Raw genomic sequence first — 144179 nt, 5'->3', positions numbered from 1 at the left:
AAGCAGAAGTACTCTCTGAAATCAGGCAACTTATGGCACATTTTCTACAAGAGAATATCCTTGAGATCGAATGCCTAATAATTTGTTAGGACACTGCTCATCTGGTCAAAATTAGATCCCAGTGCACACTCTAAGACAAAAAAGACGCACCACGAAGGAGCTGCACAGATGCAATTGAAATCGGTAGATGTGATGTACACGTGCAGATAAACAAATGATTATAATTTCAGAAAAATTAATTTATTTGTTGAAGAAAAAGAGCTTCACAAATTGAGCAAGTCAATGATGCGTTGGTCCAACTCTAGCCGTTACGCAAGCAGTTATTCGGCTTGGCACTGATTGACAGAATTACTGGATGGTCGCCTGAGCGCGTATTTCCTTTTCCGTGCACAGAAGGGGGCAGCAGTGCCATGAAACACGCTCAAGTTTGTAACGCTAATCCCGTTTCTAAACTCGTGTTCAATTCAAGGCGCGTCTTCCAACCGTGCACATGTTCGCTGTCAATACTGTCTGCAAGAGAACCACAGTGCAAATAAAATGAAAATTACGTCATCAACTGTAAGGTCTATCATAAAGAAAAAGATCCTGCTCCGTATGGTATAATTAAATTAAATTAATTATATACCACTCAAAAATCTATAGTTGATAATTTGACATTTAATAAGTGAATATTCTTTGATTATATTGCAATTAATTGTTTTTGTAAAAGGTCTTTCAATGTTATTTTGCAACTTTGATTACTAACATTATTTTTGGAAACTCCACACTTTCGATTGTTTGAAGGAGTTTCATTGCTGTGTGTCTGCCTTCTCTGTTTCATGCTCAAACAATTCGATGTTGTAGCCGTGAGATGTGAGAGGGAATGCACCAAGCGGAACAAGAAACTGCTAAATACCACTATTGTGCAAACGACGACGACTTTTTCCATTGCTGATAAAAGAAAGTTAGAAATTTCATTTTTATTTATTTATGTATTTTTGCGTAGCTTAATTTTAAAACCTTTCGCAAAGGAAAATAATAAGATTGCGAAGTTTGACTACAACTACTGAAGCCAATCTCTGTTTTGATCACAATGACGGAAATCTGTGCATAAAGCGTTCTACAATCGTATCGTTCTGAGATTGTTTTGTGCTGTTCAGCAGCCATCGTGTGCTATTTGCACATGAGTGTTTCATTGTTGAATTTATTGCCTTTGTGAATTTGGATATTATAGCGTAGTCATTTTTGTAAACTAAATATACATAAGAAACAATCTGAAAATAACGAAATCCCAATAGTGAATTCAGTCTGTCAGATCGACAAACTGTTAAGAAAGTGAAATAACTCAGAAGGTGGAACTTCTAAATTTAATTCTGATACTACTGAGTGAAACTGAATGCTATTGAACCTGCTTGAACTGCTGAGTGAAACTGAACGTACTTTCACTTTGCTTGTCATCATTTAATATTTGACCTACAAAATTATTACTGACAAATACAACTCAAATGATATCTGACTTCTCAGATAATTAACACACAAGAATTGCCCTGAATTAGAAGAAATCCTAACAATAACCTATACATTTCATAAAACACTTACCTCACAAAAAAATCTTCACTACACGAACTACAGCGATACAGCAAGCACCAATATAGCCAGCTAAAAAAAAAGATTCTAACTACTGTAGGCGCTAACTACTAATAGGCACATGGTTAACAAAGAAAGATTTTGTTGCAGAGCAAACAAGGTATTTAGTAAATTTTACCTTAATAATGTGACATCCAGTTTAAAAAATTACATAATCGTCCGTGACATGCGGCTCCAAAGAAATTATATAATCTACAACAATCTTACATTTCAATGATGGACACACGTCCAGACCATCCACTTGCACTAAATTTCAAACCTCTAACCTAACTGCTAACTGCTAACTATTAACTTCCAACCTCCATCACTGCTGACTATACACTCCCAACTGAGAGACCGACCAGCCACACAGTCTCTTACAGAGGGCGCACAGCACTGTCAGAGTTATTAATGAAGACTATCGCGCTGCTAACATACAAACATATAAGCAGGCTACTTACATAGCCCCCGTGCTCCTCTCAAAAAATTTTACAAAGAGTTTTGGGCAGTGGCCGAGACTATTTTGTTAAAAAAATTTTATATTAACAATATCGAATAGATCGGATGCACACAATTTGTAATTTACTGTTGGTCAATAAAGCAAAAAATTGTCCTCACAGTCCCTAAAGACAGTCTTAATCATTTACCAGAAGAGTAGTCTATGACTGTTTTATGCACAAAGTTTGAGCAGTAAAAGAAAATGCACATGTAGGTAGTGGACCTCCGTGCGGTCTTGAAGAAGTAGTGTTGTCCTCCTGACAGAAACACAGTACGGACTTTTGACATGAAGATTGGTAATGGGCCTCAACATAGCAGACCCAGAGCAGAGACAATCGAAGTCTTGAAGAATATTGGTAGAATTGGCAGGCCACCAGAAACAGACCCACAGTATTCCTTGTAGAGGTTATTGTAGTACTGGGGTACCAAAGGTGCAGACCCACTGTAGTCCTTGTAGAAATTATGGTAGTAGTGGGCCACCAAAAGTGCAGACCCACTGTAGTCCTTGTAGAGGAGACCAGCAGCCATCCGTTACTACTGTGCGGGTGCACAATCACAGTTGAAGAGTCGTGATTACAATGTAGCAAGTCCATGAACCACTACTTGTGCACTCACAACTTTTTTTTGCAATATCTTTAGAACTGGCGATGCTGTTAACCAGTCCATTTCTGAATTATCAACACATGTGAAAATACTAACACAGCAGTATAACCTCTGACATTTCATACATATACTATGGCCAACAGACAAAATGTGTGCAGTTAAATGAATCCCTACTATTTACTTAACTTGAAAAACTGGTATCTATACAATTTCAATTTTACATCTTACAAATTCAATAACAAATGTAAAGAAAACATCATTACTGTAAAGAATATAATAATACAGATAACATTTTTAGTAATACAAGCTTTACAAAAGGAATAGAAATAAACATATATGTGAGTATTACAGGAATGATAAATGAAAAATGAGAATATCCCTAGAAGCATTAACTTGACACATGAGCATTAAAAGGAAACAGAACAGAATAAATAATGACTGAACATCTTTTCAAAGTAAAAAACAGGTTAGATTTGAGGATAACAGTATTCCTCATCATAGTAAATGCAGCTTAGTATTAGAAGGGAAAAAAATCTACCAAATTTATCTTGACAGGTAAACACACAGAGACAGAAAGAACACACAGTACTTGTGAACTTCATTTCCAACCAAAACTTCATTTTTTCTCGGAGATCTCCCTTAATTCAACATTGTTCCCAAAAAAAGTCCTGTCTATCTGTATTTATACTTTCATATATTCCTTACTTCATCATTTGTTTCCAAGAAAGTCCTGCCTAACAAAATAATTGTTCCTCATTATACAATACTCTTTGGCCAAACCTTTTCCTCATAGCTTCTCAATGCATTTCATCCCAACTCATCACAACTCATTTTCTTATATACCATACCCCCTCTTAAACTAACTTAAAATGTACTAAGCTCAGATATATAAACTACAAGGCAATATTGCAGCACAAAACAATTAACAGAAACAACAATGACAAAAACTGCAAATTGGCAAAGCAAGCAGCATCTAAATTAGCAAAGCAAATGCAACCTTCCAACTAGTATAAGGCAAACAAGAAAAATAAATCAGTGGTAACACTGGCTTATCAGAGTAATACAAAGTAAAATTCAGTAGGACAATGCTTGACAAATAGCAGCAGCAAATGCAATAATGTATGCCTAAACATGAATAAGCACAAGCAGAAAAAATATTACAGTAAAGATAGCAATGCAGATAAGGGAAATGTCTATTCACATCTTAATGTCTATGTCACATCTTAACACTAGAGTGGTGCACCACAACAATTTATTCTATCAAAAAATTACCAAGTCCTTAAAAAGGAAATTATGTATGCAATTCCTGTTCTAGTCCTTTCAAATGCTCTTTCTTGTTGATCTTTCCTTTCCAGGCGCTCTTTTTTCAGAATGTGGATCATAAAATTATTATTTAATAAATCTGTTGACAGTAAGTGTTCACATTAGCATATGCATTAAATTTTATTTTATGAAATCAATGCTACAGCACAGCTAGAAACCAGATATCAAATAAAATAAGCAAATATGTACAAAGCAAAGCATAAAAACATCATTCATGAGCCATATGGCATTTTATAACTCAGTAAAAATTCTCTCAAGTTTCATAGAAAGATACTTCTCATAATCAGATTTGTAGATGTAAGAATATTTCTCATCAATTCATAAGCATTTCATTAAGTAGCACAAAGTTCAAACTCCAAAGTGTAATCATATGTTTCCAAGTAATAGTGTGTCGTGTTTATGGTGCGGTCTGCAAAGAAATGTCAATAGCGAGGTCAACAGCCTGTCTTTTCTACAGCTATGCGAGCGCTTGCAGGAGTGCGGCGATCTTCAAAGTGGCTGAAGTGGCACCAGTAAAGTTGAAAGGCAATATAACAATGGGTATATTTCAAGCAGCTAGCACACAACCCAGCAAAGCAAAGCATTATGGCAAGTCACATAAATTCTTTCCCAAACATTTATGACAGCAGTTTCCACTACAATGACAATTTGATACAGATAAAAAAAAATTCACAGGTCGAAAAAATTACAGTTGAAGTGTGTAGAAACGAAATTTCATCAATAACAGTGTACAAAAATTTCCTTCAGCGTTTTGGTACTCAAATTCACGTATATACTCACATATCGTAACTCTTATAGTACAATACTTGGTTTCCAACATTCTTTTCCACAATCAGAGTCCCTAACCACTACTCATTGTTCATATACATAAACGTCGATACTGCTTCAATACTGCATCATAATAAACATGCAGTATAAACTTATTCCTCATATAGCATCACCTTACCGATCGTAACCATATCTCAACATCATAATACACATCGTCGCCATGATGATATCATCAAAACTCCTGATTCAAATTTCAAAATCGTCGTAGCTTCCTTCAATAATCTCAAAATCTCTAACAAAAAATTTTCTGCTCGTTTCAATAGTGTCATCTACCTCAATGTACTTCAAAAATCATGATCCCATACAAAATACATCACTCAACTCTCTCGTAGTATTACAATGGTTCCGAAAGTATGTGAGCAGTTCACAAAGTACAAAGTAGAATTTCCTAAATGTGAAGTAATAGAACTGTGTAATTATGTAGGCATGTGTGTCACTGACGGAGTAAATGTTCGTTTCTCTCTTTAAAATGACCAGATTGCTGTGTAATTCTGTGTTAGAGAAATATGGTACCGATGTGTAAAACTGTATAAGCAAATTCCATATTAGCTAGTGCTCCTTGTGCTTGCCACACGCATGGTACACAAAGTAGGTGTACCCCCATGAGGGATGTAATTATACCCTCAGATGTTACAGATTAAAACTGCATAATGAAATGTATCGCCGAAAACCCTCTCTGTATCATAGTAGTTCAAAAATATTTCTTAAACATGTTCCAAATACAAAAATAATCACTCAAATGCGTGTCCTGTAGCACTAAACTGTGCTTCGTGCTGTAAGATAATTTCTGTCACTGCTTAACGGTAAAAAAAGTACCAAGTGTCATAGTTATCGCCGTTCATAAGTAAAGTTCTCCAAAAATCAATGTACTTACTTTTGTCGAATACAAAAGTAAAGTGCTATGTGTATTGATGTCGTGGTTATTATGTACATTGCCGTGACTTGAAAGTACTGTGCTGTAACGTATTGTTGTGTTATGGAAAAAAAGCTGTCGCATTGTAGCTATGCCACAAAAGTCATTACCAATTTTTTTTTTTTTTTTGCTTTCCAGAAGAACATAGAAAAACTGTGCAGACATAAAATAGATACAACATAAAAGCAATAATGAAAATTGTCTCACTCGTTAGTAGTGTTGCAGTAAAATCATGCAGCTGTTTGACAAACCAAATACTGTGCCATCTGTGACCTCTCGGAAAGTACTTTAAATAAAAACGTCTTTTCAAGTAAACCAAAATATTGCAGTAAAACCTCATTAGTGGTATGTGTCCCAGAAATGTAAACCGTATAGTCGTTATTTGATCCTACAACTAACAAGCAAAAATGTACACACTACAAGACTGTGTCGTCTGTTCCCTATAAAAGTGAACTCGTAGAATTACTGACTTAGTAAATTCCATAGATTCGTGACTAGATACTTAACTTAAAATCATCGCTGTATGTTAACAGTTTCTAAGTGTGACAAAGCGATAGTTAACTTCAAAACATCGCTGTATGTTAACAGTTTCTTAGTGTGACAAAGCGTTATAGTAACGTGAAGTGAAAAATTTGATAGCAAGAACTAAGTCAGAAAGCAAATTACGTCTCAATAAACGGTTTTACATGAGATATGTGGTATAATCTTAATTTTTGTTTGTTTGTACTCTAATAACCAATTACGAGGAAAGCAGTAAGAAAATGGATGAAGCCAAGCCTCTGGACGTATGTTACTACTAGAATTCTTGGATGTTCTGAATTTACGCATTGTGATGAAGAGCGTACAGTGAAAGTCATATCGTGATGCCAAGTCTCAAATCTGTCATTCTTACGTCGTGTCGGCAGTGCCTTCGCTGCACCTTGCCGACTCCTTCCAAGATCTACAAAATACCATGTATTATTGCTTTGTAAACTTTCTGTATTTCTAAATACCTCTCCCCATGTCGGAGTGTGAGTATCCTCTGAAAGATGTAGCACATGTATCACTTGTGCCAACTGATTTTGTATTTCCTGCATTTCTCTTTTGTGTTGCCTGTTGATTTGTTTCTGACTTTGTTTGGATTTCCTAATTTCTTCATACTCCTCTGTATCAGTAAAGGCTGACAGTCTTGTATCATTCAGATCATCATCTACCTTCATAGATAAATTTGTTAATTGATCCGAAAGTAGGACTACTTTTTCTGATAATGTGCTGAATTCCTCCATGTGTTTTTCTGAACTAAATTTTAGAGTATCTACTGTGTCCTTTAAGTTTTCCTGATTTTTTGCAAGTTGCGTAACCATAGGGCCTATCGGTAAATGCAACGCAGTCAATTTTGGTGTAATTTTTCGTGAAGAATAATCTGCAGTTCTTTAATGGCTGCTTCATGATTCTGTAACGTGTTTTCATGTCGCGAAAAAATAGGCTGAAAATGCTCACAAATTTGTGTTTTTACATCTTCAGAAAATTTTTGATATTTTGATTCGATTTCGGGTGTCTCATCGGTTAAATCTTCATGTGTTTGTTCAGTTGCGTCTGACTTTTGAAGTTGTTGATGCATTTGTTTCTGATTTTCTACCTTTTGTTGAAGTATTTGTTTCTGATTTTGATCAAGTTTTTGAATTAAATACAATAACATTGCATGAGTGATTGAAACATGTCCCGTTGCGCTTTTCAGCAGTGCATTCACACCAGCAACAGTTATATATATAAAAAAAAACAGGAAGTGTCTCTTGAGTAAATTGAGAAACAGGTAAAGACGCAAAACCTGAATCTATGGTATTTGCAAGATTTCATGCTGTTATTCCGCATTTCTGGGGTGAACAGTTACTGACCGATCGATCGATAATAGTTCCGAGTTCACTGATTGTTTCCATTTGTAACCCATTATTTACTGCCTTGTCCATGTCACTATGTACAATTATCAAATTACTGTCTTGAAGATTCGTCTGTTCGCTACAAGGTGGCACTAACAAGCTTTGCTTGTCGTCACTGTCATTTCTCAATTTACTTTCAGAATAGTATTACGCTTGTCACATGCCATAATTACCACATTATTTCACACAATAACACGCGGAAAACACCATTTGAAAAGCAAACATAGGAAAACACACCAAGTGAGCACTGAAAATAATAAATAGCTAATTAACTGCAAAAGCTACTGCGAGATACTTGGTGTAAATCCACATGCATGCCACAACTGCTTTCCTCATTACAATACAGTATAACAAAAGAAACTACAACTACAAAGGAAGTTCTCTATATACAATTACTCGCTAGCAGTAGACAATAACTAATTTCTTATCATGCATTAATTATTCAAACTACAAAAAAGTCATAAGATTCCAGTGAAATATCCTTGTCCAAGGGTCGACACGTGAAACTTCATTATTAATAATGAAACTAAGAATGTAATTGTATGCAAGTGTCACTTTGCTATTTTTTATCGTCTCGTTTCTGACCTACAGAATTCTCCCTGACAAATACAGCTCAAAGTTATACTATTAATTTATGACCCACAATATAAAACGATACGCAATCTGACTACACAGACAATTAACACAAAAGAATGGCCCTGAATTAGAAGAAATCCTAACGATAACCCATATATTTCATAAGTCACGTACCTCACGGGAAATCTTCATTACACGAACTACAGCAATACAGCAAGCACCAATACAGCCAGCAAAATAAAAAGATTCTAACTACTAAAAGGCATGTGGTTAGCGAAGGAAAGATTTTGTTGCAGAGAAAACCATGTATTTAGCAAATTTTACCTTAATAATGTGACAGCCAGTTCAAAAATTATATAATCGTACACAAAATTAAATCTCCATGACAGACACGTCCTGACCATCCACTCGCGCTAACACTTCAAACCTCTAACCTGCACCACTGCTAACTATTAACTTCCACATTCCATCACTGCTGGCTATTCACTTCCAACTGCCATCACTGCTGGTTATTCACTTCAAAAAGTGCGAGTCCGACCAGCCAACGAGTCTCTTACAGAGGGCACACAGCGCTATCGTAGTTATTAATGCAGACTAAAGAGCTGCCAACATACAAACACATAAACAGGCTGCATACAAAAGTTACATGCTGTAAAATTATTCATGCAGTCTATGCTGACCACACAGCAGCAGACTATAATCGAACTGGCGACGAAAATGCGACATTTTCAAAAGTAAGAAAAACAGAGCTGTTGACACAAATCAGCGAAATTTCTCGTGTACAGGACGAGTCTTCCTGCACACAATGATTCGCTGCCGAGGAGGCGAAAGTATAAGCTGCTCTTGTTGTGTAGAGTGAGAATATGTTAGAATATTGCGAAAAATCAACAGAAAATAATCCCAGAATAATTTGGCCACTGTTGTACAGCCATGAAAGACGAAATGGGCAAATGGCTTAGTGAAAAAGATAACTTTATTACAGAAGTCACAGATCAGAAACTTATGGTATCCCTTCCTTTCTGTGGTTATTAATTATTATTATTATTATTAAGTGTATCACAAGAAAGGGATAATACAATATAAAGATAAATATTAAATTATGCTTCAAATGAGCGCCAGGCTCCCTACAATTTTTTTTCAAATGCTTTCGGCGAAATATTATGCAAGCTAAGTTCACTGATCTAGAATAAATCGTATCTTTGAAAGTATGCAATTTTTTTGACGGAATAAAATTAGTGAAGCTTTGCACTTTAGTTAATTGAATAACATGAAATGATTCTTTTCTTTCTGCTCCGGCTGTGGTGATATGTTACACAAAAAAATAAATTTAAATACGCCGCCTAATGTTGGCCAATTGTGGCCAGTCAATGATCACCGCTGCTCGCTTCGCAGAGACTGAAAATATGCTAAATAACTTCTTGCAATTATCAATTCAGGAAGAATTGTTTGCATGGGTTCTTCAAGTAACACAATGCACTCACTTTTTGTAGATATATTTCCACTAAGCACAGAATACACACTTGAATTATTCGCAAATAGAACAAAAGCTACTTCTTTGCACTGGCAATCGTACCTTACATACAGCAGAAGAAGTTATCTGACTCGAAGTGATTTTAAATACTATATATGACGGTAGTATCTGTTCCCGAAAGAACACATACCGTGGATGACCATGCAGCTTTGCTAGAAATGAAATGATTATTAAATAGACACCCTAGCTGCAAACAGGCGTTGATATACTTCACTGGGGACATATTGAAAATGTGTGCCCCGACCGGGACTCGAACCCAGAATCTCCTGCTTGCATGGCAGACGCTCTATCCATCTGAGCCACCGAGGGCACAAAGGATAGTGCGTCTGCAGGGACTTATCCCTTGCACGCTCCCCGTGAGATCCACATTCCCAACATGTCCACACCACTACATTCGTAGTGCGCCTAATAGATGTTTGCCCATCATACTTTGAAGCTGATTTAATACATTCTCATAATTAATTTGTCGTTTATTACGATTATTACGAAATCACAACAGCAGACACGGCGGTAATGAAAATCACCGACAGTTTAACCGTTATTGGCAGAATTGACAAGACAATCGACATGAACACCAGCCCCAGAGTCGTGAACATGATGTGAACATTACTGAGGTTCATTTTGCTGCTCAAAAAAATGAGTCGACAAACTAATAGAGGCCGAAAGTAACCCCACTGGACCGGTCTCAGAGAACAGCAGGAGGTTGCAGCGTCATATGCATCTAATCAGATACAACGATGGTGTGAATACGCAAGACTGACTGTGTCAGAAGCACAAGGAGTGTAACAAGCATACTGAATGCAGCGTGCAATCTACAGTCAAAACCACAAGCAGCAGATTACCTGAGATGAAATTCTTGGCAACCAGGCACATAAACGACTATAGCTGTCAGTCCCTGCAATCAAATTTCTAATCAACTGGATGTGCCAACATACTCTGTAAACTCAAACTGATCAGGAACCAGGCATTGCTACAGATTAAGTTGGGGAAAATGAATATTTCATACTTATTTGTCACCGACAGTCTACCAGCAAACATACTGTGGGCATTGACATTTTGAGTAAGAGCAGTGCCGTGACTGGCATCTCAATTGGCAAGTTACATATGGAAGTTGGTGGTCATAGTATCACAGTATATTTAATGATTGCAGCAAGGAGCCATGGAAAGTTTTGCCAGTAAGGGTGTAAGGGAAGGTGATTTATTGGAAAGGTGAATGACCTTGAACCACCATAAGAGGACAGTTTGGGCACAAATGTACAGAGTGTCATCTGGAAAAGGTCTACGATTCTGATTGTCTCCATAGACCACAACAAATCGAACTACATCAACTGTTGTTGTTGTTGTTGTGGTCTTCAGTCCTGAGACTGCTTTGATGCAGCTCTCCATGCTACTCTATCCTGTGCAAGCTGCTTCATCTCCCAGTACCTACTGCAACCTACATCATTCTGAATCTGCTTAGTGTATTGATCTCTTGGTCTCCCTCTACGATTTTTACCCTCCACGCTGCCTTCCAATGCTAAATTTGTGATCCCTTGATGCCTCAAAACATGTCCTACCAACCGATCCCTTCTTCTAGTCAAGTTGTGCCACAAACTTCTCTTCTCCCCAATCCTATTCAATACCGCCTCATTAGTTACGTGATCTACCCACCTTATCTTCAGCATTCTTCTGTAGCACCACATTTCGAAAGCTTCTATTCTCTTCTTGTCCAAATTATTTATCGTCCATGTTTCACTTCCATACATGGCTACACTCCATACAAATACTTTCAGAAATGACTTCCTGACACTTAAATGTATACTCGATGTTAACAAATTTCTCTTCTTCAGAAACGATTTCCTTGCCATTGCCAGTCTACATTTTGTATCCTCTCTACTTCGACCATCATCAGTTATTTTACTCCCTAAATAGCAAAACTCCTTTACTACTTTAAGTGTCTCATTTCCTAATCTAATTCCCTCAGCATCACCCGATTTAATTTGACTACATTCCATTATCCTCGTTTTGCTTTTGTTGATGTTCATCTTATAGCCTCCTTTCAAGACACTATCCATTCCGTTCAACGGCTCTTCCAAGTCCTTTGCTGTCTCTGACAGAATTACAATGTCATCGGCGAACCTCAAAGTTTTTATTTCTTCTCCATGGATTTTAATACCTCCTCCGAACTTTTCTATTGTTTCCTTTACTGCTTGCTCAATATACAGATTGAATAACATCGGGGAGAGGCTACAACCCTGTCTCACTCCTTTCCCAACCACTGCTTCCCTTTCATGCCCCTCAACTCTTATAACTTCCATCTGGTTTCTGTACAAATTGTAAATAGCCTTTCGCTCCCTGTATTTTACCCCTGCCACCTTCAGAATTTGAAAGAGAGTATACCAGTTAATGTTGTCAAAAGCTTTCTCTAAGTCTACAAATGCTAGAAACGTAGGTTTGCCTTTTCTTAATCTTTCTTCTAAGATAAGTCGTAAGGTTAGTATTGCCTCACGTGTTCCAACATTTCTAAGGAATCCAAACTGATCTTCCCCGAGGTCCGCTTCTACCAGTTTTTCCATTCGTCTGTAAAGAATTCGCGTTAGTATTTTGCAGCTGTGACTTATTAAACTGATAGTTCGGTAATTTTCACATCTGTCAACACCTGCTTTCTTTGGGATTGGAATTATTATATTCTTCTTGAAGTCTGTGGGTATTTCGCCTGTCTCATACATCTTGCTCACCAGATGGTAGAGTTTTGTCATGACTGGCTCTTCCAAGGCCATCAGTAGTTCTAATGGAATGTTGTCTACTCCCGGGGCCTTGTTTCGACTCAGGTCTTTCAGTGCTCTGTCAAACTCTTCACGCAGTATCTTATCTCCCATTTCATCTTCATCTACATCCTCTTCCATTTCCATAATATTGTCTTCAAGTACATCGCCCTTGTATAAACCCTCTATATACTCCTTCCGCCTTCCTGCCTTCCCTTCTTTGCTTAGAACTGGGTTGCCATCTGAGCTCTTGATATTCATACAAGTGGTTCTCTTCTCTCCAAAGGTCTCTTTAATTTTCCTGTAGGCAGTACCTATCTTACCCCTAGTGGGACAAGCCTCTACATCCTTACATTTGTCCTCTAGCCATCCCTGCTTAGCCATTTTGCACTTCCTGTCGATCTCATTTTTGAGACGTTTGTATCCTTTTTGCCTGCTTCATTTACTGCATTTTTATATTTTCTCCTTTCATCAATTAAATTCAATATTTCTTCTGTTACCCAAGGATTTCTATTAGCCCTCGTCTTTTTACCTACTTGATCCTCTGCTGCCTTCACTACTTCATCCCTCAGAGCTACCCATTCTTCTTCTACTGTATTTATTTCCCCCATTCCTGTTAATTCTTCCCTTATGCTCTCCCTGAAACTCTCTACAACCTCTGGTTGTTTCAGTTTATCCAGGTCCCATCTCCTTAAATTCCCACCTTTTTGCAGTTTTTTCAGTTTCAATCTTCAGTTCATAACCAATAGATTGTGGTCAGAATCCACATCTGCCCCTGGAAATGTCTTACAATTTAAAACCTGGTTCCTAAATCTCTGTCTTACCATTATATAATCTGTCTGATACCTTTTAGTATCTCCAGGGTTCTTCCATGTATACAACCTTCTTTGATGATTCTTAAACCAAGTATTAGCTATGATTAAGTTATGCTTTGCGCAAAATTCTATCAGGCGGATTCCTCTTTCGTTTCTTACCCCCAATCCATATTCATCTACTATGTTTCTTCTCTCCCTTTTCCTACTGACGAATTCCAGTCACCCATGACTATTAAATTTTCGTCTCCCTTCACTACCTGATTAATTTCTTTTATCTCGTCATACATTTCATCAATTTCTTCATCATTTGCAGTGCTAGTTGGCATATAAACTTGTTCTACTGTAGTAGGCATGGGCTTTGTGTCTATCTTGGCCACAATAATGCGTTCACTATGCTGTTTGTAGTAGCTAACCCGCACTTCTATTTTTTTATTCATTATTAAACCTACTCCTGCATTACCCCTATTTGATTTTGTATTAATAAATCTGTAATCACCTGACCAAAAGTCTTGTTCCTCCTGCCACCGAACTTCACTAATTCCCACTATATCTAACTTTAACCTATCCATTTCCCTTTTTAAATTTTCTAACCTACCTGCCCGATTAAGGGATCTGACATTCCACGCTCCGATCCGTAGAATGCCAGTTTTCTTTCTCCTGATAACGACATCCTCTTGAGTAGTCCCCGCCCGGAGATCCGAATGGGGGACTATTTTCCCTTCGGAATATTTTACCCAAGAGGACGCCATCATCATGGTATCATAAAGTAAAGCTGCATGTCCTCGGGAAAAATTACGGCTGTAGTTTCCCCTTGCTTTCAGCCGTTCGCAGTACCAGCACAGCAAGGCCGTTTTGGTTAATGTTACAAGGCCAGATCAGTCAATCATCCAGACTGTTGCCCCTGCAACTACTGAAAAGGCTGCTGCCCCTCTTCAGCAACCACATGTTTGTCTGGCCTCTCAACAGATACCCCTCTGTTGTGGTTGCACCTACGGTACGGCCATCTGTATCGCTGAGGCACGCAAGCCTCCCCACCAACGGCAAGGTCCATGGTTCATGTTATTGTTTTTGAGGAATTCCGTGATGTCATCTGTTAGCAGGAGTACGCACTCGATACATACCCACATGAAGCATTTTACCATACTTTCTAAGCAGTTCTCAGACCATCGGTCAGAAATGAGATTGATAAAGTGACATCTAGGGCGCATAATACATATCTACATCGACATTTCAACACTGACATCTGTAATAGCCAGAGTAAATAATCCAAGCAGTTGTCTGCTTGTGTATCCTGAGTTTGATAGAGTGAAGGGGCTGAGTCCCTTTCAAGACTTAAAAAGGTTCCGTTAGTAAGGTGTGAGGATTAACGTATATACCATACATCAAAGTATACAGCATTTAGAATTTATTTGTAACCACATGTGTTTATTTAATTTGTTTGAACCTAAGATGCTATATTTGGTTTGCTAATTGCTAAGAGAGTCGTGCCATTATATAATTAGTAGTAATATATACAGGGTGAGACAGTAGGAAAGGTACAAGCTTTGATGGATGACACTAATGGTGATCGTGAACAAAAAGTTTCTAATAAACATGTGCCCTTTTCTTAACCATCTCTGGGTAAACCAATGAAATCTGCTAGGAACAGGGAAGGTGCAGATGACGATAAATTAAGATACTGTTATATTATGGTTTGTTTAAACGTGTACGTTTCCTCACAGATGTTCAAACAGTCCACCGTCAACTTCAATGAATGTTGCTGCTCTTGTAGACAGGTGTTCTGTCGCCGATCAGAGCTCAACTTTGCACTTGTTTACCTGGCCACAAGCATGTAAATTACGAGCGAGAAGTTCCTCTCCTGTGTCCACTCTGCGCTTGTAGACGTCGCTCTTCATCCACCCCCACAAACTGTAATCCAATGGAGTAAGATTGGATGGCTCAAATGGTTCAAATGGCTCTGAGCACTATGGGACTCAACATCTGTGGTCATCTGTCCCCTAGAACTTAGAACTACTTAAACCTAACTAACCTAAGGACATCACACACATCCATGCCCGAGGCAGGATTCGAACCTGCGACCGTAGCAGTCGCGCGGTTCCGGACTGAGCTCCTAGAACTGCTAGACCACCGCGGCCGGCACCTAAGATTGGGTGACCTCGGTGGCCAAACAATGGCGACCGATACATCGACCAGGATACGTTGTCTTGCGCTACTGTATCACAGGCCGTATGGAACGTGTAGGAGCTCCGTTATGCTGAAAGTACATACGATCTCATGTTGCCAAAGGGATATCCTCCACGTAATCTGGTAATACATTTTTAAGAAACTCAAGATACCGTTTCCCAGTAAGACGGTTATCTAAAACAACTGGATCGATGAGTTGGTCATCAATAATACCGCACCACACGTTCACTGAGAAACGTTGTTGAAAATTCGTTTCCAGAGTACCATGCACATTTCCATTTGCCCATACATGAGAGTTGCGCATGTTGTTGATTCCATTGCGGGTAGATGTTGACTCATCAGTGAACAAAATACACGGAATTAATCGCTCATTGGCAATGATCCATTGACAGAATTCTTGCCAGGCAGCACCATCTCCTTCATGCAGATGTTGTACACTCTTCTGATGAAAGGGATACAGACCGTGCTCGTGTACTGTGCGTATCACTCGTGTTTGTGGAATTCTAAGTTGGGCAGAGCTAGTAGTAGGGTTGCGTTCCACTGCTTGAAGAATGTTCTCAACTTCATCAAGAGTTTGTTGTATGGGACGTTCAGAGACAACATTTACGCTGGGAAGCGTAACACGCTCACGGAATCCGTGAAACACCCTGTTAAACACCCTGCTATCTGGCACTCTTCAACGGTTCAAATGGCTCTGAGCACTATGCGACTTAACATCTGAGGTCATCAGTCCCCATGAACTTAGAACTACTTAAACCTAATTAACCTAAGGACATCACACACATCCATGCCCGAGGCAGGATTCGAACCTGCGACCGTAGTGGTCGCGCGGTTCCAGACTGAAACACCTCGAACCGCTCGGTCACACCTGCCGGCATCTGGCACTCTGCGATTCGGAAATCGTTGTTGGTATTCTCGCAAAGCACCTCTGGACTTCCCGTTGGACAAACCACAGACAAACAGCATCTCAGCATACTCTGAATATGAGAAGATCAGTGGCATTTTCACTAAAAAAAACTGTATTCGTTGTTCACGTAACAACACTGTAGAACCGTGCACTACCACAAGCACTATCGGACTGATACTTGAGGTAAACAACTACACCATGTGCAAGTGAACTGCGTACTGACACGGTTAGTGAGAACAACGCTACACGTTTCCCATTCCTAGCTGTTTTCATTGGTTTATCCGGAAACGGTTAAGAAAAGAGCATATGTTTATTAGGAGTTTTTTGCTCAGAATCACCACTAGTATCACCCCTCAAAGCATGTTCCTTTCTTCCTGACTCACCCTGTATGTATAGGGTGGAGAAAAATTGTGTCACGAAATTTTAACCCTGGATCGCTGTTGCCAGTAGGAACCAAAATTACTAATGTTGTGTAGGTCGACAAGGCACCATTTTTAAACTTTGGGAATCTTGGCGCCACTCGCTCCAATTGACCATGGGATTACCCTGTTGCCGTTCGTCGGGTGACGAGCAGCGCTACGGTTGTCGGTTAACACATACAAACATCCCTCGCCCCGTCACTGCCCCAACGTGATACGTACACGTGTCGAATAGGTCTTGCTTTTTGTCTCCACTTGACATCAGAGGCATTCACACATAAGCTTCGCTTCGGAGCACACACACGTCACCTGCGATTTAGTTATACAGTAAGCGTGGCGGCACAGTATTCGTTTGAAGAATAATCAGATATGGTTTTTGTTTGTGGACTAGCCGACGGTACTGCACATGAAGCTCGACGGTTGTATGAGGAACGGTACCAAGCAAGTTGCCACGCACACTCTCAAATGTTTACAGCATTTCACTGGCGACTTGGCGAAACAGGCTCGTTAGCGGGATATCATGGTGATGCTGGGAGACCTCGAACACGACGGGATGCTGCATTGGAAGAAACTGTTCTCGAGCTCTTCGAGGAAACACCTACAAGAAGTACTCGACATAGGGGTCACTCATCAGTTAGTCTGGGAGGTTTTTGAGGGATGGTTGCGAGCATCCGCTTAGTTTCCACCCTGTGCTAGACCTAAATCCTGTGGCGGACTATGAACACAGGCTAGGGTTTTGCCATGGTTTCTACGACGTGTTGCACGAGATACCGACTTCCCTGCCATTGTGTTGTTTACCAACGAGTGCACCTTCTAACGGGATGGCCTTTACAACAGTCAAAACCTTCATTACTGGGCAATGCGAAATCCTCACGTCACGTACGTATACGTACACCAGGAACGATTTTCGCTCAAAATTAGGACAAGCATTGTGGGTGACCATCTGATTGGGCCGGTTCGTCTGCCTCCTGGACATATCAGGGCAAATTACCATCACATTTGCAAGAAACTCTACTCGGCGTGCACTAAGATGTTCCCCTGACATACAGCTACGCTTGTGGTTGCAGCATGATGGGGCGCTCGCACATAACTGTCATGCTGTGTGCAGATATTTAAATGAACTCTTCGATGGCCGGGTAACTGGCAGAGGCGCACGTAGGACATGGGTCCCGCAATCATCGGACCTCATGCCGCTGGACGTTTTCGTGTGGGGATTGTTCAAGGTTCTAGTTCACCCACCCGGACGCGAACCACCTAGAAACGAAGAGGAATTAATGGATCACGTTCAACGTGCCGCCAATCACATCAGGGCAATGCCAGGAGTCTTTGAAAGAGTTCGGCAAAACACCGTTCGACGTTACCAAGCTTGTGTCGCGTCAGAGGGTCGTCAGTTCGAGCACCTGCTTTAAGTAAATCATGTTCTAGCTACAGAAAAGGCAATTCTCAGGGTCGACACAGTTCGTAAAAGACTTTCTGTACGCGAACTAACAGCTGTTGATGGATTTTTTCCCGGTACATCTTATCATGAAACTACGATGGATGTATCGGGACCGCCGGCCGGTGTGGCCGTGCGGTTCTAGGCGCTTCACTCTGGAACCGCGTGACCGCTACGGTCGCAGCTTCGAATCCTGCCTCGGGCATGGATGTGTGTGATGTCCTTTGGTTAGTTAGGTTTGATTAGTTCTAAGTTCTAGGCGACTGATGACCTCAGAAGTTAAGTCGCATAGTGCTCAGAGCCATTTGAACCATTTTTTTGTATCGGGACCCCGGCGCATTCGCCCCCAGAGTGGAAGGCTGGCGCGCTTGCCACCCAGTGTGCGAGCCGCCTTGGATACATCGCGATCTCCGGAGGCAGAGCATTCGCAGTCATGTGTTGTTCAGAGCATCCGGTAACAGGGCAATCCCGCGGCCAATCGGAGCGCGTGTCGCCAAGTTTCCATAGTTTAAAAATTATACGTTGTTGACCTACACAACATTAGTAATTTTGGTTCCTACTGGCATCAGCTATCCAGGGTTGATGTATTTATCATTGCTAAGCCACCACTTCATTACTAATGTGTGTTAGAAACAAACACATTGCTAAACATCACATCAACATTGCGTCATGTCGAATGAGTATGGCCATCACTATTAATGTAATTTCCACTGATCCATAGAATTCGCAAGACACACACAAGACAGCTAGCATACTGCAATTTTTTTTTTTATCAGAGCATTAATAATAAGTGACATTGCATACATATGAACAGTTTAATAGTGGAAACCAAGGTATTACTATTAACCTGCCACAGCACGATATTTACAAAAATAAATCATGGAATACAATCAGTTTGTAACGATGCTGTATGACTCATAAATACGATCCTGCAACACACTGACTATGGACGAGATCCGCCAGGGCTCCCAGGCAGATTGTAATGAAATGTAACTCTCGTCTTATTAGTGTGCAACATCACTACAGGAGTCGTAAATAGATTTTGGAATAATCCAAAGTATATAAGTCTCGCCGCACACGAATGAGACTGAGATATACTCACAGTGCTGTCAAAATAAACTGTTTCTACACACACAGCCATCGACTCACAGATGTCCCAACATCTCTCTCGTTATACAATAAGATGTGAACTTAGAGAGAGCTGCAGAGTTCGCCTATCATCTGTCGATAAGCATATTCTCCAAAGAGCAGTTGTTGCAATTAACCTGCCATTAACGTGATTGAAACTGTGAACGACACACAATGACTGCTGGAAAAAACTGCAATAGAAGCTGCACATATCTGATAACAAAAGAATCACCACCATTTTTTCCCAAATCCTGCGGGCTCCACAAAACTCCAGGAAGCTCAGAGGTGTCATAGCCCACGTAAATGTAATATTTAGTCTATGGTGCAAAGCATCAAAGTGCGAACATCGGCTGATGCTGATCACATGAAGGGGGAATCGCTGTGCTGTGACTGTCACCAGCGTTAACTGTTAAGAAATTCCTATCACTACCTGTGAATCTCCACTGCGCTGTCTATAGGTTGCTCTGCTTTGCCATCACTAAAAAAAACAGGATGTGAGAATAGACCACATACTGTGAGCGATGTCTCTAATCGCAACAAGCCAGTTCTTAATAAGGTTTGTAGTGTGTCACCTGTCTAAAGCACTCTGCAGCCAGAGGACGCTGTATGAATAAATATACTTTAAAATAATTTTTTAATACTCATTTCACGTATAACACTGAACAAGTCTGTGAGCTGCTGCTTTTACCCGTATAGTCTTGTTAACAGAAACACATTATTTAGTAGCAAAAACACACCTACATGTACTCAATATAATAAAACATCAGTTGTAAAATGTTGGAACTCAGGCAACATCAAACCTACGACGCTGTCATTGTTAATCAACCATATGTCAGCTAATATCAGTCAAGTTCAGAGCCTGATGTGAGTGAGTGGAGAAGGCTGTAGATAATATGTATTATTAAAGCTTTTTATCCCTCGTTCTTTTGCAAGGCAGTAAATGCGACACACGATTTGGAAAAATATCCATAATCATTGCATGTAATATTTTCCTCTTATAGCATTCTGCTGAGGTATTTGTTTAGGGACCATAACTTTAAGACAGGGCGTGTGAGAATTATATCACACATTGATTAATCCAACCTGATATTGGTGTCATATTGAAGAGCAAATCCAATAATGTGGTTTTATGAGATTTCTGGCCACACTTCATATCAGTGAATCTTATGTTGCTTGCACATATGCTGTAATACGCCAATTACTAAGTACCAACATGATTACATCATCATCATTTATAGTGCATATTACTTCCCCCCAACAGATAAATTACAGAATGACATTAGGACTACATATAAAAAAGTTCTTATAGGTGATGATCTAAATTTGCTAGACAGACGATACCTCATTTATGTATGAGGAAGGCATAATTTGTTCTATATCATTACCAGCAAGACAGTCAGGACCCACCTTTCCATTATCACAATTACCGTCACTAGACTTTTCCATATACTTTACATACTAACAGAAATATCTGAGGTGGATGTGCATTTGACACCCACTGTAACCTCAAATAACAATTTTGCTTCCCAGCCTTGATCCTATAGCATGTATCTGACAAAACTAAATTGGCTGATGAATGTTAGTCACATATTTCCGCTATTATCAAATGCCCCATTAAAACAGCATTCTTCTAATGCATGTGGATGCCATACTGATATTCTTACTGCAAATAGAAACTCATCCAGCAGAATGAATGGTATTCCACCAAGAGCTAGTCCATAAATACGACTGTCAGTATCACTGTTTTTTATAATCAGTTTCCATGTTAAAATCACAGGTATATAATGCATAGTTTTATAAATGATTATGGGTCCTGACTCTCTTTTTTAAGTAGAGTACTGAGGTATTATTACAGTCTTTCCCAAGATGTACAAATCCATTTAAAATATTATACTTGCATATTCTAATTTTAGGAGTAGTAACCAGAAAAGCGTTATGATCAACATCAAAGCTAGTTTATAGTCTAGTAGACAAAATTACGGAACAGTCTTAGGATTACATACATACAAAAACTCTAATAGGTAATAATCTAAGTCTGCTCGACACACATTACCTCTTTTATGTATCGAGAACGTATAATTTATTTTATGTCCTTGCCCAAAAGGCAATCAGAACCTCTAGAGATGGATAGTTATTCTTTGCATTCTCAGATATACTGTCACTAGAATTTTCTGGCTTCTTAACTCTGTTAATCACTAGTAAAAGAAAACCTCTAGTACGGTATTGTATGTGTATCCCATAAAGACTTGTTTATGATGAATGGACAAAGAGTATACAGTCGAACTGTTAAAAGTGCTGTTTGGTAGCTCACATAATCGATTTCTAAGTTAAATAATTAAAACTATAGATATATAGTATATAGCTTTAGAACAAATTATGAGTCCTAATTACCTGTGATGCAGGCACAGCCCCACAAACAACAGTATTCAGATACTTACTTAGTTAATTAGTTAGTTTCATGGTTGATGGATCATTTTGCGACATTAATTTTACTTTCAGCCATTGTAAATATGTACATCATCGTTCCTTTTGAACTGCAGTGGATTTTTTATAACAGAATTCATGAGGGAATAAATATACTGTGAAGCAGTAGTCAAAAAGCCCAATTCCTTAAACAGGTGCCTACAAGATGACTGTGGGTGATCACCACATATTATTCTTATAACACTTTTTTGAGCACGGAAGACTTTCTTTCTTAAAGATGAGTCACTCAAGAACCTTATTCCATTTGACATTATTGAATGAAAACATGACAAATCTCTCATCTTACGAATGTACCACTTTGCAAGATTTTCAGTAATTCTAAACCCAACTTTGGCTGAACTAAATTGTTTAGGGGTTCCAAAATGTCCTTTTTCTAGTTTAAATTCTCATCAATATGGACACCTAAGAATTCTGAAGTTTCCACCCAATTTATTATTTCATCATCATGTATTATACTTACCATAGGCATTGTATCCCTAGGTATGCGAAACTGAATATGTCATACTGTTCCGTTATATCACTCTATTGCTGCATGCAGGTGTTATCCAACAATAATGAGCCAACCAATACATTAAAGAGCACAGTTGCATCAGATCCCTGGCAGATGCTTTTATTTGATTACTAATTATCTTGTAGATAACTGTCTCATTTGCGACTGGGCTGCTAGCTAGTAACCTGGGTCATTTTCTTGCACACATCATAAAATTTTTCTCACCTGGCTCACTGTTTCATATTATCGTTGCTCACTTGGATGTATGACAACAACACTTATCAGTGTGTTAACTGAAGTACGAGGGCTATCCCCAAAGTACATTACGTTTTGGAATTAAAAATAAATAGTGTTGGAATTTTTTTTATTATGTACAGATGAAAGCCACACTTAAATACTACTTTTCTACATAGTTGCCATTTAAATTAAGGCACTTATCGTAGCGATGGACGAGCTTGGAAGTTCCTTCGTCGTAAAATTCGGCCGCCTGCACCTTCAACCTCTTCTTGAAGCTGTGCGTCGTCATCAAAACGCCAATAGCCAACCACTTCTTCATTGCTGGGAATAAGTGGAAGTCGCTCGGTGCCAGGTCGGGACTGTACGTCGGATGAGGAAATAACTCCCACTTAAAAGATTCGAGAACTTCACGAGTGGCATTTGCTGTGTGGGCCCGGGTGTTGTCGTGAATCAGTAAGATCTTTCAACCCAACTTTCCCCTGCGCTTGTTTTGTATTGCTCTTCTGAGGTTGTGCAGAGTTTGGCAATACCTTTGAGAGTTTATTGTAGTGCCTCTTTCCAGGAAGTCCACAAAAATCACACCTTTTCTGTCCCAAAAGACAGTCGCCACGTGGTTGAAGGCGCAGGTGGGTGAATTTTACGACGAAGGAATTTCCAAGCTCGTCCATCGCTACGATAAGTGCCTTAATTTAAATGGCAACTATGTAGAAAAGTAGTATTTAAGCGTGGCTTTCATCTGTATATAATAAAAAAAATTCCAATACTTTATTTATTTTTAATTCCAAAACGTAATGTACTTTGTGGATAGCCCTCGTAATAATGAAGGAATAGGTATGGGCTCACAATTGGAAAAGAACATGTATTGACATAAGTCAGTGCTAATAGTCACTGGTGTACTTTACATATAGGCATACTTGCTTGAGGGTCAATTTCAGAAGAAGGAGTTGGTGATATATTCATATTATTAAAATTTTATGAGACTTACTTTGTCAATATTCATCAGTGATCTTCCTCTTGAAATGTTTGTACCTATGCTTTCTACTGTACTGAAGAATTTACTATTAAATGCATTTGCTGCTTGTGCCTCATCATTTATAGCAGTTGCATTCAGTTATTATGTTATTTCTGAGGTTGGTTGTCCTGTCCCTCATTTTATTATATTCCATACTATCTTCAGTTGTGGTCATAATTACTTACTTCTGACATTATGTGCATGTTCTTTGCTTTTTAATAACTGTTCTTAGTCAGTTTGAATAGTTTTTGTGGTGTGCAACTACTGCAGAATTTCTACTTGTTTTTGACAACAGATACATTTCCATTTTCCTTTCACAGGGTTGTTTAATCCCTCTAGTGATCCATGGCATTTTACATGGCTGTATAATGTCCTTTCTATTTAGCTGATGTGAAAAGTTATTTTTAAAAAAATGATATGAAGTTAGCACGGAATAGATGAAATTTTGTGTTAGCATTTGGGTCACTATGAATTTCATCCCAGCTCACCTCTTGTGAACTGTTCTCAAAAACATTCTGTCCTGGGTCATTAATTAACCTAACTGGTTTCCACTGAAAATTATCTGCAATGTAAGGCACTTTACTTTTTATCCTAACTACCTGTGTGTCATGATCAGAGTTAGCTAAACAGTATTTCCTTTCTTTGAGCTTCACAGACATTGGATATTTTTTCCTTTCAGAGCTCACTAAACTTTCCTAACAGACAAGAAGCTGTTCTACCTTATCACTCAAACCTCTAATATTTTGACGAAATTAACTAGCCTTACTTTTCTTTGCAAACTTAAACATTTTGTGGTGCTCTTCTGTCACTTTGACTCCTCTAAAAGCAGGGTCTCTGAGTCATGATTCTAAATGCCTCTCTGACACCAGTAATCACAGGCAACTCTCTATGTGTGATGGTGGCCCCCTCCCCCCCCCCCCTGTGTATTATATCAACAAGCTCAGCAAACCTATCATTTCGTTTCCTGTTCAAGTGTGCTTCATGTCTAGTTTAATTCTCTGGAAAATTCCATTCAGACTGTCTTAGTAATTGTAAATGTCTATGACAAAACACTTTTACTAATGATGAATATTCACTCTAAAAGCGAAAAAACATCAGCTTAATGTCATGGTGAAAGCACTTCCAGTCACATTAGTTTCTGCTCATACCTCCTATAAGTGGCTGAACTTGCAGTCCAGTAACACTATATTGTGTACTCTGCTATGTGGACACCCCAGGGCCATGCAGTTGAGTGTCGAGTCCAGCAATGAGAAGCAACGTGCATAGTACTACTCTGCTCACCAAAACTGCATACTTAGCAGTGATATATGTTAAAGCAATGGTCCCAACGTCTATAAGAAAAATGGTCACTACAGCTCCCAAGCCTGAAAACCATTTGGAAGAACATGATAATGATACCCTAGCAAGGACCATAATGTGTGGATGACTTTGATATCATTTTAAGTAGAACAGAGACATGTATTTTGATAAAATAACATTAATAACATAGACTTAGGTCCTCAGTCCTGTGTTTATGAAGCCTCTGCAGTACTAATAAACGTCTCAGAAAACTTTTATTTACTATAAGAACACAATGACAGCATGAATTTGCTTAATCAATTTACAGGTTAAATAATTAAAATTACAGACACACAAAACATAGTTTTGTAACCAATTATCGGTCCTAATTACCTGTTTTGTATGCATAGCCACAGAAGTTAATAGCACTTACCTTAATTCTCCAGAAGATGCTGGTTTTGACACCACACTGGTCTGTCTTAGTATTCATAAAAGTGTAGAATAAAAACTGGAAAATGTCTTAATAAGGCAGTCTGACTACCAACAGCAAATGCTTTTTAATAATGATGATTACTCACTGTATCAGCTAAAAACGATTGGGTGATAGGTCATGATTACAACACTGCCAATGACTTGATCTCCTGATAATACCTTCTAAACGTCTGTGGTCTTGCAATCCAATTACACCATTTTGTATGTGCACTGCCGCTGCCTCCTCTGACCATTTCTCCAGTGATGGAGAAAGGAGGGCGTGAGGACCTCTACAGGAAGACAACAAATGAAATAACATAACTGTACCATGTACGTGTTTACAACAGAATAAAGTCAACACTGCACCCCCACAGTATCCTTGTATATGCATGTCCGTTTTAGCATTGGCTTTGGCATTTACAAGGAACCCCTTAAGCACGAGATGAAAAGTTCAGTCTTAGTAAGACTCACTTGAAAGTTTTGTGTTAACTATTAGGAGAGGAAAAATATTAGCTGCTAATGAGTCACCATGTGCGTCAGGTGGGTGACAGAAAATGAGTATGCGGGAGGTGCAGGAATCAACCTTCTATTGGATGTATGTATTATACTTCAGAAAATGTATATTGTCAATGCTCAAGAAATGTTTAAAATAAGCCATTAACTTGCATCATGAACACCAGATACAAATGGCATGTCACAGTGATCACACAAGTTTGCACCATCGAGATAGATGTGCAGGACATTCAGCTAGGCACCCACTCTTAAAAAATGGATTTAGAATCATATTGCCGTAATGGGGTCATGAGAACTGATGGAATGTAATTGCATGCAACCAAATGCAAAACAGTTTGTTGTGTAGCTTATCATGAAACTGGCTATCTTTTAAGGTGTAGCTGCAGATAGTGCCATAATATGTCTTATAGGTATGGAAAGTACAAACATCCAGAGGCTGAATTTGCCCATTGATTTCAGGTGATGCGAACTGCAATGTCACACACTTTCCAGGAGGGAGAGTTTACTCTAAAGGAGTATGATTTTTACATGTAGACCAGGAATCAAGTAAAAGCAAGTTATATTCACCAGCTATTGGCCAAGTCAGTGATAATATCGTAGTTGCAGTTCTCTTACGCCCATTTTCCCACCCTTGCTTCTTGTGACGTAAATATTCCCATATTCTCCACATGAGGAACAATGAGAGGGGGAAGAGCACCTCAACTTCTTGCAGCACAATAAATGAGCTTCCAGACAATTTACTATCCAGATTAACAGTCGACATAATTGTAGACGAGTGCGTTAAGGCATTGATGAACTGATCTTGATACAACACTCTTGGCACTTTCCGTTTCCAGGGTTCCTTTCATATGCATTTCCTCTTCAAATTCCTATTGGTTGGGGCTCAAAACATATTACTTACTAAACAGTGGGATACGTTTGTTTATATCATATACAAATTTTCGAGCCGTTTACACAGTTTGTTGTGCATCATCTAGCTGATGCTTTGTTTGATATTTCCTTATCCAGCGTCTTTCAATTCTGTAGCTTTGTTTGAAGTTGTGCAACCATTCACTGCTTCCCTTGAAATCACTGTAATCTATGTCGCACGAAATTTAATATGTGTAACATAGTAGGTCACTATCATGCATATCCTGTAAATTGTATCAAGTTTCCTTGAAAAGTGCAAAGACAAGTTTTTGTAAGAAGTGAGCCTTGTGCACCCTTGGACCTTCAATATCTGTACTTTTTCTGATACACCACACAGTCATATTGCTGTGCACTAATTCGAAATCTGTTCGCAATTGTGTTTTACTATGTTGTGGATGATCTTCCGAGTATGTCATTATGTTTGGTTCCCAACTGTTGACAACGATTGTCCTTCAGTACCTTTCACTGGAGAAGGGATTTGTGGCTCCCTGTTTGAGAAGGATGATGAACTACATTGCTCGACACCTGTTTCAATACCACCTTCACTTGTAATGCATGTATCGGCATCTTTGTACTCCTCATGTACATTGTAAATACAGTTGAGTGCATATGACACCACGCATTCCACTGACACATCTTGCAGAAACGCTAATATTTCACCTGTCACTTCTTTCTCACCCTGTGAAATTACTTAGGTTTCTTGTTGATGAAATGTCAACGTCAGCAACTGTCGTAGATACACTGCAGTGATTGCTTTGTTCATCTTTACAGTTGCTCTGCCTTATATCTACACCACTAGCACTGTAACACTTTTACTAATCGATTAAGCAGTTAGCTGCCTCCGTAGCCTCATGCTGTGCTTACCATTGGATATCTCCAGTCCTGCCCCTGTTGCCACTAGCATCAAATATTGTGGTTGCATGGTAGACAATATGTGAGACATTGCAGTAAACATCACTGACGTTTTGAGACATTGCACTCAAGCCATTCCCTGTTAGTGTTGACATTTGGAATAATAATAATAGTTGTGTGTTGGAACTCTGTATAAAAGTTGGATGGTACACAAAATAGCAGCCACACTTGATTATGAAAGCAATAGGAGCATGAGTACATTTGCATATTTACATATCGAATATGGAAACACAGGGAGAAAATGGAAACAATATAAAAAAACGCAAAAAATGGAAAATGTGAAAAATCGATAGAACCCGGTTCCAGCATGGTCATAAATATTTTCCGTATATGTATTTAGAGTATATCAAAAAAATTTTGTTATGTAAGCAGTAGATCAAAGTGTCTAGATATTTCTTCGATACTTTCCTAGAAAGCTACAAGGAAGAAACAACTATTAGAATCACAGAACCATCTCCCTCCAAATTTACAGTAGTCTTTGCTAAAGGTTGAGAGAGAGAGAAAGAGAGAGCTTTTAGACCCCTTGGGAATGAAATATATGGATTTTGTTATTTATACAATGGGGAAGAAAGGTAGAGACATGATGTCATACACAAATAGCGATAAAAAGAAATCATTATACAGTTGAGGTGATTGATAGAGAGGGGCTGTAACGACTAGATATAAAAGAGGGTATGAGTCCACATATGCTATAGTGGTGAAAAGGCGTTACTATCTAGAAAGACATGGTGGCAAGAAAAAACTATCATACTTCCACTAGTTTTGTGTGTGCTTGAGCAAATGGTAATGTTATTTTATTCTAAATGCTGTAGTATGCTCCACCCCAATACGTGTGAGTTATGAGTCATATGAATTTGGATCGTAATAATATTGGATGCAGTGTAAAGTGAAATGATTCCAGAGATGAAAAAGAAAGCGAAACACATTAATTGCATATCATTGTTACTATAGATGAAATGAGAAGATTGCTGATAGATGATAAACGGTGCTCTATGCACAACATAGATACCATATATTTTACCTACATGACTTAGATTAGTATCTAATACTTTTGCGCATCTTTGGTCTAATTTTTAGAACTGTTTCTCCTAATTTAACCATTTTTTTCAACTGTTCTCTCCAGCAGTATCAGTTATGAGGAATTAACTGCTTTTGACTCCTACAAAATTCAATGTTTTGGAGGAGAGGAAGCGCAAGAGAAAGATGAGCAAATTTATAATCAGAACAGATATTACTTCATATCTCATACCCAGGTCCATTAAAGTAGGTTATGTCTTTCACACCCAGGGTCACCGACGGCACTATCGGTCCTCCTGCGACCTCCTTTCTACATCCTCTGTTGACATTTCACCATCATATGTTGTTGTTGTGGTCTTCAGTCCTGAGACTGGTTTGATGCAGCTCTCCATGCTACTCTATCCTGTATAAGTTTCTTCATCTCCCAGTACCTACTGCAGCCTACGTCCTTCTCAATCTGCTTAGTGTATTCATCTCTTGTTCTCCCTCTTCGATTTTTACCCTCCGTGCTGCCATCCAGTACTAAATTGGTGATCCCTTGATGCCTCAGAACATGTCCTTCCAGCTGATCCCTTCTTCAAGTCAAGCTGTGTCACAAACTCCTCTTCTCCCCAATTCTGTTCAATACCTCCTCATTAGTTATGTGATCTACCCATCTAATCTTCAGAATTCTTCTGTAGCACCACATTTCGAAAGCTTCTATTCTCTTCTTGTCTAAAATATTTATTGTCCATGTTTCACTTCCATACAGGGCTACACTCCATACGAATACTTTCAGAAACGACTTCCTGACATTTAAATCTATACTCGATGTTAACAAATTTCCCTTCTTCAGAAACGCTTTCCTTGCTATTGCCAGTCTACCTTTTATATCCTCTCTACTTCGACCATCATCAGTTATTTCGCTCCCCAAATAGCAAAACTCCTTTACTACTTTATGTGTCTCATTTCCTAATCTAATTCCCTCATATGTTATTATTACTATTATTTAAGTAAGCAATAGCTCTCTTGTCTTGAAGTGGCTAGCGTGCCTTTAAAGTGCATTTCCTCCATTAGCATGTATTTGTGAAATGTCATGCATACAGGAAAAAATCACACCAACCCTAACCATGGTCTTTGGCTATCTGCTCACAAGAGCTCACACATAAAATGAGTGTAATTACAGCCACACTTAATGGATATAACGGAAAGTCTTACAATTTGGAATTCATTTTGCTTGTCATTGCTGTGCCCATGTCCTGGGGGCTATCTGAATCACAGGACACATGCACAAAATCGTGTAATTGGATTGCAAGTCCAATCATGTATAGAAGGTATGAGCAGAAGATAATGTGGCTGGAAATGTTGTCATCAAGACCTTTAGCCAATGGTCTTTTTTTGTTTCAAGATTGAATAATCGTCATTAATTGCTGTTGGTACTCATATTGTCATCTTAAGATGCATCCCAACATTTTGACCCATAGAGCTAGCATTACTAAAACAAACTAACGTGGGTACACTGTCTCTGGGTGGATGACTGTCTATTCATCATAAGCAAATCAGCATGTGATACAGTACCTTCTCAGAAAGCCTTTTTTCGCCAGTGTTGATAATGTTATGAATATCGAAAATTACAGTAGCACTGTATCTGAGAATGCAAAGAACAACTATACATCTCTAGAGATTCTTTCAGAAATGACTTCCTGACACTTAAATCTATACTCGATGTTAACAAATTTCTCTTCTTCAGAAACGCTTTTCTTGCCATTGCCAGTCTACATTTTATATCCTCTCTACTTCGACCATCATCAGTTATTTTGCTCCCCAAATAGCAAAACTCCTTTACTACTTTAAGTGTCTCATATCCTAATCTAATTTCCTCAGCATCACCTGACTTAATTCGACTACATTCCATTATCCTCATTTTGCTTTTGTTGATGTTCATCTTATATCCTCCTTTCAAGACACTATCCATTCCGTTCAACTACTCTTCCAAGTGTTTGCTGTCTCTTTCTGGTTATGACACCTAAAACCAGAATACACAAATATGACATTTTTAGGTGGATTTGTACATCTTGTGGAAGGCTGTAACCATACCTCGATACTCTACTTAAAAAAGACAATCAGAACTTATAATGACTTATAAAACCATGCTTCGTATTCGTACATTTTCAACATGGAAGTTGATTACAACATCAATGATATTGACAGTCGTAATTGTGAACTAACTCTTCGTGGAATAGTATGTCATTCTGCTGGGTGATTTCCTACTTGTAATCAAATTAGTACACCGTGCGTATACGTTACAAGAGTACTGTTTTAATGGAACATTTGCTAATGGCAGAAAGATGTGGCTGTTTATTCATCTAACTGTTTTGTCAGCCAAGTTAGCGGTGTCACATACGTGCTACAGGAAAGCAACTGGATACACATTCCTTATTCGTGGTTAGTAAGGCTGTCAAACCCACAACCCTTCTCAGATATTTTGTTAGTGTTAGTTAGTTCCATGTTTCATGAATCGTTTGCAAGGTAAATCATAATGATATGCAAAAAAATAGATTATCTAAGAGAATACTCTGATTCACACAGTCAAATCCCTTAGACAGGTCACAGAAAATAACAATCAGTGTTACTGTATTATTTATGCTTGTAAAATTTGATGAATAAATATGTAAATGGCATTCTCAATAGAGGAGTTCTTCTGAAATCCATCTGTCACTTGCTAGGATATCAATGAGGCTCAGGTGAGATACTATTTTAGTACCCATCATCTTCTCAAAAAATTTGAAAAATGATATCAACAGTGAATCAGGTCGGTAGTTATTGACATTTTGCCTGTTACCTTTATTAAATAGGGGTTTGACAATGGCATACTTCAATCTCTCTGAAAAAAATGCCCTGAGTGAGTGATACATTAAATATTTGACATAAGGCTGGATTATTATTAGATTTAGCAGCTGTGATGTTTCCCTTGTACTGTTTATCCCTACACTTTTTGCTATATCCAAGAAATCATTATTAAATATAATTGCTACCTGTGACTGATCATTTATTGCCCTTCCATTCAGTTCAATAGTGATATTATGACTGTAGCTGGTTCTCCTGTTTCTCATTTCACTACATTCCATATGATCTTAAGCCTTCATCAAATTATATGCATGTTCATTGAGTTTTAATAACTTTTCTTAGTGAGTTTAAGTAGTTTTTGTAATGTACAACCACTGCTGGATCTCACTTGTTCTTGTGAACAGGTAAATTTCCCTTTTCTTTTCACAATATATTTTAATCCCTCTAGTGACCCATAGGGTTTTGCATGGCTGTGTGATAACCTTCCTGATTAGCTTTTCGGAAAGTTATTTTCAAATAATGACATGAATGTATCACGGAATAGAAAAAAAATTTATGTTAGCATTTGATTAATTATGAATTTCATCCCAGGTCATCTCTTGTCAATCATTCCTAAACGCTGCAGGCATTAACTATTATAAAGGATTTTTACTGAGGAGTATCTACTATCTAAGCCACTACATTATTTATTCCAACTGTGCATATGACCAGAGAGAGCGCTTCTTAATGGGCAAAAATTTATTTTCTTGTTTTGGACTTCACCAAAGAAAACATTCTCATTTAGGGGCTGCTGTCTTTATCCACTGACACTGGAAAGTTAATTAATGAGGTCAAATTGTAGCCACATCATTTTTCTCATTAAAAGCCTTTAGAAAATCTAAAGTGAATATACCACAGACTATTAACTGCTTGTTGCTGCCTGAGAAATACCGTAGTAAGGAATATAGATCCCTCATAAAAAGTTCATAATTTCCTAGTGGGGATCTGTGCATATTTACAATTTAAAGTGAGCTATTTTTTAGTGTTAATTCACAAGCATACACTTCTATGAGCTAATCACTACAGAATTTACTTGTCACAATGTTTTAGAACTCGTTTTCTGTCTGAATGTGTGTAACAATGCCTCTTTTCGCCATATTAGTTCAGCATGAGTATGGTGCTATAGTGTAATCTTTTATTTGTAACTAATCTAACTCTGTGCATTATGTGGTGCCCAGATAGGCATAAGACATTAATCTTTTTAGAGCTCTCTAAATTTTCTAAACAGGCAAGAAGCTCTTGTACCTTATTACTCAATCCTCTAATATTTTAATCATATGAAGAAACTTATTTTTCTGTGCATTATTAAGGTGACAATTATTGAACTATATGGAATAAAATCGTCATAACTTCTGAACAATTTGCAGAGGACACTCTAACTGCACAGTTGGCTACAGGGCATGATGGAAATCAGTATTCACTGTTTGTATTTGTTTAGCAATGAAGGCCACTTACATTTGTATGGGTTCATCGATAAGCAAAACTGGCGCACTTAGAAGACTCAGAATCCGCATTTCAAGATCGAGAAATCTCTTCACCTCCATTGGGTGACTGTGTTACATGCAATGTCCAGTCATAGAATAATTGTTACGATACTGCTTGATGACATGGTGACTACCAAGTGCACGTGAAGGTTTTGGAAGATGACTTCATCCACATTGTCCAAAGTGACCCTGATTTCGACAAGATGTGGTTCATACCAGACGGAGCTCGACCCCATCGAAGTAGGACCGTTTTTGATCTCCTGGAGGAGCGCTTCGGAGACCGCATTCTGGCTCTGTGGTACCCAGAGGCCTCAGGCATGATTCTCGATTGGGCTCCATTTTCTCCAGATCTGAACACATGTGACTCCTTTTTGTGGGGCTATATAAAGACAAGGTGTTCAGCAATAACACCAAAACCATTGCTGAGCTGAAAGTAGCCAATGGGCGATTTATCGACAGTATCGATATTTCTATACTACAGAGGGTCATGCAGAATTTCGCTTTTCCTCTGTGCCACATCATATCCAATGATGGCAGGCATATTGAACATGTCATAACCCAAATCCGAATATCTGTAGAGACGTTTACTTGTTGAAGAACGTATGCGCACGCTGTAGTTTGTAACTAATTTACGTTTTTTCAGTTCGATCCTGTCCAGTCATCCTGTATCTTGCCTTGTCTGATGGTAGCCCCCAAAGTATCTGCTGCAAGAAGCTCAGCCAACCTATCTTTCCTATTCAAGTGTAGACCATATCTAGTATATCCCCATATCCCAGTCGCAGCAACAGGTGCTGCACTTATATGAGGATTCATTTCAGTCAGCAGCAGCCTGCTCAACTCAGCATTCACATGGCTCTCAGAAGAGGTAACAGAGGGCTGGTCATCTTGAATTAGGACCTCAACAAAACTCATGTTTGTATGTGTAGCTGCTACTCCTATTTCATCTAGGTCTCCACTAATGTTGTAATTCCAGTCCTTGTGTTAGGAATATGAAAAAATCTAGTGACAGTAATACTGATCACACAAAGGTGAATCCTGGGTGTCTTGCTTGTAATGATGTAAAACAAATTATGCCTTCCTGATAAGTAAAGGAGGCACTGTTTGTTGAGGTGACATAGACCATTACCTATTAAAACTTTGATATATATTATCAAAACTACTTATTTTTACAGGTGGTTTTAATGTTTTAACTTACATTTTCTGTTATGTATTTTATTATTGACTCACATTTAAAGCTTACACAATTGTACATATAATAAGGCATTAATCTTAACTCATTGTAACTGGTTCTTTATATGTGTTTTGTCTCTGAAGATGGCCACACAGTGAACAAAATCGCGATTTGCTATAAAATTTATATCGAACTTGAAAAAGTGATTTAGGTTTTACAATATGTGGGCAGAGAAAAGTCCAACATTGCGTGTGAAGAAAAATCTAAATAAATTGATGAAGCAATTATCATTAATGTCCCTTTTTACAGTGACAAAGTCAGCACTACTGAAGGAGAGAACTACAAGGCTAATTCACACTGGTCATCATGTCACATCACATCATGGCACTATCACACCTGGGTGTATTCTTATTGTGCATCATGTGTTATGTCACATCAACTTGCTTATCCCAGTGCTGAATGGTGACAGTGAGTATACAAGCTACAGTTTGTGTTACAAAGAGTCAGAGTCTCATTTCAGAAGTGAGGAACTAACAGTTACAAAGTAATTTAATGACTAAAGCAAACTTTATAATGAATTTTCATGATGAATCTTGTGTGGCAGAGTGCTGAGCCAAAATGTATATATATAAAAACATCAAACAATATTTATAAGGGAATAAGTAGAGCTGCTTACTTTATCAATTATAGTTTTGCTTGCATAACTAGTAATGTTTTAAACAACTGTATTTTTCTCCTTTTCACTTGAAATATTATTTAATGAAAATTGTTTCACCAACTTATGTTATTATGTGTTCTGTTATTGTAAAACCTAAATAAGTTTTCACTTTTCACTTTCATATATCTGACACACTTGTGGAAGAACAGTCAATGGGGAAAAATCGAAATTATCATGAAACATTTGAAATTTGCCACAAAAACAAAGCACAATAATAAAATTAAGATTAATATAGTTAGTTACAAGTCCCATACATCATTTGAACGATTCTTCTATCGAAATGATGTGGAATGAGTTAGCTTACAGGGTATTTACACATGATTAGTGTTAACATTAATGAACAAATCATTATTTTTAGTTCTACTCTTGCAACAGTTTTTTATGGCTACAAGTTCTTAAGCAGAAATTCATCAGTGAAATTGAAGGAGTTACCCAGAAGATAAATTTTTTAATTAGATTTAAAACTTGCCCCTCCTGTCAGACATTTTATGTTATTAGGCAAATGATAAAAAAAAATTTGCTGAACACTGGACTCCTTTCTGAACCACTGACAGCTTTAACAATATGTAGTCAAGGTCATTTTCCCCTATAGTGTTGCAGGTATGTACATCAATATTATTCTCAAATTATGGTAGAGTATTAATGACGAATTTCAATAGCGAACATATGTATTGTGATGGTACACTTAAAATATCTAGCTTTTTGAAGATATACCTACAAGATGTCCATGGGTAGAAGCCAAATATTACGCTTACTGTTCGATTTTGTGCATTCAGTAGTTTCTTTCTAAATCATGAGTCATCCCAGAAACTTATTCCTTATAATATTATTGAGTGGAAATGTGCAAAATATGTTGTTTCCAAATTAGCAGCTGTACAATGAGCAAAAGTAGCTGAACTTAATTGCCGAAAAGCTCAGTAATATGATTCTTCAGTTAGAGTTTTCATCACAAAAACCAAGCGAGGTGGCGCAGTGGTTAGCACACTGGACTCGCATTCAGGAGGACGATGGTTCAATCCCGTCTCTGGCCATCCTGATTTAGGTTTTCCGTGATTTCCCTAAATCGTTTCAGGCAAATGCCGGGATGGTTCCTTTGAAAGGGCACGGCCAATTTCCTTCCCAATCCTTCCCTAACCCGAGCTTGCGCTCCGTCTCTAATGACCTTGTTGTCGACGGGACGTTAAACACTAACCACCACCACCACCTCATTACAAAAATGAACACCCAAAAATTTGAAACATTCTACTCTGTTTACTGTCTCCTGCTCATGTGTTCCATCAATTGCTGATATGACTCTGTTTGTTGTACAGAACTGCATGTACTGCGTTTTTTCAAAATTTAGGGAGAGTCAATATTCAGAAAGTCACTTAATAATTATTTGGAAAATATCATTTATCTACTCTTCTGCTGCTTTCTCTCTAATGGGATTTATTACAACACTAGTATCATCTGCAGATAGTACCATGTTTGCTTTTTGAATATTAAATAGCAGGCCATTCACGTAAACAAGAAACAGGCGTGGCCCCAAAATTGAGCCCTGTGGGCCCTAGTCACCAAAATGTTATACTTTTTCCGACATTATCTTAATTTTTCAGCACGATTTTTTGCATTCTGTTTGTTAAGTATGATTCAAACCAGCTGTGTGTTAAGCTCATAATCCCATAAAACTTGAATATTTCTAAGAGTGTATCACAATCTACAGAATCGAAGGCCTGAGAGAGATCACAAAAAGTACCAACTGGCAATAAACTATTATTTAAGGGTTATGATACTTGATGATGTACATAAATACCATTCTCATTCGAGCAACCATTTGGGAATCCAAACTGTGATATGCTAAGTAAACTGATTCCACTTAAGTATGCGACTACTCTTGAGTATATTACTTTTTCGAATATTTTGGAAAAAGGTGTCAGTAAGGAAACTGGACCATAATTGTTTAATTTTGTCACCTTTCTTATGAAGTGTTTTAATCATGTCTGTAAAAATTCCCTGTGCCAGTGATGCACTGTATATATCACTAAGGACATAACACAATAAGTTGGAAACATTTTTCATAATCCTTTTTGAAATTCCATCAATCCCATCTGAGCTTTTGTTTTTTAGATTTTTGATAATTGTATTAATTTCAGTGAAGGATGTTGGAGCTACTTCTAGTTCCTTAAAGTTTTGTGGAAGGACAGTCTAATATAGCCTCTTGCTTCTTCAAATGAATCATTTAATCCTGTATTTGCTGCTGTGTTTAGAAACTGGTCGTTAAAAGTACTTGCTGCTTGTGAATTATCAGTCACAACACTGTTATTCAGTTCAACTGCTGTACAGTCTTGTACATCGATTGGCTCTTATGTCTTCTGTTTGACATGTCCCACATAGAATGATATTTTCACTCTGCAGTGGAATGTGCGCTGATATGAAACTTCCTGGCAGTTCAAAACTATGTGCCAGACCGAGACTCGAACTCGGAACCTTTGCCTTTCACGGGCGAGTGCTCTACCATCTGATCTTCCCAAGCACAACTCACGCCCCGTCCTCACAGCTTTACTTCTGCCAGTACCTCGTCTCCTATCTTCAAAACTTTACAGAAGCTCTCCTGCGAACCGTGCAGAACTAGTACTCCTGAAAGAAAGGATATTGTGGAGACATGCCTTAGCCACAGCCTTGGGGATGTTTTGATCTGCCAAGAAGTTTCATATCAGCGCACACTCCACTGTAGAGTGAAAATCTCATTCTGGAGTGCTAGTTCTGCAAGGTTTGCAAGAGAGCTTCTGTAAAGTTTGGAAGGTAGGAGACGAGGTACTGGCAGAAGTAAAGCTGTGAGGATGGGGCGTGAGTCGTGCTTGGGCAGCTCAGATGGTAGAGTACTTGCCCGCAAAAGGCAAAGGTCCTGAGATCGAGTCTCAGTCTGGCACACAGTTTTGATCTGCCAAGAAGTTTCATGTCCCACATAGTTTTAATATTATTGCCTCCAATATTTATTTCTGTCAGAACTTGCATACTTCTGGACCTTTTAATGACTTTCCATTAAAATACTACGGTATGTTTTGTAGTATGCAAGTAATATCAGATTTTGACTTACTCTGATATTTACATAAATGTCCCTCTTCCTCTTACATGAGATTTTAAATCCCTTAGTTATCCACAGTTAACATAAGTTTGGAAGGTAGGAGACGAGGTACTGGCAGAAGTAAAGCTGTGAGTGTGGGGCGTGAGTCGTGCTTGGGTAGCTCAGTTGGTAGAGCACTTGCCCGCGAAAGGCAAAGGTCCCGAGCTCGAGTCTTAGTCCAGCACACAGTTTTAATCTGCCAGGAAGTTTCATGGTTAACATGGTTTATATTATCGATCTTCTGGATAATTTGTTAGGAGAGCAACTTTCAAATATTGACACAAGTTCACTACGGAATAAACTGGATTTGACATCAGCATCTCTTTCTACATATACCTCATCCCATTCCACCCATTTTAGCCTACTCTTAAAGCACTGTATCATCTTCTCATTAGAAACCCTCTCTGCTTTGTATAAACCTGCCTCCAGGTTTATTTCCGTTAATTGTTTATCATGATCAGATCGTCTGTTAGCAATTGGAAAAACGTTAATTGTTTCTGCCTGAGCACTGTCTATAAAAATGTTGATACACACTAATTGGAAAACTGGCTACTGAAATTAAATTGAAAAACCCAGATAATAATTTTAGTTCATTTTCCCTTTCCATATCTTTTAAAAAATCTACACTGAAATCTCTACAAAATACTGTTTCTTCTCATCTGACAGGTAGCCCAAAAATGCAACTGGATTTCTCGTAAATTGCTGAAAGTTTCCTAAATTTTATCTGTAGACTGTTACAGTTATAAGAGAAGTACTCTACAGTTACAATTGACAAGCACATTCTTCTATGATATGATCAACACAAAAACTATTTATTTCAATATTCTTGACTTTGTGTCCAAATGTTACATATGTTACAACTCCTCCTTTTTCCACATCACCTTCACATGAACATGACGCAAGCCCATAATCCATGATATTTAACTTCTACATTCCTGTGGTTGCATTGTGTTCAGAGAGGCATAGAACATCTGTCACTTCAGAATTTTTCATAACTTCTGGGAATGCAATGAGCTCATTTATCTTTGTCTTCAACACTTTTTATGTACTGATGAAGCAAGTTAATTTTACTTTCGTTGAAACTGTTACAAGTATTATCCTCTTGTGGCTCCCCCAGTTAGACGTGCAGTCTAATGCTCTGCTTTCCAGATGGGAAGGCGTGCCGATCCCTGACATGAGTCCCCCCAGCACATTAGTGTCGAGATCCCGTGTGCTGGACCAGTCCATGGATGGTTTTTAAGGCGGCTTTCCATCTGCCTCAGCAAATGTTAGCTGGTTACCCTTATTCCACCTCAGTTACACTACGTTGGCGAAGCTGCGCAAACACTTTCTCCACGTATGCGTATACCATAATTACTCTACCACACAACCATTGGGGTTACACTCATCTGGTGTGAGACATTCCTTGGAAGGGGGGGAGGGGGGGCCACTGGGGGCTAAACCACACAATAATACTGGGTTCGTTGTGGGGCGGCGGTGGGGTGAGTGATCTGCTTTAACCTGTTGTGGGGTTGTGTACTGGTGCGGGCTATGGTGGGTTCAAATCCCCCCTGTCGTTTCTAGATCCCCTGTTCCATACAATACAATACAATTATCTTCTTGTACTACTGTCAATTATTTCAGTAATCTCTGTCTGTAACCTGACTCTCATCTAAACAATGTTCCCTTTCATTCCAGTAATCACAGGGATTGTGTCTAGTGTGGTTGTCACCCCACCCCTCTGCACTTATGGCAATGTGCTATTTCCTTCATCCTCCTATTCAGATGCAGGCCATGATTAGTGTAACTTCATCTACCAGTCTCAGCAACTGATACTAGACAGGTATGAGACTTTGTTTCAGACAAAAGCGATTCGCTCAGCTTTTTATTACATAGCTAACAGCCGCGTTAACTTTGGAAGATACAAAAGCACAAAATCTAGACAATAAATTGAAAGAGCGTGGCGAAAATAGGTTAACTTCCGATGTTAACAGACATGGATACCGTCAAAACTTTCTTCCAGAGAAACTTTGGTGTAATGTGGCAGCCCGTTGATGGCCTGTGTGAATGCTGCCAGTTGAAATACATTGTAGAATGTTTAGACGTGACATGACACGTTGGCCAGTGTAAACTGGCCTTAACTGTATTTGACGTTATTTCGTACTTAGAAAGAATAAAAAAAGTGAATGAGGTAAACGAGAGATATGTAGCTCCTCATAAATGTTGTTTGATATATGTTTCTTGACATTTTCCTGGCCATAAGAACATTCTGTTATCTTTCGGGCGTGTGTCGGCTGGTAGCGATTGAGCCATCTTTGAGGTAAGTCGGTGAAAGAAGTGAAACTACTTTACGCATTACTGAAGACAATATACAAAAATCATTTTTCCGTACCTGTAGATTGTATTCGTCTTGAGGAGAAAACATAAAAATCGTTATATCGTTTTTGTAATTGTCTTCGTTTTGCGTTTTACATCTTTGGGTGTTGGTTGGTCGTGTACATCTTTGAATTTGTTTACAGTGGGATGGACATGTGGCATTGTTGTTGTTTTGATGTCAAGCATTTCGATCAGATAGACTTGTATGACACAAAGACTCCCGGTATTTATACAACTGCGTCGATTAGTAGTGTCAACACTGAAGCGTAATACACTCGATGTGAAAACGATTATGGCTAGTACATGTGTAGAACCGAACACGGAAGCAAAAGAAAATATTGTAACTATAGAAGAAGGGCAGGCAAAAGTTATTATTGAGTCAACAAACAACGTATTTTATAATCCGGTTCAGCAGTTTAATAGGGATATAAGGTATCACATTGTAGTCTTTGTCGTGTAATGTGACAATGTCGCCGTAAGTACTATTTTTAAATTTTCATTTTCAGTACTGCTGTTCTAACCTTACTTGCAAATGAAAGGTTGGAAAAGCAGGGTCCACAAGAAAGCCAGCCACAAGCGGGAATCAGATACGAGGTTGGTAATATCTACCTGATTTGAAGGTGTAAATATGTGCATTCATCGAGTTACAAATCATTCATTGTTATTTGAGACATATTCGTGGATATAGACCATGTCGAGCGATAATTAATGTACGGAACGGGTAATAGAAATTGTTATCGTATGTTGTTTATTTCAATATGTTTTATTTTTGTCTTATATTCAGTTCATCATTAACTCGTGTTATTGACGGATCATGAAATAACTGTTCAGTTGTCAGTCATTCTGTAGTCTTGTGAATTTTATTTTTTCTTCTGGCAATTAATGGCACTTTCGCAACTGTCAGTAGCCTACTTTCTGTGTGTGAAAAGTTCAAATGTTAATCCTTATTCATTGCAGTACATTCATAAAAATGGTGTTTGCTCAAGAGTAACGTTTTGCATTAAAGTTGCTTTCAGTAAGCAGAGATTTTGTCTTTTACACTAAATTACTTTAGATTCAGTTTTTGTTCCATATACCCAAAAAATGAGATCATCCTCATGAGTGTGGAACATCCATTAACAAACCCATATCGAAGATTAATGCAGAAACTTTCCAGTACACAACAAAAACTTTCAGCCTTATGTTGATTAATAAATTTGTGACTGAGACTATTTTTGTAATGACTTACAACAATAAGACACAAATGATTGTTAGGATACAGATCAGGATATCTGTATGCTGACAACCATACCAGCATCATTTCTGTTGTGTATTGGAAAGTTTCTATACGTGTTATGTTCAGAAACAAAGGTGGGATGTGTTAGGGGGACTTAAATCATGTAAATGATGCTGTGATAATTCAAGATAGAGTAGAAGCACATATTGTACAAGGCGGTTGACATTGTCATGTCTTTGGCTGTATTTTATTTTAATATCAAGGTCACGACTTCTTAAAGCAGGTAGTAACGTATTCTTAACTTACATAAGAAATAAAAATCAGTTTAATAAAATGATAAAATATGAATATCCGTTGTGAGAATAATGATAATTCAATAATAGGCTCTAGTAAGAAAACATGCAGCATTAACAGGTTATTCGATTTCATATAATATTTTAATGAACAAGAAAAGGCAAAGTTATTGGTCATGGCCTGTGAGCAGGCATAGACCTTGATGTGTTCATAAAGTGAGCAAATAAATTATGAATAATGAGCAGTAGGTGTAAAACAAATCATAGGGTCAGAGGTAGAAATATACTCAGTGAAACACTTGGAAGGTCAATAGTGGAGCCTTCAGTTATTTCTGTAGCAGAATCTTATAAAAATGTGTCTCACAGAATCCAGAGATTAGATTAGATTTACTTTCATTCCAATTGATCCGTAGTGAGGAGGTCCTCCAGGATGTGGAACATGTCAGAAAAACAACAATACATGACAAATATTTACAACTAAAACAAATAAGCTAATGTACCATTCCACAGGTCCCAAGTGGAATGATTGTCATTTTTTAATGAACACGAAGAGTCATTTTACAAATACTAATGCACTGAATTTAAAATAAAAAAGTTTTTTTATTTATTTATAAGGTAATAGACATGTAATACAACTACTGTAATACTTATTTACAATGAACACAGTACTGCACTGAAATGGTGCAGAAGTTATGTTGTACTTATATACAAATCAGTTGGTTTTACTAAGAAATTCATCAATGGAGTAGAAGGAGTTGGCCACCAATAAATCCTTTAGGCTTTTCTTAAACTGAATTTCATGGTCATATGCAAAGGTTGTTGCTGGCACCAAAGTTAGTGTGCAGACATTCATAGATGACACAGGAACTGGGATTCAGGGTAGCAAAGCAGAAGCTGAACCACTTTATACCATTTCCAAATGTTTGTTTACAAAGGGAAATATGGGACTTCTGCCCCAGTTTCATTCGCGTATTTCTGCAAAGGTGAGTGACATAGCTGTTAGTGTCAGCAGGGTTGCGAAACAGCTGAAAATGAATAAGTCTTAAAGGCCTAATGGAAATTCTTTCCATGTTCTGTATAGAATTTATGATTTAACTATCATACACCATACATCGGCCAAACATGCATTTGTGCCCAGCAGTTGGAAGAAAGCTCAGATCTCACTTGTCTGCATGAACAATAGCAGAAGTGATGGACGAAACTAGCATCCAGTATCATTGACATCCACCTGTTGCGTAATCTTAGAACATGTTTTGAGCTCAAACATAATTCTTCTAGATAAGCTTAAGTATTGTGGTATGAATAGGACAGTGCACAAATGGTTTAATTCATACTTAACTGGAAGAATGCAGAAGGCTGAAATTAACAGTACAGATAGTCTACAAAAACCAGCAGAGTCCTCTAACTGGGGAGGTATCAAGAATGGTGTCCCACCGGGTTCAGTCTTGGGTCCCTTATTGTTCTTAATATATATTAACGACTTGCCACTCTACAGTCATGAATATGCAAAGTTAGTTCTTTTTGCTGATGATACAAGTATAGTGATCACACTCAGGAAGCAAGAATCAGCTGAGAAAATTTCAAAAAAATGTCTTTCAGAAAATTATTAAGTGGTTCCCTGCAAATGGACTCTCACTAAATTTTGAGAAAACACAGTTTATACAATACTGTACAGTAAATGGCATAACACCATTGATAAATACAGACTATGAATGAAAGTCTGTTGCTAAGGTAATATACTCAAAATTTCTGGGTGTGTGCATTGATGAGAAATTGAATTGAAAGAAACACATTGATGATTTGCTGAAAAGGTTAGGTTCAGCTACATATGCTATTAGGGTTATTGCAAATTTTGGTGATAAACACATCAGTAAATTAGCCTACTATGCCTATTTTCATTCACTGCGTTCATGTGGCATTGTATTTTGGGACAATTCATCATTAAAGGAGAAAGTATTCATTGCACAAATGCGTGTAATCAGAATAATGGCTGGAGCCCACCCAAGATCACCTTGCAGACATTTATTTAAGGAACTCAGGATATTCACAGTACCTTCGCAATATATATATTCACTTATGAAATTTGTCAATAATAACACATCCCAATTCAAAAATAACAGTGAAGTGCATAGCTACATCACTAGAATAAAGGATGATATCCACTATTCTGGATTAAATCTCACTCTGGCACAGAAAGGGGTGAATTATGCTGCCACAAAAATCTTTGGTCATCTGCCAAATAGTATTAAAAGTCTGACAGATAGCCAAACAACATTTAAAAGCAAATTAAAAGAATTTTTGAATGACAACTCCGACAACTCCTTCTACTCAATAGATAAATTCTTAGATATGAAGTAGTAACTAAAAAAATTATTAATTAATTATTTTGTGTAAAGAAAACTTATATTAAATTGACATGAAATGTCGTATTCATGATCTATGGAACAAGGATTAATGTATGTATGAGGTATTGTGATCTTAGTGATCTCCAAGTCAACCGGCATGGCTTTCGAAAACACAGGTCACACAAAATTTGCACTTTTCTCACATGACTTCCAAAAGCCATGGATCAAGGCAATCAAGTGGATGTAATATATCTTGACTTCCGAAAACCATTTGACTCGGTACCATGCCAATGTTTATTAATGAAAGGAGTACTTTGTTGGGTATCAAATGAAATCTCAGACTGGATTGGTGATTTCTTTTTTGTTCTCTCTCTCTCTCTCTCTCTCTCTCTCTCTCTCTCTGTGTGTGTGTGTGTGTGTGTGTGTGTGTGTGTGTGTGTGTGTGTGTGTGTGTGTTGGAAGTAGCTTCAGACATGCCTCAGGGAACTGTTTGTAACCCTTGTTGTTCGTACAGTGTGTGTGTGTGTGTGTGTGTGTGTGTGTGTGTGTGTGTGTGTGTGTGTGTGTGTGTGTGTGTGTGTTTTGGAAGTAGCTTCAGACATGCCTCAGGGAACTGTTTGTAACCCTTGTTGTTCGTACAGGATATTAATGGCATAAAGATTGGAAAATTGCTTTAAATGTTCAGGGAAATGTGAAATTCTACACTTCGAGAAATGCAAGAAGCTTAGTATGTTCAACTACAATATGTGGGAGTGTCAGCTAAAATCAGTCAACTCATACAAATATTTGTGTGAGTTGACAATTCCAACTATAACTCATTGATATTACGGTCATAGGATATAAAGTTTTTTTTTTTTTTTTTTTAATTTTGTGAAGTGCACAGTTTTATATTTCTGAACATTTAAACCAAGTTGCTAATCTTGCCACCACTTTGAAATCTTATCAAGATCTGACTTAATATTTATGCAGCTTCTTTCAGGCAGTACTTCATCATAGATAACTGCATCATCTGCAAAAAGTCTGAGGTTACTATTAATACTGTCTGTAAGCTCATTAAAGGTCATTAACATACAACATGAATGGCAGGAGTGCCAACACACTTCCCTGGGTCACAGATGAAGTTAGCTCTATATCCGACAGTGACTCTCCATCCAAGTTAACATATTGTGCCCTCCCTTCCAAAAAGTCCTCAATCCAGTCACAAATTTCATTTGATGCTCCATATGATTGTACTGTTGATGGTAAGTGTAGGTGTTGTGTTAAGTCAAATGCTTTTTGGAAATCAAGAAACATTGCAGCTACCTCATTGCCTTGATCCAACACTTTCAGTGTGTCCTGTTAGAAAAGTGTGAGTTGTGTTTAACGTGATTGATTTTTTCAGTATCCGTGCTGGTTGGCGTTGAGGATGTCATTCTTTTCAAGATAACTCATTATCTTTGAGCTCAGAATATAGTCTAAGATACTACGACAAATTGATGTCAAGGAAATTGGACAGTAGTTTTGTGGGTTACTTCTACCACCCCTCTTGCATTTCGATGTGACCTGTGCTTTTTTCCAAGAACTGGGCACTATTTTCTATTCAGGGGATCTACGACAGATTATAGTTAAAAGAGGCGCTAACTCAATTGCAAATTCAATATAGATTCTGATAGAGTTTCCATTGGCCCCGGGAGCTATGTTCAGTTTTAAATATTTCAGCTATTACTCAATCCCACCGACACTAATACTTACTTCATTCATCTTTTCAGTTGTATGAGGATTAAACTGGGCAATTCATCTGGGTTTTTCTTTGTAAAGGAACATTTGAAAATGAAGTTAAGCATTTCAGCTTTGCTTTGCAACCCTCAGTTTCAGTTCCTGTCTCATTCACTAGAGAATGGACACTTGACTTTGGTGCTAGTAACAGCCTTTACATATGACAAGAATTTCTTTGGGTTCTGTGAAAGCTCACTTGACAATATTCTGCTACAGTCGTCATTGAAGGTGTCAAGCATTGGTCTCTTGACAGCCAAACCTGTTTCATTCAGCATCTCTCTATCTATAGCCATATGCCTTGTGTTACACCTAAATGCAGTAATCTCTGTTTATTTAGAAGTTTCTCTACAGTGGCTGTATACTAAGTTCCTCATTGAGATATGACACTACTAATTTTTTCTGTAGTTACTGAACATATATATGTATATCTTGCTGCTTTTTTAGTTGCCCTTTACACTTAGGTAATCATTGTTGCCACAACCATGTCACCGTCACTGATACCAGTTTCGAAATGGACTTTCTTAAAAAGTTCATGTCTATTTGTTCCCATTGGATCCAATATGTTTTCATCATGAGTGGGGTTCCTAACTAACTGTTCTTTATAATTTTCAGAGAGGGCATTTAGTAATGTTTCACAGGATGTCTTATCACAACCACAACTGACAAAACTAATTTTTCCAATTCATTACTGGATAGTTGAAGTTTCCACCAATGATTACTGTATGATTGGGGAACTTACATACATGTGACCTGCGGTTTTCTCTAAGGCTTTCGGTTACATTGGGAGATGAGTCTGGTGAGTGATGAAATTATCACTTTATGCCCACTCCCGATGCTGAGACTTGCCCAAATAATTTTACATGCAGCTCCAATTTCTATCTTTCTATAGGCCTATAAGAGTTTCGATCTACTGCGACAAATCTACCATCACCATTTCCCATTTGCTTATCCTTTCAATATACAGTCCTGTTTTCCCCAAAAATCTCACTGCTATCAGTTTCAGCTTTCAACCAGCTTTCAATACCTAGTTTTATGTGAGCTTCACTGCTTTTAAGGAGTGCCTCAAACTCTGGCACTTTGCTGTGATGCTTCAGAAGTTAATTTTAGGATTTTTAATGCTCTCATCTGTTCGAGGCATTTCTTTCAGTCCTACTCTTTATTCTTCTCAGTTTCCTATCGCTATCCTTATGTGGATTGGATAAAGAGTCACCTAATCTAAAAAAACTCATGTATGCATCCTAAACACAGTCAGCTACCTGAGTTGTAGCCTCTGATGTGTAGTGCACACCTGACCTATTTAGGGGGGCCCTACAGTTCTCAACCCTGTGGCACAAGTCGGGGAAGTCACAGCCTAGCTTGTCACAGAACCTTCGAAGTCCTTCCACTCGACTCAGAACCTGTGATTAGTTCTGGGGACAATGTTGCAGATTGTGAACTTCGTTGAAACCCATACTCAAGGCTGATGTTCTCAACCCTTTCTGCCAATCGCAGGAATGACCCAAGTATGACCTTGGAGCTCAGACAACTGGCATCATTTGTTCCAACATACACCACAGTTTGCAGTTGATTGCACCATGTTTTCTTAATGGCTGCTGGAATAGCTTCCTCAATAAATAAGGCCTCCAGGCATACACATTGAGTGCACCTGGTGTCCTTTTCTGCCCCTTGCTGCCATTTTCCTAAGGGGTACAGTCATTCGCATCTTTGAACTGCTTACTATTAATAGACCCATACCATGTACTATTAATAGACCCATACCATGTGCCTCCTGTTGTCACCAGACATAACAGGTTTCCCCAGAACAGGTGAAGTGAGTCCCACTTGCACAGTTTCAGTGAAAGACAGCACCTCAAACTTGTTAGTTAGGGGGATCGGAACAACACCCTCAGTCCTCCCTGGTTCCTTTCCACCCTGTACAGGATGCCTCGATTTACCATTAACATGCCACTCGCAGTCAAGTGGATGAGTACTATCAGATCCTGTACTTTCTGCAGAGGAGGCAGGATCCACAGGAGAGGGTAGTATTTGAGATGCCTCTGGTACTGATATCACAGGTACACAACTCTCAGGCGCTCTTCCAACACACTGAATCTGCTTCAGCTGCCAATCATGTGACAGTAGTCAGGGCGATTTTTAGCTGCTTACAAATGTCAACCAACTCATCTCGTGTTCAACAACAGTATTCACGGTGGGGCTTCGTTTTGGCTGGTGCAATGCATTGCAAGGCAGTGAAAAATAACTTTAAGTTAAGCCTGCTGGTTATCTTTTAATCTGTTAAGCTAAAAGGTTACTGGTTCCCTATGAGAACTGAAGCAAATACACAAAATAAGATTTTTATTGAGGCAACACAAAAACCTTTGGTAAAAATTGCTGGTTTCCTAAAACATTTTGAAGTTAATTATATTTGTTAGAAAACCTGAAATCAGATTTAATTCACGATAAATGTAGATAATATATAGGGCTACTTCTCCTTAAGGAAAAAGTAGATGTAACACAATAAGTTAGTTAGAATATCAGTTCATCAAACCACCTTCAGACTATTGCTATACCATTCCACTCTCAAACAATGCAAGGGACAAATGGACACTTAAATCTTTCCTTAGAAACTCTGATTTATGTAATTTTATTACGAAGATCATTTTTCCCTACATAGATTGGGATCTGTAAAATATTTTCACATTCAGAGGAGAAAGTTTGTGATTGAAATTTTGTGTAAAGATCTCACCACAATCGAAAATGCCTTTGTTTTTATGACAGACACTCCATCTTGCTTGCCATATCCATGACATCTATCCCGTTTTCATTATAATATAAAATGAACTGCCCTTCTTTGGACTTTTTCAGTGCCCTTTGTCAAACCTATCTGGTAAGTATCCCATACTACACAGCAGTACTCTAGCAGAAGATGGACAAGGTTAGTGTAGGCAGACTCCTTAGTAGACCAATTGCATCTTCTAAGTGTTCTGCCAAAAAACACAGTCTTGTTTTGCTTTTCCCATCACATTATATATGTAATCATTCCAACGTAAGTTGTTTGTGATTGTAATTTTTAGTTTTTAGTTGAACTGGTAGCCTTGGTAGATTTTTGTGATTTGTTGTGCAACCAAAATGTAACAGATTTCGTTCAGTAGTCTTGTGGATGGCCACACACTTTTCCATATTCCACTTTCTGCACCACAGAGATACTGTGACACCCATCATAGAATATTGCTCAGCTGTGTGAGATCTATGCAAAAATTGTTCTGACTTATTGAATGTATACATACAAGGATTACATGAATGGGGGACATGTTCGTTTGACTCATCCATCTATTCACAAACAATGATAGATGCAGAACCACAAATGCTTTATGACATTTATGAAATTTTCCTTCGGTAATGGCAGGATGTGAATACTGTTTTAAATAGGAAGCACTATTCTAATGGTCTGTGAAATTGTATGTATTTGGTTACCCGTCAGCTTTTGATTTTTTAGGTCATTGTGAGATGACAACTGAATGTTACAGGCACTTTTTTGTGTTCCTCAGAAATGTTTACATTTAGCAAAAAGTGAAAGATGAGGTTTCTTGTAACAGAAAATCACCTGTGTGATGTAGATTTTGATGTAGTATATTCTTTTAAGGAAAGCAGAAAGATGACCCTGTTGGAAATTATTCCTTATAAAATTCTCTGATAAATAAATACTATGATCTCCTTATGAGCTTTAAAGGAGTAACATAAATGTATTTTTTCAGTTTATTTCTTTTGGTACTCTAATATTAAATCTACTTTTTGGGGTAAGCAGCAAAATAGTCTTTTATGCTGGTATGTAATATTCTTTTTAATTTTCTGTATTTGAGTACCACAGTATTCCCCACCTAAAACTGCTCTTGGCCTTTAACCTACATCTTAAACATTGAAGCAAATGCTGATCAACTTCAGGCTTCAGTGTGTCCCTACTCATAAATATTCCAAACATTTGGTTATGAGAAGTGGTGTAAACTCAGGGCAGCCAGATTTTTATGCATTAAATAATGCTATTCCTTGCTTTGTGTAGTTTTGAAATATCTACTTATAAATTGGACACCAAAAAAGTTTTTTTATGTGGGGTCAGTATTACACACAACCTACATCATCACACAGTGTCCAGAACACATTAGCGGTAGCATCCATTTCATCATTCAGATACCCGAGTCTGTTGTAACACTCAAAATAACTTAACTACCACAATACCAAAGGAGAAAAACAGTCACTGTCCTCATGAGGCACGGTGCTACCTATGGATTAGTTACAAATTCTGGATAATGATTGATAAAATTACTGATCCAACAACTTTCATTGAAACATATCTCCAAACCCATTCAAAAAGTTATTTACTTCAATATTAACTACTGAGTACAATTTTTTTTCTGCAACATAGTACAAGGTGCACAACTTTGCTTCCGCCGTTTTTCCCCAACATTTGAGGCTTTAATGAGACAAATTGGTTTCACATGTATCATTCAAAGTATTTTCCATTGCTGGCCACTACTTTCTCCCATCTTTCGGGCAGTGTAAAAATCCCGCATTGAAAAAATTGTTCATCTTTTGAAGCGATCCATTAATCGTCTAAACAGGGGATAGTCAGAGGGAGCAATGTCTGGAGAATGTGGTGGGTGGGGTAGGACTTCCCATTTTATGTTTCCAAGTACGTTTTGACCTCTTTTGCAATGTGGGGTCAAGTGTGGTCATGCAGCAAAATCACTTTATCGTGCCTCTCGCTGTATTGTGGCTGTTTGTCTTTTAAAGCTCTGCTGAAATGCTTCGTAATGAACCCATTTTTCGTCCCCGGTCACAATGCGATGCAGAAGTCCCTTCCGTTTTTGCCTCTGAAGCAACTGTTCACAAACACACAAACACTGTTCAACGTCTCTTGGTTTCAGCTCACATGGGACCCAAGTTCCTTCTTTCTGAATCACGCCCATAGCCTTGAGATGTTTTGAAATGACTTGTGTCACTCCCACTAATCGTGCCACTTCTTCTTGAGTTTGATGCGAGTCTTCACTTAGCAACGTCTCCAATTCTGCATCTTCGAAAACATTTTCTCTTCTAGCACTATGCCGGTCTATGACGTTAAAATCACAGTTCTTGAAGCGTTGAAACCACTCACGACATGTTCTTTCACTAATAGTGTCCTTGCCATACGTAATTAAGAGCGTTCGATGAGACTCAGCCACTGTTTTCTCCATATTGAAACAAAACAGTAACACCTCCCACAAATGACGAGAATTAGGCTCGTAAACTGACATTTTCAATCAAGGACAACTTTATGATGCAGACGGAAATTGACTAATGTTTGAATGAGGTTATGTTGACAAAGGTCCAAGCTAACTGCCTGACGTCTGCAATCTGTTTCTTTCGACCGCTACTTACCGTTGTCGTTACCTATTGGCAAACGGTGGAAGCAAAGTTGTACACCTTGTGTTTCATTACACAAATCGAATGTTACTGTTGTAATGTTTTTGTCTCTTCTCTCCCAATCTTGGAGAAACTGAAAATGATATTAATCAGACTTCAACTACTGAAAACATCAAGATGTACCAATTTTACTCTAAAGGCAATGCTTTCCTGTTGCTAATTAGGTTACCATAGTCTTCTGATTAATACACTCAGTCAACTCCAGACCCAAAATTCTACTGCCCTAAAAAGAAAACCATTATGATCCTGAGAATGAAGTACATAAAAGCAAAGGAACGGCATTATACAAGGGCTGTTCAATAAAGAATGATCATAATTTTTTTTATGGTCATAATTTCTTATGCTAAAATTTAATCTTATGATATTCTGTTAGCTTAATGTGCAAGAATCACAGCGTGGTAGTTTCATTGTTGGGACTCCTGGTTCCCGCCTGTGAGAGGCAGGCAAGGTCACCCATGTTCAGTATTGCATACTGCTACACTCCTGGAAATTGAAATAAGAACACCGTGAATTCATTGTCCCAGGAAGGGGAAACTTTATTGACACATTCCTGGGGTCAGATACATCACATGATCACACTGACAGAACCACAGGCACATAGACACAGGCAACAGAGCATGCACAATGTCGACACTAGTACAGTGTATATCCACCTTTTGCAGCAATGCAGGCTGCTATTCTCCCATGGAGACGATCGTAGAGATGCTGGATGTAGTCCTGTGGAACGGCTTGCCATGCCATTTCCACCTGACGCCTCAGTTGGACCAGCGTTCATGCTGGACGTGCAGACCGCATGAGACGACGCTTCATCCAGTCCCAAACATGCTCAATGGGGGACAGATCCGGAGATCTTGCTGGCCAGGGTAGTTGACTTACACCTTCTAGAGCACGTTGGGTGGCACGGGATACATGCGGACGTGCATTGTCCTGTTGGAACAGCAAGTTCCCTTGCCGGTCTAGGAATGGTAGAACGATGGGTTCGATGACAGTTTGGATGTACCGTGCACTATTCAGTGTCCCCTCGACGATCACCAGTGGTGTACGGCCAGTGTAGGAGATCGCTCCCCACACCATGATGCCGGGTGTTGGCCCTGTGTGCCTCGGTCGTATGCAGTCCTGATTGTGGCGCTCACCTGCACGGCGCCAAACACGCATACGACCATCATTGGCACCAAGGCAGAAGCGACTCTCATTTCTGAAGACGACACGTCTCCATTCGTCCCTCCATTCACGCCTGTCGCGACACCACTGGAGGCGGGCTGCACGATGTTGGGGCATGAGCGGAAGACGGCCTAACGGTGTGCGGGACCGTAGCCCAGCTTCATGGAGACGGTTGCGAATGGTCCTCGCCGATACCCCAGGAGCAACAGTGTCCCTAATTTGCTGGGAAGTGGCGGTGCGGTCCCCTACGGCACTGCGTAGGATCCTACGGTCTTGGCGTGCATCCGTGCATCGCTGCGGTCCGGTCCCAGGTCGACGGGCACATGCACCTTCCGCCGACCACTGGCGACAACATCGATGTACTGTGGAGACCTCACGCCCCACGTGTTGAGCAATTCGGCGGTACGTCCACCCGGCTTCCCGCATGCCCACTATACGCCCTCGCTCAAAGTCCGTCAACTGCACATACGGTTCACGTCCACACTGTCGCGGCATGCTACCAGTGTTAAAGACTGCGATGGAGCTCCGTATGCCACGGCAAACTGGCTGACACTGACGGTGGCGGTGCACAAATGCTGCGCAGCTAGCGCCATTCGACGGCCAACACCGCGGTTCCTGGTGTGTCCGCTGTGCCGTGCGTGTGATCATTGCTTGTACAGCCCTCTCGCAGTGTCCAGAGCAAGTATGGTGGGTCTGACACACCGGTGTCAATGTGTTCTTTTTTCCATTTCCAGTAGTGTACAATGGAGGTAGCAGGCGAGAAACAATATGTGGCTTTGAAATTCTGCTTTTGTCTCAACAAATCTTCAGCTGAGGCCTATACAATGTTACAGGAGGCTTATGGAGAGTCTGTTCTTCCCTACAGCACAGCTCGAAGGTGGTTTAAATTGTTTAAAGAGGGGAGACAATCAATTTCAAAGGAAGGTGGACCCGGTGCTCCAGTTACTGCTCTTACGGAAGAAAACATGAACACTGCAGCTGTCATTGTGTGAGAGGATCGGCGAATTACCTTAAGATGACTTCCCACTTTCTGAAATACTGAACATTTCAATGGGTGCCACCCAAACGTTAGTGACAAAAAAATTACACATGACATTTGTTTCTGCGCAATGAATTCCAAAACTGTTGATTCCCGAACAAAAGGACATTCACATAATAGGTCTGCATGCTGTTAAAGTTGACGTTAGAGGAAGATCCTGAGTTTCTTTCAAATGTAATCACTGCTGATAAAACTTGGCTACATCATTTTGACTCTGAAAGCAGACAGCAAAGCTCAGGGTGAAAATCTCCTTCATCACCAACCCCCAAAAAAGCAAAACTGGTTGCTTCTGCTGGGAAAGTTATGGTCATCTCAAGTCCATATCAGGTGCAAAAGACCACATTTCCGTGAAGCAGGCTGGATGCTGCACCACGATAATGCGTGACATCATTCATATTGCCGATGTTGTTGCTGAATATCTTGCAAAAATCAACATGAAGTGCATCCCTCACCCTCCCTGTGGTCTGGATTTAGCCCCATGTCACTTTTTTCTATTCCCTAACATGAAGAAACGCCTTCATGGGAGGCATTAGCAATCATCAGAAGCAGTGGTGAAAGCTGTGGAGATGATTTTGAAAGACCTCTCAAACAATGGTTTCCAGCATGTATTTGAAGACTGGCAGAAACTCTGGGACAAGTGTATTGCATACATGGGAGACTACTTTGAGAAGGATCATCAAAATTATGAGGATGAGTAAAGGTATGTTGTAAAAAAAAAACAAAATGATCATAATTTATTTACCACCCTTGTACCTTGTCGTGCCAGAAAACCTGAGAGATCACACTTTGTAATAGTGCTTGATTGTAGGCTACGGCCATTCATAGTCTTCCTACCAGTCTGCTTTGATGGCTTGGGCTTCCATTATCATGTATAATATGTACTTTAGCATTATTCATCGTTTCTCCATTCAGATAAGCTCTGATTAACTTCTACAACTTTACAATAAAATGTTCATATTAATTCACAACATATAAAAATATCACAATCCACAGAATTAAAAAAGTAATATTTTCCTAATTATTCAGCCTTGCATCATCTGAATGTTAAGTTGTGTGATACCTTTTTTGCATGATGCATTATTCTCTTTTTGGCCTGTCACATATGTCACTTTAAAGACGTTTCGCAACTCTTTGAATGGCATGGGTGGGACTAGAGGGTCAAGTAATTTAAATGAAAGTACTACAGAGATGACAAAATATAGAGAACATAGTGAAGGCATGCAATATTAGAGAGTTCTGGAACATTTGTAAAAGGGAAGGAGGTCTGTGGGAGTAGTCATTGATCAAAGTGGGATCATCAGAAAACTGCTTCATTTATGGTTCTGTGTCCCTTTTCCATTAGAAAGGTTCTGAAGTTGAATGACAAAGTGAAATTTCCAATTTTCTTTGAGTGTAAAGGAACTTAGGATCTTGACTGATGCAGTTTGTTTGGTATTAGATATGGAACTGAGATAGTAGAGACAACTAAGGTACATCTGAGTGAAGATCATCTGAGAAAGTTTCCTGATGCTGTGTTCTTGCTGGCTTTAAAAAGATTCTCAACATTCATATTTGAGGGAAGCAGGACATGTGGCTAAGCAAGTCGAAAAGATTCACCAGATTGAGTTAGCAGCACAAGCATGGGTGGTATCTGGAGAACAGGAGTCAGACAGGGATATTTGCAATGTTGATGTACCCAAGGAGAAAGTTAGTTGATGTTTTAAGACAGTTGCTGCAGTCGTTGTATAGTTTGACAGATAATAGCATCCATCTGTATATGGGGTTCAGACACTGAGAACATAAAAAACAATGAGCAAATTACATTTTGTGTTTGCATCATTTTATAGATAAATTTGAATGATACATAGGTTTATAATCTTATGATGCAAGAGTTAATAACTGTTTTACTGGTTTCAGAATGGTATAAGAGTCTTGGAAGCACTTTCTGCAACTGGTCTGCGAAGCATTCGCTATGCTAAAGAAGTTCCAGGGGTAAAAGAGGTCATGGCCAATGATATTAGTGAGAAAGCTGTCAAAAGCATTCGGACAAATGTAGCTCATAATGGAGTAGAGGAACTGGTGACTACAACACAGTCTGATGCAGGGTAAGGATAATTTTCTTTTCTATTTTTCTTCCTTACTCCTCTGAGGACTATATTACAAGAGTGATGGGTAGTCCTGTGAATTAAAATTTGCTATTAATTTTGCTGCAGTTACTTTCTGAACTTCAACAAAAAGCATAATTTGTTTACTGTCATTTTATGTATTTGTTGTTTTTCTTTTATTATAATATATAGTAAATATAATATTAGTACTTAATACATGATTTATTTCAGTGCAAGTTTTTCTAACACTTTGCAATAATTATTATTAAGAGTTAGGGCCAACAGTAATATTTTCAGTCTTCCTCTTTTTTCAGCATGCTGATGTACCAACACAGACATCCAAAAGACAGATTTGATGCTATTGACCTTGATCCATATGGGTGCCCCTCTCAGTTCTTAGATTCAGCTGTACAGTCAGTAGCTGATGGTGGCCTTCTGCTTGTCACTAGCACTGACATGGCTGTTCTTGCCGGAAACACACCAGAGACTTGTTATGTGAAATATGGTGCTGTATCTCTCAGGATACGAGCATGTCATGAAATGGTTAGTGTCAGTAGCACATAAAAATGTTGCATGTATTTTTATCTTGTGTATCAGTTTCATCGTGTTTCTTATTTAGTGATGTTTCTGTGTGTTTTTAAATAACTCTGTTTCTTTTTCAGTATCACTTTTTAATTTTTTTTAGTGATTCATGTTAAATTGTTGTGAGAGTAAACTCTGAAGTTCAGGTAGCTGTGTCACAATACTTACTTGTTCAGTCTCATTGTTAATACCCGGATATTCCTGACAATAACTTGTAGTGCAATGCATTCAACTTGAGAATAATGGAGACTTGCTTATTTCCTGGCCTGTATTGCTTGTTGTTTTTGATGTTTAGTGTCTCATGCATTTTGTTTTAGAGGGACTGTTGATTATCCTTTAATGTATATGGTATGCAGGGAGCTATTTAACACAAGGACTCATACACATTATAAATATGCTAATATTTCTGAGCTTTTCGATGATGCACACAACTGTCAGAAGGTCTGATATTGTACAACAACTGGCTTTTTAACAATGAGAGATTCTGTACTTTACATCACTGGCTCAAGGAACTATTGTGGTGGTATCTGGTTTGCTGCCAATCAAAGCATCTTAACCTGTATGCATACCTTGTTTGTATTTTACTTTTGTAAAGGCCTTCATGCCTTCCTAAGTGGAAGTCATTTGGACCACTGTAGGAACAGATTTATTATAATGACTGATCTTACCTATGAAGAGTTGCAGTTCTTATAAGTTTTTGGGGGCTAGTAGGTAGTGTACTGCTTTTACGTACTCAAATGTGTGCTTAAGTAATCCTTTGTTCTGGAAGTTGATACTTAGTATGTTGTGTAGGTACTGATGCTCCAGTTGAAGAACCAACTTGCACTATAAGCTGCTAATGTCAAGTTTCTTGAATAGCAGTCTTAAAGGACACAAATGGTGCCTGTATCCTCAAACAAGTTGGCACATCGAGAACACCACGAGTTAATTTCTCCAGATACCTTTGTATTGTTACCACAAACATCAAACTTTAAATCTGTACATGTCAGATAGTATATTTAGGTCTAATATTTGGTTCGTCACCTTATCAAGTGGCAGTTGTAAATATTGGTCAGCCAAATGGATCTTTGATAAAGTATTTGTGCCTGGTAATTTGATTGGCAATTCTTTGAGGCAAGGTATCAGATACAGGTCTATGTTGGAGTGGTTTTGAAACTGCAACAAATTTATTTTGCACCATTATATCCACCATCATGGGTTAACTCTGTAAATGTGATAACACTCCAGACAAGGCATCTGCAACTGATTTTGACATTGTGTATCCTGAGTAGCACTTTTTGACAACATATAAAATGGCTAAATACTGACTTACGGAGAACTGATTGAGTTTGAGTGACTGCAAACTACACACTCTTTGTTGTTGGTGACTACTGATTCTGGACAGCTAATACCACTTTATTTTGCTGTGGCTGCATGTTTACTGTGAAAGACAATGACTGATGAAGAAAATTTTGATTTTCATAAATTTGTGAAATCTTTGTCAGGTGCTCATTGCACCACAGAGGCTACTTTATGAGACTGCCTGGGCAATTTGAGGATTTTACTGAGACTTAAGTCCAAAACTCTTACTGCCATAATGCACTTGCGACCAGGTGCCAAGTACACTAATGCATCATGTATGAATGATTCCATGAAAGCCATGCAGTTGAAGTTACACTGTCAAATGAAGCCTGCAAGGACCAAATAGGAATGACCTTTTTTTTTGTAACATTAACTGAATCTGGGTAAGATGGCTGCTAGTTGAGTTTGATGACTAATGTACATACTCAAAAACTGTAGATGTGTGCAAATAATTTTTTAAATTAATATTTCAGCCTGAGGTCTCACAAATGGTATCACTGCCAGTTTCAAATTATTGCCAAGTCATGACTAGACAATCTCAATAAAAATAAAGAAGAAAGGGGTATTTCCTATCCCCTGTCCTCATTTATTGTTTAAACAGTCATCTGATAGTGATGTGAGTATAAACCAAAACTGGTAATAGTACAATGTATGTGACAAGGTTGAAAGACATAATCTTAATAAAAACAGTAATGTCTTTCGGTGAGCAGCACTACTTACCTAGCAATACAGCATACAGTGACAGAGGTAGAATTCCAAACTCTCCTTCAGTTTGTTGAAATTCACTAATGGAGGAGCAGGTGGAACTGATGCCACCTTTTACTGCTTCAGGGAATTCAAAAGGAGCTCATACTGTTTTTACTATTGCAGCATCAACTTTTGTTAACTCACATGAACAACTTTGGATCCATAATGAATAAGTTGAAAATGTACTAGTATTGAAGCCTTGTTGCCATTTAAGTATCCCATGAGGTACTTCATTACTGAATTTGTTATGTGACTGATAGAAGAGAGCTGTGCTCAAAGAACAAGTTCACTTAATGCAAGATTGCCAAGAGTGAAAAAATGTACCAAATATTTTACAAGTCAATGAATAACATAAACAGTGAACTTCTGTGCAGCTCATTTTATTCTGCTTCGGAGATAGAGGCTTTGCCCATTGAAGTTGCCAATAGTGGTTCCCCTGCTGTATGTTGCAAAATAGCCAAATGTCTTGCCCCATTTCCTCGATACCATCTGGTGAGAGCTTGGATGATTCCCTTTTCCTATGCCTTTGATTCAGGATACTAAAGCTACAATTTTATTGGTGCTATAATGATAGAAACGACATTGTGTTTCAACAATGCCTCACCAGACCAGTTTATGTATGTAATGAGCATAATGGCTATTTAATATCTTGTGGGACACACACTAATTTACTTTCACATCTGATACACTCTTTTAGTTATTAAATAATGGAAACTCCAGGTAGGAATATCAATAATGTATGAAAAGATAGATTGCTACTTACCATAAAGAAGACATGTCAAGTTGCAGACATGCACGATTAAAAGACATTCACATTTATCAAGTATGACATACTAAATTACGCTTGGTAATGGAAAGTCCTGGTGGAACGTAGTTAATTTATGAGTAACATTCATCACCCCCCCCCCACACACACACACACAGAGAGAGAGAGAGAGAAGTGTGAAAGTGTGACTGAATAGAGTGCAGGGTGAGTGGGCTTATGTCAGGTGGAGTGGGCGAGGGAAAAAGGCAGCCTGGAGGGACAAGCAGATGCATAGGATAGAAATGAGAGAGGTAAACACAGCAGGTGCATCAGATAAGAATGCAAGATAATGAGTTTTTTATCTCTTCAGTGAAGTATGCACTGTTTTGAAACTTTGTTATTGATGAAAACTGTGTACTCTCTCATGACTTGCACCTGGAACCTTGCCTTTCATGGGCAGTGCACTTCCCATATGAGTTACTCAGGCACATGAGGATTTAATGCATATGCTTTGAATATTATGCGGTGGAAATTTGTAGTGGTGCTTAAATAAGTATGTGTAAACATTCTGTTTTTACTTTCCTTTAGTAGTATGATTAAAGAACAAAAATTGTTTTTTATAGGCACTGAGGATACTACTGCAGTGTATTGAAGCCCACGCAAATCGTTATGGACGATACATTGTTCCTCTGCTCTCACTTAGTGTTGATTTCTATATCAGAGTATTTGTCAGGGTATTCACTGGTCCTGTTCACTGCAAACGAACAACAAGGTAAGTGTTAGTTATAGTGTTTACTGAAGCTGAAATGATAAATTTTATGTTCTGTTTCTCCAAACACGGTAAAACTGTGATTTCCATGTGTGTAATGTATCTCTCTTCCCCCCATGAACCATGGACCTTGCCTTTGGTGGGGAGGCTTGCGTGCCTCAATGATACAGATAGCCGTACCATAGGTGCAACCACAACGGAGGGGTATCTGTTGAGAGGCCAGACAAATGTGTGGTTCCTGAAGAGGGGCAGCAGCCTTTTCAGTAGTTGCAGGGGCAACAGTCTGGATGATTGACTGATCTGGCCTTGTAACACTAACCAAAATGGCCTTGTTGTTCTGGTACTGCGAACAGCTGAAAGCAAGGGGAAACTACAGCCGTAATTTTTCCCGAGGGCATGCAGCTTTACTGTATGATTAAGTGATGATGGTGTCCTCTTGGGTAAAATATTCCGGAGGTAAAATAGTCCCCCATTCGGATCTCCGGGCAGGGACTACTCAAGAGGACGTTGTTATCAGGAGAAAGAAAACTGGTGTTCTACGGATCGGAGCGTGGAATGTCAGATCCCTTAATCAGGCAGGTAGGTTAGAAAATTTAAAAAGGGAAATGGATAGGTTAAAGTTAGATATAGTGGGAATTAGTGAAGTTCGGTGGCAGGAGGAACAAGACTTCTGGTCAGGTGAATACAGGGTTATAAGTACAAAATCAAATAGGGGTAATGCAGGAGTAGGTTTTATAATGAATAAAAAATAGGTGTACGGGTAAGCTACTACAAACAGCATAGTGAACGCATTATTGTGGCCAAGATAGACACGAAGCCCACGCCTACTACAGTAGTACAAGTTTATATGCCAACTAGCTCTGCAGATGACGAAGAAATTGATGAAATGTATGATGAGATAAAAGAAATTATTCAGGTAGTGAAGGGAGACGAAAATTTAATAGTCATGGGTGACTGGAATTCGTCAGTAGGAAAAGGGAGAGAAAGAAACATAGTAGGTGAATATGGATTGGGGGTAAGAAGCGAAAGAGGAATCCGCCTGATAGAATTTTGCGCAAAGCATAACTTAATCATAGCTAATACTTGGTTTAAGAATCATCAAAGAAGGTTGTATACATGGAAGAACCCTGGAGATACTAAAAGGCATCAGATGGATTATATAATGGTAAGACAGAGATTTAGGAACCAGGTTTTAAATTGTAAGACATTTCCAGGGGCAGATGTGGACTCTGACCACATTCTATTGGTTATGAACTGTAGATTTAAACTGAAGAAACTGCAAAAAGGTGGGAATTTAAGGAGATGGGACCTGGATAAACTGACTAAACCAGAGGTTGTACAGAGTTTCAGCGAGATCATAAGGGAACAGTTGACAGGAATGGGGGAAAGAAATACAGTAGAAGAAGAATGGGTAGCTTTGAGGGATGAAATAGTGAAGGCAGCAGAGGATCAAATAGGTAAAAAGACGAGGGCTAGTAGAAACCCTTGGGTAACACAAGAAATATTGAATTTAATTGATGAAAGGAGAAAATATAAAAATGCAGTAAATGAAGCAGGCAAAAAGGAATACAAATGTCTCAGACATGATATCGACAGGAAGTGCAAAATGGCTAAGCAGGGATGGCTAGAGGACAAATGTAAGGATGTAGAGGCTTATCTCACTAAGGGTAAGATAGATACTGCCTACAGGAAAATTAACGAGACCTTTGGTGAAAGGAGAACCACTTGCATGAATATCAAGAGCTTTGATGGAAACCCAGTTCTAAGCAAAGAAGGGAAAGCAGAAAGGTGGAAGGAGTATATAGAGGGCCTATACGGGGGTGATGTACTTGAGGACAATATTATGGAAATGGAAGAGGATGTAGATGAAGATGAAATGGGAGATATGATATTGCGTGAAGAGTTTGACAGAGCACTGAAAGACCTGAGTCGAAACAAGGCCCCTGGAGTAGACAACATTCCATTAGAACTACTGACAACCTTGGGAGAACCAGTCCTGACAAAACTCTACCATCTGGTGTGCAAGATGTATGAGACAGGCGAAATACCCTCAGACTTCAAGAAGAATATAATAATCCCAATCCCAAAGAAAGCAGGTGTTGACAGATGTGAAAATTACCGAACTATCAGTTTAATAAGTCACAGCTGCAAAATACTAACGTGAATTCTGTACAGACGAATGGAAAAACTTATAGAAGCTGACCTCGGGGAAGATCAGTTTGGATTCCGTAGAAATGTTGGAACACGTGAGGCAATACTGACCCTACGACTTATAAGAAAGATTAAGGAAAGGCAAACTTACGTTTCTAGCATATGTAGACTTAGAGAAAGCTTTTGACAATGTTGATTGGAATACTCTCTTTCAAATTCTGAAGGTGGCAGGGATAAAATACAGAGAGCGAAAGGCTATTTACAATTTATACAGAAAGCAGATGGCAGTTATAAGAGTCGGTGGACGTGAAAGGGAAGTAGTCGTTGGGAAGGGAGTGAGACAGGGTTGTAGCCTATCCCCGATGTTATTCAGTCTGTATATTGAGCAAGCAATAAAGGAAACAAAAGAAAAGTTCGGAGGAGGTATTAAAATCCATGGAGAAGCAATAAAAACTTTGAGGTTCGCCGATGACATTGTAATTCTGTCAGAGACAGCAAAGGACTTGGAAGAGCAGTTGAACGGAATGGATAGTGTCTTGAAAGGAGGGTATAAGATGAACATCAAAAAAAGCAAAATGAGGATAATGGAATGTAGTCGAATTAAGTCGGGTGATGCTGAGGGAATTAGATCAAGAAATGACACACTTAAAGTAGTAAAGGAGTTTTGCTATTTGGGGAGCAAAATAACTGATGATGGTCGAAGTAGAGAGGATATAAAATGTAGAATGGCAATGGCAAGGAAAGCGTTTCTTAAGAAGAGAAATTTGTGAACATCGAGTATTGATTTAAGTGTCAGGAAGTCGTTTCTCAAAGTATTTGTATGGATTGAAGCCATGTATGGAAGTGAAACATGGACGATAAATAGCTTAGACAAGAAGAGAATAGAAGCTTTCGAAATGTGGTGCTACAGAAGAATGCTGAATATTAGATGGGTTGATCACATAACTAATGAGGCGGTATTGAATAGAATTGGGGAGAAGAGGAGTTTGTGGCAGAGCTTGACTAGAAGAAGGGATCGGTTGGTAGGACATGTTGTGAGACATCGAGGGATCACCAGTTTAGTATTGGAGGGCAGCGTGGAGGGTAAAAATCGTAGAGGGAGACCAAGAGATGAATACACTAAGCAGATTCAGAAGGATGTAGGTTGCAGTAGGTACTGGGAGGTGATGAAGCTTGCACAGGATAGAGTAGCATGGAGATCTGCATCAAACCAGTCACAGGACTGAAGACCACAACCACAACAACAACAACAACAACAACAACAACAATGTATGTCTGTGTGGCTTAATAAAATACCTTGAAATAGTCACACATTTCTTTCTTTGTTTAACTAGCAAAGTATTCTGAGTGCCCTGTAATATGTGTCTTGAATTTACAGTAAATGTATGAAAATAAAATTTCGAAACAATCTTTCACATCTGTTTTTTATATAGTAAAAATTTTGATAGCCATTTTTCCCTGCTTATTAAATATTATGAATTTAATTTTGGTTTTCCTGAAACTCAGGAATGTATGCAAACCATTCTTCAAGCTGAAGCTTGCTGAATCTTGTTTATTTTTGGTTGTTCCTTTTCTTCCCTGTAAATACCACTGCATTCTTTCTCCCAATTGTAGTAAATGTGTGTATGAATCCACATGCATTTTAACAATACATACAACCTTTTTACTTATCTAAATTAATGCACTTAATATACATGACATGAGGTCTATCAGTTTCATTCTGTAGATTCCCTCACAGAATTCTGTAAGGTACTTTTGGGTTTAAATAAACTAATTTGCAGAAAATACAGAAAATGTATTCATTCATAAAAAATACAATACTGAAGCTGATAAGGAAATTTAATGCAGTAGTGAAAGCATATGGCATCTATTGTATCATATCTCCCCTGCCCCCTCCTCACACTGTACTTATGAAGCACATCATATCAGACGAAAGTCTGTTTCATGGATATTGTTTCTTTGGGTAATATATGATAGCTGATGAGATATGTACAGTGGCTTGTGGGTATTCTCTAGATTCAATAAATAATGGAAGGAGTAAAATTAATGGCTAATGCTATAGTTGGTTGAGGCATTAAGCGATCAACACACACACACACACACACACACACACACACACACACACACACACAATTTCAGTCGTGTCACTGGCATATCCTACCCTACTGGAGGAAGAACTACTTGTGAAAGCAGTCCTGCCATATACCAACTGTGCTGTAACTTCTGCACAGCTTTTCTGTGAGCATGGTCTCCAGCAAACCGTTCACCTGAAATGAATGGACCGCGCCAAATGGTGGCCTTGACTAGCTAGTGGCAGAACATGTTGCCGAGTATAGCATGCTGCTCTGTAATGGGTGCTTCACAACCTGTGCTGTACTGGTTCAAAAGATCCTTGAATTCCACAGTCTCCCTGGCCTCTGTCTATTCCAAGAGCCAGCCTTACACCCAGATCCATCCCTATTCTTGTGCCCCTGTACTCAGTGCCTCCTTGAAGAAAGTTCATGAAATTTCTGTATGCAGTATCCTGCTACTAGTACATATGAGTTTGAGTGTGCCAAGAGTAATGTCACTGTGCATGTGTACTTAAATCAACCGCCAAGTTTATCAGCACGAGCTGCCCACTAGAGGCTACCTGAAGGAAGCGTGCACACAGCACAGTTGCCACTGCACCATCTACTGGCAACTGGCACCTGTATGTACACAGAGCAGTGCTTACTCACTCTGACAATGTTCTTTTACTTTATACTGCTCACATCAGTTGCACCTTCTGTACGATTCTTTTGTCTTGTTTTGTGTGGAGTCATGAGAGGCTTATTTCTGTTATTTTTCCGAGGTTTATGAATAAAGATTTTGGTGTGTAAGACTCAAATTTATACAAAGTCGTTAATTCCTTTTATGGATTCCACATAAGGTGTATCAATTACTGTGTCAGCTTGCCACTTCACAAGAACTGGCAGCTCTTATTTTGATCACATGTGCAGTTTAGTGTCCAGCTACCATCGAATGTATGTCATAATGGTGCGAGTTGAATTAAACTGATGCTGCAAGAAACCAAACCAGTCGTACTGGCCCTGCGCAGCCAAACTTCACAACCGTAACCATAAGTGTCAGTTAGTTACTGATGGCCATAATGACTCTTATGCAGACTTTATGGTGCACAGGGCAATTATATGTTTAATGCCAGACAAGGAAGTGTGCCAGAAGTCTTTACTCTCTGTAACCCCCCCCCCCCCCTCCAGTGCACCAATATGTTGACAGTTCTGAGCGACCGGTTACTTTCACCTCAAAATCTGTCACTCAGCCCAGCAGTATTACTGTCAGGGGAAAAAAGAGGCTCCTACCGACGTTTATACTCTCCAGAAATTTCATGCTTTTTGTATGGCTCCAAGTTTTTCCTTATTACTGACCATAAACTGTTGGTTTCACCCTCACACTTCCATTGACATTGGCTGAGGTCACAATTTGTATGCTTTTGAGGTTTTTATTGAAGGGTTGCCTTGCATTGTAGTTTCTGACAATGGACCCCAGTTTGTTTCTCATACCTTCCGATTGTTTTTTTTCCCCCCACCATGACATTGATCCTGTTATGGCTCCACCATTCCACCCTCTATCAAATGATGAGGCAGAATATCTAGTTTGTACATTCAAGTCCCAAATGAAAAAGTTTGTTGTGGATTCTTCGCCAGACAATGCCCTTCTCCATTTTCTGAGCACCTATATAGCTTCATGCCTATAGGGGAGTGGAGTTTGACTGAGTTACTTCACGGCCAGCAACCATGCATGTTCTTCCATCATCAGCAGCCTGCGCTGCATCTGTCACAGTTGGGTTCGTCCAGACGCTTTGTGCCAGGATCCCCGGTGAGCGCAAGGGTTTAGTCACAGGCCCAAGTGGATGCCAGCTGTTGTTGTCTGCCACCAGGGACACCACCTTTGTGATGTCTATATGGCCAACGGGCTGGTGGCATGTCACTTTGATCAGTTACAGCCCTGCTTGCCACTAGAAGCTACTGGTTTACGGGTGTGACCCCCAATGCTGCAGCCCGTCTCACCACTCTCCACCTCAAGCCCATTATTGCCTGCTGTGGAGGCATCCCCGCACCATTGGCAGTGCCCTGGTGTTCCATCTGCTGGGCACTGGTCCATCCTCAGCCTTGGTACCATTGCTGCAGCCTGCTGTTTTGGCCTGGCCGCCTTCACTGGTCCCCTCACCATAATCGCCTCAGCCATTGTCGCCAGTGGGTTCATTTACACTCCTCCACACATGGCCCTGTCTGCTGATGCCAACGCAGAAATGGTGATGGCACCCACCTCCTGATGCTTTTGTCAGGTTCAGCACAGGCCTACCACCCTTGGGCATGCCCACAGCTCTGCGTGTTCTGACCCTATGCTGCTGTACCCACTCAGAATATTGTCCCACCCCCAGTGTTGGCACTGGCTGCTGCCACTCGGGATCTGATGGATGTATCTCTCGTTGGGCTGCTGGCGTCTTTCCATCACCTGGGCACCCTCTTTGCATGAGGGATTGGTGTGCTGTATCATGTTATTAGTGCATTTAAGTGTGAGTGCACTAAGTGTAGTGTCATGGAGCATATTTACTGAAATCAACCGCCAATGTATTAGCATTACGCAGCCACTAGAGGCCATCTGTGCTGTGGGAAGCTAGCACACAGCACGGTCTCTGCCGTGCCATCTACCGGTGACTCTCTCCTATATAAGCGCAGAGTAGCGATGACTCACTCTATGTTCTTTTAGTTTGTACTACACATATCAGATGTCCTATATGGCACTTGTGTTGCACATTCCATATGATTATTTTCTCTTTTTATGTGTGGAGTCATGAGAGGCTTATTTCTGTTATTGTTGAGATGTTTATGAGTAAAGCTATATTTGTGTTACTTGGATTGGTTTCATGTTTTACTTGGTTACTACAGTCTAAACTGGTTATCAGGAACTGCTCTATATATTTTACACCATACCGTTCTTTTGTTAGCCCTCACTTTTTCCATATTTATCAATCAAACACCTGACGACAGTTGCCGTTCACACAAAAAATATACTCCACCATCCCCTTCACTAAGATGACATATAGAACAAAACTATAGAGCATTTTTACTACCCATCTCTAACCTTATAATGTCACAACAGTGGCTGTACTGTACGAAAAATAGTGCACTTCTTATGGTCCGTGATGTAACTACACAAATAATAGATAGTAAAACATAAACTTTCACAGCTGGAATTGTCACAATTAATAAAATATTCGAGGCTATTATGCCGTAGCCAAAGGGATCTCACTTTAAAACGCAATGTTTCGTCCCCATCTGCTGAGGACATTTTCAGTAGGGATTGTAGTTTTATTGAATGTCCAATTCACACCCTGGCTCGCTACTGACTGTCAGTAGCAAGCCAGTGTGTGGGTCAGACATTCAACAAAGTTACAATCCCCCTTGAAAATGTCCTCCATAGATGGGGACGAAACGTCAGGCTTTAAAATGAAATCCCTTTGACCACGGCATAATAGCCCAGTATATTTTATTAATTGTGAAGTAATAGGTATTCATTGTATACGTGCAGTAAATGCCCAAAATGGCAGTAATTCACAGACAGACTCAAAAGAGAAGTGCAGGAAAAGTACCGTAAGTCAGTGGTGAAGTTCACATGTTAATTAAGTTGCATGAATACTGAGAGTATGAGCGATGACAGCAGACTTCTCTAAATGGTATTACATATGCTGGTTGGGAGTAGTCCCAGAATGGATTTTAGCATAATGCAGAATAGTCACAGTCTCATGACATTTCACATAGGCCTACATGTTACTCGTATGCTAATCGGCCACTGACTCTTGCAGAGATGGGGCATGGCAGTAGCTAAATGCTGACTCCACTACATGATGTTATGCAATTGCGTGCAGGTCACAGGAATTTTACTAGTATGAGTGACAGGGAGCTGTTAATGTGTTAATAGTGGTGCACATACTGATGATTTTGGGTGGGTTTGGCCTTATAAAGACCCTATGTATGAATACTTCAGTATTTTTGAAACTGCATAATGGTATGAAAAACTGATAGGTTATATTTTGCTAATTTCAATGACCTTTATTTTGTGATAGTGATTTGGCTTGCAAAATCTGTGGGTTATTAATAAAATGTAAAAGTTCATGAACTCTTTTTTTATGCATGCACTGGAATAACACATTTATGAGTACAGCCACCACATTGGAATTTATGAGGTATTGTAAAATTTCTTAATTAACTGCTTAATTACTTACTGGGGGGTGACATTCAGTTCATAAAAATTAGGGCAAGGAAAGTAGTGGTAAAAGCTGGCATCTAACTATTGCAGTGGGTAAATTTTCAATGAAAAATCAAGGTGTTTCCAAACTTTAACATCAATTATCTGATAAGTTAATTGGTTTCAGGAAAATCAAAACATGTTACTCTGAAGTCTGGGTGCCAGTCTTTGTAATGAATAGTGTCAGTATGTCCAAAATAACATATTAACTCACTCACAATCTGCTGTTACATACTCTAGTGATAAATGTAACTCTTAATATTTTCTTAATTAACCTGGTTACCAGTAAAAGCAGATACATTAATGGTATCAACACACTGAAAAGAATAATCTGAATAATAAATCTTATTGATAAGAAGTCTGATTAACATTTTGCCAGAACCTGTCACTTATTACATATGCAATACGTAGATACTTGAGTGAAAAGTGAAGAATGAATGAAGAAAAAATGTTAATTATTCGTAGGAATACAATCATAGTAGGTGGAGTAGTTCCAGCATGCTATGTTGTATCCTCCCACTCTGGCCCTCTATTTCTGTCAGTATATACTCCTCTCTGCAGTATCCTCTTCCTGTGTCTCAATTTTAATAGGTGCTTCACAGCTGGTGACAGTTAGGCCCTTCCTCCCCCATCATCAGTTGCTGTGAATTTTGTAAATGGGAATTTGATCCCATAGTCCTCTACACCTCAGTCTCATCTAATAACTGCTCCACACCAAACTCCACTCCTGTACATGACTGTAACTTCACTCACATCGGCCTCTGCACAGTATCAGGGTGAACATGCCGCAAAACGACAAGGAAATCTGGGAAAACCCAGAAATTTCTTTGTCTGGGAAGAAATCAGAAAAAACCATGGGATTTTTTTAAAATTCCGTTTTTTTCTTTTTTTCCTTAATTTGACTGGTAAGAAATGATACATTAAGACAGAATTTTCCTGTACCTTGGTATTGCAGAATAATACTGCAGCAATAAAGCATAAATGAGCAAATAACAAGAAAATGCACGATTTACAACAACAAAACACAGTGCCCATGGAAGCGTCTGCTGACAGTCAAATGTGCCAAAGGCTCCAGGATGAAGACTATGCTACACTTGAGCTGTATAAGCAGTAGCAGCAAGCAACAACATGCTACCTGGAAAAATTTTTGTGGTGTGTCCAAGCTGCGAGATTCACGTGTGTGCAGAGCAGTCTGAGTTGTAGTGTAGGAGGCCGGGGATCTCCATGTGGCCTGTGTTTATGTTTCAGGATTTTGCTGTTTTCATTTACAAAACGAATTTCTGTTGCTGAGAGATATCAAGTGAATTAAAATAGATTCACATAATTACTGAAGACCAAAATATGTTATTAGTTACATCTTGAAGAAGAATGAAATTATTTTTGTCAGTTTGCTAAAGGAATTTGGCTTTTATTGATCTTTTCCACAGAGGCAGTCGGTTTATTTGAAACAATGTGGTTCATTTCACACTATTGGCTAGATTCAACTGTTCACTGAATTTCAAGTGCACATTTTCATCTTCTGGCATGTTTGGCCTTACACAATAATAAAGAACCAAACACTAGATAATACAGTACATGTTACTCTAAGAAAATTGGCATCCGAGAAACACACTGAAAAGCTTAATACCAAATAGGGTCCTGCTTCAGTGTGAATCTGGACACGAATGTGCACTTCCAGCCTAATTGTGCATTTCAGTACGGTTTCCAAAATTCCGATGTCCTTGGATTATTCTCTGATGATCTTTTTCTTCTTCTCTTAGTGCTATATAATTATGAACAAAAGTAAATGTTCATTTGCAGATGACTAAGCAGGCAGATGTGGTCAATGGCTTTACATAAAATGTTTTGTTTCAAATTTATTGAAAGCTTTAGCTGAATTTTACAGATCTTTCTGTGAAACAATGTTTTTTGATCACAAGGCATGTCTCCTCTAGGCTTGATGCTGTTTCTTAATTTCTGTTGTTTATGCCTTAAATTTACAGAATGCCATTCTTTGGTAAAATATAGACTTGCAGCTTACCATGTTTTATTATTATAACTCCCCAGAAGCCTTTACATTTACTCCTGGAGTCTAATAAAAACTGCCAGCTGTACAGTTTTTTTGGTACCCTGATAGTCATGTTAATTTCTTATACCGTTTGAAAAAATAATCAAAAGCATTTTGTCCTTAGTTGTGGTGTATACAAAGAACTGTTTTTCTTTCATTTTTGCAAGAAATTCCTTTGTACTGGCTGTTTGCAGTGCTATGTGGATGTAAACCTATTTGGAAATGCTACATAACAGTATTGCAGAGTAGAATAAAAAAACTGTGTTAAAGGCACCACATATCAGAATATTAGGGTACTTTGTGTTGTAGAGTCTGCTGTTGAAATAAATATTATGCAGTTTGAAAAAGTAGTCTAAAGCTTATTGTCCTTAATTCTCATGTATACAAACAACTGCTTTTTTAAAAAAATTTTTGCAAGAAATCTTAATTCTTTCTTACTAGCATTTTGCAGCTTTTTGTGGGTGTAAACCTCATTGGAAATACTGCATATTAATATTTCTGATTCTGAATTTAAAAAAAAAAATAATAATCTGTGTTAACCCGCGAAAACTTGCATCTTTAAAAGTTACACAATTGCTTGCGCGTGGAACGTTTTGCTCACGCTCAACAAGCAGTCTAAAATGTACCTAAAATGTGTAAATTAGTATGTTTTTTATATCTAAAAACAAAGATGATGTGACTTACCAAACGAAAGCGCTGGCAGGTTGATAGACACACAAACATACACACAAAATTCAAGCTTTCGCTTTTTGTGTAGTAGGTGAAGGATTAGGTGGGTGAGGGCAGTGGATTGTTCAGTTTGGAATTGGTATAGGGACTGATGGAAAGAAGGGTTGCAGCCAGAGATGGGAACTTTAAGTGTGAGGCCTTTGGGGGTAATGCCAAATGTCAGACAAGACTGAGAAAATAAAATATGGGAGCGTAACCTGGCTAGGGCAAAGGCATGTTTGCGGAGGGAATGTAAATAAAACTTAATGGGGTCGTTGTGGGGGTGTTGTGAGGATGACATGGTATTAGAAGGTGGAAAGTGTAACATGAGGCTGAAATGAAAATGAAAATAAAAATATATGGGGAGAGATAAAGGTGAACTAGAAAGCAACTGGAGATCTGGTTTTTCACACTGACTGCCCCAAACATGTTTCAAATATCTGACCTTATCAGATGTTTCTTTACCAGGTTTTGATACTGTCACTATGATATTTGGGGCTTCAAAAATAGATTCTTAAATTCTCAGTCCAAACTCCCCATTAGTTTATTTTAAAACTATGAAAAGGTGGATGGTTTGTGTGTGAGGGGGGGGGGGGGGGGGAGACACACTTTGACTCTCATATATTGAAAATACTCTTGACACCACATTGTATTCAGCATATTTTTCAAAAATGGTATTTCAGAAACCAGCTTTATATTAAAAATGGAATTATGTAGCTCGAAAGCTGCTTTAATTTATGTTTTTAGAAAAGTTTTCATTTTTCAAAATTAATTGATGGTGATTGGGTACTTTACAAAATTTCAAATGATTACAAAATTTGATCATACCATTTTCAAGGACGTTACTTACATATCAACTTTTGTATAAGAAACATTTTTATATACAATTGTTTTGAAGATACTCCCTCCTAATCCACTATGACAAAATACCTTCTGGTGTGTGTTTTACTCCTTAAAAGCGAAATTGGACACAAACAGAAAAATACATTTTGCATTAATTTGCTCCCTCTGCACACCAGCCAAGTGTTATCAAAATCATTTATTGACACTTGAGAATGTTCTCTTGTAAGTGATATTCCAGTTCCTGTGGCCTAGCATGTCCTCATTTATATGTGCAATTGCTGCTCTGATGTGAGCTCACAGTACCTGCAGGTACTGAATCAGGCTTTGGTAGACAGTATCTTTCACAAAGCCCCAAAGAGAAAAAATTAATGGTATTATGTGTCTATAAGTCCATTTTTGTTTAAGATGGTTGAGGGACTTAAGCTGTTAAGTATAAAATGTAAAATTGAAAACACATCCAGCCATCTATATTTTGATTGTGCTTGCTTTCAATTGATGGATGAAGGAATCATGCTGTTGAAACTAGAAGTCTACAGATACCAGTTACTTAATGCTGGCCACTATTTCAACCGCACATGAGGTGGGATTCTCCTACATGTTGGTCAGGGGACCTGAAGATGGCATAATGAAACACCGAAACTGGCCGCATAAATAAAAATTACATTCAGAATATAGATGGATGAAGGTGCTTTCAATTTAATCTTATGTTTTTATTTTTTATTTTTAATGGGATTATGTGTAGAGGCCTTGGGAGCAAGGAAAGGGATTCTCTTCTACCTATCTAGTAACTTGGAAATGTGTCGTCTACAACCCTCCTGATGATCAAGGCCTGGTAAGAAGGGGCACCAACCTGCTGGAGCATGATGTCAGTTTGCAATTCTTCGATCTGTGGAAATGTAAACTGTTGCACCATGTCCAGATAACAGTTGAGGTTATTGAGGTCTCTCCAAAGAAAAATGGTCCCACCACACAGCCGTGAAGCAGACAACACCACACATTTACTTCTGGACTGTCATATACAATTTCTGTGCTAAAGTGAGGTCTCATAGCCCCAGATCCTTACATTGTATCAGTTTACCTTCCTGGATACATGAAAGCAAGCTTCATCCATGAATATCACCTCCTTCAGATAGTCTGGGTCATCGTTGACATAACATGGAATCGAACTGCAAATGATTTGTGCTTTGGCCTATCATCAGATTGAAGCACATACAGTATTTGAATCTTGTAGGCTTGAAGCTTAAGTCTCTTATGTAGCACCCTGTGCATCATGGTTGGTGGTAGCTGCAGCTATCGAGACACTTGAAGGATTGATGTGATTGATCTCAAGATAAATGCCTGTTCCAGATCTGCGTAACTCATGATTGGCTGCCTGGAACTTGTTCTATTTATGCCACTTGCAGATTACATGAATCTTATGCACCATTGTCTGACAGGTGGATCTGAGGTCATCATGTGTTTCTGTATAGTGTCCAGAAGTTCCACTAGATCTGGTTGTCAGATTTGGTTTCTATCTATTCCACACGCTGTTTCATTTGCTAGGAAACAGCGGTTTCACCAGTAAATAACCTAATAGGGAGACAGAGAGAGAGAGAGAGAGAGAGAGAGAGAGAGAGAGAGAGAGAGATCAAAGTTCTAAAGATCATTTTGGAATACCCTGTATTAGGTGCACACTACATTTGTTCCTTGCCCTGCAAGATCTTGCTATGTGACCTGTTGTATGCATGCTTGGAGACTGTCACACACAAAGGGTGTTTCACATTTCCTATTGTATGCATGAAGGGTCTATAGAGGGACTTAGTGGATAAAGTTTCGATAAGGAATGCATGTCTGGAAATATACCATTTAGATGTAAAGAAAGTTTGAAGATCAGATCACTTTCAAATTACCCACTTCATGATACACATACAGTGGAGAGAATGAGCTCTAACCTGTGTGCTCTACATAAGACTGTGGTATGGGCAATGTTTTGGGTACTTGTCAGCTTGTCTTCTATGTGACAAAGCATGTCCCCTTCAAAGTCAAGAGTGTGGCACATCCGTGGAGCACTACAGTTTACCTTCCTAGTTGTGAAAGTACCAGTTTCTAACAGCCATTGTTGTTGGCTGGTGAAAAGTCACAATTGACTGTTGAAGTCACAATTACAGTAGGTACTTACAACTAAGTTCTCTGCCCAGTCTGTGTGTGTGTACCATGAGGTGGGAGATTTGTGAGTGTTCCACTCTTCAAATTTATTTCATGTCCAAATGATACATTTCAGAACAAGGGTCCCTTATCAAAACATTATCTACTAGGTCCCCTCTACATAGATTGTCCATAAAGTAAAAAGATGGGCCGCTGGGTAGCACTCCAGTCACCAGCAGCGTGCTCTGCAGCAGGGTTTTTCATGGTAGGCACTCCAAGCCAAGCAATGCAACGGGCGACAGTTGTGCCCAAGCTCTGACACATTGAGGAGTGCATGGTGCAAAAGCTGTTACTGATATTTTGTCATGGCAGAAGCTCCTCATGACAGTGGGCAAAGGTTCCACTGTGACAATGTTCCAGCCTACACCACCTGCATTATGACCACCTTCCAGGCCCAGATAGGTGTTGCAACCTTGGCATGAGACCACCAGACTTTTTTCTGTTCCAAAGCTCAAGAGAAGCCTTTTCGCCAGTGTTACCGTCATGCAATGGGTTACCACAGAGTCTCAGAAAGAGTTTATAGCAACTGACTTCCAGGGAGGCTTTGCAGCTTAAGGATCGCATTGGTGCCCAAGGAGAGGTATTTCTTTTTTTTTATATGTGTGTGTTGTGTGTGTAATGTCTCCCTCAGACAGACAGTTCACCATCAATAGCATCACAGGATTTGAACCGTCTTACCCCTAGATCGAGCACCACCACACCAACATACATTAGTGACCTGGTCATGGATACGGATGCTCCCAGGAGAGTATTTTGAAGAATTTTAACAATACGTACTGATTGAATCAATAAATTATTTTTGCCAGACCCAGTTTCATTCCTTTATGGACAAACCTCATACAGTCTGTAAAAACTTGTAATAGGAATTCTGAAACACTCAGTATATATAGATTTGCAGCTTGCAACACCTCGTGATATATGTGACAGAATATATTAGAATTGTAACAATATCAGTTAGCATTCCCACATTCAGTGAATTGATGGACAGCAATGTAAATGATTTCCATTAAAGCTGTATTATGCTGTAATTAATTGTACTCTAAGAGATATGTTTAAAAACTTACTTCGTTTGTGTTCAATCTTTCAAATGTTTCAGCAAGCTGGCAATGGTATTCACTTGCGTAGGATGTGAGTCAGTCACTCTGCAGCCCTTGGGTCTTGTTCATCAACATCCAGACAAACCACACATTGACAAGTTCTCTCTTCCAAGTGCACCTTCTGTTGGTGTAACATGTGAACACTGTGGCCATAAACATCGTGTACGTTGAGCTAACTACTTTCTTTCCTTTTAAAAGTAGCTCCTTAGACTGTACATAATAAAGTAACATTTTGAGACTAGTAGTTACATTTGTTACCAACTTAGTTGTAGTGGTTTTAAGTGAGTTATGTTAATGCAAATACTCTGTACCATTTATGGTCATAAAGGTGATATGCATTTTCATGTTTTGTTGTACACTGACTAATCCATTAGATTTTGGGTCTGCAGGTGAGAAACCTTCATTTCTTCAATAATATTTGAACTGTATATCTTTAGATTGATGTATCAGTTGAAGAAATGGATTTTGTGTGACTGTATGCCCCAAATCTAACGTCACACAAAGTCTGTACTACTGTGGATCTTTTGAAACTTTATCCATTGTATTACCAGAAAAGATATCTGTAAAGGGATGTCTTGTGGATTGATTTATGAAAATTTTACATTAATTTACACTTGAATAGTACCACCATCAAGTATTGTCAATGTGAAGAAATAATTGATGAGCAGTTGACTTTTTAATGAAAGAGAGAAATTTTAAAAATATGTCTGTAGAAGTACAGAGGACACATTGAACAGTAAAGTGGCACATTGAAAAGAATGTGATTGTTAGTTCTCTAAAGGATTTTATAAACACAACTAGTAATCAAACTTGCAAAGCTTGCACAGGCAAAAGACTTGCTCTCCCAGCAGGGTGCCCAAATTGGAAGGGGTAGTGATCTCAGTATGAGTGGATACTGTGGACATAGAAGAGACATGATGTGGGAAGAGGGAGGTGTAGCAGAATATGAAGTTACAAGGATCATGAGGAACATTGTAGGTATGATCTGGGAAATTGAGTGCCACCTGTGATGCAGCAGGATGAAGCAGCTGGGTAGGGCACCACTATGATAATTGCAAAGAGAATAATAGAGTTGGAAGGTGAAGGGTGCAGAGTGAGAGAAAGGGTTACATGAATGACATGGGTGATCTAAGATGATGCTGTAAAATTGAAAGGTTATGGGAATATGAGTGAGGCGTAAATGGAAAACATGATTAGGGGTGATTTTAATCATAGAGGAGGCCATGGGAATGAAGAATATGTTGTAAGGTCACTATCCAATTGGACAGTCTACAATACTGATATTTTTGGGAAAATGTGTGTGTGTGTGTGTGTGTGTGTGTGTGTGTGTGTGTGTGTGTGTGTGTGTGTGTGTGTGTGTGTGTGTGGCCTGGCTACAATTTGGTTTTGGTCATTCATCATAGTGATTGTTGGTTTTTGGTCATATGTAAAATACAGTGCAGTGATTTCAGTGACATGGGTGGCTGCTGTCGCAGGTGGTCCTACTTCTGGCATGATCAATGAATGCTGAGCTGTATGCAAATGATGGAGATTCATTAGAAGATAGAGCCAAAGCACATCTTGCTTGATGGCATCCTAGGTGAGGTAGGAAATACTAGTGACAGAGCTGAAATATTAGGTGGTTGTGCAGTAGGTCGTGCACCTGGGATATTTTTAAAGTATGGGGAGAAACATATCTATCACCAGCAGTATCCTGTGCCTATCTACAGCTTATTGGCTTCAGTATATGAGGAGTAGTTGTCTTCATCAATTTGTTGTTTGTGTTCCAATATCACATTATTATTCTTTTTTTACTGTTTCCAAGAGTTAATATCATATACGAGGTGTGGCTAGAAAAAAACCGGACTAGTACTGGTGAAACAATAAAACGAATGCAATAAGGCTGAAAGTCGCGTGGCCTGTCACGTGACTCTCGCTCCGCCTACTGCTCGAGTTTCATCTGCCTCCTGCACTCAGTCTGCCCGTGGCGTCTGTTTTAAGTAGTTGACGTTTTGTCTGTGCGTCGGAAAATGTTGAGTGTACAGAAAGAACAGCGTGTTAACATCAAATTTTGTTTCAAACTAGGAATATCTGCAAGTGAAACGTTTGTAATGTTACAACAAGTGTACGGCGATGATTGTTTATCGCGAACACAAGTGTTTGAGTGGTTTAAACGATTTAAAGATGGCCGCGAAGACACCAGTGATGACACTCGCACTGGCAGACCATTGTCAGCAAAAACTGATGCAAACATTGAAAGAATCGGTAAACTTGTTCGACAAGATCGCCGTTTAACAATCAGAGCAGTGTCTGAGTTAACAGGAGTTTCCAGGATGTCAGAACAAATCATTCTTTGGCGTTCCTTCTGTTCAATTGTGAGACACTTTGGAACCATTTTTGAACACACTTTGTTCATGTTGAAACTTTCATGAAGAATCTGCCTAACACTTTCCTTGTCAACTCCTGTTAACTCAGACACTGCTCTGATTGTTAAACGGCGATCTTGTCAAACAAGTTAACCGATTTTTTCAATGTTTGCATCAGTTTTTGCTGACAATGGTCTGCCAGTGCGAGTGTCATCACTGGTGTCTTCGCGGCCATCTTTAAATCGTTTAAACCACTCAAACACTTGTGTTCGCGATAAACAATCATCGCCGTACACTTGTTGTAACATTACAAACGTTTCACTTGCAGATTTTCCTAGTTTGAAACAAAATTTGATGTTAACACGCTGTTCTTTCTGTACACTCAACATTTTCCGACGCACAGACAAAACGTCAACTACTTAAAACAGACGCCACGGGCAGACTGAGTGCAGGAGGCAGATGAAACTCGAGCAGTAGGCGGAGCGAGAGTCACGTGACAGGCCACGCGACTTTCAGCCTTATTGCATTCGTTTTATTGTTTCACCAGTACTAGTCCGGTTTTTTTCTAGCCACACCTCGTATCACTTTATCATCCTCTTTCCAGATTCAGTGGTTGTATATTTTCTCTATTATTAACTTTCAACATTACTTATTGATTATTTCCTCCCTTTTATCAAATGTGAAATTCTTTAATTGTATCTATTTAACTTTTATTTAGCAGTCTGTTGTCCTTCCATCTGACATCAGGTAGTATCACATACTGTAATTGTATCAGTATCTGCTACAACTATAGTTCTAATTGTTGTGTAGTAAAATATCCTACACTAACTATTCTGACATTTAGCTGGTCGCAGCTCCCTTCTTTGTTTCCTTCTGTTCTAGTAAAAGTAATTGTTTGTGCTGCATTTCAGGTGAATGTATTGATTCGCTCTTGTGTGAAAACTTTATAGTCCCATCTTTGTTTAGAACACAACAATTTCATACGATCTTTATGCTATTTCCCAAGTTTTAATTCTATTTGCTGATAAAATTCTATACAGATACTGCAAATTTTAAACAAGCAAGATGGTTCATTAATATTTTTGTGTGTGTTTCTTAGGCCACTTCAGACTAATCCCAGACCTTTTCTGCAGCCAAGTTAACAGCTGAATTTCCTTCTCTCTTTATCAAAGTGTGTGCTAGTGCATTGTGTCTGATGGCATCTGTGGATGGTATCTTAACTTAGCTTCCTCTCTCCCAAAAAAAAAGAAATGCTTTATCCTCATATAGATGCAAATGAAAGGCATGTTTTCATTTACAACTAGAAAAGATGTTGGAGGGGAGGGGGGATTTTTTTTTTGGGGGGGGGGGGCAATTGACGGAAGAGTTACAAAACAATTCATTTATGCTTGTGACACATTCGGCAGATTTGATCAGAGAAGGCAGTGAGGCCACCACGTATCTTGAAACAGTATGGTAGAGAATATGAGTGATGAGCCAATGTGCAGTTTGATATTCTTCATATATGTAGAACTTCGAAACCACCTGCTATATAGAACAAAATCTTCCACATTCACCAGAGCATCATAGACATTTGACCTACATTGCAGTCGTTATCATTGTAGACATATCAGTGCTATATCCACATCCACTGAGAATTCTAGTCTTGATTTTCTAAGAAAAGAAAAGTAATAACCTCCTCCTTATTACTTTAATTTCATTTTTTATCACTGGGAAACATTTTTAGAAAAAAAATCCATGAAATTAATGCACAAATACAAGGTTTTTAACAAACAAACCTTTTATTCTGAAAATGATTTGAATGTATGGCAACATGTTTTACAATCAATTGAAGTGCAATAATATGACACAAATAATTGATAAACCATTTGAAAACTGTACTAGGCAACTAATATTAAACCCGTGCTTCACTCTACTGTTTTCATTGGATAATGTCCTTAGTCATCACTTATTGTTTGTCATTGTATACCAACAGATTGGGGGTCCTGTTTGGAGAGCCAACATACATGACATGGACTTCGTATCAAAGCTAGAGACCATTGTACAAGAACGTGAATTTGGTACCAAAAAGCGAATGCAGGGTATGTTGGCTCTAGTGAGCGAAGAATTGCCGGATGTTCCATTGTATTATACAGTAGACAAATTGTGTTCTACTATTCGCTCAGAAACAATGTCTCTTCTTCATTTCAGGTTTGTGTTAGCAGCATTAATCTGTAAGACTTGTGCTCATATAAAATCTAGTTTAATCTGTTGTGACTAAAATTATGTTATGGGTTCTAACTGCCTTAAAATCTACTAACAATAAACGAGTATTAACAACAGGACAAAAGTAGGTGCCCTAAACAAACTGAAGGTTATCTTAATAGATTGTTACAATTTACATAGAGAACTGCGCCATAGGAGCCTGACTTAGCAGTATGGTATGATGTTATTTGAGTTGGTTTCTTAATATTGTACATACAAATCAGTAAAAGTTTTAAGCCCTAGAATTGGAAGATAATGAATGCTGAGAAATGTGAAAAAATATGCTGTTGAAACTGGAGATAAGTTCATCCAGTTTGCGCCACCAAAATTATGTGGCACATCACAATATCATTTTGTGATCACAGTTACTGCCGCATCTTCCTGTAAAGAGTGGAGATCATACACCTTAATGTAGTTGCGCCCCATTAGTCAGTTATACTACAACTATTTAATGTTTTGTGAGGTTACACGATACTCACAAGGGAACCTCCCCATCGCACCCCACTCAGATTTAGTTATAAGTTGGCACAGTGGATAGGCCTTGAAAAACTAAACGCAGATCAATCGAGAAAACAGGAAGAAGTTGTGTGGAACTATGAAAAAAATAGCAAAATATACAAACTGAGTTGTCCATGTGCAAGATAGGCAACATCAAGGATGAAGTGAGCTCAGGAGTGTCGTGGTCCCGTGGTTAGCGTGAGCAGCTGCGGTTCAAGAGGTCCTTGGTTCAAGTCTACCCTCGAGTGAAGAGTTTATTTTTTTTATTTTCAGACAATTATTATCTGTCCGTCCGTCTGATGCGAGGTAACTGCGCCTTAGTATGGGGACGCTACATCTAAACAAACATCGAAACACACGACGTCAGTCGACAACAGCGCACGGAAGAGGAGTATTCCTGCTAACGAGGCTCCCTGGCTGGGAGTTGACTGTTCGCTACTTTGGACGGGAGAGCATTAAATACAAGAGATGTATTCCGTGGACAATATGAATCCAGCAAATATAGCTCGTGACTTCAATAACAAGGTCAATGAATATTTTCCGAACTGTAAGTTTGCAGTGCGGTCGCAAAACATAGACACTAAACTTATTACAGTGGACAGAGACGTCAATGAACGAACGGACAGATAATAACTTTGCGAAAATCAAGGAAGAAAAATTTTCACACGAGGGAAGATTTGAACCAAGGACCTCTCGTTCCGCAGTTGCTAAGCTGACCACGGCTCTCCTAAGCTCACGTTATCCTTGATGTTGCCTATCTTGCACATGGACTACTCAGTTTGTATATTTTGCTTATTTTTTTCATAGTTCCACACAACTCCTTCCTGTTTTCTCGAATGATCTGTGTTCAGTTTTTCAAGGCTTATCCACTGTGCCAACTTATAACTAAATCTGAGGGGGGTGCGATGGGGAGGTTCCCTTGTCAGTACCATGCATCTAGATTCTTTATAGTTTCACTCAGATGAAAATGTGTTTTGATTAAGCAAGAGGTACATATATTTATTATGAAACAGTTAAAACAGTCACATGGTTCCTGTTGCAGCTTCACTATCTAATGGCTTCCAGGGACAACAAAAATGTGATCATCAGTATTTTGTATAATTATTGACTATATTTAACCATTTAATATGCTGTCATAATTCACTCATTAAGAGGTATATCTTATGTTAAAAAATTAACACAATAATTACAGTATTAAAGTTGGAAAATGTATATGTCTTGGGGCTGTGTTATACAAGGCATGCAAGTTACCGACTATATTCATCCAGTATTTGAGAATGAGTGTACTTAGTGACTTCCAATAAATTTTATGCATAATTTAAAACGTATTTGAGTTTTCACTGTTATTGCAGTAAAACTTCAGCATCAGGAATATCTTTTTAATTTATTACTTTTTTTTACTACAAACTCTATTCACCACACACTTTCTAGACAGAAGCCACACACCACTGAATGTACCTGCAAAATTATATCATTGTACAACACATGTTTCAGGAAATATTAAGTCATAAAAATTGAGATGCATCAGAAACTCCACTTCAGAAGCTCCACTAACCAGAATGTTTCCACATGTATATATGGAACAAATGCTTTGATGTCACCTGTCACTATATGAAATAGGGTCATTAGCTCCACCTTACTTAGTGAAACTATAGGAATTACTTATTACTGTATTTACCTGAGTATAAGACAACCTTGTATGGTTAAATGATGATGGCATCCTCTTGGGTAAAATATTCTGGAAGTAAAATAGTCCCCCATTCAGATCTTCAGGCAGGGACTACTCAGGAGAGCATCATTATCAGGAGAAAGAAAACTGGCATCCTACGTGTCGGAGCATGGAATGTCGGATCCCTTAATCGGGCAGGTAGATTAGAAAATTTAAAAATGGAAATGGATAGGTGAAAATATATATAATGGGAATTAGTGAAGTTTGGTGGCAGGAGGAGCAAGACTTCTGGTCAGATGAATACAGGGTTATAAATACAAAATCAAATAGGGGTAATGCAGGAGTAGGTTTAGTACAGAATAAAAAAAAATAGGAGTGTGGGTAAGCTAATACGAACATCATAGTGAACGCATTATTGTAGCAAAGATAGACACGAAGCCCATGCCTACCACAGTAGTACAAGTTTATATGCCAACTAGCTCCGCAGATGACAGAGAGCTTGATGAAATGTATGATTAGATAAAAGAAATTATTCAGATAGTGAAGGGAGACAAAAATTTAATAGTCATGGGCAACTGGAATTCAATAGTAGGAAAAGGAAGAGAAGGAAAAGTAGTAGGTGAATATGGAATGGTGGTAAGGAATGAAAGCGGAATCGGGATGGTAGAATTTTGCACAGAGCTTGACTTCATCATAGCTAACACTTGGCTCAAGAATCATGAAAGAAGGTTGTTTACATGGAAGAGGCTTGGAGATACTGGAAGGTTTCAGTTAGATTATATAATGGTAAGACAGAGGTTTAGGAACCACGTTTTAAATTGTAAGACATTTCCAGGGGCAGATGTGAACCCTGACCACAAACTGTTGATTATGAATTGTAATTAAAACTGAAGAAACTGCTAAAAGGTGGAAATTTAAGGAGATTGGTCCTGGATAAGCTCAAAGAATCAGAGGTTGTAGAGAGTTTCAGGGAGAGCATTAGGGAACATTTGACAAGAATGGAGGAAAGAAATACAGTAGAAGAACAATGGGTAGCTTTGAGAGGTGAAATAGTGAAGGCAGCAGAGGATCAAGTAGGTAAGACAGGGCTGTAGCCTATCCCCTGTGTTATTCAATCTGTATATTGAGCAAGCAGTAAAGGAAACAAAAGAAAAATTCGGAGTAGGAATTAAAATCCATGGAGAAGAAATAAAAACTTTGAGGTTCGCTGATGACATTGTAATTCTGTCAGAGACAGCAAAGGACCTGGGAGAACAGTTGAATGGAATGGACAGTGTTTTGAAAGGAGGATATAAGATGAACATCAACAAAAGCAAAACGAGCATAATGGAATGTAGTCAAATTAAATCGGGTGATGCTGCGGGAATTAGATTAGGAAATGAGATGCTTAAAGTAGTAAATGAGTTTTGCTATTTGGGGAGCAAAATAACTGATGATGGTCGAAGTAGAGAGGATATAAAATGTAGACTGGCAATGGCAAGGAAAGCGTTTCTGGAGACGAGAAATTTGTTAACATCGAGTATAGATTTAAGTGTCAGGAAGTCGTTTCTGAAAGTATTTGTATGGAGTACAGCCATGTATGGAAGTGAAACATGGACGATAAATAGTTTAGACAAGAAGAGAATAGAAGCTTGTGAAACGTGGTGCTACAGAAGTATGCTGAAAATTAGATGGGTAGGTCACATAACTAAGGAGAAGGTACTGAATAGAATTGGGGAGAAGAGAAATTTGTGTGACAACTTGGCTAGAAGAAGGGATCGGTTGGTAGGACATGTTGTGAGACATCAAGGGATCACCAATTTCGTATTGGAGGGTAAGAATACACTAAGCTTATTTAGAAGGATGTAGGTTACAGTAGGTACTGACAAGGAAACCTCCCCATCGCACCCCCGTCAGATTTAGTTGTAAGTTGGCACAGTGGATAGGCCGTGAAAAACTGAACATAGATCAATCAAGAAAACAGGAAGAAGTTGTGCGGAACTATGAAAAAAATAAGCAAAATATACAAACTGAGTAGTCCATGCACAAGATAGGCTACACCAAGGACAAAGTGAGTTCAGGAGCGCCGTGGTCCCGTGGTTAGTGTGAGCAGCTGCGAAATGAGAGGTCCTTGGTTCAAGTCTTCTATCGAATGAAAAGTTTACTTTTTTTATTTTCGCAAAGTTATGATTTGTCCGTTCATTCATTGACGTCTCTGTTCACTGTAACAAGTTTATTGTCTGTGTTTTGCGACCGCACCGCAAAACCATGCGATTAGTAGACGAAATGATGTGCCTCTCCAATGGGAACCGAAAGCATTTGATCGCACGGTCATAGGTCAACCGATTCCTCCACAGGAAACCACATCTGATGAATTCAATCCGACACTTGTGACGGCATGTGCGTCACATGACAGGAATATATTGTCGACCCACCTAACTTGTGCACTTGGGTAAAAAGATTCTTCTACCTTGCCCGATTTTGGTTTTCTTGTTGATGTGATAATCACTCCCAAAAAAGTGAAGAAAACATAAGAGTTTGTGACATAAACTGCAACAAATGAATGCAACAGTTTTACAGTCACACAGTTTTCCCTCTGCTCTGTCAAAACATGTTTTTAACGTTTTCAAATTTTTACGTGTGTAGACCGTCAAATCTTGCATATGTCCAAACAAATCAGAACACCTGAAATTTTGGAGAGTGAAGTTGATTATGTGTGCGTGCCTGAACTTTGATAATTGTCTGAAAATAAAAAATTAAACTTTTCACTCGAGGGAAGACTTGAACCGAGGACCTCTCATTTTCCAGCTGTTCACGGTAACCACAGGACCACGGCGATCCTGAACTCACATTATCCATGATGTTCCCTATCTTGCACATGGACAACTCAGTTTGTATATTTTGCTTATTTTTTCCATAGCTCCACACAACTACTTCCTGTTTTCTCGATTGATCTGTGTTCAGTTTTTCAAGGCCTATCCACTTTGCCAACTTATAACTAAATCTGAGGGGGGTGCGATGAGGAGGTTCCCTTGTGACAGATGAAGAAGCTTGCACAGGATAGAGTAGCATGGAGAGCTGCATCGAACCAGTCTCTGGACTAAAGACAACAACAACTGAAATAAATGAAAAGAAATGATTTGCATTGATTTGCAGACTTTTCTTTTCTACATTTTTCAATTACTAACCCTGTCATTTGTGGTATAACTATTTTTAATCATCACCCTATTAGCAGAACTGTGGATCATCACCCTATTAGCAGAACTGTGGAATTTATATCTTCATTCCACAACTACTTGGCTGCTTCTTCAGAATATGTTGTGATTTCTGAGGTTGTGGTTACGGTGGGATCTGAAAACACAGCTGTCCCAAGTAAATATCAGATTTCGTTTCTATACTTACACAAGAATTTTACAATGTCTCTTGCTACCAAACATATCATTTGCCAGCTACTCTCTCATTGGCTATGTAGAACCAGCATTTGACACATCCCCTTTGTTCCAGCCGTGTCCCAAGGAGTGACAAAATCACAACATGAAACACACAAGTATGCCACTGGACCTTATAGTCTCCTGCAAAAATGAATAGAATTGTTTAGTATTTGTCCAATTTTAAAATCAGTTCAGTTCTGACTGCAAATAGATTCAGGCAGACAGCAATAGATGTAAAATATCACAAGAAAGTCTACTAATAGAGTTTCAAGAACTGGCTTTAAATGATGACTCTAGGAATATACTACAACCCTCTACCCCCATCGTCCACAAATGGATGCGAGGACAAGATTAGAATAATTATAGGCCTGCACAGAGGCATTCATACAGTCGCCCAATACATGAATGAAACAGGAAGAAATCCTAATAACTCGTACTGTGGGATGTATCCTTTGCCCTGCACTTCAAGGTGGTTTGCAGAGTATGGATGTTGATGTCTAGATTTCCATGGTTGGCAACATGATGTAATTTGCTGCCCACACACTACTCCATTCCCTGCACTCATCTAATTTTCAACCAAACTGGTTTCACTATTTCCCCTCCATCCCAATTGTAGTGTTGTGCCTGAGCAACTGTGAAACACAGACCGAAAAATCTTCTAGTGTGAAAGTCATATGTAATGTCAGTAACTAATACATACCGTAATTACTCGAATCTAAACTGCACTTTTTTCCGGTTTTTGTAATCTAAAAAACCGCCTGCGGCTTAGAATCGAGTGCAAAGTAAGCAGAAGTTTTGAAAAATGTTGGTAGGTTTCACCACAACTAACTTCTGCCGTCGAAAATATGTAGCGCTGCACAGGCATGATTTGCAGGCACAAGGATAAATACTGGTGCCAAAACCTCTGTGTCAGTAAATAAATTAAAAGAAAAGGTAGAAGAATGTAAACATTATGCCATGTATTCTTTCATGTTTGCTGATATCTCATTTAAATCCTGTCTGCCTAATAAACTATGAAACTAGAGTGAGACAACAGCAAACGCGGAAGAATATACATAGCATGTCATGTTTATATTCATATTATTCTAATGCTAAATAGTGATACAGTCAGAAATGAAGCACGGCAACTCAATGGATTTTTAAATCTAAGATGACTAATTTCTGTGCAGAATGTAAAGTACTAAAGAGGCATCTACAAAGATTTTAAACGCAGAAAAATTTTCGCTTAACTCTCGTTCAGAACATCTTCTATCATACATAGTTTAGTATTTGGTTCTTGTTGATCATTATCAAAGAAAGTGTCAGTGTAAGTAACAACAAATAGCAGTGTCTTGTCATTTCAAATTCTGAAGGTGGCAGGGGTAAAGGGTAAAATATAGGGAGCGAAAGGCTATGTACAATTTGTACAGATAGCAGATGGCAATTAGAGGAGTTGAGGGGTATGAAAGAGAAGCAGTGGTTGGGAAGGGAGTGAGACAGGGTTGTAGCCTATCCCCAATGTTATTCAATCTGTATATTGAGCAAGCAATAAAGGAAACAAAAGAAAAGTTCGGAGTAGGTATTAAAAATCCATGGAGAAGCAATAAAAACTTTGAGGTTCGCCGATGACATTGTAATTCTGTCAGAGACAGCAAAGGACTTGGAAGAGCAGTTGAACGGAATGGACAGTGTCTTGAAAGGAGGGTATAAGATGAACATCAACAAAAGCAAAACGAGGATAACAGAATGTAGTCGAATTAAATCAGGTGATGCTGAGGGAATTAGATTAGGAAATGAGACACTTAGAGTAGTAAAGGAGTTTTGCTATTTGGGGAGCAAAATAACTGTTGATGGTCGAAGTAGAGAGGATATAAAATGTAGACTGGCAATGGCAAGGAAAGTTTTTCTGAAGAAGAAAAATTTGTTAACATCGAGTATAGATTTAAGTGTTAGGAAGTCATTTCTGAAAGTATTTGTATGGATTGTAGCCATGTATGGAAGTGAAACATGGACGATAAATAGTTTAGACAAGAAGAGAATAGAAGCTTGTGATATGTGGTGCTACAGAAGAATGCTGAAGATTAGATGGGTAGATCACATAACTAATGAGGAGGTATTGAATAGAATTGTGGAGAAGAGGAGCTTGTGGCACGACTTGACTAGAAGAAGGGATCGGTTGGTAGGACATGTTGTGAGACATCGAGGGATCACCAATTTAGTATTGGAGGCAGCTTGGAGGGTAAAAATCGTAGAGGGAGACCAAGAGATGAATACACTAAGCAGATTCAGAAGGATGTAGGCTGCAGTAGGTACTGGGAGATGAATACGCTTGCATAGGATAGAGTAGAATGGAGAGCTGCATCAAACTAGTCTCAGGACTGAAGACCACAACAACAACAACAGTCATTGTTTCACTTACAGGACAATTCTTCTCCTTTTTTTTTTTTTAATTGTAAGCCGCGGTAGCGTGCACAAAAGCAAGCCATGCCGGGAGCGGTGATGGGTCGTAGACGCTCATTATCAGAATTCGACAAACAATGCATGACCCAGTACAATAATGCATTTTGAGCTTAGAGTGACATCAACACCTAAAACGAAGAGAACGTCACTTATCAGATCAAAGGAAAACAAGCAATTGATTCAAACCAGATGAAGAATGTGAAAAGGGAAGGGTACCCATATAAATACGGACAGAGCGCCTGACACATAGCAATGGCTACTTGGTAGAGCTTACCGGTAACTGTCAAGCTTACGACTCGATCCAAACTGCTATAGCTGTATCTTCATCCATTCGACCTAAATTGTGTCTCTTTGTTTCGATTCGGAGGTGCGGTCTAAAACTTTTATCTCCCCTTGAATTTCAAGTCTCAAATTTCAGGTGCGGCTTAGATTCAGGAAAAATTTTTTCCCTTGATTTCGAGTATCATTTTTCAGGTGCGGCTTAGATTCGAGTAAATACGGTAAATAAAGGATGACACTCATGACTCAGTCCAGTTCTCCCCTCCCGCCATATACTGACAACTGTTAGTACCATCTTCATGACAGGTCTTGCCACGGTAATTTATTCTCACGAAAACAATTACAGTTTAATATAATTTATTTTGTTTGTTAGACATTTCATTGTGACTTAATTTTCATTCTTGTTTCATTTGAATGTCTCCACCATATTCTAAACCTGATTTGAAGATGGTAACATTTTTACCCGATATTCTTATATGTGGACAGTGACTGACTTTCTCATTTGCAATCCACTTAGTAAATCATTACTGTCTGTCATAATTAAATGAAATGTTGATCTGCATTCAGAATCAAGTAATGTTTTTTGAGAGACAAAATTTCCACTTTTGAATGTTAACTTTACTCAAAAAGCAGTATTAATGCTTGTACATAATATCCATACATGTAGGAGAAGTTTTATTGCAAATCTGCTTGTCAGTACTGTTTCCTCCAGTGTTTGACAGAATTGTCAAATTTTAAGCAGAGCAATAGATTGCTGCAGTGGATAGTTCATAGTTTCTTCCGTACCACTTCCACACCGTTGCATGAGTCGAGCCTCACCTGATTGTTCAAGCAACATCAATACTGTATAGAGCATTTTGGTGCATTGGGGAATCTTGAGCCCGTTCGAATGCGAGTATCCTTTGCACAGCCCTGCCCTCCCAAATTCTTCAAAATAAATCTGTGCATGACCTCAGTAGCCAAAACTTCACCTGTAAATGTAAGTCGACCCCTATAAATGCTTTAAACAAGTTAAAAATGTTAACCTCGGTGGCAGTAGTTAAATCTTCAAAAATAAGGCTACCATGTATTTTTCAAATGACAGATTTGGGAAAAATACCTAATCTTACAATTGGGTAAATATAAAAGTGATTAATTGGTCCTTAAAATAGATTAGGGGTACTTCGTCATAGTGAAAGTTCATAGTGAAAGTTCATGAAGCATCTAAATTTGAAGTGAAATAGTCAAAAACAGGGTCCAAAATACGCAAAGTTGTATACACATGGCCACTGAAACCATTGAAAGTATGTTTCCTGCAATGTTTCACAGCATTTATAACCTTGCTCCATGTCTTTGTGTCTGTCCACACTGGTGGCAAACGTGTTTTTTTTATCATCAGCTTTGTTAATTACTAGGGACAGGGTAACTTTAATGATACCTGGTGCAAAACATACCACAAAAGAAATGATGGGAATAACTTGCTGCAGGAGCTGAATATGGAAGACACTTCTGTTTCCATAGTTCCTCTAAGATATTATCGACTGTTTTTAAACTTCTGGCAAATATAGTAGTACTGTTTGTTTAAAAAAATACACAAATTCCAGTAAAGCAGTTACAGTCAACTAAAGACTTGCTGTGACTATTTAGTTTTTTGCAAAAGGGAGATTCATTTCAGAGCATTGCATATTTATTTGACGTTTCGAAGTAAACGATATCTCACTTAGCATCTGAAGTTTGTGGAGCACTGGTGGAAATCCTGAAGGACTATATCAGATTAACTGAATGAAAAACATCATTAACAATGCATATTATGGAATTTTTATTCATTTGATATGGTTTTGTATAAATCATCAAAAATTACCTCCTCAACAGGTTCGTCAGCTTTGGGGTTGCTTATGAATGTGACAAGGGAATTAACACCACTTGTTGATGCCCCTGACACAGCCACTCCCACTGATGACTTTAAACTCTCCAAAGTCCAGTTCTTGTAGTATTCACAACACATTTTCTGTTCACCACTTGCTATTTTCCCATCTATACTGGACAACAAAGTACCTTATTTTCTTTTCAACGCAGTTGCTGCTAGTAACAAATATAGCATTTTCTACAGAGCATCCACTTTTGTGCTGCTTGCTTTGCACATTCCACACACAGTTGTCAGCCTGTTACGTTGATAACAACTCAGTGATCTGCTGCCTTGTACAACCCCTCTTCTTATGGAAAAACTCAATACAGCAAGCAAAAAGACAACAAGAAATAACTCAGTTCACCAGATGACACAACGTGAAATATACACCTGTACTGACATCATGAAGCGATGGCATGTGGTATCCGGGCTGAACATTGTTTCCTTTGATCTTTACCAACACTACTGGGGAAATCTGTTTCCATGTTTCAAAATGTTTTCAAACAATGTGCACTTTAGTAGCCAGATACATATGTTTTAAAAACTTTGCAAACTCAGTGTGTATGGGGCATAAGTGTTTACATTTATTTCTGTTTCCATATGGCTCACTGGTAGAATTAAATCTTACTTCTTTCCTCATGTATTGTCCACTGAGAAGTAGTATTTGTTTTGACAGAGGTATATCACATTGTGTAGCTGAAACCAATTCCTACTATGACACAATTAAAAGTTTCTATTCAGTCACTCAGAATAATTCTATTAGACCCCTACTCTCAACCCCCCTCCCCCCTCCCCCAATTATTAACACATGCACTGTCTTCTTGCTGTAGGCCTGACGTACCTGCAAATACCGTGAATCAAATTCAATGAAAAATACATGCAGTCTGCAAAATAATTTCTAAAAAATAATGTTCTCCTTATCCAGCTTGTCTGAGTTTCAGTGAGTAAAACTCATTTTTTGATAACCAAACCCCAGCTATGATTACCTCTTCCCACCATTTCTTTTGTGTTCTCTAGCACATGCGAGACAGATTGGGGAAAAGGGGGGGGGGGTACAAAAATTATCTAATTGCTTTAAGATTTTAGAAATATGCCTGTCACAAATTACAAAATTATAGTGTTTTATGATTATAATGTCAGTGACTTGCAGCTAGAATAAGTCAAGTCACTTAAAACCCTGAGTGTAATAATTTATGGGAATGAATATGAAATGGTATGATTGAATATGAAATGGTATGATCATACAAGCTGCATCATAGGTGAAATAAGTGGAAGGTTGCTAGAGTGTAGAGAAAATGCAGTCAATCTACAAAAGAGATTGCTTGCACAAAACTAGTATGGCCCTTCCTAGAATATTGCCTTGTTAAGTGGGGCCTGTACTATACTGGATCAACAAGAGATATTGAATGTCTAGAAAGAAAGGCAGTAAGAATGATCATAGATTTGTTGATCTGTGGGAGAGAGTTACAGAAGTTCTGAAAAATGTGAACTGGCAGAAGCTTTGAGTAGCCAACAACTATTAAAAAGTTTCAATATCTGGCAAAAATTACGAATCTAGGAATATACTACATCTCCCTACTTGTTGCTTATCTATGGACCTTGAAGTCAAGTTTAAACTAACAGGGTACATTCGCAAAGTGCCTCATGGGCATTGAACTCATGTTTTGTACTTAGGCGTAACTGATCCACTAGACGTCATTAACACACATTTTTGCTGCCCATTCTAACTGATTTGTGACAGAACCTCAGTTGCAGGTAATCTGTGTAAGTGGCATCATAGTGCCTTGACGCAAGAGAGGTATATGCAACTCTATGGTATTTTTGTGTTAAGTTATATATTGAACTGTAAGTGGACATTCTGCATTTGTGTTTGTATCATGCACAATGAAAACTGACACAAAAAAGATGTTAGAGGCTTTATACCAGACTGAATTAGTCTTCATCACTTGAAGTGTGGGAAGAGGAAAGAGACGGTGCAAACACTATCTTTGATTTGCCCAAGAAACTTGGAGATGCCACTGCCACTGAAATTCTGAAAAATGAAGAACCAATGCAAATGCCTTCCAAGGACGCTACTGATTTCGAACCAATTTATGAACCTTTTACTGATGATGTCGCTAATGACTATGATTTTTTCAGTCATGTCAAGAACTTAATTGAGCATAACAATCATGTCAAGAAGTTAATTGAGCATAAGTGTCAAACACAGGAACTTTGTATCTCATTATCAGAGATGCTTTGAACAACAAGGAAGAAAACATGACAAACCCGAGGTAATAGTGGAGTACATTTGGTCTACTTTTCGAGAGGCAAGGACTAATTCCATAGCTGTGTGTGATACTGATATAAGGCGATGGGCATTCACAATAGCTGGAGTGCTTGTACTGATGAGTTCCGAAACTGGATCTACCTGAGTTAGGAAATGTAAGGCAGTTCTCAAGACTGTGAGCCAGAAAGTTATGCAGTTTGTAACATACAAGCATAATTGAATGCAGGAAGAGGTAGAGTATTCTGTGATTGCATTTGGTATTGAATTCATGGGCACTACCATTCCTAATTATTCAGTAGCTGAAATTCTAAATACCAACCAATCTATTTAAATGTGACAATCAAAGAGTCCGCACACCATGTAGCATAGGCGAATGAGACACAATTGTTGGGGTGCAATCAGTGTCTAGAATATCACATTTGTATTCAGTTTATCCAGTTATTTCTGTGGAAGGTAGACTTCTTTGCCCGCTACTCATTGTCTTCCATAAACCAAGTGGTACATTTGGCCTCTTATGCAAAAGAAAATGAACCAGCATCTGAACATATAAATAACAACTTCAAAATCAGACAATGTGACAAGCATATCCTTGAACAGTGGTGAGATGTCTGTATGTCTCCCAGCATTGGATCAAAATATTGTCTGGTTCTGGATTCATTTTCAAGTTGGTAGCCCTGCGCCTGCTATACGGACGTTTGAGTCACAGCTCCTGTACAAGATAAGTAATTTAAGTAGTAATAAACTGTTTCTAACACTTTAAACTAATTTATTATGTCAATTATAGTGCTCTTCAAGCGTACCATTAAAAGTTTTTGTCTTACTCGCGTATTTTCACAGTAATCATGTAAAGGTTCATTTTGTTTAGATATCGCGGCCAAGCCGAACTTTTGAGCTTTCAGATTAAACTTCATATCGCAATTTTAAGTGCATTTACTGATAGTTTAGTGTGCTAAATACGTTTGCTGCCCCTTTATATCTGTAGAGTATCGTCATCTCTTAAGTAATTTCCAGTAATAAATTTCTGAACCATTGTTTACATTGTCGCGAGTAGGCCTAATTTTTCGTACATGTATTTTCATTGTTTTCCGGTAACTTAATTGTCTTTCTGTCACTAAAATCGATTTGTACCATGAGTGTAAAGTGCCTGACGTGCCGTAGAATCGTTAGCTCCGGGGTCTGGTGTGATGGATGTAGTAACTTTTTTCATTGGGGCAATTGTAGTAGCGTGGGAATTGGGAAAATGAGCGAGACTCATCAGTGGTTTTGTAGGCTATGCAGTAGAGATAGAAAGATTGTGGAACAGGAGGGGAAAATTGCTGCCCTTCAGGCTGAGTTAGATGAGGCTAGGCGAGAACTGGGCAGGTTAAGGGGGGAGAAGGGTAAACAGGGGTGGGAAGTGGCAACAGGCATAAGGAACAGGCCAAGAAATTCTTCTGACAGCTTTGTTATTAATGTACAAAATAGGTTTGACCTGTTGCCTCAGTCAGAAACTGATGAGCCTCTCACAGAAGTAGATGTAGACAGGGCTCAACAAGCTTTCAGCAGCAAATTGAATAAGAAGGTAGGGAAGTCTGCAAAGAGAAAGAAATTCGTGTTGCTAGGTAGTTCGCATGCTAGGGGTGTGGGCCAACTTCTGCAGGATGAATTAGGGTCAGAATACCAGGTCACAAGTTTTTTCAAACCTAGTGCTGGACTGGGGCAGGTTACAGAGGATTTAGGTTCACTATGTAGAAGCTTTACTAAGGAAGATACTGTGGTTATTGTGGGTGGGCTGGGCAACAGTATTGACAGAGATCCGGGGTACAGCATAGAGTGTGACCTGGCAAAGATTGCATCAGCATCGAGTCATACCAGTGTTGGGTTTGTGTCGATTCTGGAGCGCCACGACCGGCCTCATTTGAGATCTTCTGTCGGGAGAGTTAATTTGGAGTTGGAACGGCCACTTGGATCTGGTGCAGGGTCACACATTGGTGTGGTTCCTGTTGATTCACTCTGTAGGTGGGACTATACTAGACATGGCCTACACCTCAACAAGAAAGGGAAGGGTAAACTGGCTGGGCAGATAGCAGGAAATTTAAAGGGGGGAGGAACTACATCTCGTGGTGGAAACTCTTTTTTAGTGTAAGATCAGTGTCCAGTGGGAAACTCAGCCAGGCAAGTACTAAAGATGTTAAAAAAGTTCAAGATACTCACAAAAGTAAAGTGAAAAATAATGTTAGTATATTTCATCAAAATATTGGGGGATAAAGAATAAAATTGATGAGCTTCTGCTTTGTTTAGAAGATATAGAAACTGAGAATGTAATAGATGTACCATGCCTGTCTGAGCATCACATTGTCACTGATATGCAAAAGGTTAGTGTCAATGGGTACAAATTACCATATGTACTCGAATCTAAGCCGCACTTTTTTTCCATTTTTTGTAATCCGAAAAACCGCCTGCGGCTTAGAATCGAGTGCAAAGCAAGCAGAAGTTCTGAAAAATGTTGGTAGGTGCCGCCACAACTAACTTCTGCCGTCGAATATATGTAGCGCGACAGAGGCATGCTTTGTAGGCACAAAGATAAATACTGACGCCAAAACCTCTGCGTCAGTAAATAAATTAAAAAAAAAAGGATGGAAGACGAGCTTTTTGTTCTCCGCCCTGAGTTTCAACCACTGCATTTTCATACATTATCCAACGAAGTTAATACAAATTCCGTATTGTTCATCTTCGAATGTAGCAGAATTTCAATGTACTGCGAAAATCAGACTGGCAAGACTGTTTGGGATGTTTGTCAACATGGCCAACTCTACATTCTGAATTTTTTCCTACCTGTGAGAAGAGATGGTTGCTAATAGGAACTTTTATGTATTGTGAATCACATGCAGTATTCTCTTCACCATAAGAATAATACGAATATAAACATTTTGCCATGTATTGTTTCGTGTTTGCTGCTATCTCATTTAAATCCTGTCTGCCCAATAAACTACGAAACTAGAGTGAGACAACAGCAAACGCGGAAGAATATACGTATCGTGTCATGTTTATATTCGTATTATTCTTATGCCTAGTAGTGATACAGTCAGAAATGAAGCACGGCAACTGACTAGATTTATAAATCTAAGATGACTAATTTCTGTGCAGAATTTGATGTACTAAAGAAGCGGCCGCAAAGATTTTCAAACGGAGAAAAATTTTCGCCAACTCTCGTTCAGAACATGTTCTATCACACGCAGTCTATTATTTGGTTCTTGTTGATCATTATCAAAGAAAGCAGCAGTGTAAGTAACAACAAATAAGTCTTTTGCCATTGTTTCGCTAATGAGACAATTCCTCTCTTTTTATTGTAAGCGGTGGTAGCACGTACAAAAGCAAGCCATGCCCCTAGCGGCGACAGGTCGTAAACACGCACTATCAGAATGCGACGAACAATGCATGACAGTACAGTAATGCATTTTCAGCTTAGAGTGACGTATACACCTATAACAAAGAAAACGGCACTTATCAGATCAAAGCAAAATAAGCAATCGATTCAAACCAGACGAAGCACATGAAAAAGGAAGGGTACTCGTATAAATATGGACGGAGCGCGTGACGCCTAGCAATGGCTACCTGATAAAGCTTAACTGCTAAGCTTACGACTCGAACCAAACTACTGTAGCTGTATCGTCATTCATTCGACCTAAATTGTGTCTCATATGACAATGGACCAACTTTGTTTCGATTTGGAGGTGCGGCCTAAAACTTTTCTCTCCCCTTGAATTTCGAGTCTCAAATTTCAGGTGCGGCTTAGATTCGGGAATTTTTTTTTTTCCTTTATTTCGAGTCTCATTTTTCAGGTGCGGCTTAGATTTGAGTGTGGCTTAGATTCGAGTAAATACGGTAGCTGCACATGTAAGTAGAGATAATATGAGAGGAGGAGTTGCCATATATGTCAAAAGCTTCCACAGTGTAAAAAATTCAGAAACTAAAAAATTTTGTGTAGAGCAACATACGGAAGCATGTGCCACTGAACTAAAACTAAGTGATGTTTGTAACAGTGTATAGGTCCCCCTCAGGGAATTTCCAGCTATTTCTAGAAAACTTGGATGCTTTTTTGTGCTATCTGTCAGACAGGGGAAGCAAATTATCATTTTTGGAGATTTCAATGTTGATTCCCTGAAAGAGTGTAATAGGAAGAATGACCTTGTAATATTACTCAGTTCTTTCAATTTGAGCTCCGTCGTTGATTTTCCTACTCGGACAACAAAGAACAGCAGGACATAAGATAGATAACTATTTTATAGACCAAGATAAGTTTAAGGACATAAATGCTTATCCTGTTGAGAATGGTCTTTCAGATCATGGTGCACAGCTAGTTACAGTACATGACATAGCTCCATGCGGTATATCAAATCAGAATTTCAAAGCAGTGCGTTCAATTAACAATATAAATATTGCAAACTTTAGGGAAAGCCTAAAGCAGCTAGACTGGGATGAAGTGTATATGGAACCCGATGCAAACTTGAAATATAAGTTATTTCACGATACATTTTTAAGGGTATTTGAAAACTGTTTTCCCAAGAAAATAGTTAAACATAATTCCAAGAAAACATATAAATAACCTTGGCTAACTAAAGGAATAAGAATATCTTGCAACCGTTAAAGAGAACTGTATCTAACAGAAGAGGGAGTACTGACCCCGAAATTGTTCAATATTATAAAAACTATTGTGCGGTACTAAGAAAAATTATTAAAAAGTCCAGAAGCATGTGTATCATGTCTGAGATCAGTAACTCTGATAATAAAATTAAAGCAATTTGGAATATTATTGAAAGGGAAACAGGACAACCAAGAGCACAGGAAGACTTTAGTGCCATAAAACTGAATGACAAGTGTACTAACAAACAATCAGAAATTGAAAAAATTTTCAATAATCATTTTTTTAAATGTTGTGGAGAAAATAGGATCTAGATCTTCACTAGAGGAGGCAAGGTTCTAATAGAAGAGGCCATACCTGTGCGGTTTGAAACAACTGTATTTCCACCAACCTCTCCCTCTGAAATCAGTAAAATAATAAACTCACTGAAAAGTAAAAGCTCTTACGGAATTGATGGCATTTCCAGCGAGATACTTAAAGATTGTTCCCCACAGATAAGTAGGATTCTCAGCCACGTACGTAATAGCTCTTTGAAGCAGGGTGTTTTCCCCGATAGACTGAAATATGCCATTGTAAAACCATTGCATAAAAAAGGGGATACGTCGGATATCAACAACTATCGCCCAATCTCTCTTCTGACAGCTCTATCAAAAATTTTTGAGAAAGTAATATATTCAAGAGTAGCCTCCCATATTTGTAAAAATAAAGTACTAACAAAATGTCAGTTTGGTTTTCAGAAAGGCTTTTCAACAGAAAATGCTATATACACTTTCACTGATCAAATATTAAATGCTCTGAATAACCCATTGGTATTTTTTGTTATCTCTCAAAGGCCTTTGATTGTGTAAATCATGGAATTCTTTTAGATAAGCTAAATCGTTATGGTTTGAGGGGGGTAGTGCACAAACGGTTTAATTCATACTTAACTGGAAGAATACAGAAAGTTGAAATAAGTGGTTCATGTAATGTTAAAACAACAGCTGATTCCTCAAACTGGGGGGGCTATCAAGTACGGGGTCCCACAGGGTTCGGTCTTAGGTCCTTTACTGTTCTTGATATACATTAATGACTTACCATTCCACATTGATGAAGATGCAAAGTTAGTTCTTTTTGCTGATGATACAAGTATAGTAATGACATCCAAAAACCAAGAACTAAGTGATGTAATTGTAAATGATGTTTTTCACAAAATTATTAAGTGGTTCTCAACAAACAGACTCTCTTTAAATTTTGATAAAACACAGTATATACAGTTCCGTACAGTAAATGGCACAACTCCAGTAATAAATATAGACTTTGAACAGAAGTCTGTAGCTAAGGTAGAATTTTCAAAATTTTTAGGTGTGTCCATTGATGAGAGGTTAAACTGGAAGCAACACATTGATGGTCTGCTGAAACGTCTGAGCTCAGCTACGTATGCTATTAGGGTTATTGCAAATTTTGGTGATAAGAATCTCAGTAAATTAGCTTACTATGCCTACTTTCATTCACTGCTTTCGTATGCCATCATATTCTGGGGTAATTCATCGTTGAGTAGAAAAGTATTCATTGCTCAAAAACGTGTAGTCAGAATAATTGCTGGAGCCCACCCACGGTCATCCTGCAGACATCTATTTAAGGATCTAGGGATCCTCACAGTAACCTCACAGTATATATATTCACTTCTGAAATTTGTTGTTAATAATCCAACCCAGTTTAAAAGTAATAGCAGTGTCCATAGCTATAACACCAGGAGAAAGGATGATCTTCACTATGCAGGGTTAAATCTGACTTTGGCACAGAAAGGGGTAAATTATGCTGCCACAAAAGTCTTTGGTCACCTACCAAACAGCATCAAAAGCCTGACAGATAGTCAACCAACATTTAAAAATAAATTAAAAGAATTTCTAGATGACAACTACTTCTACTCATTGGCTGAATTTTTAGATATAAATTAAGGGAGGGGGAAAAAAAACTAACTTAAACATTAGTGTCATGCAATATTTTGTGTAATGTAATATCTTGTGCAGACATCTTTTATTAACCTGACACGTTCCACATCATTACGAAGTGTCGTATTCATGGTCTGTGGAACAAGTATCAATCTAATCTAATTTAATCTAATCTAACCATCAACGGGACATGTTCCTAATTCCACATAAACACATACAGGTAACAATCACTCCACCAGACACAACACCCCTTGTTCAGATTTTGGATGTGTATTTCTTACCAAGGAAAATAGTTTGCGGAACATATTTATGAGTGAGTTTTACTCAATAACAGTGATATTGAATTTCACAGTTGTAACGCTTTCATCAGACACCATGCACTTATACATAATCAATTCTGTACCCCCATATTCAACAACATCGTCGAGCTTGCCTGGAAGAAAGCTAAATTTCCAGTTGATGTGATGCTTTTGACAGTGTTATACAGGACGCAGAAGATTCAAGATACTCAGCACCCTACTGCATCATTTATCAAATGTGCATATTGTTGGTTACATTCGTGTTCAACAGATTTATAAACCAAGATCCGCAGCTAAATGGAATATAAAAATACATAAATACTACATAATAATAACAGTAATAATAAAATATGTTATTTGAAGAGGCTCATAGAGCAGGCATATGGCCGATAGGCCTTTGCCAGTTGTAAAAAAAAAAAAAAAAAAAAAAAAAAAAAAAAAAAAAAAAAAAAAAAAACAAACCAACTCTATTTTCTGTTCTATTCATTATTACACCACTATCTATAAGGCTCACCAACATGTATAATTACCAATATGGGCAGCTAAAATTGGTACTATAAGTACCAAATGCACTTGATGTTTCCATCATTATTAATTTTATCTCAATATTGGTGAGACACTTCACAAATGTACCTTGGAAGTACAGAGTTCATACAGCCATTTTTCCCAGACTCCATCCACGAATGGAATGGGAGGAAACTCTGTTACATAGTACAATGAAAATCACCCTCTGCTATGCTCTTTATGATGAATAATATGAATGTAGATTGCAACACGAGTCTGTTCTTTTTCCTCAGGGCAGTATTACACTATCAAGTTTCTTTGTCCAATATCTTTGTCATATATCTTTGTCAAAGAAATTTGATCGTGTACTAGGGAACTTTGTCAAATGTCGTCAAATATTTGATCAAATCTAGGGCCTCGCTGTAGATTTGATCAAAGAAGTCGCTTGTCTTCCGTTCACTGCAATGTGACATGTTAGCACATGGAGCGCTAGCATCGTTGCAGCATTCTGTCATCTGTAGTGTTTTTAAAAACATAGCCGGTAAGTAAATTGGTGTGTACTGACAAAATTAATAGAGATGTATGAAGCTGATGAGGTGGTTTACAACGTGAGGTACCCTGAATACAAAAATAGATTAAGAAGATTGGAGACCTGACCTAACCTAACTTAACTCTCTCCTGTAGCAAGGAATCTTGAGTGTTACAGTGAGCCTGTCTTCTTAAGTAATTGATGTATGACTTGATGTCCTCCACTATAAGCTCACGTAACAAGTTTTGTTGAATGCTTCCATTGTATCGTCATAAAACCCATGGCGGGTAATAACAAGTTGTTGTTGTCAGCCGTCTTGAACTTTGATGAAAAATATGATGACAGTGTAATACCTCTTTTTAGCACCACGTCATAGATCTTTGTCAAATATGTTTGACAAACATTTGATCACATCTTTTATCAAATCTTTGACAAAGAAATTTGATAGTGTAATATCGATCTTAATGAGGACTAGGACATCCCCCAGTCTCAGCTCTCCTGAGCTTCATTTGTCTTGCTGGTATGGAGTCCAAGACTTTGGTTTGTTGGCTTAAGGCAATGTGCGTAATGCTCACAAAACTACTCTTTAAGTCATCACAGCATGGAGAGCTGCATCAAACCAGTCTCAGGACTGAAGACCACAACAACAACAACAACAAGTCATCACAACCCTTTCAATGTAGGTTTTCAACAGATTTCTACACCAAGACCCACAAATAGACTTAATAATAGGTACCTACAGCTAACGGAAGATATAAATAAATAAATAAACTGTACTCTTAATTCATCACAACCCTTTCAGTCTAGGTTTTCAAAGTGTTAAGTCGACTCATTCTTCCTCTTTTGAAGAACTTGCTTTCATTTTCTCCATTGGTATTTTTCTTAAGTTACCTTACTCGTAAACTATCCGCATTCTTTGTTACTTCTTCGTATTTAATATAACCCTTCTTTCCCCTTAAAAAGGCAGTTATAATATAAATACAAGCAGAATGTTCCTATTACCAAAAGACTATTTCAGTCAAGGAATTGTAAATATAATAGGTAAAGTTGTGGCAAAATTGTAATAATTTAGGAATAAGGAACACAACTCACTGAATAGTGAAAGTGTTTAGTGCTGACAGAAAAAAAAAAAGCTTTGCTGGGGCTCTTGGACAAATCAATCAATGAGATAGAAGCTTTCTGCCCCCCCCACCCCCCCGCACACCCACACACACACACACACACACACACACACACACACACACAAGTGTAACTACATTGAGCTGGCAGAACACACAATGCTGATATCTTCAGGGCTGGTGGAGTGGATGGGTGGAGGAAACAGGCAATGGGGAGGAGGGTTGGGGAAGGGAAGCTGATGGCTTGGAGGGAGGTGCCAGATCTGTGGGACAGGATTGTGAGAGATGTATGGGATAGGAATACTACACTTGGGCCCCGGAGCTAGTTAGTTCATGCAGTGCATGATGACAATGACACGGAGAAGTGGATTGGGAGGGAATGCAGGACAGAGGAAGGGGAGGCTGTTTGGTAGCGATGGAATGCAGGACAGAGGAAGGGGAGGATGTTTGGTAGATGCTGTGGATGCAGTGAGTTAGGGGAATTGAGGCGAGGAGGAGTATGGGAATGCAGGATGTGTTGCAAGGGTAACTCCCATGTACATAGTTCAGAAAAACTGGTGGTGGTGAGGGGGGGCAGGGGAGGAGGGGGGGGGGGAAGGTCCAGATGGCAGGGGTTGTAAAGCAGCTTTAAACTTGAACATGTGGTTCTCTGCAATATTCCACCACTGTCTGGTCAACTCTGCTCTTGGCCACAGTTTGGGGTTGGTCATTCGTTCTGGTAGACACTGGTTGATGGTCATGCCCACATAAAACACAGTGCTGATGTTGCACCAGGGCTAGTATATTATATGGATGCTTTCTCTGGTGGATTAGGATATGCCTGTGACATGGTATGTTAAGATGTGCTATATGGGTGAATTGGGCAGGCTTTGCTCATGGGTCTTCCACAGTCATACAACATCTGTTGCAATGGGTCGGGAGTGGGAGTGGCATAGGGATGGACCAAGTCATTGTGCAGGTTGGGTGGATGTAGGAATACCACTTTAGGAGGGGTGGGAAGGATTGTGGGTTGGTCGTTTCCCATTTTTGCGCATGATGATAAATAGTCTATGGCCTGGTGAAGGGCACAGTTCATTTGCTCCAATCTGGTATGATATTGGGTGATGATGCAGGTGCTCCTTTACAAATGGTTCTTACAAGGAACCACTTGAGTGTGAGATCATAAAAGGCCAATTATTTTACAGCATTCGGTGCTCCCCGTATTGTCAACTATGGAACAACAATATTGATTGCTAAAAGCTACTGGGGGGTGGGACTGGACATATCCAATGGTAAGTTTAGTGTGCGGCAATGGTTGTAGTTGAACAGCTTACTCAATGAGTAACTCACAACAGTGCTGCAGTGGTAGTATTGTTGATACAAAGCAGAGCAATGACGACGACAAAGAAACCAAACATTGCATTATATCTACAACAGCAGTTGCCAAAGTTGACACTTCATCAGAAAGGAACCCAAGGAATTCTGCAGAGTGAGAAAGAAGTGGCAGATGAAATATCAGTGTTTCTGCAAGATGATTAAGTGGAATGTGTGGTGTATTATACGCTCGAACTTGCGGTCAATCTTCATGAGAAGTACAATGATGATGATACATGCTTTACAAGTGAAAGTGATATTGCAACAGGGCTCAAGCCATACAGTTCATCATCCTTATCGGACAGGGAGCCACAAATCCTATTTCTAGTGAAATGCAGTAAAGGACAGTTGTCCAAGGAGTGGGTACTACTTATAATTACATACGTGGAAGATGATCCACAGCATAGTAAAAAAAATAAATAAATAAAAAAAAGTATGAACAGATTTCAAACAAGTCAGCAGCAATATGACCATTCAGTGCACAGGAAAAAGTATGGATGTTCATAGGAGGACAAGGCACACTTGTTACAGAAACGGGTATTTGTGTGTTTCTGGGATGCTCGATACAATTTGCAGGATTTTAGATAATGAAATTTGAAACACGGCGTCAACTTGATGATGCATAGCAAACAATGGAATTGGCCAGAAAATTGTAGAGGAGATAAACAAGCTTATCCCATTGTTTGATTAGGAATTTGTTTTCAACTCCAATCAGTCAAAATTTGAAAAAGAAATGCATATAAAAGGAACCCTGGAAATTAGAGGTACCAAGAGAGTTGTATCAAGATCACCTAACATCAATGCCTTAACGCATTCACATACAACTGTGCCAACTGTTAATCTGTAAGATATTTGTACAGGAAGTTGTTTAGTGTACTGTAAGAAGGTGGAGATGCTCTACCCCCTACAAGTCTTTCTGGTGTGTGTGATCTTCTAAGGGCGGTAGGGAATATTTATGTCACAGCAAGCAACAGTGGGAAAATGGGCATAACAGAACTATAACTATGGCATGAGCACTGCTTTTGGCCAGTAGCTGATTAAAATAACTTGCTTTTGGGAGATTTCTAGTCTGCATATAAAAATCATACTCCCTTAGAGCAAACTATCACTCGTAAAGTGTATGATGTTACAAGTCATACTACCTGGAATCACTGTATAAATTCAGCCTGTGGATGTTTTTCCACATGTAAAACACACTATCTGCAGCTTTGCCTTAAAGGAAAGCCAGTTTCACGAAAAGCTCCACAATGGACTGTTCTGCATTCGGTTGTAAGCCACGACATTCCACCAGTTCTCATCAACCCATTACACCAATATGATTCTGTATGCATTCTTTAATTGTGAATACCTAACTGAATGTCCTGCACAGTTTGTAACTCTCAAGGAGTTTGCCTTCGATCTTGATGGTGCGAACCTTTGTGATCACTGTGGCACGCCTTTTTCATTCGGTGTCCATGGTGCAAGCTAATGGTTTGTTTTGAACATTTCTTGAACCTTGGCGATGTCCATTTTGTGAAGTGTAATAGTTACATCTCATAGAAGGTTGATCTCTGCGTGCCACACACACTAATTTTGTGTTGCCCTCCTGATGCAGGTGGACAATCAATAGCAGATAGTATTTGTCCTGGCATTATTTTTAACACAGCATTTTCAAATGAGTCGTGTTAAAGATTGAACTTGTGACTTCGCACTCAAGGGGTTCCTTGGTAGAGTTGATGAGAAGATTAGGGGTGTGTGAAGATATGGTGGGAGAAATGTGTTTGTGAAATTTTCAGAAAACTCTGCTTAGAAATCGTTATCCTGGTGGAAGCTTTTCTGAATTATGTGGATAGGAGTTATCCTTGTGACACATCCTTCATTCCTGTTATCTTCCCACACTTATTAAAAAAATAAAAATAAAAAAAACACAAAAAATGAAAAAGTTGTTATATTAACTTAAGTATGTTGTTAAATTAACTTAATTATGTCATGTATTGGAAAATTTGACTCGTTCCACATCATTACGAAATATCGTATTCAAACCTAATCTAATCTAATCTAATTATTCTCCAGAAACACTCAGCACCCACGTCCCCTACCCAAGAGCCTCCCCTTCCTCTATCCTGCACTTCCTCCCAATCCACTTCCCCATGTCATCACCATCATGCTCCTGTGCCCATGTATAGCATTCCTGTCCCATACACTTGCTGCCTCTTCCTCTCATAGTTCTACCCCACACAGCTGCTGTTAAAGGAGTCACCTGAAAGCTGCTGAAGGTGTCATTCTGTTTTCTTTGCCTGTCAACAACCCAGTTACAGAACTGTGTGAATTGTGTGCAGTATGCAACCATCTTTGATTACTTGGCGGATTTTCATTACACGCTTTGTTAACCTTGATGACTCCATCATTATGTACTAGGAGCATACATCTCTCCTCATCTCCTGCTAGAAGACTCTAGTTGGAGACCTGATATACTACATATTGATGCACCCTTCAGCTAAGATGTTATATCTGCTATTGAAAGTGAGGTAACTGTTGAATCAGGCTTAGCCACTAAAAATGTGTATGAATATTGATTGATAACCTCTGTAGTCAAATTTAGTGTGCTCACTGAGATGCTATGCCACCATGGGAAATGTTAACAGATTGTATTATATAACTAGAGTATATAAATTTAATATTAGAAAAAAAGAAATCTTTTGTTAGTAAGATGATACTTAGTACAAACCATAAAATACAAGAATAGTTATTGCACTGTGTGAGGAAGGTTAGTGGTAAATATCCTCTCCTCCCTCCTCCACCCTTCCTCCCTCACCATCACCTGCCCCTCCCATTTCTGAGTGGAAGTCAGTGTGAAGCATGGCACATGCTGTCATTGTTCCGTACATCTTCTTCTGAAATGGACAAAAAAATTTGTGTGCTCTGTATATATGACTGGCAGATAAATCTCTACATAGGAATGTAAAAAGCACATATGACTGCTTAGACTTTAGAATTCCTTTAGCTCTTCAGAGCAAAAAGTTTAAGAAACAACAGGCACCCTGGAGAAAGACAACAAACTGAAAGCTTGTGCACTTCATCGTAAAGGCAAGTGATAGTTTTTCTTGATCATTGTTTATATGTTCATAACTGGAAATACTTAGATATCAATTGCTGATACTTCAGGGAAACAGAGAATCTTGTTGTGAGGTTACCTTAAAAAAAGTACGGTCCACAGATTGCCCATGTTGCTAATAACTCTGCACATGTTGATGATTAAGTTTTATTAGCTGTTGCTTTGCAAAAATGTTAAGTGTTTTTTACCATTACCACCACCAGCTACAGGGAAAGTTCTATTAAGAAAATCCATATAGTTATAATCTATTAGTCCTCCTTTTTCTCATAAATTCATACCTTCTGCCATTCGATGAATCATCTTTGTAGTTCCATTATTTATACATTGGGAGGTAATCAGGAATATATCTTCAATTTAGTCTCTTGATTATTTTATTTGTTTATGTTGTGGTCAGTTATGTTGTATCATTGCAACTGAAATAAATGCTGTTAATTTAATAATGAAGCATGAAACATTTTAACAGCACTTTCTGATTCTGTGATGCTTAAATCAAAATTAGTTTTTAAACTGTTTGATAAAAATTTTAATTTTCTGTTCCAGGTCTGCATTGCTAAATGCAGGTTATCGAGTATCTTTGTCCCATGCTCACAAAAACTCTGTGAAGACTGATGCTCCAGTTACTTTTCTGTGGGATGTAATGCGGGCTTGGGAGCAGATACATCCAGTTCGTAGGGATCGACTACCGTCTCATGCAGCAGCTATACTTTCCCGTACACCTGCAGCAACAATCTCATTTAATCTGCATGAGAAGGCTAATCCAGAATCTCGCCAGATGGGTCTTGTACGCTTCCAGGAAAACCCACAGCGATACTGGGGCCCAGGCACTCGTGCCAAAGCAAGGTAATTGCTGTCTCTGTTGTTTAAATGCTAAAAAGGCCGGCACAGCATGATTCTTGCTACATAATTTTTGTTACTGTGAGATATCTGCCACAGCTGGGACAAATATGATTGCAGAAGACCAAAGCCTCACATGGTAGCCTACGAGTAGGAATTCATGCTGTTTTTCTGATTGGAGATGTAATGTTAGGTTATGTGTAAGTGGAAACACAGGTTTGTAATGCAGGGGAGTAAGTCAGACTGGAAATAAGTGGATAGTTCAGAATCAGAAAAACTTTTGGGAAAATGCGAATAGCCTTCATAAATGGTAAACTTGAATGTCTTCCAGCGTATGAAATGTTGAAACAACATACGAGAATGCAGCTGGGTGACGTCTTCAACAACTGGTTCTCGAAGATGTCTCCCAACTACACTCCTGCAAGTTGTTCAGACAGGCTCTTGATCTCTGTCTTATAGCAAACACAACTCTGAATTGTGCTCTGGAGAAGGACATGCCAAGTAAGTGTATTAACATAAGAAAAGACCCACCTTGGTTAAATATTGAAATTTAAGAAATGCTAAAGAAGGAGAGATGATTGCAATCTCAGTTCAAAAAAGAACAAAGCATACGACAACTTCCATTGTCATATCTTAGCAAAAGATATTCCAGAGAAGCTGAGAAAATTCTCGCTCTACATAAAATCGCTAAGCAGGTCAAAGACACTTATCCAGTCACTTGTTTACCAGCCTGGTGAGTCAGTATAAGACAACAAAAGAAAAAATTTTGCATTTAAGAAATCATTCTCACTGGAGGATTTTGTAAACATATCATAGTCTGACCATCGCACAGACTCCCATATGGAGGACATAGTAATAGGCTCTCTGGCATAGAGAAGCAACTGAAAGAGTTGAAAACAAACAAGTTGTCAGGTCTGGACGGAACCCAAGTTCTTCTTTACAGAGAGTGCTGCATGGTATTGGCTCCTTACATGGCTTGCATTTCTCATGAATCTGTCACCCAACACAAAGTTCCAAGCAATTGGAAAGAAGTGCAAGTGACACCTGTATACAAGAAGGGTAAAAGACTGGACCTGCAAAATTACAGACCAGTATCCTTAATATTGGTTTACTGCAGAGCTCTGAAACATACTCTTGAGTTCCTACACAATAAATTTCCTTAAGAGAGAAAAGCTTCTGCCCACAAATCATCATACATTTAAAAAGCACCAGTCATGAAAAACTCAGCCTGCCCTTTCCTCACACGATATCCTGCAGTAGGCAGATTCCATAATTGTGAATTTCCAGAAAGAGTTTTACACAGTGACCAACTGCAAACTCTGAACGAAGGTCTGAACATACGGATTAGGTTCCTAGGCATGTGAATGGCTTGAAGGCTTCTTATATAAAAGAACCCAGTACCTTGTCTTCAACAGTGAATGTTCATCAGAGACAAGGTTATAGTCAGGAGTGCTGCAGGGAATTGTGATAAGACTGCTGTAATTTTCTATATACATAAATGATCTGACAGATAGGATCAGCAGCAATATGCAGCTGTTTGCCTATGATGCTGTGGTATACGGGAAGGTTGACTGTAAGAGGACACAAGAGGACTGGTACAAAATTGCTGGTTGTTGTGATGGATAAAGATCTTGCTACAAATGAAGAAAAATGTAAATTAATGCAGGTGAGCAAGAAAAACAATCCCGTAATGTTCTAACAATGCATTGGTAATGTGCTGATTGACACAGTCAAGTCAATGGAATGTCGAGATGCCATGTTGCAAAGTATTTTGAAATGGAATGAGCATGTTAGGGCAGTAGTAGGGAAGGTGATGGTTGACTTTGATTTACTGGGAGAATTTTAGGAAAGTGTAGCTTTTCTATGAAGGAGACCGCAAGGTGTTACCTGTAGGTTCGCGCCACATGCAAGTATTACACAGATGCTTCAGGAATTCTAATGGGAATTCCTGGAAGGAAGACAATTGTCTTTTCATGAAACGCTATTGAGAATATGTAGAGAACAAGCATTTGAAGCTGACTGCAGAAAAATTCTACTGCTGCCAAGAACCACAAAGATGCGGAAGAGAAATTAGTGCTTGTATGAAGGCCTGCAGACAATCTTTTCTCCCTTGCTCTAGTTGTGAGTTGAGCAGGAAAGGAAACAGCTAATAGGGGTTCAAGGTAACCTCTGCCATGCATTACATGGTAGCTTGCAGAGTATTTATGTAGATGTAATTGAACAATAGTAAGGATTCTGATCAATGCAAGCACAAAAATTGTGCAGTCCATTTCACTTCATTAAGTGTTTCGGTAAACATTTACATGGACATACTGGAGCAAGATTGATGCTACTGTTTCATACTGAATCTACAGATTACCTCTTTCAGTAAGATGGAACAACCTCACATTGGGATGTGGAGATTTGCACACCTTAAATCACTATTTTCCAAATTGTGGATTGGTAGTATTGTACTGGAGAATATTATGTTCTGCCCATAGTTGCCTAGGTATCTAACACCTGTGGATTTCTTTTTAAGAAGTTATATGAAATCCTTTGTCAAAAACAAATTTCATAACCCGAAATGCAGTGCTGGACTGCCAAAAGTAATGTATTACTGGACATCATCTAAGAACAGCAGTGTACAGTACAGGGTGTGAGATGCAAGGTAAACTATGGGTAACCAGTGACTGGCCTTCGATTGTTTATTATACATTCTCTGCGCCTATTAGAGAAACGAAAATGTATAGTACTGTATAAAACAACATTTTAGAGAGCAAATAAAAAAACTTGATTGCCTACATGTTGTAGTGTAATTTTGAGATTTCATGTTAAGTTCAGGACAGTTCATACTGTAGTGCAATACCGTGTGTGTTTTATATTACAGTATTTCAGTGTTTTATTCACTTGAGACAAGTCCTAATGTCTCTGTCTTTGCTTTTTTTTCCTTCAAAATTATGCTATGTTGTAGGATTTGCTGCTTTCAACAAATCTTATAAACGCATCAATAGCGGCAACTGCTGCGTAACATGTAGATGGAGGTGTTGAGTTTTTTGCATCAGCCCCTTCTTCTTCAGCATATTCAGTATCTGGTGGTTGAAGCTCTTGTGGTGCTATCACACTTTCTACTATCAGTTTGTCTGATATTTTTTTCAACTACAAGTGCTTAGTTGTCAGTGTCTATCCAGTCCAAAACCTCATCTCATCTCATATTTCATTTTGAGCGACGCCTGACAGTTCAACAGTAGCTTAATCTTTGATAGGAATAGTGGAGTCTATTTCTTCTTTGTAGGCGTACGTCCTGAGTCTTTGCTAAGCCTTCCAAAGAGCAAAGGGTAGCATGGTGAATATATTCCCTTAGATCAATTTAGGTGCTGGAGGGTGTACTACAACCATTGCCTGTTTGGGCAAACCAAGTCTTTTTTTATTATTATTTTCTCCCACAGAAAGTATGAAATTATGGAAAATCCAATCTTTAAACAATTTGGAGGTCACTCATAGATTGGGATGAGCTCCACAAATTACAGGAAAATTTGAAACACCTTTAAAAGCTCTTGGCTTTTTGCACTTGCCAATAACATAAGGAATCAGCATGTGGTCTCCTGAAGCCTTTGAACACAACACAACTGTAAACACTCCTTGGTTTTTATGTTATTTATTTATTAAAAAAAAAAAAAAAAAAACTTCGGTGCACATTTCATCTTCACCTGCTCGTTCCAAAGTATGTCTATTTCATCAGCTTTGTAGATTTGACTAGCAGTTAAGTTACAGTATTGAACCAAATTTGTATTCTTTAGCTGCATTTTGATCTGCCAGTCATAAACCCTCCGCTCCACCTACATCAAGCTACCGAATTCCATGGTGAGTTTTGAATTGATATAGTCAACCATAAGAAAATACACATTCAGTTTCTGACAACCTCAAATTATCATTTAACTGTTTACTTGTTTCCATAATCATAGTCCCAGTTACAGGTATTCTTCAGACTTTTTGGCACAGAACCACGTGTACAAAATTTTATTCAGATGATCTAGTCTGGACTTTTTCAAAGTTTTCTGTGATTCAGTGTCTTTTAATATAACTTTTGAAGCTTACTTTTATTTATTTTTTAAATATTATAGATTGCTGAAGAACCAACTTCATATTCTTCCATAATCTTATTTCGATTCTCATCTTTCTCAGTCTGATTACTGATGGCAAGAATTTGTTGTAGTGTAAGTGTAACATGTTTACATTTTACTTCAACTTTGTTTTAAGAGATGCTATGTTGAGAATACATTCCCACAACATTACACAGAACTACTGTAATTTACTATATGGGACAGTACTATTCATGACTACACTTTAAAGCACTACTCTTTTAATTGCTATAGACAATTCGTACATGGCAGGAGCTGTCTGACAGGTGAGTGAAACAATTGTTGGCACTACACAACTTGAAATTGTTGACCACTGCCGAGCACAACTGAATTCTGCTGAGTGCATCCGCAATATGTAAGAAGCGATACGAAATTGTTAAATGTGCCAGATTGTCAGAAGCCAGGTTAATGGGCTACCACTGTAAGTAAAGAAAAGTTTGAATTTTCTTTTACAGTCTCTGGAATTATTATGGACGTATTGCTGTGCTTTAAATAGTAATCACAGTATTCATTTGGAATTGCCTTGTACTGGCATGAAATGATTTCATTAAATGAGAAATGTAATAAATTACAAATGAACTTCATAGGAACTTGAAACTCCATCATTTAGTTTACTGTTTCAGGAATAATCACAGAGATGTTTTGTTTTCGTACATGACATTAGTGTCTGAAACTTGGGTGCATAGTGGGCAGGTACAAAATTATTGACATTATTGCAAGCCATAATATAAGTAGATATAACAAATAAAGTCATGAAAACACATAGATAGATAGACAAACAGATGGATGGATTCTAACACCAATGTTGAAAGGAAGAGGAGGATGGTGGATTAGGATATGTAGGTTAAGTTTGGAAGATTGGTGGGATAAAAGGATATGTTGTAGAGAATGTTCCTGTCTCAAAAGTTCAAGAGAATAAGCTGGTTGATAAGATCCAAATGACCCATACATTATTGTCGCCATTCTGGTCTCTTGAGTCATGCTGTAGAGCATGATCAACAAGTGACTGCATTATGCCCCCAAGAAGTGCCAATTCATTTGTGCCAATTCACCTGTTATGCCAATGTGGTTTTGGTTATCCCCATGTAGATAACCATGCAATGAACACACATGAACTGATAAATGACTTCGGTATTTCCTGTTGAGTATGTTATACTAGTGATGCAGTTGGTGTAGGTGGTAGTTGCAGTTGCAGGAACTGTGGACTAAGAATGGTGATGCAGTTATGTCATAAGATGTGAGAAGTTTTGAAGTTTAGAGGGGTGATGGAAGGGAACTTTAGGTTGAATAGGGAGGATGTCGGGGAAGGATATCATTTTAGGGTTCAGCTTGAATATGTCTTCTTTGAGTCATCCACTGAGGCATGGATGATATTGAATCTTCTATGTTATTTGACAGTAGGAAATGTTTGCTAAGATTAGACCAAGTTAAAAAGAAGTTAGCACCATATTTCTAATGTTCCTAATTTAAAATAAAATTTCTTCAGGAAAGGGAGAAATGTTTCCAACGTCATTTTGATTACTTAAATTTTTCTTTAGGTTTTTTTTATTTTTATTTTTTATTTATGAATTTGGCCAGCTATGCTCCACATACAACTTAAGACTTATGGTGTTTCTTTTTCTTCCTTTCTTCCCAGTACTACTACATTTTCTCTCCAACTGCTCGTCTCTGCATATCCGTCCACACTCTCTTGCGTCGAGGTCTTGGCTCATCTTCTTCATAATTTGTGTTTTCTATCAGTAGCCTGAAGTGATTCCTGTCATGTATTATTTCTTCTGTAACACCTATTTTGTTGGCATCTTTCTTTACTGTTTCTATCCATCCTACAGTTTTTTTCAGCTTACTAACGTAATTAAAAATTTTCTTTGTAATCCGTGTTTCTTCCATTCTTTTTAAATGTCCATAAAATTTTAGCCGCCGCTTCCCCATTGTATCTGTGATCTTCTCTGTATTTTTGTATAAATCTTCATCTCTCCTTTTAATCCATCTAGTTTCATTGTTTTTCTCAGGACCTAGAATTTTTCTTAGTAATTTTCTCTCTCTTTTTTCTAGTTCTCTTAATTCACCTTTCTTATTCAATGTTAGGCACTCTGATCCATATGTTGTTTGTGTCATAATAACTAAATTATAATGTCTAATTTTCATTTGTATGGATGCTGATTTTGTATTTTAGTAGTATTTTAGTAGTTTTGTGTTAATTTATATGCAAATTCTAACTTTTTTATTCTTTCTTTATTTGTTGTGTTATCCAGTCCATTGGCTTAGATCCACTCCCCCAGGTATTTGAATTTATCAACTCTTTTAATTTTTCCATACTTTGTTTTCATAAACATTTCTGTATTATGTTTGTGTTCTATATACTTGGTTTTTTCATAGGATATTTTTAGCCCAGTCTTTTCAGCAAACTCATATAACAGATCCAGCATAACTGTTCCATCTGTTCAGTTTTTAGTTATCAGTGCCTTATCATCCGCAAAGGCTTAACTTTTCATTTCAAATTTGTTCTTTCCTTGGCTCATGCTTATACCCTTTGTGCCTCTGTTTTTTAATGTGCTTTCCCAAGTTTTTACTATTTTATCTAAAACCAAGTTAAAGAGAATTGAGGACAGTCTATCTCCTAGTTGAACTCCTGTTTTGATTTTGAATGGTTCAGAAATTTCTCCTTGAAACTTAAATTCTTGATGTTGTATCTGTGAGCATTTGTTCAACAAGTCTTCTGCTGTTTTCGTCCATCCCTGATTCATACAGTATCTGGGTAGCATTTGTCTGTCAACTGAGTCGTAGGCCTTCTTGAAGTCTATGAAAGTAACTACTGTATTTTTATTTTGTGTACCTCTCACTCTCAAAATTGTTTTTAAATTAAGAATCTGTTCTGCACATGATCTACCTTTTCTAAATCCTGCTTGATAATCTCCTATGTAAGGTCCTGCTTGTTCCTCTATTCTATTTAAAAGTGCTTTAGACTGTATTTTGTATGTTACTGGTAACAAGAATATATCCCTGTAGTTGTTGGTGTCTGTTTTATCTCAGTTTTAATGGAGAGGATGGATCAATGCTTGTTTCCAGTCACTGGGTATGATTCCTTTTGTCCAAATGTCTTTAATTACTTCGTGAATTTTCTGCCATGTGGATAAGCCCTTTAGTTTCCTCATTTCTGCTACTGTCCCATCCTCTCCTGGTGCTTTGTTATTTTTCAATGCTTCGATAAGCTTTTCTATTTCTTCTACTGTAGGTGGTTCTGATGGTGGATTTTCATGTTGCGGTTTTTGAAATTGTAATTTGTCATTAGGCTCTCCACAATTTACTAGATTTTCAAAGTATTCAGCTAAAATTTGGCAGGTCTCTCTATTGTTTAAAACCATTTTTCCAGTTTTATCTTTAAAATGTTAGTGGCGGCCTCACTTATAATTCTAAGCTAAATGCTTGAATTTTTATCATGGAAAGGTTCAACTATCTTTCCCCAAACTAAACTTTATCCTAAGACATGATGGTAAATTTCTTTAGTTATATAAAGACAAAAGTAACAGAATCATTTCAGGATTTTAATATTTGCCTTACTTCATTATTGCTATGTAAATAATTTTGTAATTTTTCAGCTTACCCTCTGAAGAGTTACCAAAACGGAAGAAAAATCAAGGAAAGAGAAATCGATCAGTGTCTACTAGTCCATCAGGCAAACACTTCAGAGACGATGCTTCAGTGCCTGTGTAAGAAAAGATGGAAGGGTAGTTTTAAAAACAATGTACTGCATCTGTTTTGCCAGATGTAACTACTGTATCTCACAAGATAGCATGTGCCTGGAAATAAAGAGTGCCTTTCTCTGTCTGTTTTCAGTAGTTCATAGTTTTCTCCATAAATTTCAGTATGAAAACTACAGTGCAAGAATTGGTGCAACAAAAAGATAAAATATATGGTGGATTCAAACTATACATTATACTTATACTATATATTACATTTATAGAAACAGGCATAACAATCCAATAATTAACCGATGTATCACACTCTTTTCAGCGTAATCACTTGCTGTTGGAATAGTTGCCTGAATATCCCACAATTTTTTGGTTATTTAACAATAGAAATGCAAGATAAAGCTTCTTGTTATGGAAGGAGTCCGCACATAGTGTACAGAATGCTGATCATAAAATTTGTAAACAAAAAATTAAATAATTAACAAAACCCATAAAATGTGAGAGCATATATGAATAAATAACACATTACAGAGGAAAGTTATCAACTATTGTTAGCAACATCAGTACAGAATAGGAGAAGTATGCCACAAAGAAAGCTTTGAACTTGGTTTTAAATACAAGTAGTTTTTTTTTTTTTTTCTTTCGAATAACCCATTTGGAGGGTACGATGAATCAACTTTGGCTACTCTTCATTGTATTAGATTTCTTCAGTTTCCAAATTTCCTTCATCCTTTTAGAGTGTTGTTCCCTTTCTTCTTGAGTCCACTTTCGTCTAGTTATTTTCTTTCTCTCCTGAAATTCTGCCTTTTGAACTGCCTTTCTGAAATGTGTCCTGTTTTCTATTGTGTCTATTGTAACTCCAGCATTTTCAATGTCCTTTTCAGTCTCTATGAACCATGCTGGCTTGGATTTGTAGCTATTGAGTAATGTGAATATCCGCTTGGTTAGTCTGTTGTTATCCATTCTGAATATATGTCCAAAAAACTGTAGTCTCCTCTTCCTCATTACATCAGTTAGTTTCTCCGTTTTCAGATATAGCTCTCTGTTTGGTCTTAACCTGTATTCAGCATTATCGTTTCTTTTAGCTCCCAGTATTTTCGTTAAAATTCTTCTTTCGACCTTCTCTAGTTTCTCAAGATCTCCATTTCTTGTTAGTTTAAGTGTTTCTGCCGCATAGAGAGCTTCAGGTCTGGCCACTGTTTGGTAGTGTCTTAATTTCGTGTTCCAGGACAAGGATTTTTTATTATAAACGTTTTTGGTCATATGAAACACTCTTTCCATTTTGTGCACTCTAGTTTCTATAGCTATCTTTTCTTTGGCATTGTATGTAATCCACTCTCCTAGGTATTTAAAGGAATCTGTTTTGTGTATTGTGTTGTTGTCAACTGCAATATTTTGAGGAGCATCACAGATGTTTGTCATAAACTTTGTTTTTTCATAGGATATTTGTAGTCCTACTTTGGCTGCTTGTTTTTGTAGTTCTCTTATTTGTTCTTGGGCATTGTCTAGTGAATCTGTAATCAATGCCGTGTCATCTGCGAAGGCTAAACAGTCGACAGTGATCTTGTTTGGATTTCTCCCTAGTTGAATCCCTTTAGTATTGATGGCCTTCCTCCATTCTCAAACTACCTTCTCCAAGACACAATTGAAAAGCAGAGGTGACAGACCATCTCCCTGTCGAACACCTGACTTTATTTCAAACGATTTTGAGAGCTCTCCCCTAAATTTTACTTTCGATTTTGTATTTGTCAAAGTACCTTTAATTATTGCAGTTGTTTTAGCATCGAGTCCCAATTCTTTTAAGATATCAAGCAGTGTATTTCTGTCAATTGAATCATAGGCTTTTTTAAAATCCACAAAAGTAATTACATATTTTAAGTTCCTGATTTTCCTCATTTCTGTTATGTTCTTTAAATTTAGTATTTGTTCTGCACATGACCTTCCCTTCCTAAATCCAGCCTGATACTCTCCTAGCTGTTTGTCAAGTATCTCTTCTGCTCTTTTTAAAAGTGCCTTAGAGAAGATCTTACAGGTCACTGGTAAGAGGGAGATTCCCCTATAATTGCTAGGATCTGTTTTCTTCCCTTTTTTATGTAGTGGATGTATTAGTGCAGATGTCCAGTCTGGTGGTAATCTGTGTGTTGTCCAGATTTCTTTTAGTATTTCTGATAGACACTGTATCATGTTGTCACTAGAGTACTTCCATAGTTCAGCAACTATATTATCCTCTCCAGGGGCTTTATTATTTTTAAGCTCTTTTATGATTTCTTTTATTTCTTCTGTGGTTGGCGGCCTAGAGTCTGGTGGTGTTGGGTTTACAATATTGAAATTAAATTTTTCTTTCGGTGGATAACAGTTATGTAGTTCTTCAAAATATTCAGCAAGTATTCTACAGTTCTCTATGCTATTGTATGCAGTTTTCTGCGTTTTTGGGTCCGTGAAAAATAGACTAGGAGGAGAGTATTTCTTTAAGTTACTTTTGAAGGTTTTGTAAAAGTCCCCAGCATTGTTCTGTTTGAAGTTGGAGTCTGTTGATGCTAGTTGGTCTTTTATGTATTGAACTTGGATCTTTTTAAGGCCTTTTGAAGCTTGCTTCCAGGCTTCTTTTAGGGAGTTCCTATTTTTATCATTTTTGTTGGCATTCCAAATGTTCCAAGCTCGTTGTCTTGTTAGGATTAGTTTGTCACACTCATCATTCCACGAGGCATGTTTCCATTTTTTGGTAAGGAGAATGGTTTCTTCTGCTGTCTGTACTGTATCTTTTTGAAGTTGTTCCCATGTTTTAGGTGTTTTCTTTTCCAAAAGTGTCATGAAATTGTATTCCTTGGTTAATTTCTGAGTGTCAAACTTTTTAGGTTGATATTCGCTCTTTCTTTTATATATTGGTCTAATTTTGAATTTAACGACAGATAGATAGTGATCTGAATCTAAACTTGCACTCTTAGCAACTTTTACATTGAGTATCTCTGATGCAGACAATCTGCTTATAGCAACATGGTCAAGTTGTTTCTCCCCACAGACTGGATTCGGGGATACCCATGTAGTTTGTTTTCTGGGGAGTTTTTTGAAGTCTTTCTCCATTTGCATTGGTTCTTTTATGTGCAGGGAATTTGCCTACTATGGATTGGTGATGACGTTCTTTGCCGATTTGAGCGTTAAAGTCTCCCAACAATATTATTGTGTTTTTGGATGAAATCTGGTCTAAGGTGTTTGACAGTTCCTGCCAAAAAATTTCTGTTTGTTCTTTTTGTGTTCTGTTTTTCTCATTTGTTGGTGCATGTGAGTTTACAATGGTATACAGTTTGTTTACTGATTTGAAGGTTAATGTTGAAAGCCTTTCATTGACAAATTTAAATTCTACTATCGAGTTTAATATATTTTGGTTTACAATGGATCCTGTTCCAAATTGGGGTACATTCTTCATAACTCTTTTTCCTGGCTTCCCTTTTAAGATTCTGAATCCCTCTGAATCAAATGAATGTTCATCAGTATACCTTGTTTCTTGGAGTGCAATTATCATTATATTTTTCTGTTTTATAAAATTTATTAACGTTTTAAGTTTTCCTGTTTTTAGAAGTGAGTTTACGTTGAACGTTGCCAAGTAGTTTATATTTTTGTGTTTAATTTTATTTGTTGCTTGCTTAAGGCAGGTTTCAGGATGCTCCGACTCATCCTTCGCACATTGCTGTAGGCCCCTAGAATCCGAATGCCTACTTTTAATTTCCTTAGAAATTGGAGATTGGTTAGTCCCTGGGGTAAAATCTCTTACAAGGTGCGTATCCATTGTTGATTGTTTGTTGGGTTAGGGGAACAAGTCCCCTAAGGATTCTACTCGAGATTATTAGCTCCGAGGAATGGTTTTCAGCCGCACCACTGGTGGACAGACGCTGACCACTCAGCCGCTTGTTTCAAGACAGACGCCAAGTGGATTTTTTTCTTTGATTGCCTCTTCCGCTAGTTCCGCCGTACCGAGAACTATTCCCTCCGCCTTCACTACCGTTGAGGTCTTCACTGTAGTCCTAGCAAGGAGCCCTTACAAGGTGCTATCACCCGGGCCAGGTGAACCTTGGTTTTTTAACGAGGTTGTTACTCCTCCCCCTCCTCCTTCCTCACCTCTTGTATGGTGAGGCCCCGGGCTTGGGACCGGCGTAGCGATAGTAGTTTATCACCCATTTTTTTCAATTCTGCTGGCAACCTATGGAAAATTAAATTTGTTGAATAGTGCATACCTCTATGTACAATGTTGTAGGAAGTATTATCCAAATGCTTATCATTTTTCTGTGTAATGTTCACTGAATGATTACTGCAGTTTCTTCTGAATGATTCGCTATTGTCAACAACAAATCCCATAATGGAATACATGTACAGACATGACAGAGTTATAGTTTGAAAAAGCACATGCGAGCGAGTAACAGTTTGGGTAAGTGGTTGTTCAGTTGACTGATGTTCTGATAATCAATACTCTGCTGTATTGAGAAAAGCCTTGTGGTTTCCCCCACTTTACATGGCCTTAGTCAAAATCAAACCTCTTCCCTGTTGGTTGACCCTGGAGGACAACCTTCTGTTTTCTGCTTTCCATACATGAGGTAAACCACTGTTGAGCTGTCTCCCTAATCCCATAATGTCCCAAATTATACAAAAGTGTTGTATAGTCCACACATTAAAATGGTTTTGTTAAAGAAAATTTCAACTGTCCTCAACTTATCATATAGCCCTGCTAGTGCGCTACACTCAAAAGATGAAATTGCATGTTGTATCAATACTCCTTTCCAGAACCCAAACTGTGATTCGCAATGGCAAATCATGCGTACTGATATGTGCGATTACTCTCCTACATTACCTTCTCAAAAACTTTTGAAAAAATTGGTAGCAAAGAAATAGATCAGTAATTGTATAAATTATCTCTTTCACTCTTTTTATAATATAGTTTCTGTAACAAGTATTTCATTTTGTCAGGATATTGAAGTCACCTGAAAGACACACTGCACAGGTGACTGAGTGCAGAACTAATTTATGTTGCACTGGTGATTCTTAATAATTGATATACTTTCTTCTCTACTTGTTTCTTGTAGCTGCATGTGATGCAGTTGTCAGGATCACCAGGTTTCAAGAATTTATCAGATTTACCAATACCAAAAAAGTTTGATTTAACTTGCCAAGTGTTGACAAGATGTGATTTATTAAACATTTTGCACAACTCTGATGGACCACCAACAGCTTTATTCTCAAACAGATGAGGTGTAATATGCTGAGCATCCACATTATTCCCTGATACCTCATGAACTTAAGTACTGCTAAAATTTTGAATAAAAGACTCTCAGTGTGAGGAGTGACCATCATTCTACCATCAGCCTTGTCAAAGACGGTGGAGGAGTGGACAGTCTCTCACGGCACTCTTTTACCCTTGTCGTGGGAAACTGTCCTAAAAGCCGGAATAATCAGCAATTATCAAGGGCATGAGGATGCAGAAGACAATGATAACCATTTCGTTAGAGACACACAACATGTATCCACAGAACATGTGGCCTGAACTTGAAAATGTGGCATTGGCAAATGATTTTGTATTAGTCCCCCATTCAGATCTCTGGGAGGGAACTGCCAAGGGAGAGATAAACTTAAGTATGTAAAGGAAAAAGCAAAGGCTCAGTCTAGATATAGTGGGGGTCAGCTAAAGTGAAATGGAAAGAAAATAAGGATTTTTGCTAAGATGAATATAGGGTAATTTGAACAGCACCTGGAAATGGTCTAACAGGAGTAGGTTTTGTTACAAGTGGGAAAGTAAGACAGAGAATGAATTACTGGGAACAGTTCAGTGGTAGTGTAGTTCTCATCAGAATTGTTAGCAACAATATCAACAACAACAGTTCAGGCATACATGCCGACATCACGACCATAAGATGAAGAGATAGACAATGGGTAAATCAGTATGTAAAAGGAAATGATAATCTGTTAGTCATGGGGGATTCGAACATGTGGTAAGGGAAGGAGTAGAAGAAAGAGTGACCAGAGAAAGTGGTCTTGGCAATGATACCCATAGCCGGTGGCAAGAGGGGGTCATGCTTTCCCTTCCACGTAGCTCTCAGCAAAAGGAAAAAAAATACATAAACTGATTTAAAAGTTGATATTATGCAGGTTTTCAGTTGTTTTTTGCCAAAAAGGTGCTGGTGAGCAAGGACATGTGGCAGGGCACTTTGTCATGATGCAACAGCCAGTTCCCTTGATGCCAAAGTTCGGGCCGTCGTCGCCACACGGTTTCATGGAGCCGTCGCAAAATGTCGCATTAGTACACAGAATCTGCTGTTTGGGTGGGACTAATTCTTTGTGCACAAGTCCCTTGGTATCAAAGAAAAATGATGATCATGCTCTTCACTTTGTTCTTTACCTGCCTCGCTTTTTTTAGTCTCGGAGAGCCTGGGCTCTTCCACGGGGATGATTATTATTTGTCTCTGGTTCATATCCGTAAATGTAGCTCTCATCGCCGGTCATAACCCGTGACAAGAAGGTTGGATCATCAGATCCAGTCTGACAAAGGTCCATGCGCACTTCATCATGCTGTGCCTTCTGATTGGCAGTCAAGATCCTTGGCACAAATTTTGCGGCGACACAATGCATGCCCAATTCATCAGTCAACATTCGTTGACATATCTCATAACCAATACCCACTTCATGTGCAAGGTCTTGAATGTTTTGACGTCGATCCGCATGAACCAGTTGTTGAAGTTTGGTAACAATGTCTGGCTAATGGGGATTCCAGTGTGAGCATCATATTCAACATCTTATGGCCTGCCCTGAACCGAGCATGCCACTCAAACACATGTGTACAGCTCATGCTCTGTCCCCCAAACACTTGATGAATCATTGCAAGGGCTTCCATAGCACTTTTCCCAAGATTCACACAGAATTTGATACACACACTCTGTTCTGTTTGCGAATCCATCGTAAAATTGCCACACACCAAACATAGAGTATTACGGAAATCACTGTGGACACGCAATACGTCCTCCCAGCTGAATGCCAATTCGCACACTGACTCATCAGATATGCAGCTCTCACCACCTACCGGTGTAAAGATCCACTACTCCTACATTCCAGATGGTAGCACCAGTCCCGAAAATTTTGGCTTCCAACTCGTACTTCTTAAATTCAGGTGGATGAGTCTGCATGATTCAGATGTGGTAATCATGAACTCAAATGTGTCAGCTGTCTGGGCCAGAGTGTCAATTACGTGTAAATTTAGACTGGCATTCAAAGATCTGTTAAGAAAGGTAGACTGGCTGCCAGTGAGCAGAATACAATGTACAAGTTTTTCCTGGGCTATGATTCCAGTAACATAAATACATGTTTACATCGCCCACTGAACTGGAACTCATTTGCACACTGGAAGATGTAGATATTGTATGGCCACAAGTAAATTTGTAATGCTTGTTTCTATGTATTGAGCAGAAATTGCCTTTCTCCATGCAATTTTTTAAAAGTATGGCCTTGCTTGAGACAAAGGAAACAGTGGTTACACAACTTCAATATTTGAGATGCTCCTCTACTCCCAGTAAGGTTTGGCACGGAACATGAAATACAGTTCTGGTGTCCTCTTATTATTGCATCTAGACCTATTTTGTTTAGACTGTGTATCAAGAGCTGAAGCCAAGGGTAGCCCATTTGAATATACATGTACTTTTCTTCTGAGCTATAATTGCTCTGTGTATTTCTTGCTCTAGAAACTCCATTAACTTTAAAATGTCTCCTTCAGAGAAGTTTCAGAACTAAGATTCCTCCCCTAATGATTTTAATACCTGTATTCTTTGCTTACATTCTATGAATGTTAAATTAAGGTTTTCTAGAGACACTGACTGGATCAACACAATCGCTTACAAATAATCTAAGTGTACTTGAATGATTGTATTACTAACTCAGTGCTGGTGCGAAAGATTTTCTTTGTGTTGTTGTAAGTGGATGTGGTTATGGTAGTACCACTGACGAGCATTGTAGGTCCACTTTCTATGAGCGACTTTGTGATCAAAATCGATTACCTGAAGTATGAGTGCCTTTATGCCTGCATGTAAATCAGCAGCCAACTATGTTGTGAGAGTGCCTGTGACGTCAGTGATGTAGAGATTGTGACAAGTGTGGAGTTCTAAATTTATGATTTTGCTGCACACTGTACAGGCACAAAAACAGGAGACTATGGCAACATCTGCTAATATTAGAAGTTGATATATTCTGGCCGATGTGACTGCTATTACAGAAGTGGACTTGGTGTTTTTGTGTTTGCCTTGTCTTCAAGGCGCATTGAAAAGGTTGCATGAGATCCTGGTATTTTGCTGGCTAGCGTTCCCCCAAAGAGATGGAGTATCTTAAAAGCAAAAAGGTATTTATGGTTTACAAAGGAAAAGTGTATATTATGCTTAAACGAGAACGCAAATAGAAGAATATGTTTTACTGAAAATTTATTCAACAGGTCCCCGCAGTTGATACTCAGGCTTGGTGTCGACTTGTAGACCACAGGAACATTGCAAATCTATTGGCGTCCAGGCTCCATTGTAAGTAATCCTTTATTTGAATAGCTTATTTTCGTCCACAGCCAGAGCTCCTCTGAGAGGTCATGTCTTGAAAGAACACTTATGTTTGTAACATGCTTTTAAAAAGGTCATTCAGTCTTGCATAATTTATTGTTGAACATGTATGACTTTGTTTCTTGATAACTCTGCAATAGTATTCTCTTTTATCAATCCAAAGGTTTTATCACATTCCATGTAAGTGTGTCCTCTCATTGGAAATACTATTTTGACATAATTGAACCTCTTAATGGTACAAATGACGCAGTGAATTATAAGAAAGCTGCATAGTTTTAGTGTGGCCTGAGTGTGAATCACATAATATTACAAGAACACTTTCTTTTGGATCAAGGACTTCACTCAATAGTTGTATAAAAGACTAACAACTTCATTTTCTCCTTTATTCCCTACATCTTCAGTGTCAGTATCACTAAAATATTGCTTCACCATTGGATATTTGATGAATGTTGACACTGTAAAATGACCACTTGACACTTGTAATAAACGTCATTAGGGTTGATATTTGGCAAGGATAGGCTTTTTTGATAGCTCACACATATTGCGTCATTTTTCCCTATCTTTGTACTTTATTGTCTTACTTTTCACTTTCTTGAATAAAAAGGAACAGTCCTTAGCCTGTGAACCTGGTCTTCCATACCAAGTACTTTTATTTTTCAGAATTGATGATGATGATGAGGTCCCATACTCTGAGGAGCGTAGGGGACAATGCGGGAGACCAGCACCGCTGCACTAGGCAAGGTCCTAGCAGAGTGGTTTGCCATTGCCTTCCTCCAACCGTAATGGGGATGAATGATGATGATGATGATGATGATGATGATGACACAACACCAAGTCATCTCGAGGCAGGGAAAAATCCCTGACCCCGCTGGGAATTGAACCCGGGACCCCGTGCACGGAAGCAAGAACCCTACCGCAAGGCCGCGAGCTGCAGACTTTTTCGGAATTATATAATGTAATTGGATAGATAAAAAAGCCTGTTCACCAAGCAGCAGCAGAAGGAAACACTACAAAGGTATTGAAAATTGCAAAGCTTTTGGAGCCAGTGACTCCTTCTGGCAGAATTCTTGAAGGTGAAGGGAAAGGTGTGAAGGAAAAGGACTGGCAAGGTATTACGAAATAGGGAGAGTTTGGAAAAATAGCCAAGAACCTCAGGTCAGGAGAGACTTACACACAGAATGAGAAGGTGAGTACTGGGAACAATTCGATCCATAATTTCAAATACGAAGTAGGTGATGACATTAGGCTAATCTCTGGGAATTCATCTGATACAGGTGTGAAGATTGTGACACTCTTTGAGTGGTATGATAAACCCTAAATGAAACATTCTTTTGAATATGTAAATATAGAACTTCAAGGTCACTCAACAGTGTGTGGCGACGACATATGGGTGTGAATGGTGCATCACTCCTCAACATACTAGTACCACACACAGCATGATCAGCTTCTAGTGAGCGGTTAGGCAGACAGCTAACTTTGAAAAGTTTACACTGTTACCATGGTACTATCTAACCAATACCTACAATTTTTGATATCTTTTGTGGTGTAAATACTTCCAAAAGGCAGAGCTGCTTGAGTAACTATCTACACAATTGCAACAAGTAATAGAGAAACAAAAACTGGGAGATTGGATAGCATAAACAATAAGAATCCTAATACATTTTGATCTCTTTGTCATATCTTAAGAAAGATGAGCTTCTCATATCGTTAAAGGGAAATGGAAAATCTAAAAGTACCAGATATTTCTAGATACATCCTGTACATAACAGAACATGATTTGGAAGTCACAGAAATTGAAAAATGCATCTAAATCAATACAACTTAGTATGACATTATTGTATGCACAATATGAAGAGAGGATAGGGGATTGGCTATAGTCACAAGAAATGGAATGAAATCCCAAGTTATAGACATTAGTGCTGCAATGAACAGCTCTTTCAGTGCTGTACTTTAGTAATAGATATGAAAACATGCAAAATTGTGGTTCTGACAGCCTACAGGCATCTGACATGAAATGCTTTAAGCTTTATTAATCAGTTAGGCAGGATATTAATAAGACATAGTAAAAAGAACAGGTAAGTGATTATATGTGAAGATTTCAGTCTTGATTTCATATTGCATAGTTCATTGAGGGCATCTAGAATCACTGATGCCCAACATTGTTTTGATACCGACAGTAATATTCCCAACAAGAATAGAAGAACCCACTGTGATTCAATAGCTGTGTCAGAAAGTTACTGCAAGAGCAAGGAGAGCTTTGCTGCAAATTTCAACATGGCCAGAGCCTCACAGACAAACAGAAATTGGACAAAGACAAAATCAGCATAACGGGAGCCATGTGTGTAGTGTTCAGTGAATTTGAAAGTAAAATTTTGTCAAAAATGTACATTGTAAGAAGTTTTGGTCATACGTTAAATCAGTAGAGTAAAGGCATCTATCGAGATGCTCTGTCACCGTGATGGTATCAAAACGGTGTATAACATATCCAGATAGAAGACTGAAATTCTAAATGTCTTTTTGCAAAACTGTTTCACTGAGAAAGATCGCACACTGTATTTCCTCCTTTAAATCATTGCACGAATGTTAAAGTGCCAGATATCAAGATAAGTGACCATAGGATAGAAAAGCAACTGAAATCACTCAACAGAGGAAAGGCTGCTGTGTCTGATGGGACACTTTCATGATTCTACACGAAGTATGTAAAAGAACATGTTCCTCTTCTAGCTGTAATGTACTGTAGGTTGCTGGAAGAGCAAAATATTCTTAAAGATTGGGAAAAATAGTGCACATAAATCCCATTTTCAAGAATGGTCGTGGAGCAATTGCACAAAACTATGGGCCTATATCTCTGGTGTCGGTGTGTTGTAGAATTTTGAAACATATTGCATATTATGGCATTGCTGGAGGCCAAAAATTCCTCTTCAGGAATCAATATTGGTTCTCATAAAAATGATTTTGTGAAACTTATCTTGTTCTATTCATCTACAAGACCCCGACAGCAGTAGATATCGGCACCCATGTTGATCCTGTATTCCTTGACTTCTTGAAGGCATTCGATATGGTCTTGAACTGCCACCTAATGAACAGAATATGAGTATATGGAATATCAGATAGCTTTCTGACTGGACTGAAGAGTTTCTAGCAAACAGAACACAGCATGTCATTCGCAATGGAGAGAAATAATCTGATGTAAAAATAACATTCAGCATACCCAAAGGCAGTGTTATTGGATGATTACTTTTCACAACATATGTAAATGACCTAGTGGATAACATCGGAAATTCCATGAAGCTCTTCACGGATGAATGATGCTGTTGTATGCAGCGAATTAATAAATGTGTGATATAAAGTCACATAGGAGGTTAGCGACTAATCCTGTAAATATATATAGGTCTGTAGTTAAGCTGGCTAGGTTGTGTAAAAAGTCATACAACAGATGAAGAATCACTTTACTGATAACTAAGTATGCATGATGCATTTCAGAGTTATTTCTATCTTCAGAAATATATCAAATGAATTAGTATATAAAAATACAATACAAATAATTTTTAGATAGTAGTAATCAACCAATGTTAAACAGAAGTGCAAGCACAATCCATTCCTAACCACTTAAGTGCAAATGAGGCACAAGAGCAACAGCGTTACCAGGTGTATGTAACATGAGATGACAGAGTACTAAGCAAGTTCCCATGAAACCAGGGCTGGAAGATGAAATTGCCACTGGATGGCAGCAGGGTAAATGTAGTGGCCCTGCGTCGTATATACTGTGATAATAAACATCATAGAACGACAAAACAAAAGGTGCACATGGAACTAATACAATGTAATGAACTGTTTCAGTAACATAATAAACGAAACACAAAATGTTCCCTAAAGATCATTTTATCCAAGTATGTGGCACTGTGCATCCAAAGACGTAGCTAGATCATTCACCACTAATCGTAAGAATGGTATAATTTATTGTGAAAAGATATCAAGCCAACATTAACAATTTGCTGTGACAAAACTATTATGATAAAACTGACATCTGCAAACACAGTACACGAATGAATGCATGACTAGCAAGATATTAAAATGACAAAATGTCAGTAGTAAAGATCTAAACACTGTTATAGATTTAAAATATAAAAGCAAGAAATAAACAGCAAATTAAAAAAAAAATAAGTAATATGTGGCCAATGGAGGTGGGGAGAGGAAGAAGGGGCGGGGGGGGGGGGGGAGTTAGATCCATGGAACTGAGGCTGGTTATTGAAAATAAGGAGGGTTGGTTGCTTGCTGGAAGTGAGCTGCTGAGAGAAGTTGGGAGCAGTGAAAGAGGGGGGAGAAAAGGAGGGACCATGTTAAGATAGCAATGTCCAGTACACCTTGAAGAACATAATCTTAACACAAATTATTATAATAATGTAAGTAATAAAATACATCTGTACTGATAAGCAATATGTGCATAATCTTACTGTTAATATGTTACATACTCAGAGATGCTCTGCCCCACAAGGGGTAAAAATTGTCTTTTGTACACACACATATTTATAGGTATTTAACAGAAATACATGTCTTGAAATGACCTGTAGAAAGAGGCGAATGAAGTATATCAAAGTTAGTAAAAAGGAACCATAAAAGCCGGCCGGTCTGGCCGTGCGGTTCTAGGTGCTTCAGTCAGGAACTGCGTGACCGCTACGGTCGCAGGTTCGAAACCTGCCTCGGGCATGGATGTGTGTGACGTACTTAGGTTAGTTAGGTTTAAGTAGTTCTAAGTTCTAGGGGACTGATGACCTCAGATGTTGAGTCCCATAGTGCTCAGAGCCATTTGAACCATAAAAGCTACAGATGTACGCAAGAGAATTGAGTGACGAAAGGGGGAGGAAGGTGGCGGGTGGGGTGGAATGGAGGGTGAGGGAAGAGGAGAATGGGATATTGCTTCACCTAAATTATGCTGTACATACATATAAGGGGTTTCTTTTGCAAGTCTTCACTATGTCCTCAGGAGCATTAGATACCTAATAATGTCCTTCTAGTTACATACTGCAGTAAAACTTCAGATTACTGCAATAAAGTGGTTGTGCATCATATGGTGCAAACATTTTCACCCCACATGAACTACGGACCTTGCCGTTGGTGGGGAGGCTTGCGTGCCTCAACGACACAGATAGCCGTACCATAGGTGCAGCAACAACAGAGGGGTATATGTTGAGAGGCCAGACAAACGTGTGGTTCCTGAAGAGGGGCAACAGTCTGGATGATTGACTGATCTGGCCTTGTAACACTAACCAAAATGGCCTTGTTGTTCTGGTACTGCGAATGGCTGAAAGCAAGGGGAAAGTACAGCCGTAATTTTTCCCGAGGGCATGCAGCTTTACTGTATGATTAAATGATGATGGCGTCCTCTTGGGTAAAATATTCCGGAGGTAAAGTAGTCCCCCATTTCATATCTCCGGGCGGGGACTACTCAGGAGGACGGGGTTATCAGGAGAAAGAAAACTGGCATTCTACGGATCGGAGTGTGGAATGTCACATCCCTTAATGGGGCAGATAGGTTAGAAAATTGAAAAAGGGAAGTGGATAGGTTACAGGTAGATATAGTGGGAATTAGTGAAGTTTGGTGCCAGGAGGAACAAGACTTTTGGTCAGGTGAATACAGGGTTATAAACACAAAATCAAATAGGGGTAATTCAGGAGTAGGTTTAATAATGAATAAAAAAATAGGAGTGTGGGTAAGCTACTACAAACAGCATAGTGAACACATTATTGTGGCCAAGATAGACATGAAACCCACGCCTACTCCAGTAGTACAAGTTTATATGCCAACTAGCTCTGCAGTAGACGAAGAAATTGATGAAATGTATGATGAGATAAAAGAAATTATTCAGGTAGTGAAGGGAGACGAAAATTTAATAGTCATGGGTGACTGGAATTCGACAGTAGGAAAAGGAAGAGAAGGAAACATAGCTGAATATGGATTGGGGCTAAGAAATGAAAGAGGAATCCGCCTGATAGAATTTTTCACAGAGCATAACTTAATCATAGCTAACACTTAGTTCACGAATCATGAAAGAAGTTTGTATACATGGAAGAAGCCTGGAGATACTAGAAAGTTTCAGATAGATTATATAATGGTAAGACAGAGATTTAGGAACCAGGTTTTAAATTGTAAGACATTTCCAGGGGCAGATGTGGACTCTGACCACAATCTATTGGTTATGAACAGTAGATTAAAACCGAAGAACCTGCGATGGGAATTTAAAGAGATGGGACCTGGACAAAATGACTAAACCAGAGGTTGTACAGAGTTTCAGCGAGATCATAAGGGAACAATTGACAGGAATGGGGGAAAGAAATACAGTAGAAGAAGAATGGGTAGCTTTGAGGGATGAAATAGTGAAGGCAGCAGAGGATTAAATAGGTAAAAAGACGAGGGCTAGTAGAAACCCTTGGGTAACACAAGAAATATTGAATTTAATTGATGAAAGGAGAAAATATAAAAATGCAGCAAATGAAGCAGGCAAAAAGGAATACAAATGTCTCAGACATGATATCGACAGGAAGTGCAAAATGGCTAAGCAGGGATGGCTAGAGGACAAATGTAAGGATGTAGAGGCTTATCTCACTAAGGGTAAGATAGATACTGCCTACAGGAAAATTAACGAGACCTTTGGTGAAAGGAGAACCACTTGCATGAATATCAAGAGCTTTGATGGAAACCCAGTTCTAAGCAAAGAAGGGAAAGCAGAAAGGTGGAAGGAGTATATAGAGGGCCTATACGGGGGTGATGTACTTGAGGACAATATTATGGAAATGGAAGAGGATGTAGATGAAGATGAAATGGGAGATATGATATTGCGTGAAGAGTTTGACAGAGCACTGAAAGACCTGAGTCAAAACAAGGCCCCAGAAGTAGGCAACATTCCATTAGAACCGCTGACAGCCTTGGGAGATCCAGTCCTGACAAAACTCTACCATCTGGTGAGCAAAATGTATGAGATAGGTGAAATTCCATCAGACTTCAATAAGAATATAAAAATTCGAATCCCAAAGAAAGCAGGTGTTGACAGATGTGAAAATTACCGAACTATAAGTTTAATAAGTCACAGCTGGAAAATGCTAATGCGAATTCTTTATAGACAAATGGAAAAACTGGTAGAAGCCAGCCTCGGGGAAGATCAGTTTGGATTCCTTAAAAATGTTGGAACACATGAGGCAATACTGACCTTACGACTTATTGTAGAAGAAAGATTAAGGAAAGGCAAACCTATGTTTCTAGCATTTGTAGACTTACAGAAAGCTTTTGACAATGTTGACTGGAATACTCTCTTTCAAATTCTGAAGTTGGCAGGGGCAAAATACAGGGAGCGAAAGGCTGTTTACAATTTGTACAGAAAGCAGATGGCAGAAGAGTCGAGGGACATGAAAGGGAAACAGTGGTTGTGAAGGGAGTGAGACAGGGTTGCAGCCTCTCCCCAATGCTATTCAATCTGTATATTGAGCAAGCAATAAAGGAAACAAAAGAAAAATTCAGAGTAGGAATTAAACTCCATGGAGAAGAAATAAAAACTTTGAGGTTCGCCGATGACATTGTAATTCTGTCAGAGACAGCAAAGGACTTGGAAGAGCAGTTGAACGGAATGGATAGTGTCTTGAAAGGAGGACATCAACAGAAGCAAAACGAGGATGATAATGGAATGTAGTCAAATTAAGTCGTGTGATGCTGAGGGAATTAGATTAGGAAATGAGACACTTAAAGTAGTAAAGGAATTTTGCTATTTGGGGAGCAAAATAACTGATGATGGTCGAAGTAAAGAGGATATAAAATTTAGACTGGCAATGGCAAGGAAAGCGTTTCAGAAGAAGAGAATTTGTTAACATCTGGTACTGATTTAAGTGTCAGGAAGTCGCTTCTGGAAGTATTTGTGTGGAGTGTAACCATGTATGGAAGTGAAACATGGATGATAAATAGTTTAGGCAAGAAGAGAATAGAAGCTTTTGAAATGTGGTACTACAGAAGAATGCTGAAGATTAGATGGGTAGATCACATAACTAATGAGGAGGTATTGAATAGAATTGGGAAGAAGAGGAGTTTGTGGCACAACTTGACGAGAAGAAGGGATCGGTTCGTAGGACATGTTCTGAGGCATCAAGGGATCGCCAATTTAGTACTAGAGGGCAGTGTGGAGGGTAAAAATCGTAGAGAGACCAAGAGATGATTATACTAAGCAGATTCAGAAGGATGTAGGCTGCAGTAGGTACTGGAAGATGAAGAAGCTTGCACAGGATATAGTAGCATGGAGAGCTGCACCAAACCAGTCTCAGGACTGAAGACCACAACAACAACATCAGGTTTTTTTTTTTTTTGCAAGTCTTTTCACTATGTCCTCAGGAGCATTAGATACCCAATAATGTCCTGGTTACATACTGCAGTAAACCTTCAGATTACTGCAATAAAATGGTTGTGCATCGTATGGTGCAAACATTTTCATTTCATATGTAGGTGGTTTGCTGGGTATGTACTGAATTCATCCGCAATGGCACCCGAAAGGGTAAAGCATTTCATCTGCTGTGATGAATTCACCCAGGTTGTAAGAACTTCAGCAGTTAGTAACAAAGCATCCAATATTGTACGAATTGCAGCCAATTTACCAGTTTCTTTCCTGTCATTCCTTGTTTCCATGTCACCAAACTGCATAAAGTGTAGAAGAAACATAAATCTTTTGTAACTCATTGCAGCCCTAAGTAGTTGCATTCCTCCACCCAGAGTTCCAGTACATTAGCATGATGGCCTTATCTTTTTCCAGTCAAACAAATAATCCCAAACACAGCCAATATTTTGTGTCTTGATGTCACTTTATTTTCTCTATTGTGCAAGAACTGATTTGTTTCCACTGTCAGTTTACGTATATATTTGTATAGTTTATGACTCCATTTTCAGAAAAGCGTAACTTCATCAGTTTTATCCATATTTGTCTTTGGATCTGGCAGAATTTGCACAGTATTTTTTCTCTTGATATTTGATGTTTTAGCACATTTGGTTTTACCGGAGCTTTTCCAATAAAGAACTCTCACACATCTGCTATCTCTTCAAGATCATCACATCCTCACTTTCATGTTCAGATTCACTGCCATTGTTGTCATTTTCAATGTTTTAGTCACTCCAATTCACTTAACTTTCCTCTAGCTCTGAAGAATCTGGATAGACTTCATCATCACTTTCTTTGAGTAGTTTGTGAAATATCTCATTTGATACACTCTTCAAACTGAAACAAAACATCAAAAGAAATGAAATGGGCAAATAAATTCAAATGCCAGTATGATCAAATTAGCATTTAATATGCATCAGTACAAAACAGTGAATAAGCATAGGTAAGTTTTTATTATACTTGCCTCTACTTATTGACTGCTGGAACAAAACTTGAAACTGTCATGTGAGTAGGCATGTATTGTACTTTTTACATCATTCGACACTTTGTTGCTTACAATTCAGAAAAAAGAAAAAAAAAAACAGAAAATTAACTGAATGAACTGAAGCTGCTTTATCATTGTTGAAAAAGCATCAACAATGAAACACTTGGCAGGGGTGGCACAATAGCTCAAGTTTAAGGCTGTTGTACTTTTGTGCTGTTGTACTTTTGTGCTGTTGTACTTTTTACAATAGCATGCCTGCTTGAAGGTCAAGTTTTCTATGTGTCCAGAAACTAATGCGCACATCAGCCTTCTTAAAGGCATTAGCTATCTGTTCGCAAAGTGGTCCTGAATAAGTCAGAGATATGTAATATGGCAATTTATCAGTGGATGTTAAGGATGGCTTTGGTTTAGTGAATGTCTAATGCTGAAGACTTTTTATGTCAGAACTAGTGTAACCATTCTTATACCTTTATGTGTAACAAACCCGATCTTTCTCTCGATGTTTTCGAGACATAACTGAAGCTTTGGCAATCTGTGAAATGTATAAGAAAAGAAGTTATGCAAATAGGATGGAAGGAATCTGCATTAATTATTACATCTGTAATGGATGGTTTTCTGAAGATTTCTTAAAGGAAGCCTGTAGGCTGGCTAATAATATTAAGATCCACGTAGTTCAGGGTTTTATTCAATTCCATTTCAGCTATGAAGTGTGTCTTTCAGTGTAACTGGTTAGAGGATGTGGCTATGTCTGAATTGTCCACTTGTGTACCTTTAATGATAACTTATTTGTATTTTAGTTTTATATACTGATTTATTAGTTATATTTCCATTTCAGATTTCTGAAGACACAAATAATTTTGAAAACATCATGCAGACTTTGTGATCTTCACCTGCTGTATGACTTTTTATTTGACATAGCCATTTTAATTTCAGATCTACACATATACAGAGAAGTTGCAACTAGAAAATTTTAGCGAAATGCAGGAAGATCTGCAGAGGACCAATACTTAATGCAGGGATTGGCAGTTGACCCTTAGCATTAACAAATGTAATGTAATGTGCAAAAATAGGCAGAAAGACTATTTATTATTGCTTGGTTGCAGAACAGTCAGTATGAGCAATCACATCCATAAAATATCTAGGAGTATGTGTACATAGAGATTTAAAGTGGAACAGCTACATACAACTAATCGCAGGTAAGGCAGATGCCATACTGAGACGCACTGTGAGAATCTTAAGGAAATGTAGTCCATTCACAAAGTTGGTTGCTTGAAAAACACTCGTTTGACCAATGCTTGTATACTGCTTGTCAGTATGTCATCTATGCCAGATGGGATTATAGAGGAAGTAGAAAATATCCAAAGAAGAGTGGGATGCTTCATTACAGATATATTTCGTAAGAATGAAATGTAACAGAGCTGGTCAGGCAACTTCAGCAGCAGAAGCTTTATGAGAAGCATTCTGAATCATGAACTGGTCTACTGTTATGTATGTTGCTTCCTCCTACATATGTCTTGTGAAAAGACCATGGAAACTTACCAGCAATTGTTATTCCCATGAAACTTTCGCAACTGGGACCTGAAAAGAGGGAAATGGCAGCAGTACACAAAGTACCTTCCACCACACACTATAGGGTGATTTGCAGAGAATAGATGTAAATGTAGCACAGTGTTCGCTAATTTAGTTCCAATCCAACTGTTTTTCACTAAACAGGAATGATCTCATGATACCTAGTTTACCTGATCATGATGCTCTTATGGCAGGAATAAAACATTCCCATCATCAGGTTCCACAAAGATGGGAAAAGTTCACATAATAAACATGCAGTTTGCAATAAATGGCCGAGGGCTACTGTACGATCTCACAGTTGTATTTCTTAGGTGATGCAGAAACTTAGGTAAAGTTTCACTGACTCCATTTTCGTCATAATTTTTTCACATGCATATTATATGATCCAGAACACAGTGCAGAGAGATGGAAGCATACTGTTGAACACATTGCAGAAGATGGAAGCATACTGTTGAATTCAGTGCAACTTTGTTCTGACTGAGAGAGACCAATGTAAATCACATACTGTCACAGGGTTGGACACATCACATTATTTTGGTATGTAGGAGCATAGTACACTTGCTGGAAGTGAATGGCGAATATGATTCCTGTTAATGTGGATACTTTTGTGCCGATGAAGTGGTTTTGGCAAAGGGGTTATTAGTTACAAATTTGGACATTCTGGACAGGAATGAACTGCACATGACAAGTATGGTGTAGGAGTAGCGCCTTTGAATGGTAATCAAAATGTCTTGGGACCCTGGCTATATTTTGAAGAAAAAAAAAATTACTAGTAGTGGTGTCCAAAGACTTCCATCAGAAGTCAACTTCGTTCTGCCAATGGCCTTGTCAAAGAGGGTGGAGGTGTGGACAGAGGTTCAGGACACTCTCTTGCCCTAGTAGTAGGAAAGTATCCAAAAAGACAGATGAATCAGCAATGATTGGTGGCATAAGGATGCAGAAGGTAATGGAAACAATGTGTATCCACAGGACGTGTAATTAAAAAAAAAAAGTGATGATCTCTTCATAGGCAGAAGATTCTGGATTAGTCCCCCATTCTGATCTCTGGGAGGCAACTGCCAAGGGGGAGGTGACTGCGAGAAAAAGAAGGAATAGCTAACAAAAAGGTAACATTCTATGGGTCTGATTGTAGAATGTCAGATGTTTGAATGTGGTAGGGAAGCTAGAAAATCTAAGAAGAGAAATGCAAAGGCTCAATTTAGATGTAGTGGGGTCAGTGAAGTGTAATAGAAAGAAGATAAAGATCTCTGGTCAGCTGAATATCAACAGTGGCAGGAAGTAGTTGAATGGGAGTTGGATTCATCATGAATACTCACACAGGGCAAGAGTGAGTTACTGTGAAGAGTTCAGTAACAGGGTTGTTCTCATCAGTTTTGACAGAAAACTAATACCGACAACAATAGTTCATGTATGCATGCTGATGTCAAAAGCAGAAGATGAAGACACAGAGGAAGTATATGAGGATATTGGATGGGTAATTTAGTATGCAATGGGATATGAAAATGTGTTATGATGGAATATAGTTGTAGGGGAAGGGGCAGAAGAAAGTGTTAGAGGAAAATATGGGCTTGGTAGGAGGAATGAGAGATTAGGAACACCAGTTGAGTGCTGCAATAAATTTCAGCTAGAAATTACGAGTACTCCATTCAAGAATCACTCTCAAAAACCACAAGAGGAGGAAATATAAGTGGAAAATGCCCGGAGTCACAGGAAGATTTCAGATGGATTACATCATGGTCAGACAGAGCTCCAGAAATCAGATATTGGATTGTAAGGTGTACCTAGGAGCAGATATAGAGACAGATCGCAATGTAGTAATGATGAAGAGTAGACTGAAATGTAAGAGAATTGTTGGGAAGAAGGAATGTGAAAGGAAGTAGGGTACAGAAGTACTGAGGATTGAGTATCACATTAGGCATTTCATCTGAAGAGGAGTGGACATCTCTAAAGAGTGCTAGCAGAGATATTGGACAAACAAGCGCAGGTCCAAAAAAATGTAACTGCGAAGAAAATTTGGTTAACAGAAAAAATGCTTAATCTGATCGATCAAAGAAGGAAGTACAAAAATATATGCAGGAATACACGAATATAAATATATAAATTGTTTATGAATGAAATAAACAAGAAGTGCAGAGATGCCGAGGTGAAAAGGCACCATGAGAAATGAAGAAATACTAAAAGAAATGATAGTTAGGAGATCTGACTCAGCATATAGAAAAGCCAAAACAATTTTTGATGAAATAAAAGCAAGAGCAGCAACATTAAGAGTGTAATGGGAATTCCACTGATAAACGCAAAGAAAGGGAATAGGTTGAAGAGTATACTGAAAGACTCTATGAGGGAAGGAGTTATCTGTTGACATGATAGAAGAAACTGGTGTCGATATGGAGGTGATAGAAAACTCATTATTAGAGTCAGAATTTAAAGGAGATTTGAAAGGCTTGAGATCAAATAAGGCAGAAGGGATAAATAACATTCCATCAGAATTTCTAAAATAATTTGGGGAAGTGACAACCAAACGACTATTCGTGTTGGTGTGTGGAATCGGAGAGACTGTATATACACTGTCAGACATTAGTAAAAATATTGTCCACTCAATTCTAAAGATAGCAAAGGCAAATCAACTTGACAGCTCATGCAACCAAGTTGCTGACAAGAATAATACACAAAAGAAGGGAAATGAAAGTTGAGGGTCTGTTTGGCTCAAGGAAAGCTAAAGGCGCCAGAGAGGTAGTCTAGATATTGCACTTAATAATGGAAGCAGGACTAAAGAAAAATCAATACACATTCATAGGATTTGTGGGCCAGGAAAACGTGTTCAACCACGCAAAATGGCTAAACTTCTAATAAAAATAGGAGTAGGTTATAGGGAAAAACAATACATATACCATATATACAACATGTACAAGAATCAAGAGGGAACAATAAGACTTTAAGACCAAGAACGAAGTGCCCGGATTTAAGACAGTGATGCAGCCATTTGCCAATAAAAAGTATCCGACCTTTGATTTTCCCGCGCAAAATAGAGACGATAACGCGGCGCCACTGTACACAGTAAAAGAAGTATACGCATGCATGAGTTTTGTCCCCGCCTTCCAGCGAGTCCGTCGCTGCCTGTCGGTCGTTGAGTGAGGTGCTACGGATGTTCGTCGGATTATCGATTCTCTCAAGATGACTGAATGCGTTGAGCAAAGATACTGCATCAAATTTTGTCAAAAGCTTGATGATTCCCAAAGCCAGACAATTCATAAGATTCAACCGGTGTTTGGAGAAGATGTGATGGGTGTAACACAAATTAAGGTGCGCTTCAATCGATTCAAAAATGGCTGCACATCAGCGAAGAGTGACCAGTGTGCTGGCAGGCCCCAAGCTGCTTGAAGTGAAGCTGTTGTTGAAAGGCTGCAATATTTGGTGAGGGCAGATCCTCGTTTGACTGTGCGGGAGAATGCCCAAGAGGTTGGAGTGAGTAAAGATTTTGCACATGCAATTTTTCGTGATTTGAACATGCACCGAGTGGCTGCGAAATTCGTGCCCAAGTTGTTGTTGCCGGAACAAAAAGACCTTTGTTTTGGCGTTGCACAGAACCTTATTGACACCACCAATACTTATCCAGGATTTCTGAACACCATCAAAACTGGAGATGAGTCACGGGTGTATGGGTACGACCCAGAAACAAAAGGACAGTCATCGCAATGGAAGCATCATGAATCTCGAAGGCTGAAGAAAGTGCGGCACATTCATCCCACTTGATCCAAAATTTCTTGGCCAAACATGGAATTAAAGACGTTCGCCAACATCCCTACTCTTCAGACATGGTTCCTTCTGACTTCTGATTGTTTCCAAAACTGAAGACGCCACTGAAAGGATCCCATTTTGAGAGTAGAGAAGAGAGAATATGGAACACGACGACAGAGCTGAACACCATTCCAAAAGAAGACTTCCAGAGGTGTTTCCAGCAGTGGAAGGATCGGTGGGCTGAGGGTGTGAAAGCGCAAGGGGCCTACTTCAAAGGGGATTAGGGTCACAACCCCGTCAGGTATTCGAAATATTTTTTCTGGCCAAAGTTCAGATACTTTTTAGACAGCCTTGTATGTTGAAGTAACGACAGAAATAAAAGAAAGGTTTAAGTGTGTTGATTAAAGTCAGGGTGAACATATATCAGTGATATGATTCACTGATGATATTGCTATGCTCAGTGAAAATGAAGAATAATTACAAGATCTGTTGAATGGAATGAGAAATAGCAGAAATGAGAAACAGCAGAAATGAGAACATTGAGAAACCTGGAGATCCCGAAATAGACGAAGTTATGGAGTTCTACTACCTTTGAAACAAAGAAGCGCATGATGGATGAAGCAAGGACGACATAAAAGTAGACGAGCACAGGCACAGAGGTCGTTCCTGGTCACGGCTTTATTACGCTAATTCCCTTCTAAATTCGTGTTCAGTTAAAGGCGCGCGTACTCCAACAGTCGCGCATGAATGTGAAACGTCAACTATTCTTCCGAATGCGTGATTAAGACAATGCTCAGAACATAGCCATGAAGTCTGCGCACTTGTTTCACGCAGCTCGCGTTTTGTATATTAGTCGCGTTTGTTTTTCACTGTGTGTGTTTGAGGTTACGTTTTTAGCATGTGCTGTCAGTTGATGTGGAAAATCTGAAGGATAGGTGGTATTGTCGACAATTTTGAAATTGTAAAAGATGATGAAGACAATGGTAGTTATCAATGTAAAATTCGATGCGTTTTGGTGTTGCGAAGGTGATTACGACGCAAAGTCTGGTTATTTTATTGAAAAATTTGCGGATTCAAGCCAATCAAACAAATTGGACTGCGACGAGACGTTATTCGCAGCAGGTTCATTATGCTTTTAGAAAAGCATATTATTGTCGTCTTTCGGAACGAAGAAAGAACAAAGACGTCAAGAAAGGCGCGATTAGAAACTTCAATTGTAAAGCAAATATGGGAATCAGATTTTTATAAGGAACTAAAAGTGCATTAAAAAGATCATCATTAATGAGACGGGGATTGAATGTCCTAATAGAGATTTACTATAATAATTCCCATCCAGTCAATGTCACATAAGCATTGAACCTGCTGCATTGTTCAAAAGGCGCTACAAAGCATTTTGAATCGTATTTTGAAGGTGGCATAATAGCGGCAGCAGCCATATCTTGTCACGAAATGGCTGTCATTCAGGAATATGACAAAATGTAATGCACAGAAAATCAACTTGACCGTCAAGTTATGTATCTATATGAACAATGTTGTGATCGAACAAAAGGGACGGGAAACATCGGTGATGTCTTACACGTTTTAAAGCAAAGGAAGACTGAGTTATCTATCATAAATATGTATATTTCGGTCAAGAAGACCGAACTGTGTGCATCGTAATAACTCCAAATACGCAAAGACAGTCTATGGCTGGTTTGGCTGATGAAAAGGTGTTCCATGATGCAAGTGGATCTTGTGATCGAACAAATGTCTGTGTTACATTCATATTTGCTGCAACGAAACTTGGTACTTCGTCTATTGTTGCCATTTTGCACACAAGTCAGTCTCAACAAAATTACATACATGCCTTTAATGTGCAAAAGATTACTTAGAGGAGACTTGTCACGAGGTTTTTCACCCAAAAATAGTTATAACAGATGACTGCAGCGCTAGAAGAAATGCTTTACGAGCCGTACTTTGAGACAGTAGATAACTTCTCTGCGTATTGTATGATAATCAGGCTCTTTGGTGTTGATCACGACGTTATTAAAGGCGATCGACAGCCATTGTGAGGAAACTCTGAACTGTGATGTATCCCAGTACAGTGCAAGCAGCCAAAGTCAGTATGCCTGATTTATTAAATGAGGAGAAAGTGAAGAAAAATAAAAAGCTGGAAAAATACCTAACACATTTGTGGGGATGGCGTAAATAGTAGTGTGCAGCATGTCGCACCAATATCGTAAAACAGGGGAGTAACACAAATAATTACTGTGAATCCTCAATACGAATTTTTAAAGATGCATCGCAGCACTGTGAAGTTTTTAATATATGTTAGTGAACTTTATCGTGATGGCCACTGAAGCATAACCCAAGAAAAGGTTGTTTCAGTTTTCTAGTGGGAGAGCATGAAAGATACTGTACACGTGAATGACAGTACTTGCTCCACTAAAGAAAAGACTTACCTGTACATTGTCGATTGTGAAATGGCAATTTGTGATTGTCGAGATGGAGCTGCGAGACAATTCTGTAAACGTTTCTGTGGAGTAGGAAAAAAATGTAACTATATTTACCACATCACTACATTTAAATGATTGCGATTGCCAACAATTTGCAAAATACGCTCTGGCTGACCAATTTTCAGCATCTTTCTTCGAAAATATTATGGGTTAATCAAGTGCAAATAATGAAAGCAGCTAAACTGACTCCTATATACCAAGTGAAGTACCAGAAACATTTCAACTTCCAATAAATCGAGAAGAAAGCGGTATAACTATCAATAATGAAAACTGTGACAATGATTTTCTAACCACACACATCAAAAAAGTTTTGCATCACCCCAATTCCCAGAACTCCTGAAGTTAGACGTTGACTGGGGAGATAATATCACAAACACAGTCCTGTTGACTGTTCAGAGATGCCACTAAACCTGCCCAAAGATGTAAACAAACATGCTTGAGCAGTGTGTATTAGATGGAGGGGTTGTGACAGATGATCAGTTCCAGTCATTCCACCAGGAAGGAGGTACATGGCTTGTGTTGTCTGTAGTTCAACCATGCCTCGATGGTCAATACCGCGGTTTGATCGCATCCACAATTTTACTTTGTGCCAGGAAGGGCTCTCAACAAGGGAAGTGCCTAGGCATCTTCGAGTGAACCAAAGCAATGTTGTTTGGGCATGGAGGAGATGCAGAAAAATAGGAGCTGTCGATGACACGCCTCGCTCAGGCCGTCCGAGGGCTACTACTGCAGTGGATGACTGCTACCTACGAATTGCAGCTCAGAGGAACCTTGACAGCAACGCCACTATATTGAATAATGTTTTTCATGCAGCAACAGGACGTTGTGTTACAACTCAAACTGTGAACAGTAGGCTGCATGATGCAAAACTTCACTCCCGACGTCCATGGTGAGGTCCATCTTTGCAACCACGACACCATGTAGTGCAGTACAGATGGGTCCAACCACATGCCAAATGGACTTCTCAGGATTGGTAACATGTGCTCTTCACCAGTAAGTGTCGCATGTGACTTCAACCAGACAACTGTCGGAGACGTGTTTGGAGGCAACCTGGTCAGGTTGAATGCCTCAGACACACTGTCCAGCAAGTGCATCATGGTGGAGGTTCCCTGCTGCTTTGGGACTGTATTATGTGGGGCCGACGTATGCCGCTGGTGGTCATGGAAGGCGCTGTAATGGCTGTACGATATGTGAATGCCATCCTCTGACCGATAGTGCAACCATATTGGCGAGGCATTTGTCTTCATGGACGACAATTCGTGGCCCCATTGTGCATGTCTTGTGAATGACTTCCTTCAGGATAACGACATAACTCGACTAGACTGACCAGCATGTTACCCAGACATGAACCCTATCGAATATGCCTGGGATAGATTGAAAAGGGTTGTTTATGGACAACATGACCCACCAACCAGTCTGAGGGATCTACGCTGAATCGCCGTTGAGAAGTGGGACAATCTGGACCAACAGTGCCTTGATGAACTTGTGGATAGAAGCCACGACGAATACAGGCATGCATCAGTGCAAGAGGATATACTGGGTATTAGAGGTACTGGTGTGTACAGAAATCTGGACCACCACCTCTGAAGGTCTCGCTGTATGGTGGTACAACATGCAATGTGTGGTTTTTATGAACATTAAAAAGGGTGGAAATGATGTTTATGTTGATCTCTCTTCCAATTTTCTGTACAGCTTCCAGAACTCTGGGAACCGAAGTGATGTGAAACTTTTTTTGATGTGTGCATTAAATAACAGATATCATGGAAAGGAATTCAAATGCTGAACATACAAAAATTTTCATCAAGTTTGGTTCTGATTTGGAAAAGCTACAGCCTCTGTCAAGTATTATATCAGTTATTGTCGGAAAGAAAAACTGACAGAGATCTCGAAAAATTAATGTACACATTACATGTATCACTCACTGTAAGAAGAGCGGCAAGATTCATGATTGGTACATTTAGCCATCGCAAGAGCGTTACAAATCTCATAGAAAGTTTGAACTGGGACACACTTGCAGATAGACAGCGCGCTAAAAGCATGGAGCTGCTCACTAAATTCCGAAATCCGATCTTCACCGAGGATGTAGAGCATATATTACTACTAACAACTTTCAGATCGCGCAATGATCACCATTCAAAGATAAGGGAAGTTAGAGCTCGTACTGAGGCATTCAGACAGCCGTTTTTCGTTCGCGTGATCGACGAATGGAACAGAGAGGGAGAAATATGACTTTGACGCGAATTGTGCCATCCACCATATACCGCTTGGTGGCTAGTGGAGTATATATGTAGATGTAGAATGGGGTTTTCGATGCAGCAACAGAAGGACACAGTCAGGACAACAAGCCAAGTCTGATCCGATAAACTGGAAACGTATTAACAAAAGTGCATCACGTAGCCTATTCATGATAATGACCCTCCTAAAAAAAAAACTAATTTTATACACTGAAGCGGCAAAGAAACTGGTATAGGCATGCATATTCAAATACGGAGCTATGTAAACAGGCGGAACCTGTTGATGTGGTCGGTAACGCCTGTATGAGACAACATGAGTCGTTATTAGATCGGTTACTGCTGCTACAATGCAGGTTATCATGATTTAAGTGAGTTTGAACATGGTGTTATAGTCGGTGCATGAGAGATGGGACAGAGCATCTCCGAGGTAGCGATGAAGTGGGGAGTTTCCCGTATGACTATTTCACAAGTGACAGTCGTTCATCATGACAAAAGTGCAACCCTTCTCCAAATTGCTGCAGATTTCAGCGCTGGGCCATCAAAAAGTGTCTGTGCAAACAATTCAAAGAAACATCATCGATATGGTCTTTTGGAGCTGAAGGTCCACTTGTGTGATGACTGCGTGACACAAAGCTTTGTGTGTCGCCTAGGCCCATCAACACTAACATTGGACAACTGATGTCTGGAGACATGTTGCCTTGTCGGACGAGTCTCGTTTCAAATTGTATTGAACGGGTGGACGTGTACAGGTATGGAGACAACCTCATGAATTCATGGGCTCTGCATGTCGGTGGGGAACTGTTCAAGTTAGTGGAGGCTCTGGAGTGGTGTGGGGTATGCGCAGTTGGAGTGATATGGGACCCCTAATACATCTAGATACGATTCTGACAGGTGACAGTTACATAAGCATTCCTGTCTGATCACCTGCATCCATCCATGTCCACTATGTATTCTGACGAACTTGCCACACCCTACACGTCCATAATTCCTGCAGAATGGCCCAAGGAACACTCTTCTGAGTTTAAACACTTCCACTGGCCACCAAATTTCCCAGATACGAACATTAATGAGCGTATCTCGAATTCCTTGCAACGTGCTGTTCAGAGGGGACCTCCAACCCCTTGCGTATTTATTGACAGCCCTGTTGGATTCATGGTGTCAATTCCCTCCAGCACTACTTCAGACATAAGTCAAGTCCATGCCATGTCGTGTTGCAAAACGTCTGCATGCTCATAGGGCCTCTACATATTAGGCAGTTGTACAGTTTTTTTGGCTCTTCAGTATACAAGCGCATTGTTATACTATTACACATACCTAGTTATGTTAATTGCCTTACATGTTCTATACTCTGTTGAATAGTTTTTTTATCCTATGCAGTAAAAAAGACTTAAAGACTTCGCATTTTACTGCTCATTTATCACACACAAAATGTGGTCCAAAACAAACACAGATTTGCAGTGATGAATGGTAATAATAAACCTGTGCATGCATGGAGCACATGAGCCTTGAATTGAACACGAGTTTGGAAAGGGAATTAGCGTGAAAAACCTGAGCGTATTTCAAGATGTGTTGCCTCATACTGTACACGGAAAGGGAAATATGCTTCCTAGCCAAAGGAAGTCTATTAGTTTCAAAAAGAGGCCTTAATTTGAGGAAGAAATTTCTGAGAATGTTTGTGTGGAGCACAGCATTATATGATAGTGAATAGTGGACTATGGGAAAACCAGAGTAGAAGAGAATCGAAGCATTTGAGATGTGCTTTAGAAGAATGATAAAA

General features: G+C 38.7%; 1 protein-coding gene and 1 non-coding gene across 5 annotated transcripts; one reads left to right on the top strand and one right to left on the bottom strand.

Moving 5' to 3' along the window:
• Positions 1-10028: 10028 nt before the first annotated feature.
• Positions 10029-10103, bottom strand: Trnaa-ugc (transfer RNA alanine (anticodon UGC)). The gene has a single exon. It is a non-coding gene; the product is annotated as a tRNA-Ala (tRNA).
• A 30475-nt stretch (positions 10104-40578) lies between these two features.
• On the top strand, positions 40579-114543 carry LOC126236292 (probable tRNA (guanine(26)-N(2))-dimethyltransferase). Of its 4 annotated transcripts, XM_049945480.1 has the most exons (9): positions 40579-40876; positions 40951-41038; positions 55586-55773; positions 56088-56316; positions 59812-59960; positions 75278-75440; positions 79599-79813; positions 106306-106605; positions 114314-114543. In XM_049945480.1, exons 1-9 carry the CDS (start codon positions 40650-40652, stop codon positions 114426-114428), a joined length of 1674 nt encoding a protein of 557 aa, XP_049801437.1. In that variant the 5' UTR covers positions 40579-40649; the 3' UTR covers positions 114429-114543. The 4 variants fall into 4 exon arrangements, with proteins under 4 accessions (XP_049801437.1, XP_049801439.1, XP_049801438.1 ...); XM_049945482.1 differs by lacking the exon at positions 40951-41038; XM_049945481.1 differs by lacking the exon at positions 40951-41038 and having other exon boundaries at positions 40579-40919.
• The last annotated feature ends 29636 nt before the right edge of the window (positions 114544-144179 follow it).

The sequence above is a fragment of the Schistocerca nitens genome, chromosome 2 (assembly GCF_023898315.1).
Source record: "Schistocerca nitens isolate TAMUIC-IGC-003100 chromosome 2, iqSchNite1.1, whole genome shotgun sequence".
NCBI classification, from domain to species: Eukaryota; Metazoa; Arthropoda; class Insecta; order Orthoptera; family Acrididae; genus Schistocerca; species Schistocerca nitens.
The sequence above is the reverse complement of the archived record's forward strand: the minus strand, read 5'-3'. Positions and strand labels throughout refer to the sequence as shown.

What these genes read in the sequence shown, in the direction of transcription:
- LOC126236292 (XM_049945480.1), top strand. Translation starts at nt 40,650, where the DNA reads ATGACACAAAGACTCCCGGTATTTATACAACTGCGTCGATTAGTAGTG. An exon ending in AAGCGGGAATCAGATACGAG is followed by an intron (nt 41,039 to 55,585) that starts GTTGGTAATATC and finishes TACTGGTTTCAG; the next exon opens with AATGGTATAAGAGTCTTGGA. An exon ending in ATGTCTCTTCTTCATTTCAG is followed by an intron (nt 79,814 to 106,305) that starts GTTTGTGTTAGC and finishes TTTCTGTTCCAG; the next exon opens with GTCTGCATTGCTAAATGCAG.